The sequence below is a fragment of the Rhineura floridana genome, chromosome 13 (assembly GCF_030035675.1).
Source record: "Rhineura floridana isolate rRhiFlo1 chromosome 13, rRhiFlo1.hap2, whole genome shotgun sequence".
Taxonomy (NCBI): domain Eukaryota; kingdom Metazoa; phylum Chordata; class Lepidosauria; order Squamata; family Rhineuridae; genus Rhineura; species Rhineura floridana.
The window spans coordinates 15677538-15821716 of NC_084492.1; positions in this window are offsets into that span (position 1 = coordinate 15677538).

The window sequence follows — 144179 nt, forward strand, 5'->3', positions numbered from 1 at the left end:
TTTTTTTAAAAAAAGTCCTCATGAAAATTCAGCATTTGAGTGCAAATTTCTCCTAACATGTACATTTTTGTATGTAATTTTGTCTAATCTACATATTTTTGCAAGACAATGTCCCCAATATAATGCATTTTGTATGCTAATTTTGCTAATATATGCATATTTATATATACATTGTACTGTGGTATATGCATTTTTGTATATATTACTTGGCTGGAAAACTGCATTGTGAAATTTGGAGAAATTGAATAAATGAGAGAATAGCTCTGTTTCAGTTTGCACACTGTTTTGATAAGTGTGAATTAGGTAAGTTCACGTTTAGGGATGGGATCCCCTTCTTGGTACATGTTTAATTGCATGCTGTCAAACTGGTAGGTGGTTCCATTTCCGGTAATTTTCCATGAACCTTTGCTTTTACCATTCCGATTTTTCCCCTGCCCCCAAATAATGATATTATCAACAACATTTTTCTTTTGGAATGGAAAATGTCTTTCCCTTTGCTCAGTGCCCACCCACCCAATCCATTCTCGTACTCTTCAACAATTGGGAGTCAGAAATCCTGTCTGCAGATCACCCAGAGGTCACCAGTAGATTCCCATCTAGCTTTTGGCCACACCTGATGTAGATAATACTAAGTTGGGTGGACCAATGATTCAGTATGCGACTTAGTACAAGGCAGCTTCCTATGTCCTCCATCTACTATATTCGAAGCAGACTTTCCAAAGTGGGCTGGAACAACAACAACAAAAGCATCAATGACAGAAAATTAACCCAAATGCGGTTGTGGCCATCATCCCTTAAACTAGGGGTGGGGAACCTTACTCCTAGGGGCAAATGCGGCCCTCCAAGTCTCTCTACCTGGCCCTCAGAACTCTTCCATCACCACACCCCTTCCCAGTCACACCCCCTCTTCCTAGGCCGTGCCCTTCACTGGCCCTTCTTTGCACCCTCCTTGAGTGTATTTGCCTGGCTGGAATGAGTCTCTGAGTTCTGAAGAGACCTTTGTCTTGCCTGGATGGAAGACAGAAAGGGGTTGAAGTGTGTGCAGAAACTCGCATACTGTCCAAAGGTAAAAATTACTTTGATATATCTACCCACATTTGCTTCTTCTGGCCCCACCGGCCATTGTCATGCGGCCCTCAGGATGAAAAAGTTTCCCCCTCCTGCTGTAAATACGAGAACCTTCTAACCCCAAGAAACCGACCAGCAAAAGGCTTGGGACAGACACCAGTTCTGCTTCACGCAGTATAGCGTTAACTTATCCAGCTGGCTCTCCCAAGACGTGGTCATGGTCACTAGCTTAAAAGGGGATTAGACACATTTGCAGAGGGTGAGTTTGTCACTGACTAAGGTCGTGTTGGCTTTATGCAAGCTGCAGGCTCAAGGAAAAGACGCCTCTGAGGGCCAGTTGCTTGGAAGTAACGACAGGAAAGGGATGTTGTCTTCATGCCCTGCTTGGAGGCCTTGCACAGGTAACAGGTCCAAATAAAAAGCCACATAGCTGCTGTTGCACCAGGCCCTATAAAGCCCTAGCCTTATATCTTACTTGGACATAGTTTGCTCGGATAACTCACAGGGGATGAGCTGGAGCTCAGTGGTCAGGCACAAGCTCTGTGTGCGGAAGGAGCCGATTCCACGTCCGGCCGTCTCCATGTTGGGCTGGCAAAGTCCCCTGCCCGAGAACCTGGAGAGCTGCTGCCAGTCGGAATAGATCGGCCTTCTCCAACCTGGTGCCCTCTAAGCTGTATTATTGCAATGCATGGGGCTGCCCTTGAAGATGAGTAGGAAGACGGTTCGAAATGCAGCAGCCAGATTACTGGCTGGGCTTCTCTTTAGAACTCATATAACCTCCGTTTTAAAACAGCTGCGTTGGTTTGCCAGTCCGTGTCCAGGCCCAATTCTATGTGCTCATGTTAGTGTTTAAAGCCCTAAATGACTTAGACCCCAAATATTGGAAAGACTGCCTCCTTCACTACAGACACTCTCGGGTGTTGAGATCAGCAGAGAGGGCCCTTTGGGTAGTTCCACCACCTTCAGAAGCTTGGGGTGGGGGTGGCCCAAGAGAGGGCATTGTGTGGCAGCCCCTAAATTGTGAAGCTGCTCCCCACAGAGCTGTCTGGTGACTTCACTGTACAGTTTTCGACAAATGCTGAAGAGACACTTCTTTACCCTGGTCATTGACACCTGGGATGTATATTTTTAGGACCCACCCTTTCGTGTGTGATGTGGTTTTAGGTTGTTTTTAACTGTTTTTAATTATATGTTTTAAAACTGTTGTGACCCACCCTGAGACCTTTGGCTGAAGGGGGGAGCAATAAATCTAAATAATAGCTACTACTTCAGCAACTCCCATCAGCCCCAGCCAGCATGACCAATGGTCAGGCTTCAAGAAGTTTGGAGCAGAAGATGAACCAATGGTCTGACTCAGTGTATAAGGCAGCTTCATACTATATGCCCATTAGGGACTGCTCTTTCTTCCCCTGTTGAATTGCCAGTTGCTGGCACTTTACTCTGGATCATGCTACTTGTCTCTGAGCTTTTGAACTGACAGCCATCTTCCTCTTTGGACTCCATAACCCACAGTGGGCCCTAACAGTCAATAATTCTATCATCAGGATTTAAGAGAATGATGCTGTCACTAGGCAGGAAAAAAGACCCAAGCCAAGATATGTGTCTGACAAGTGTGTCCAGGTTGTTGTTTTTAATTTTTCAAGAGTGTTTTTCAGCAGCATAGTTGTGCTAGAAATGATATATTTTGGGGTTACCAAAGTAGGACTTTTCCCAGCAGACCAGCAAAAAAAGTAATTTAACTCAGGTGTTTCATTTTGCACCTGTAATGCACTGAGAATATTTACTGTGTAGTGTTTAATGGGCCTGAAAATCACACTTCCCCCTAAGGTTTGTATTGAAGAAGTGTCGGGGCAGGGCAGCAGACTGTATAATCTCAATCCTGTAGGAGAAGAGGCTGTATCAGTAGCTACTAAAGGGTTTTCCTTGTTTTCTCTCTCTGTGTCTGTGATGCTTTTTATTCATCCAAACGTATTACTCTTCTTCTTGCCAACTGTTTAGCACATTGAAAAGGAACACTGCAGAGCTTCACTCCCGGAAGGGATTAGAATGACCACAAATCTCATCGCTTTCACAATGAAATGTAAAGCTCGCTTGCTTTGACCTTGCTTTCTCGGAACAACAATCATCTTTGCCAACCTGGGGATTCAGAGAAGAAACAAACATCTGGTAGGTATAACTGCCACAATTTCTAAGGCATGTGGGGATCCTGATGAGCTCCTTAGCATTGCATAGGAAAAAGAAAATAAATGAAACAAACCACCAAATAGACAGTTTTAGTCTATAGACGGGCAGCTACAGAGACTGGGAAGGCCTCATCCTTTTTGCAAAAAGGAGTGTGAGATGGTCCTGGAGCTATGCCCACTGTTATCACTCAGGAACACTAGATGCTTCTCTTCCAGGGGAGATCTGTAAATACATGACAAATGTAAGGAAGTTGATGGTGTGGCCTTAGCAGAAAGGACAGTGCATCCATTTATCCTTTGAATATGACTTGTATGTTTCTTGTAACAGTGTTTTAGATTTAGATAGTGATCTTGGTCCAAATCCTTCCTAATGGTGGAGCCAGGTTAAGCTGGCCTGCTCAGAATCTGCACTGTGTGGGTGGCTTCAAACATTATTTATTTATTTATTTATTTATTGAATTTCTTAGTCGCCCATCTGGCTGGCTATCCAGCCACTCTGGGCAACATACAAAATAAGCATACAGATACAATAAACATTAAAAAATCTGGACACAAAGATAATAAAATCTAGCCCAATGGGAATAGGAATCCCACAAACTCTGCTTCTGGTTTTCCATGCTTCTTTGTAATGGAGTGAGTACAAAGCTACACAATGGATATAAGGTGTTTGATAGCCCTAGAATAAAAAAAAAACAGCTGTGGATCCCAAATTAAGACTGGCTGCAAGACCTACACTGGTTACCAGTTGTTTACCGGGCCCAATTCAAGGTGTTGGTATTAACCTTTAAAGCCCTTTACGGTTTCGGCCCAGTTTATCTGAAGGAGCACCTCCAGCATCACCAAATATTCCGCCCGATGAGATCTCCTCCAGATCTCCAAGCAGTAGTTTCAGGAAGCTGCGATCACCCTTGTAACAGCTTAAGCAACCTTCATATTTCTTAGGCCTTAAGATATGTGAGGGAGCTTAAAAAATTTAAAATGGACCAAGTAGGGGAGGGAATTGTTCATTGCTCAGTATATCAATTTGCCAACAAGCCATTTCAGCTATCATGCCTCTGACAATTCCAGACTCCTTTATTCTTCACAATGCACTGTTAAATTTTATCCCAAATGATAATGGACGCAAATGTTTGTGCCATCATTTAACACTTGGCTGGTTCCATTGAGCTCTTCATCTAACACTGCACAAGCAGCATTTGCCTTCATTTCTCTTTCTGTTGACTCTTTCATCTATCTGAAAAATTTATTATGCTTCAGAGAACTGTTTTACTTATGCAAATAAAACAACTCTGGGGTTTGTGGCAAATTAAACAGTAATTGTAGCCAGCTAGATTTTTGTGATTAGGCTAAGAAGAGTGCAGTTGATCACAAACAAATGGAAAACATAATCTAGCATTCTGGTGCTAGAAGCCAAATGACGAAACAGTGGCTTATTAAATCAGCATATAATATTGCACCAAACATATTATACACACCATTTAAAACAGCTAATAGCATATTTTCTTTCTCTCTGGAACTCTTCAATAAAATTTCTCAAGGAATAATAGAGCTGTGATCTATAAAGTAAAGACTTTTAAACACTTGCCTGCTCAAATTGATAATTGTTGACTATTTGTTGGATGTCATTGCGTGGAAGCACAGAGAGAATACAAAGGCTGCAATCTGATGCATGTGTAAATGGGAAGAAACCCAATTTAATATTGTGGGCCTTGTAGTATGAGAACCAAATTAATATCATTTCCCCATAGCCATTTCATACTAAATTTGGCCTAACTGAAACCTAAAGGTGCCAGATAGGGATGGGGAAAAAATTGATTCACTTTGCTTGTAAATCCGAATCTATCAAATTTGCCATTTCTGACACCATATGAGAACCAAAACACAGCTATCCTTCCAAATTTGTGCTTCTCCAAATTTTGCAGTGCAGTTCTCCAACCAAACAAGGTTTACCAACATGCATTTATTAGGGGGAAATGTGCATAAAAGTAAATATATTAGTGAAAATAACATACAAAATGTATTATATTAGGAGAAATTGCTTGCAAAAATGTGTACATCAATCAAAATTGCATACAAAACTGTGTTTATTAGGAATAAAACTGTGTTGATTTTCAATAAAATGCTGAAGAATTTTCATGAGGATTTTTTTAATTGCAAAAATACTCAGAAATGTGGAGAATTGAATTTAAGATGGAAAAAATGAGAAACTGAGATGACCGAAGTTGACAGATTCGTCAATCCCTAGTGCCACCTTACTGTATCCCAGTGAAAGATTCAGTAAAAGGGACTGTCCAAGTTAGTTCCACATGAAATTGATTGACAGAAGAATCAGGAGAGACAAATCAAAGGACTGCTTCACAGGACATAATTAATATATGAAATTCCTGGCCACAGGATGCGGAGATGTCCAATTTAAAATGGGACCCTGGGTTCCCAGATGTTGTTGGACTACAACTCCCTTCAAAACACTTCTATAAAGCCCTAAACTGGGTGGGGATTATGGGAGTTGTAGGCCAAAATCATCTAGGGATTCAAGGTTGAAGAATATTTACCTAGTTAATTCATGAAAGAGAAGTCTTCATGTAGTAAGCTAGCCCTACTGCATCTGGGGTCCTTTGCTTTTTGTTGAATGTGGCCCTGGATTTATTTATTGAACAAAATTCATATATCATTTGATTGTAAAAAAACCTCTAAGTGGTTTACAAGTTACATTAAAATTATCAATAAAATAGTTAAAAACAAATAATAATTATTATTTTTTAAAAAAACTAAAACGGCAGTGGACTAAAAAGAGATTAAAACACATCAACATCTATGTATCTGGATAGGCTTGCCTAAAAAGGAATGTTTGAAGCAGGTGCTGAAAAGAATACAGTAAAGGTGCCTGCCTGATGTCAATAAGCAGGGAGTTCCTATTTTTAGGTGCTGCCATACTAAAGAACAATTTCTTACAAGTGCAGAACCAGTATAATGCGGCTCCAGTAACAGTAACAGTTCTGCAGATCAAAGCAGTCAAGTAGTCACATAAGTAGTAAGGCAGTCCTGCAAGTAAACTGGTCCCAAGCTGACAAGGGCTTTATACACCAATAGTCATACCTTGGCCTGGTAACAAATTGGCAACCAGTATAGCTGTCTGAGCAGAAGTGTATTTCTGACATAAAATCCTCATGTGATTGCATTGCTGCCCATAAATGCAAATCCAACTAGCAAATGTTTTTAAGTGTGTGTATTTTGTGTTGTGGATATTCTGTAAGTACAACCAGAGATACTGTATGGTGAGATAAGCTATTTCACAGTGTTTTACAAAGGAAAATGGTTGCTTGTCCATTTATTTAAAAGTTCTGCTTCACAAGCCTAGTGGTAGACTTGTGGAGATACACTTGAATGATGTTGACACTGACTGCTCTTTATGTGATCTCTATTGCAGAAGTGGAAGAACCAGTTAGGGCTTGTCTCATCAAAAGTAACCTCTGGAACAAACCAGGCATAATGTTAATTGGACAAATGCAACTAAAGCATATGTTTTGCTTTGATTTAAAATGTATATAGCAGCAGCAGAGAATGCATCTGTCAATTTCGGTTTCTCCCAGTTTCTAATTTTTCCAGTCTTAAGTTCACCTCTCCAGATCAGTCCTCATGAAAACGCATCAGTATTTTGGTGCAAATATATATATGCAATTTTGCCCTATGTACACATTTTTGCTAACCCATTTTCCATAATATAATGCATTTTTTGTATATTATTTTCACAAATATATGCTTTCTTATGCACACATTACCTCAGCACATGCATATCTGTACATATTACTTGCCTGGGAAACTGGACTGCAAAATTCAGAGAAGTGTGAATTCTGGATGGTTGTGTTTTGGAAAGTGTCAATTTGGCAGGATCACCTTTAAATGAGAACTGAACTGATCCCCCGCCCCATCCTTGCATAGCAGCCATGGGAGAATGAGAAGGATGCATGAGCAGCAACAGGATCTAAGGAGTGGGAAGGAACAGTTTAATCCTTTCCCCCTGCTATGGTCCCACTGCAACCCTTTCATAGTTGCTATTTGCCCTGGGAGCAATGCATCCGTCAGTTCCAATGAAGGTTTCTCTCCTTACACAAATAGCAGCTTTGGGGTGAAGGATTTTCATCAGGACCATGGCAGATGGGAAGGGTAATAAACTCTTTCTCTCCACCCGCAGGTCCGATGAAGCCACCCCTTCTATTGCTGCTATTTACATTTCTAAAATCAGGCATGTTAACTGAATTCCTGCAATTGTGATCATGTCTTGTTCTGCCCTTAATTTCAGATATATGGGAAACATATAAAAGAATAATCATTTCCTCTTTTTCTGCCTCTCCCTTGTCAAAAGAGCACTTCCATCTGTCTAGCTGTATTCTCATAATTTGATTTCCTTCTTTGTATTAAATTGTTATCTCCAGTCATTAACATGCACTGTCTTTGAGTTCACAGCTGCAGATAACAGCTATTTCACACAGCCTGGTTGGATTTATTGTTATCTTTTCACATGCCAGCCCTGCCATTTCATTATTTTATTTTATATTCTTCCTATTATCCTTGGTCTCCTCATAGATAGAACCATTTGAAGCCCTTACAGGAAGTGTCAGTTCCCATATCATGTGCCATCAGGTTGTCTCTTATAATAGGGTGGGGATCAATTATAAATACTTATCAAAAGTTCTGTGCACCAAAAGCAATATATGGGCCATATCTACAGCATAGAACAGTATCAAATCAGTTCAAAATTAGGGGTGCTCCCCAAATTTTCCTTATCTGGATTTCTCCTGGGATCATGAAGTTTTGAATAACCTGATCATATTTCCCAAACAGAACCAATACATTGGGAATCCTCCATTCTTCCATGTTATATTTCCTAATTTGGCACCAAGTGTTGGACACGTACGTTGTGATCAACCTTTCAGTTCATTTGTGTCTTGTTTCTTCTGCATTGCCACTGTGCATGTGTTCATTTGGGAAAAAGCAGTCTCAATATGATCATATGTGCAACTGTAATGAAGCCAGATGTGCCCTTCCACTTCTGCAAGGATTTTTGATCCAGCAGTTGCCTCAGCAGAGAGAGGCAAGCCATTCCCCCCCCCACAATTCTTCCTTTCCCCACACTCCCCCAAAGTCAGCTCCAGAGTGTTAGAGGACCTTCCAGTTTCACAAAAATGGTTCGTCTTCTCTTCCATTACTGAAGGCATTTATTGGATCAAAGATTCTTCTTGGATATAAGCCAAAGTGGGTTTTGTGTGTGGCATTTTACCAGTGTTCAGGAGCTCATCGGCACATCAGTAAAACACTGCCACATGAAAAGAACCTTATTTATTTATTTATACATATGTTTGCATACCACTATTTAATTTTAAAAAATCAAAGTGGTTTACAAGAAGTTAAAAACAAAAACAAACAACAACCATACAATAAAAAAACATTAAAATACAATAAACACAACGGTCAACTATTGTGAAAGAGCACCTTCCTAATTGCCTGCATAAGCCTGATAGAACAGAAAAGTTTTCAGTAGGTGACTAAAAGTTAAAACAGAAGGCACCTGCTGAATCTCTGCTGGCGGAGCATTCCAGAGAACTGGGCACTGAAAGCTTGATTTCGTGTTGGTGTTATATGAGCCTTGCCAACTCAGGGGACAACCAAAGCTACTCCTGCAGATGATCTCAGTGACTGAGCTGGGATATAAGGGTTCAGGCAGTCCCTAAGATACCTTGGACCTAAGTTGTTCAGGGCTTTGTAAATTAATTTGAGGACCTTGAACCTGGCTCAGTAATGAATGGGCAGCCAGTGCAGATGTTTTAAGAGTGGTTTCACATGTTGTCAGCCATGTGCTCCCATCAGCAGTCTGGCCACTACATTCTGCACCAGCTGGAACTTCTGAACCAGCACTAAGGGAAGCTCCACATAGAGCTCATTGCAGTAATGCAGCCTTGATACTTGGGGGGGGGGCAATGTTTTATCAATGTACATGTACACGTTGGTAATGTGTGGGGGTGAAGGGAAGGCAAATGAACAGAAGGAGCTGGTAGCTTGAGCAAAGTGTACATGTTCAATTCTGGAAATAAGTTTAGAAATTGATGTCATGGAATGTTTATGTCTGATTCACCTAAGCATTTTGAAGTTGATTTGAGGAAACCTTACCTATTTGTGCTGCTGACTACATACATCTCGTGATGCTGCCAACATTCTTATTTCCTGGTTTGGAAAAGACAAGTCTTGGTGGATTTGTAAGCTTGTCCCAACAGGAAGCAAGGATTACACCCCCCCCCCCAAAATCTTCTCCAGCTTGTATTAAAATATGAGCCAGATATGAAATTAAGTTGTCTCACTCGTCTCCAGGCCCCCTGCTACTACCTCTAACCCCCCCATCTTTGTTGGTGCACCAGCAATGGTGGAACAAGGAAGGCAACAGAGAGGAAAGAGAGAAGAGAATTCTCCATTCCTCTGCTCATTCTCCTGTTGTCACATCTGGAGCAATTACAAAAGGAAGTGGAAGGAATGAAAAGGATGTTGGAACATGGGAATGGTGGTGGGCAAGTAGGTTTGGGCTTGGAAGCTACAGTGGGGAGAAAGATGGGTCCCAATGGCATCGTTAATAATATAAGAAGAGCCAGCTGGATCAGGCCAGTGGCCACCTAGTTCAGCATCCTGTTCTCACCAGATGTCTACGGGAAGCTCTCAAATAGGACCTGAGTGCAACAGCACTCTTCCTCTCCTGCATTTTCCATTCACTGACATTCAAAAGCATACTTTCTCCAACAGTAACCGTTGGAGCCTCTTTTAAAGCCATCAGAGTTGATGGCCATTACTGCCTCTTGTGAGAGAGAATTCCATACTTTAGGTATCACTGGGGGCATGCAAGGCTGGCCCTGCCATTAGGCGAAATGAAGCTTCAAGTGGCAGATGCCAGGGGGGCAGGAAGGATGCCCTCTGCCTTTTTCTCTTGTCATTTCCCTCTGTTGTGGACTCTCCACACATCCCCTTTACAAGGCTTTTGCCTCAGGTATAGTGGAGAACACTGTCCTATTGCCAAAATTGAAGTAAGCTTCGACTGCCGCTCCAGTTCATTTCTGTATGTGAGAATGGGAAGGGATACCATCTTATCCTTCACCTGCCAGCAGCCAAACATCTTCTATTGGCCCTGAACGTCTGCCTCACATCATACATGTACTGAAGGTACAGGAACCTTTCTTGAAAACATGAACTTCTCTGGAAAATGGCAACATGTCTCGGCCTTGCAGCCTTGACAGGATCTGAATTGACTTAGAATTAAGATAAGAGTAAACTGACTCTGGGGAAAATAATTCAGTTTTTCTTAACCCAATTCAGAGACTGCCAGTGGGAGTTCTCCCCGTCATTGCTAAGAAATGGCAATGCATGAAATACATGCTCTTGTAGGGGAATAGTTGCAATTGTTGTGTGCTATTGCTGCTTGCAAAACAGAATGTGCACCCTTGTGTCTTGAATTGCTCAGCTAGTCCTGGAGTTAATCAACTCAATCAGTCATCCTGTTAATCGCTGGTGAAAAATTTCTACCAAATGTATCATCATTATCATCATCATTCCTCCAATGACATATTTCCTTTCCAATCTACCAAGCTCTGATGCTGTTATGCAAATAATAAAAATAAAGTGATGGTTTACGAAGAACTTATTGCGTATCTGAAAGATAATTCTAATAGTCATATAATTGGCTCAGAAATTACAAGAAGCAAGAAATGCCTTATTTTGTTCATATTAATACATGAACTTTGTAAGAAATTTGTAGATATTTAATTAACATTTATCAAAATAGCCACCAGCAAATTAAATATTAATTGTTCAAACAGTGACATTTAATGAGCATGTTCAGTGATAACAGGCTTGCATGCTGTACAGCTGTTAGAAAGCTTCCAAGCAGACACTAAAGCAAACCTGACCTAGATAAAGGTTTTCAACCCTGTTACAGTTAAGGAAGGGATTGCCAACCATGATATCATCATGACCTCAGGTGACTGACAGGTTGGCAGTCCTGCCCACCTTTCAAATTTGGCACGTGAAGAGTGGGGGTGATAACGATCTGTCCCACTAGCCAGTTCCAGTTGCCCACCTCTGAAGTGAAAGGTAAGATTGCCAGCTTTGTTTCTGGTAGGGTTCCTGCATTTTTATTGCTCAGACTTTCCTAAGTAACTGTGTTGGATGCTGTACTAGCTAAAAATCTGCATGAACATGGTTCTGTCAATATGTTTTATTTGCAGTAGAGTGTATAAGTGAAAGCTTCACAGTCCCTTGACAATTTTTCAGAGGTGTTTGTGTGTAAGCTACTAAGGACACAGCCCCAGATGCTGCATCCCTTTCTGTGTTGGGAAGATCATCAAATTTTATAGGAATTTAGGTTGACAATGAAAGATGTGGTAGGGATGGAGGAGAAATTAACTTGGTTCCCATTTTAATGGAGACCTATCAAAATTGGCACTTATCAAACCAATACATGAATCAACGCATAGCTCTCCTTTGAAATTCACACATCTCCAAATTTTGTGATGTAGTTCTCCAACCACAAAATGTGTATGAAAATGCATATATTATTGAAAAGTACAAATATGCATATATTACTGAAAAAATAACATATAAAACATATTCTAAGAAACTGCTTGCAAACATTTCATACGCTAGGCAAAATTGTCTACAAAAATTAGGATAAATGTACATAAAAATGCATATGAATTTTTATGAAGACATGTAGACTTTTTTTTAATTACAACATATGCAGAAATGCAACAAACTGAATTTGAGACTGGGATTTGCCAAACTGTAGTGATGGCCACCAACATGGATGCTTTTAAAAGAGTATTGGACACATTTATGGAGATTAAGGCTATCATTGGCTACTAGGCAGGATAGCTATGTCCTATGTTCTACATGAAACCTAAACTGCAGTAAAATCCACGGGCTGTTTGAAAACAAATGTCTTCAGTTGTCAGTGGAACACCAGTAGACAAAGAGAGAATCTGATCTACCAGATCAGGGAAGCAGCAGGGACTTATTTAGCCAAGAGGCAGGCCATTTAGGGTTCTAAATAGTGCAGGGAGCCTAAGCAAGGAGATCAAGCTCTCAGGTGCAAAAGTTCAGCCCTCATGCATCCAGGGCTGCAGAGACTGGCTCTCTTGAGTGAGATGGATGTGGTATAGCCAATGAGCGTGTCCCTGCAATTCACATGAGGAACATAAGGGGGGGAGAGGAGACACCTGAACAGGATTGCTAGTTTCAAGCATGCATATGGTGCTTATTATTTATTTATTTGATTTATATCCCGCCCTTCCTCCCAGCAGGAGCCCAGGGCAGCAAACAAAAGTGCTAAAAACACATCAAAAATTCATAAAAACAGACCTTAAAATACACCAAAACAAAACAAATTTAAAAACATTTTTTTTAAAAGCTTTAAAATACATCTTTAACAAAGGGTTAAAAACATATCATTTTTTTAAAAAAAACATTAAAAAGCTATTCCAACACAGACGCAGACTGGGATAGGTCTCAACTTAAAAGGCTTATCCCTTTAAACTTTGCTTATCTCTTTAAGCTTTGCTTGTTGTTGTTATGCATTAGCATTAAGTAATGGCTATGTTTAAAATCATTTGGTTTCTTTAAAAAATTGTTTATGCAAAACTCTTACAAGTTGCTGAGAAACACAAACGCATGCATGCACATGCGCGCACACATGCACACACACACACACACACACACACACACACTCATATAGGGCAAAGTGTATAACTACTGGCCATTGTGCACATTCACCAGGCCAAATGGAGAATGTGCACATCAACATTCCATGAAGAGGAAATTGTGCAATTTCCCAGTCAATATACATAATCTCTAACAGGCCTTGTGGAATGTGTGTGTATCTCCTGAATTCCGTATATTCTTTGGCAATTATGCATAATCCCCAACAGACCTTGGGGAATGTGCATATATCGACTGAATTTTGATTATTCTCCAGCCATTATGCGTAATATCCAACAGGCCTTGGGGAATGTACATATCTGAACTGCATTATGGACATTCTCCAGGCAATATGCATACTCTCCGGTGAGTATATATAGTTGCCAAGAAACACACATTTTTTTCTTTCTCTTTTCAGAAGTGTACAATCTGTGCTGCCCTCCTGGGCTGCTTCTGGCCCACTGCCTAATCTTACATGGCCCCTAATTACATGATCAATAGAACAGCAGGAAGGGGTGGGGGAGTGCTGGTTAAAGCTTAATTATACAGCCACAAGAGTGGCTGTATACTATGGCCAGCATGGATTTTTCACATTCCACAATGTTAAATTGAAAATACCCCACATGCCATTCTGATGCTTCCCATAAACTCATTTCAGAACAAAACCTTACAAAAGTTATAGTCCTGAACTCAGAAACACTTGCTTAACAACCTCTAAGTTTTCATGGTGATACACAAAACACTCGGAGAGAATCCAGAGTTCAAAGTCTAAAACAAGAGGAAAAAATCCAGACCCCATTGGACTTTTTTCTGTCAGTGGTCTCATAATTTGTTGAAACTCATTAAAAATCAGTTATATTCACAGAGCACCTGTAATCCTACTACTGACCTTGCCCATACTCTGACCTTCATCTTCTGCAGTTCAAAAGTTTAAAAAAATGCATGGTTGAGTTTAATTGATTTAAGAAATTTAACATTGAAGTCAATGATAAGTGTGGACATGCTCAATAAGAACCAATGTCAGTGTTCTAAAAGCCAGACACAGCTGTTTGGCTTGGCTAATCAGGTGGCCACATCCATGCCAGATCTTTATTTCACTTTAGATAGTCATGGCTTCCCCCAGAGAATCCTGGAAAGTGTTGTTTGTGAAGGGTGCTGAGAGTTGTTAGAGACTCCTATTACTCTGAAAGAGCTCCAGTGGCCAGAGTGGTTTAACTGTCAGCCCCTCTTCTGGGGATTGTAGCTCTGTGAGGGGCATAACGCATGTGGCCAGGAATAGGTTTGGTTTAAATTTGGGTGGGAGACTACATGTGCCTGCTACAGAATAAAAAAGTTGGGGAAACCCTGAAAAACAATGATACTGTTCACGTGTTTTCCTTTTGGAAAGGAAAGGGGTTTTCCTTCTGCCCAGTGCCCACCCAACTAATCTCCTCCCCTCCTCTCCCTCTCCCCTCCCCTCCACTTTCCTCCCTCCATGCTCCTCCCCAAGGTCAGTTTCACCTTTCCTAAGTATGATTGTACAGGAGTAAATCCTACTGAACTCAAAAAGCATGCAAATTATCAAACCTACCCTCTCCTCCCCCTCCCTCCCTATTCCATCCCATTTGTCCCCTCCCTCCCCCTTCTCCTTATCCCCCCATAGTGAATTTTACCTATCCTAAGCATGATTGCATGGGAGTAAATCCCATTGAACTCAATAAGCAAGCAAATGATCAGACCTGCCTTTCCCCTCCCCTCTCCTTCCTCTTCCCCTCTCTCTCCCTTCCCCTCCCCTTACCCCCTCCTCCCTCCTCCTCCCTCCCTGCCCCTCCCCCAAGTCAGTTTCATCTATCCTAAGCATGATTGTGCAGGAGTGAATCCCATTGAGCCCCTCCCCTCCCCTCTTGCTTCTCTCCTTCCCATTTCAGCGCTCCCCCTCCCTTCCTCCCCCATGGTCAGTTTCAGCTATCCTGATTGCATGGGAGTAAATCCCACTGAACTCAATAATCATGCAAATGTTCAAAGCTGCCTTCCTCCTCCCCTCCCCCTCCCCCCCACTCCCATTCCCCCTCCTCCCCTCTGCCCTACCTCCTCCCCTCCCTTCTCCTCCCCTACCCTTGCCCTTCTTCCTCCTCCCCTCCCCATGCCCCATGGTCAGTTTCACCTATCCTAAGCATGATTGCAGGAGAGTAAATCCCATTGAGCCCCTCCCCTCCCCTCTTGCTTCTCTCCTTCCCATTTCAGCGCTCCCCCTCCCTTCCTCCCCCATGGTCAGTTTCAGCTATCCTGATTGCATGGGAGTAAATCCCACTGAACTCAATAATCATGCAAATGTTCAAAGCTGCCCTCCTCCTCCACTCCCCCTCCCCCCTGCTCCCATTCCCCCTCCTCCCCTCTAACCTACCTCCTCCCCTCCCTTCTCCTCCCCTACCCTTGCCCTTCTTCCTCCTCCCCTCCCCATGCCCCATGGTCAGTTTCACCTATCCTAAGCATGATTGCAGGAGAGTAAATCCCATAGAACTCAATAAGCATGCAAATGATCAATCCATTCTCAGCAAGCTTGCACAGTATCACATTTCTTACCTCCCAGATAAAAAAGCAGAAAAATTCACTAATAGGCAAAAAAAGTTGCCATTTAAGAACCTACCTATAGCCCACAGATATTTCTATCAAACTTTAAAAAGGAGGGAAATTGAGCAGCTATAGTGAATGCACCAGGGGAGCAGGAGATATTCCTCTCTGAGATATTGTACTGCCCTACAAATTTAACAAAAAAATTTAACGACTGTGGCTAGCAAGACTCTAATGTTGCCCTCACAAGCAGAGGGAAATGATGGACAGGGAGATCAGTGTAGCATTGGGGCAGGAGTTACTGAAGTAAGTGTGTGTCTATGTGCGTGTGTGATGAACAATGATGTTGTCTGGGTTAACAACAACAGGTACACTATCATCTCTTATCCAAGTATGTTGAATAAGAAAGTCCCCTTTAAACCCATTTCCTCTACCAGCCTCCCTTTTATTAACATCCTTTTATTGTAACAGCCTTGCAAAGAGAAGTTAATGCACAGTGGGACTAAAGGGGAAAAATATATATACTCCACAGAATAAAGTTTGTAAAGAATTTTACAGCATGTTCTACAGTTGTCTGAGATGTGAAGCTCTGTGACTTTAAAAGATATGATTTACCCTGAATCAAAGCCACTAATGGAATCTGGAATCATTCTTGCACAGCTTAGTCTAGAATTGCACCAGACCAAAGAGAGGGGGGGTGTAGTAGGAGAGCATATCTTAGCTTTATGTTTCCGAATGGCTCAGATAAAGTGTTATGGAAGTAATTAAAGGGGTGCGTATTGCCTTGGGATGAAATGTATCTATGATGATTCATAATTTCAAGGCTGGATTTCTGAGTCATTGAAAAAGAATTGTGCCCTGCAGATTTCAGAACTCCCAAACCAATGCAATTTATTTTCATAGAGCATCTATCATACGAAGAAGCCCAATGTGCTGTATGGGGAGTGGAGTGGAAAGGGAGAGAATATATTAGGGAAGCTGAATGCAATGTGACTCCAAGAAATACAAAGAAACAAAATGAAGGGCAGAGCGAACATAAAGTAAAACTGGAAAGGAAAAAGAGGTACGATTCCATATAACTGGAGGTTTGTTAAAGCAGAGTTGCCCTGTGGGAAATGTCTTTTAAGTCCCATCTCATTCATGTGTAGCTGATTAGTCCCGGTGTATGTGTGGGGGACTCAATTAAAAGTAAAAGTATGTCACCACCTGAATCGAGAATTCTCAAACTTTTTGATTCTGAGTCTCTGTAGGGTCAACATTCCCTAAACCTTACATCAAAGATAGGGAACCTCAGGCCTGAGAGCCTCCAGCCCTCTCTGCTTGGCCCTCAGGATCCTCCCCTCCAAAACCATGCCCTTCACCACCACTGCTTTGCACCTTCCTTGAATGTTTTTGAGTGGCTGGAATGTGTCCTTGAACTCTGATGATGCTTTTTGCTTGCCTAGATGGAGGACAGAGTAGGGGGTATATAAATGTGTGTGTGCATAGAAACAGCCCTATTGCTCACATGTAAATCCATAATAGTTGCTCTGCTCACTTTTGTCTCTGTCTCCACCCACCACGGGCATGCAGATCCCAGAGAGTTGTTCCAGAAGAAAATGTGGCCCTCACACTGAAATAGGTTCCTCACCCCTGCCCTAGACCTTTGTAACAATAATTACCTGCTAATTAATTAACTAACCCTCTTGCTTAAACCACCATGAAAGCAAATTTAAAAAGCGTAATCTTTAGCATGTTTTAAATCCACACATTAAATGTGGAAATTGGACATAACAGGCTTAGATAGATCCGAACATTCCTAATCCCATGCTTTCTACAATCCTGGTTTAACCAGGATAATTTCTAAAATTTGGGGACTGAAGGACATGCAGTTTGTGAGGCGTTAATGATTCCTTCAGGTCATTTGTGTTTTCTTTCCTCCTAATTAAATATCAATGTGCCCATGGACTTTGGTTGGAACCACCCCCACAAAAAACAACAACTGTGCCCCAAAACTCTACATATCTGATTGTACATATGATAGTCTGTTTGAAATTCTTTTTGTGTACTGTTTTATCCATGAAGACTAGGATTGCCAGGTTCAGGGCCTGAGACTGATCCTGTATCTTTAGGAGAAGAGAAAGTCAGCAAAGTGCAGGTGTTCTTGCAATTCTCCCTTCCCCCTGCACAACTCTTAAAGATACAGAAGACCTCTTGGAGGCTGGGCCTGGCAACCCTAGTCTTTGGGTTGCCAGGAACAGCCCCCTTCAGGCATAAATTTTCTTTTACAATTTTCTTTGCACCCAGGATCTAAGTGCCACTGGGATCCTACACTCACCAACTCCCAGGAAGAACATGACAACAATGGCCCCATTCATCAGCCAGGGATGGAGCAACTGCAGATTAGGACCAATGTGTGTGAGAGCATGTATATGTGTCTCTGTGTGTATATATGATTTCAAAACTCATATAACCTTTGTTCTAAAACAGTTGCATTGGTTGTCCAATCGTTTCTGGGCCCAATTTAAGGAGCTCATGTTTAAAAACCTGAACAACTTAGGACCCAAATATTTGAGACTGCCTCCTTCCCTACAGACTAGGGTTGCCAGGTTCTTGGCCTGAGACTGATCCTGTATCTTTAGGAGAAGAGAAAGTCAGCCAAGTGCAGGTGTTCTTGCAACTCTGTAATGGGAAAAACCACAAGGTGGAATTCTCCCTTCCCCATGCACAACTTTTAAAGATACAGAAGACCTCTTGGTTGCTAGACCCGGTCTCCAAGAGGTCTTTTGTATCTTTAAAAGTTGTGGAAGGGGGAGGGAGAATTCTACTTTGTGGTTTTTCCCATTACAGAGTTGCAAGAACACCTGCACTTGGCTGACCTTCTCTTCTCCTAAAGATACAGGATCAGTCTCAGGCCAAGAACCTGGCAACCCTGCTACAGACACTCTTGGGTGTTAAGATCAGCAGAGAGGGCGTTCTTGGTAGTTCCTTCACTCTCAGAAGTTCACAGGATGGTGGCCCAGGAAGAGGGCATTCTCTGGGCAGCCCTTAAGTTGTAGAATTCTGCCCCCACAGAGGTACATCTGGCACCTTCACTGTATAATCTTTGGTGAATGCTAAATACATGCCTGTTTATTCTGGCTTTTGACACCTGAGATGTATGTTTTCAGTGCCACATGAAGGGCAGGTAATAAATTTAACAATAATATTAATATATTTGAAAAATGGTGGTGGCATAAGCCTATTTAAGCTATGGATGGAGGAGAAATTTGATTTTCTTTGCATTTTAATGAGAAATTACCTAACTCACATTCTTGAACCAATTTGTGAAACAAAACACAACTATTATGCACACTTTGTACTTCCCTAAATTTCGCAATGCATTTCATCAACCAATCTGTCCAAAAATATATGCATTAGGGGAAAATGTACTTGAAATGCATATATTACTGAAAATAACATACAAAAATGCATTACTTTAGGGGAAATTGCTTGCAAAATGTGTATGTTAGTCAAAACTGCATTCAAAAATGTGTTTATTAAGAGCAATTCACTCTAAAATGTTGATGAATTTCCATGAGGACTTTTTTTTTAAAAAAATGAAAATTGCTGTGAAAGTGTGGAGAATTGAATTTAAGATTAGAAATGCCGGAAACAGAGAGAAACTAAAATTGAGAGATTTGTCCATCCATAATCTAAACCGAATTTGGGAATCCTTGCTTTAGACAGTGGGATAATATATCCTTAACCAATGCATAGATCTTCCAGTTAAGGATTCAAGATCCTCGAAAGATTTAGGTATTTAAAACTAAACACCTTTTTGTTCTCAAGCAGAAAATGTCTGATGAATTCTCTACAAACTATGAAAGGAACATCATAAGCAGCAATGCCAACCCTTTCTGTCTTAATCCATCCCACATAGTTCACCGAAAGGCACAAAAATGGTTGTGTGTAGCTGTCAGTGACCTTTGCCTCTTACTACAGTCATAGTTGCAGTTTCATTAAGCCTGAGCTTAGCTTTCAGGAACGATACAATCATAATGAAAGCTTAATGTCAGAAACGTTTTAAAGGAATATTGATTTTATTTTATTTAAAAAGGAGATTTGAACAAGACTGCTGTAGTGTTGGGAAGGGCGGGGCAGCTGGGACCTAAGCTTCTACTTTTTTTGCCTACATTGTCTTGAAACTGTTCAGTAAAACAAAGAGCCTTCTGGGTAAAAAGACTGGCATGAAGAAACATGAATGCTATTACTGAGGCTCTGAAGCTAGCAAAGAAGGCAGGAGAAAATTTTCAGTGACGTGAGCCAATGCTCCTGATGAAAAGCATCACATGTGTATGCCGTTATTTCTTCCCCGTTACCAGAAATATAAAGCATGTGTCAGAGGGGTGCGTGTAGGTGGGTGCTGCTAAAAGCTTATTATTGGCGCTGCACCGCAATCAACCCAGCTGGCATAAGTGGCATCAGAGGCAGAGGAAGTGGGCACGGGGAACTAGTAGCTCACTCTCCAGTATAGTTTTGTTCAGAAAATGATTGTGTGCGACAAAGCTCATCCCTGTGAACTTTTCACTTTTGTGGTCCCTATTCCCCCCCCCCCACTGATGGTGTACCCAGAAGCTGAGAAGAAAAAATGTGGATTTGCTCATCTCTGTGCAGCTCTCACTTTCTGTGTCAAGTGTCATACATCAAAATTAAACCCACCTGATGATCAAACTCATGATAATGGTTGCCTCCATTAGAAACTGTACGGTTGTAATACCCTAGATCAGGATGGTTAGGCTTCAGGATTTTGGTATTGCTTTTTTATCATTATCATTATTATTACAAAAACCCAAGATCCACCAACCAGAGCAAGCCACGAAATATACGCACTTAGAATTAAATAATTCTTAGCCCAGGGATTTGTTTTGAGTTCCAGAATTGAACTGAGCTCACAGTATTTCCACACAAAAATCCACTCCTGATTACCAGACCCCAGCTTTCTTCTTTTCAGCAGTTTAATGGTGGTGTAGTCATTTTCTTGTTTTCATTGTGAAACAGGAGTCTGAAATCCTCACTGATCTCCTGTGAGTCACACTGAGATATGCCAATACATTTTGATCTGCTTTCTGCACACCCTGCATTTAAGGTGCTATCCAAAAGCTAAACATTATGACATAGATCATAAAAAGAGATACTGATTATCACTTTTTGATACTGAGCTACAAACTTTTCCACTGAAAAACCATAAAAACCACAGCCTAGAACTTTCCTGTTTCCCAAATACTAGTGTAAGAAACGTGGTTTTCCTCAAGGGAAAAACCCCCTATGAGACCCCAAAAATGGTCTCCTGTGGAAGACCCATGACAGAGACAAGTGTGAATCAATTTTAAAAGCTTTTATTTCATACTTGCAAGGACGGGTGTCCTACCAGAAGGCAGACACACCCAAATGACATTGGTACAAATCTTTTATCCCCTAGCCCGACGCTTCATGCCCTCCCCTGTTTTCCCCATTGGTCAGGTACTTCCAGGGTTCACAGCCTATCAGATCCGCCTGTCCCTGTCACATGAAACTCCTCCCCTGTTTACATCTCCCACTCCTCAGTTTTAGGCTACCTTATACCCTTATTTATTATTTCCCATATATGATATTTTACTCCCCTCCCCTCCTCATTGACTAAGCATAAAAACTCCCTTTACATCAAACAAAGCAATGAAGGGCTAAAAACATCAGCTGAATTAGTCAAGTGTAAATCCCCTGTCTATTTTAAAGTGGAACTTTGACCACAAACTGTTCTGGCTGCTTTGTTTGAACTTCAGACAGATGTCCTATTCTAAGAAAAAGCCCCTTTTCTCTATCTACGTTAACTCCAGCTTCTTTTTTTTTTTTTTTCAATAATTTTTATTCAGATTTTCATAAAACATACAAGACGAAATCATAAAACATTCAAAGACAAAAAACAAAATCAAAAATAGTTAAACAAAAAAAAAAAAGAAAAAAAAAACAAAAATAAAAAATAAAGAGTAAAATATTGACTTCCCATTTGTCAAAGATCAAATCAGTTATAAGTCTATAATATATAACAATCCTGTCTCTTAAGTCATATTATAAAATCACTTTCCTCCAGTAGTTATCTTACTTAATCATCAAATCTCATAAACATTACTTTATTCTTTCCACAAAAAGTCAAAGAGAGGTTTCAATTCTTTAAGAAATATATCTATCAATTTTTTTTTCCAGATAAGCATATCGATTAATCCATCTCATTACTAATTATGATAATCTTATTGTCATAACCATAGTCAAAATAAACATTTCAATTAATCCATCACATCAGAATCTGTTAGGTTCAGTAATTTCAGTAGCCATTGTTCTATTATCCCTATTAGTTCCATTTTCCATCTTCCATCTTCAGTAGTCTTGTTAAGTCCAGTAATTTCAATATCCAATCTTCCATTATCAGTATTCCATAATAATCTTGCTGTCAAAGCCATAGTCATATAGTAAGAGTCTGATGGGAATTACCTCTATCCCAAATATTTTCTTGCCATCCATTCTGAGTAGGTTGCTGAAATACTGCTGTAAAATCATATCTCTGTTCTTTTTTTCAAAATACACTGGGTCATCTCTTAAAAGTTTTTCCATTGTCACATGGCTGCAGTTAATTCCATAGATTTTCTCTATATTGGGCTCCATCACATCATTCCAGTCCAGAAGATTATCCATGCCATTGATAACTTTATCTCTAGAATCTTCATTAATTTCTTCAGAGATAACATTGAGTTCCAAACAATAGATTTTATTTCTAAAGTCCATAGACTCCAAATCTTGTTCCTGTTCCACGTTTGTTCCAATCTCCGGGATCTCCTCTCTCACAGGGACCCCTGTTCCAGTCTCCAGGGTCTCCTCTCTCACAGGGACCCCTGTTCCAGTCTCCAGGGTCTCCTCTCTCACAAGGACCCCTATGTCTTTAATCTCCTGTGTCTCCAAACAATAGATTTTGTTTCTAAAGTCCATAGACTCCAAATCTTTTTCCTGTTCCACGTTTGTTCCAATCTCCGGGGTCTCCTCTCTCACAGGGACCCCTTCCAGGGTCACCTCTCTCACAGGGACCCCTATATCTTTAATCTCCTGCTTCATTTTACTCAATTCAATTTTCAGCTCCTTACAACCCTGTCGCAGGTTTTGTTTCGTTATCTCAATCTCATCCATTATTTTCTGAAACATAGTTATTTCCAGATTCTCAGCCACTTTCTTAATTGCCATTTTAAAAGAAAAATATAGGAAAACCACTTCTTATTTCAGCAACAATTGGGTTAATACTCCAAACTTGGTGACATCACAGTATAAACAGAGCAGACAGCCTTATCTCTCCATGCTTAAGTAAACAAAATGCAGTTCCCAGGATCGAAACAATTAATGGCGGTTGTCAGGAAACAGATTCGTCAAAATAAAATAGACCAAAAAGAGAGTAGTCTCAGACAATATAATATTCTTCAAAATAAAAATCTGGAATAGAAATCCCTCTTCTGTGTATATCTTTAGAATGCAAATCCAGGACAGCTTTTTGCAACAAAAACAGAGATAAGCTATTAATTAGTGAGTAGCAGAGAGAAGTTATGGCTCCCCAGTGAGATGTCAAAAACCGATCAATCTGGCAAATCTCTTTTAAACAGCAACAATTTAAGTCAAGTAAAAGAAAAATATAGAAAGAAGGGTGCTTGCCTGTTAGTGCGTTCTCTCTTAGAAGATAAGATGAACGTTCGCTTTATCAGATAGAGCTTGTTGTTGAAAATCCGTCCCACCTTCGTCGGCTGGACCTCGTCCCATAAATTAATGAGATCTGGTCGTCCCAACAAAAATAGGCTTTGAGGTTAATCTCTTCGTTTCTCCCTACCCGGGAGAAGTTTAATCAGTCAAAAAAAAAAAAAAACCTGACTGATATATCTGAATAAGCTTCTTTTGAGGCAGGAGCCCGTCTCAAAAGCAGGCACAGGCTAAGTCACCCTTCCCGGAAGTCGTTAACTCCAGCTTCTATAGAATTATCTACTGCAAACAGTCTATTAACCTATTAACCATTTATTCTTAACAATCAAAATCACACATTTTATTTATCCTTAACATATTCTGAAAAAGCAACACAATATATACACTTCTCACACTAGGAAAGGATTTCCAGGGGACAGTGTGTTACAGTGGGAGCAGCAAACTGGAAAGCCCAATGGATAAATAATTTCCCCCACGTTTATATTTTGAGTGTTGTTCAATATTTTGATATCCTCAAGAAATAATCCTGTACCATGTTGGAAGAATCAATATTCAATATATTAAGGTCTGGAGTTGTACACATTTATCTATGAGTAAGTCCTATTGATCTCTACAGGACTTATATCTCAGTAGACATGTATAGGATTGTCCCATGAAAGCCTGAATCAAAAACCATACATACTTGAAGAATAATAGGCAATGAAAAATACAATATATTAATAGCTGTATTTAGGATAGTTACAGAAGTTGGTGTTTTCTTTTTCAAAGTTGGTATCTTGATTTTAAAAACTTAAGAATCTGCAGGGAAAATGAAAAGAGAAAAACTACATTTTTGTTTCTGTCAAAACTCTTTCTATTGAATGTACACCTTGATAGGAAACAGTTTCAGGAAGTATAACAGTCCCAGCATGCCTTGCCCTGTTGTTAGTAAAAGGGAATTGCTTCAGTGGTGCATTTAATAAGTGTCTTTGAAGGCATTTTCTTTTCCTGGCAGAAAATGGGTATATAATGGAGACTGTATACTCGTTGAATGTTATATGTGAATAACTGTATGAGTGTACATCCCAGCTACTTGTGTACCCAGGTACACAGACTGTACACTTGTTGACTGTAACGTGTGAACAGGGCCTAGGACAGGATGCATTTTGCAGGTCTCATCCATGCCCTCTGTTGCAGGGGTGGTCAATGGCATGTTCTCCAGATGTTTGTTGGACTACCACTTTCTGCATTCCCAGCCATTTATCATCATCATAATCATTAATTAGATTTATATCCCGCCCTTTCTCCCAGTAGGAGCCCAGGGCAGCAAACAAAAGCACTGAAAACACTTTAAAACATAATAAAAACAGACTTTAAAATATATTAAAACAAAGCATCCTTAAAATCATATTAAAACAAAACATCTTTAAAAACATCTTTAAAAAAAAAAAGCTTTGAAAATATTAAAAATGAATTCAAACACAGAAGTAGACTGGAATAAGGTCTCAACTTAAATGGCCTGTTGAAAGAGGAAGGTCTTCAGCAGGTGCCAAAAAGATAACAGAGATAGCACCTGTCTAATATTTAAGGGGAGGGAATTCCAAAGGGTAGGTACCACTACACTAATGGTCCATTTCCTATGTTATGTGGAACACATCTGATAAGATGGTATGTGCAGGAGGCCCTCACCTGCAGAGCACACTGATCAACTGGGTATATAAGGGGTATCCTGGTCCCAAGCTGTATAGGGCTTTGTACACCAAAACCAGCACCTTGAACGTAGCCCGGTAGCTAACAGGTAGCCAGTGCAATTATTTCAGCAGTGGGGCGACATGTTGGTAATACCCTGCCCCAGTAAGCAGTCTCATTGCCACATTTTGAACCAGCTGTGGCTTCCAGACCAACCTCAAGGGCAACCCCGCATAGAACGCATTACAGTAATCCAGGCTGGAGGTTACTAGTGCATGGACAGTGCATTTGGCTAGGATGGCTATGGCTGATGAAAATTGCAATCCAACATCTGGAAGGAACCGGTTACCCCTGCTCTACTGAAATGGAAAAGAGAGTGCCTCAACCCTCTGTATCAGCCTTTCCCAACCTTTGGGTCCCCAGATGTTGCTGGACTACAACTCCCATCATCCCCAGCCAGCACAGCCAATGGTCAGGAATCATGGGAACTGTAGTCCAGTAACATCTGGGGACCCAAAGGTTGGAAAAGGCTGCTCTGTATGCTGGCTTGGAAGCACAAAAGCTAAATCTCCACTCCTTCCTTATTAAATTGCAACCTCACAGTACTACATGTTACTTGGTTATTGATAACCCTGAGGTCTTGTGTGTCCTTCCAATTATTGAAACCCACCAAGTGGATGGAGTCTGCTGGCTGTTTCCACCTGTTGCTCCTCTCAGTGGTTGCTTGTCTTCCTGGCCCTTCTAGATTCCTACAGTCAAGTGTCAAGGATAGATACTAGGGATGAAAGGATCTGTTTAACAGATCTTACATATGCACTGGGTTAGCAAGCCTTAAGACTTTGATTTACAATGTTTAGATTGCCTCCTCCTTAGAGGCAGCTTTTTGACGTTTTGGTGTGGTGTGATCAGGGGTTGATTGCAGTTTGCAAATAAAAAACCAATTGTGGTCACAGGCATGATGTGCACCCTGGGGTCAAGGCAGAAAGATAATGATTTATGGTAAAACAAGGCCAGAACTTGTTCTATTGATTATAGAAACTTAAAGGGTTTGGCCTGGCCTGGGGCAGGATCCGATCATCACACTGACACAAATTAAAGTATATTTTCTTCTTTCTACATGTATCAGCACATAAGTATTGCTATTTACTCCTGAATTGGTCTCTTGATTCATCTGTCATTATTGTTATAACTCTATTTGCTATTGTACTAGTATATTCACAGTTATTATTGTATCTTTGAAACACATAAGAAGCCTGCCTGGACCTCAAGCAGGAATCAGGAAAGTTTGTAGAAGTGTAGCATTTCACACTCTAGTTGGCATACTTTGTAAAACTTTAACATAGTTTCCTGCAGTTTAGGAGCCTCTGAGATAAGGTCAGATGTTTACAACTTCAATCCATTTTATTTGCAAAACAAAGCATAGTGTCTGTTACATTGCTTGTATGTACTCCAAAACTAGCTAATTGCCCAAGGCCAGAGATAACAGCATGGCCTATATTATGATAACATGTAGTAGATGTGTGGGTGTGAAGTATTAATGATTCTCTCTTTCTAGGCTTTTGGCCAAGAGTGGCAGGGGGCTTGGAGGTGCTGAAGGTCACATAGGAGATGGTAATCTGAGGTGTCTAGAAAACATCAACATAAACAAAGGTTACAATTCTAATGCAAGTCTAAGCACCCAAGTGAGGTCTTGCGATCAGTGGCCCTGAAAGGCACAAAGCTGGCATAAGAAAAAGGAGATGTAATCCTGAGAGAGGAGATGTGCCAAGAGACTGACATCACAAAGTGCCAATTGACTGACTGATGGATGAGTTACCAGTGAACTTGATATCAACAAAGACATCAAGTATTATCAGAGTTATAAAGGCACCCCAGTTTCACCAAAAGGTTTTCCACCACCACCTGCAACAGAGACTTTGTGAGTGCACCACTTGCTTCTCCAGTCTTTTCTTCTTCACTACTGTAATTGGCTGGGCACTGGTTACTTGTGATTGTGTGAGCATGAAAAGACAGGACCATTGGGCATATATAATTTTGATTTTTACCATGTCTGCAATGGGGTGACCTTACAAGGGCATTCCTGGCTGTGTTAATTGGGCATCTTGCAATAAATCATTTAAAACTTCTACATTGGTGTGTGGTGTGGTCTCACAACTCCTTCTACTCCTTTCCGTTCACTTCTGGCTTGATCACCGAGTGGCTTTGGGTTTGCTACATGTCAGCATGGCCTGATGGCTGTGAAATTTGTGAGCCTTTTGAGTGGAGATTTTTATTCCAGTCAGTATTTATATTGGATTTGGTATTGTGTTCTACATATGTTTTGTGTTTTACATAGTTCTTGCTTCTGTGAAAAATAAGGTGTTGGGAGTCATATCTTGATAAAAGTAGCACAAAATAACTAGTATGGGTAATCTTCCCCCCAAAAGATGCTAGTACTCTCTACCAGTGAGTACCATAAAAAAGCACTAGTTTAAACTCTTTTTATAAGCATTTTTATATTGATGTTTATTGTGTTGTGAAATTGCTTCAAGATGTTTCATAGGAAGCAATTCATAAATAAAGAAATAATATTATGTAAATATTTGAAATATTTATAACCCGCTCTTCATTGGTGCTGATATAGCAGGGCAGCATACAGCAACAGGTGAAAAAACAACCACTTTAGTATGTAAACAGCAGTAAAACACTAAAACAAATTTATCACAATAAATAAATTTATCTACAGGTAGTTTAGAACAGCAGGCTACAAAGATGCTTGCTTAAACAAACAAACAAACCTTAAAAGCCTGAAGATTTTGACTTGGCACCACAATGATCACAATGTCAGCACCTGTTGTATTTATAAGGGTAAGGGAAGACATTCACAAATAGAGTACCACCACTGAGAAGGCCCCATCTTATTTATTTTTTATTTGATTTATTATATTTGATTGATATCCCACTCTTCCTCCCAGTAGGGGCCCTGGGCTACTACAGAACAAACTCCCCTTACCAGTTGGACAAAAAGAAAGACTGTTTATATACCAGGCAGAATTAGTGATCGGAGAACAGACCAAAGCATAGAATCAAAGAATTTCCCTTTTATTTTAAAAGCGAAGATTGATTAATATACATTATGCAGGCTGTTACAGAGCTTTCTGTTAAAAAGAAAAAAAAAGTTGTTCAGGCAAAGTTCAAATTGGACCTACAACTTCGGGGATAAATCTATGATGTGGTAGTGATAGAAGGGATCTAATGGCAAGTATGGCAAGGGGAAAGGCCACAGCTCAGTGGCAGAGGATCTGTTTTGCATGCAGAATGTGTGAGGTTCAATCCCCAGCATATCAAAGTAGTTCCCTGCCTGGAAAGTCACTGCCAGTCAGTGTAGACAATACTGAGTTAGATGGAACAATATTCTGACTATTTATATAGAAGCTTCCTATGTTTCCAATGCCAGACATGTGTGGCTTTGGATTAGGCTAGTGAGGGAAGTAAGAATGTAATACATGTTGCTGCAAAGCATCTTGGGTACCTGTATGAGTACTAAAGAGACAGGAGAAGAGGAAATGCAATAAACAGAAGCTCAAATATTGCCTATACCAAGGCAGAAGTGAGGCAAAGCTCTTTTTCAAGGGGTAAATCAGAACATTAGGAGGCTGTCCACAGCACTAGGATGCTGGCTATTGTTTGAGTGGTTCCTTATGAATTCTTGGGGGCTAGATAACCTGGCTCTTGGAGAACCAGCTGCCTCCTGTTATCAGCAATCAGAGATGATGGGGGATTGAAGGGAGGCTGAGCCCTGGTAGGTTTCCTTGAGCTGCAATTGCTGTGAAGATAGGTATGTGCATTTTACTCCTCTCCAGTACATCTGAGTATAAAAAGAATGTAGCTCAGTGATAGAGAATCTGTTTTCTATGAAGAAGGTCCCAGATCCAGTCCCCAGCACCTCCAGGTGGGGCTGCAAAAGACCCATATCTGAAATGCTGGGGAGGTGCTGCTAGTCAGTGTAGACAATACTGAGCTAGATGGACTGAAGATCTGGTTTAGTGTAAGGCAGCTTTCTATGTTCTTAACACGCACAGAGAGGAGGTAGGGAGCAATAGGGAAAATGAGGTAGGAAGGAAAGCAAAGCTGACTGATGCTGGAACAAGTAAAGTTTGGATCGGTCCCATGAAGACTGAACAGTGGAAATTTGTAGGAGATAACTTTTATAGGCTGTTACTAGGGATAGGGGAGAAATTCAGTTCAGTTCATGTTTAAAACTGAATATATACATGGGATAAATAAATAATATGAGAACCAAAATGCAGCCATCCTTCAAAATGGCAGGCATCCAAATTTTGCGGTGCAGTTCTCCAAGCAAAGAATGTTTACAAACATTCTACGGGAAAAGTGCACACACAAATGAATATATCAGTGAAAGTGGCATGCAAAAATGCACGATATTGGGAGAAAGTGCTTGCAAAAATGTGTTTGTTAGTAAAAGCTGCATACAAAATGTGTTTATTGTGAGAAGTTTGCTGAAGAATTTTCATGAGGATTTTTTAAGATAAAAATTGCAAATGGCTGTAGAAACGTGTAGAGCTGAATTTAAGACTGGAAAAATGAGAAACAGAGAGACCAAATCTGACAGATCCTTCCATCCCTAGCTGCAGAGCTTGGACAAGTTACTTTTTTGAACTACAACTCCCATCAGCCCCAGCCAGCATGGCCACTGGATTGGGCTGATGGGAGTTGTAGTTCAAAAAAAGGAACTTTTCCAAGCTCTGCCTAGCTGTTATCCTAGGGGAGGGGTTTTCCCTGAACAAAGGGGCAGAAGAATTTAGGGCACTGAAAGGAGGGTGTAGGCTTGTACATATCCTTAGGATCTAGGTTTCCCACCACCAGTGATGAGAGTAAATGTATGTGGTGCACAAAAACAGGTTCTGTGTTCAAATATGTGCTAGAGGATTTCAACCCTTATGTAATGATGGACACTAACGGGATGACTGCCCGATGCCTTGGGCCGAGAGTTTTCTTCAGCAGGGCTCTTAAGTAGGTCAAATCAGGAGGTGCCTTGAGATAGCTTGATTAGATTAGAGGTCAAGGAGAAGAAACAGCATTTGCATTTTCTGGAAGTTTCATGCATAACTAGTGAGAATCCCCCACTGGCTGATATCGATCAAGGTCAGCAAATAAATCTACAACCTTATCCCAGGTTTCTCAAGTCTCTGCTTGATAGTGCCACAAAGAAGCAATTTAGGGATGCTGCCTTTGGCTCCTTCTAGCAGGAAGGGCGGGATATAAATTTAATAAATAAATAAATAACATTTTCTAGAGTCAAGTTGCTAGAGACATATGACAGGAAGGCCAAGCTCCTTGATAACATTTACTGTTGTTAGTTATGAATTTTCTCTAGCAATATCAGTTCTAGCAAGATATTATTTGTCTTCCATGTATAATATTTTAAAGATTGTATTTTTAAAAAGACTGTCTATTTCTAACAGATTATGGCTGTCATTTTGACAGGTTTGGAAAGACATCCTGAAACCCCAGACTGCTTCTTCCAGTCAGACTAGGCCAGCCTTTGGCAATCTAGTGCCCTCCAGATGATTTAGACTACAGTTTACATCAGTCCCAGCAAGCATAACCAATAGTCATAGATTATGGTAGCTGTAGTTCAAAACATCTGGAGGGTGCTAAGTTGCCAAAGGTTGTCATAAACAATACTGGTCTAGATGGACCAATAGTCTGAATCTGTATAAACAGAGATTTTAAAGTATTAATTTCCACCTTGGGAATTTTCTCTCATCATCCAAAATGGATATTTTTGGAATTCTGATTTTTAACCTGTTAACATTTTAATACTATTCTACCCAAGCAGTCTCTTTAAAAAACTTTCAAAAGTATGAAAATATTTATAAACACACTATTTAAAATATTTTAACCACAACTTTCAAACTTGCTCCCCATCTAAATACTGAAGATGTGGCAATTCTGCTCTGAGTGTAGCTGAAATAAGACAAAAAAAAAAAAGTTGAGAGCCTGTGTTTTAAAAACCACCCTGTATTATAAAGTTATTTAAACTCTCCCATTTCCCCCCAGCCCCAAATGAAATGTTTAATTCTCTTTAAATGTGTGACACCATCCATCACCATTTTAGTCAGACACATAATAATGTATAATCTCAGCTTGCTGTCCACTTGTAAAAATGGGAATAGACTCGGTGAAATAAGCAATTTCCCCACAGAAAATTGGAAATTCTGCCAACCAATTCCAGGTGACTTGCCATCAATCAGTGTTATTCTCCCAAGCTGTTACTGAAGGGTATTGCTATAAGTGTAGGGCTTCACCTGGTGACTAATGGCACATAACAAATACATTCAAGAACTATAGAAATCCTAAGAATCTGTAATTGTCAGTTAACTTTCACCAAAGACCTTCTCAGGGATTTGAAATAAAATAAGATTCCACCCCCACCCTTTTGCTCTCACATAGCAGCAGTGCTCTTGCTACTTATTATAATATGCTTGGGGAGAGACAGAACTTGTTACAAGCCTCTGTGTTGTCATGCCATACCATCTGAGTTTATTGAGGCGCAAAGCAGACCCTTCATTATTCAGAGACTTAATGTGTGTCTACGTGCAACTTTGTCACTGCTGGGGTATTTGTATTCCAGCAATTATTTGGAATCCAAGCTCAGATAAGTTCCAGCGCCCTGTCAAACTTTTAAGTGTTATGATTAACACTGGGAGTTCAAATTTCCAGGGTAATCTCCCCTTTTTAAATTAACTACAAGTATATGTAAAATTCATTAACTCTCCTGACTGCTCACATATAGAAGCACAGTAACTGTGAGTTTACTTTAGAGATGGAAAAATGTTGGGCAGATAAGAAATCTTGACTGAGCTGAACTAGCATCAACCAGAGAAATTATGATGGATTTGTGATAGGAGACTTGCAGGGTAGTGAAATAGGTTTGTCAACGATGAAATCCATTAGGACAGGGCTTAGAAACTGCACAATTTGTATCCCCTAGATAAGCATCAAAGGGGGCGGGCAGAAAGAGTTGGAAGAAAAAATGAAAATTAGGAAGTCTCAAACCTGCAATCAGAACAGTTTTGACAGATATGTTCCTGTGCAACACACCTAGAGTTATCTGCTTCAGGTTCATCGCCCATTGCAGGAATGAGCAGATTTCAACCTTGAATGAAAACTTTATTTTGCTTTTACTGGAAGTTAGAAATTGACCAATATGAGCCAAGCAAAAAAGGGGCTCAACTATGCTAAGTAGTGGTGGCTGGTGCCCATTAAAGACAGGTGTGGTGGAAGGCAGAGAGGCCAACAGGAGGTGGAGCCAGAGCCAATGGCACACTGAGCTAACCAATTCTACTTTTGCCCTGTCCTTCTTAGGAACATAGGAAGCTGCCTTAGACCATTGGTCGATCTAGCTCAGTATTGTCTACACTGACTGGCAGTGGCTCTCCAGGATTTCAGGCAAGGGTTTCTCCCAGCCCTACTAGGAGATGTCAGGGATTGAACCTGGGACCTTCTGCTTGTAAGGCAGATGCTGTAACCATTGAGCCTCCCTGATGTAGAAGGGCAACACTGGGGTGGAGGAAGAAAAAGGCAATAGCCAGTGGCCTCCCCAGGACTGGAAGTAAGTAAGAAGGCAGGCAGGTGGAGACGAAGGCAGAACGAGGTTGATGGGACAGCACCCCATTTGTCCTAATGGATCAACCTCCACTGATGCCAAGATAGAAGAAACAGTCCAGCAATTTCTGATCATATTTCCATGCAAAAATCATACACTCCAGGTTTACCCCCCAGCATACTTTTTCAGCAGCCGAATTTGATGATGGGAAGAAAAAGTTTTAGAGTTGTTGCTGTTTCTAGACAATTGAGAATCAGAAGCTCCGGCCAATTTATTGCAAATCACCCAGTGCTACTGAAACTTTTGCTTTCCTTCACTACTCAGTTAGAACCATTGAGTTAGAAAAAGGCCTAAAGGCCATCTGCTCCAGGGGTGGGGAAACCTTTTCAGACCAAGGGCCGCATGCCCTCATGGGCAATCTCTCAGAGGCCACATAGTGGTGGGTGGGCCAGAGGCAAAAGTGGGTGGAGCAACAAAAGTGACTGTTACCTTTGTACAGTAGGGTGCATTCCAACCATGCAAAAGTCAGAGGTTCCTACATCCATCCTCCAACAAGACAAACAAGAGGCATCAACACAGTTTAGCAAAAGCACTTGTGGAGAGTGCAGAGCAGGGCTGGTGTGGGGTGTGGCCATTAGAGAGGAGGTGTGGCCTGGGGAGAATCTCAAGGGCCACAAGGACCTAAGAAGAGCCTGATGGATTAGAGTAACAGCCCATCTAGTCCAGCATCCTGTTCTCACAGCGGCCAACCAGATGACCACAAGAATCCCCAAAACAGGACCAGAGCACAACAGCAGTCTCTTGACTTGTGACTGGCTTGCAGAGACATACTGCCTCTGACAGTGGAGGGGAAACATAAAAAAGGTGGCCAAATAGAGAGGCTTGGAGGGCCAGATTCTGCCCCTCCTTGGGGCCTGAGGTTCCCCCCAATTTGGTCTGGCTCCCTGCTGATCTCTCATCACAGCATTCCCAGCAGAGGGCTTTCCAGGCTCTCCTTGGTTTGCCTGTGGAAGAATCTCCAGAATCCCTCAGAATTTAACCACTCACAGTGGATGGATGGCTTTGGTAGGGTGGACTTTAGGACTGGACCTAAAAGGGAACTTCTTCCCATGATCTACTTGGAGGCTAGACCAGGAACCTTTTCCCCAACCCTTCATCTTCCCTTCTAATCTCTTGTTTCTTATCGATGTACGTTCACTTTAGGCAAGGGATTAATGGCCTGTTGATAAGACTGGGAAGGGATTTTTCCATGTTCCAGACTGGCTGTTGTTTCTGGAATGGGTGTGTGGATGGGATTTCTGCCTGTTTTCACATTTCTTTTCTCCACCCTTGGCTGTGGTCCCTACTGTAAGCACAATCTCTCTCTCTACTGCCCACCACCTCTCTGTCTAATACCCAGGAAAGCTATCCAGTCAGAGCAGAGAAACACTGGGCTGGATGGACCAATTATCTTGACCTAGCATAAGGAACATAAGAACCTGGGAAGCTGCCTTATACCAAATCAGACCATAAGTCCATCATGCTTAGTATTGTTTACACTGACTGTCAGTGGTTCTCCAGGGTTTCAGGCAGAGGTCTCTCCCAGCCCTACCTGGGACCTTCTACTTTCAAGGTGGATGCTCTGCCACTGAGCTACGGCCCTTCCTCAACTGCCTATGTTCCTCTCTTCCTTTCTCCTTCCCTCCATATGGTCTCCTTTGGTTTCACTTTCGGGGTTTCAGCTGATTTCTGAAAATAGAATCGAAGGAAATGTGGTGAGATGATTCAGAAGAGGCAAATGTAGCTCATGGGTTGGGGAAAGGCCATTAAATTCTAGTAGAGTAGGGCTTCTTTTCTCCTTAGTTTTACTCCCTTCTGGCTCTTTGTTATCAATGTCTTGTGTTTTTTTTAAAAAAAACTTCCTAAGCCACCAAAATGAAAATGGGGGGAAGTGGGGGGAGGATGCAACACATCTGCACAGCAGAATTGTTAGCCCTGTACTCTGAAGTGCTTGCAACTGCTGATTAGGAGGAAATGCATGCAGATGAATAGATGTGTGGAAATAGCACACAAAAATGCATCACGTTAGGGAAAATTACTGGCAACATCATAGAATCATAAAATCGTAGAGTTGGAAAGGGCCTATAAGGCCATCGAGTCCAACCGCCTGCTCAGTGCAGGAATCCAAGCTAAAGCATACCCGACAGGTGCCTGTCCAGTTGCCTCTTGAAGGCCTCCAGTGCTGGAGAGCCCATCACCCCCCCTAGGTCATTGGTTCCATTGTTGTATCATTCTAACAGTCAGGAAGTTTTTCCTAATGTTCAGACAAAATCTGGCTTCCTGTAACTGGAGCCAATTATGCCGTGTCCTGTACTCTGGGACGATCGAGAAGAGATCCTGGCACTCCTCTAAGTGTCAACCTTTCAAGTACTTGAACAGTGCTATAATATCTCCCAACTGTCTTCTCTTCTCAAGGCTAAATATGCCCAGTTCTTTCAGACTCTCTTCATAGGGCTTTTTTTCCAGTCCCCTGATCATCCTTGTTGCCCTCCACTGAACCTGTTCCAGTTTGTCTGCATCCTTCATAAATTTTGGTGTCCAAAACTGGATGCAGGACTCACTGCCTAGCCAGTGCTGAATAGAGGGGAACTAGAACTTACATGTGATTTGGAAACTATACTGCTGTTAATGCAGCCTAAAATAGCATTTGTCTTTTTCACAGCCACATCTTACTGTTGGCTCATGTTCATCTTGTGATCAATGACAGTTCCAAGATCCTTCTTGCATGTAGTATTGCTGAGCCAAGTATCCCCTATTTTATTCCTGTGTTTCTTTTTCCTAATTTGTATATTAGTCAAAACTGCATGCAAAACTGTGTATATAAGTCAAAACTGAATACAAAAAAAAATTTGTTAGGGGAAACACACTAAAATGCAGCTCAGGAATTTTCATGAGGATTTAAAACAAAAATATTTGCAAATTGTAGCAGAAATATGAAGAACTGAATTTAAGATTGGAAAAATGAGAAACTGAGAAAAACCAAAATTGACAGATTCCTCCACCCCTGCTGCTGAAACAGAGCCAAAATGGCCACTTCTTCAATGCACCACTTCCTAATAGGGTGGTGAATTGAGGATGGCTATATAGGTCCACCACTAGTGTGTGTGTTGAGGGGTGTAGAGGGAGAGGGGGAGAGGGGGAGAGGGAGAGGGGGAGGGGGGGAGAGGGGGAGGGAGAGAGAGAGAGAGAGAGATGGAATCTGCACCATTTGCCAAGAAGTACAGATAAAGCAGATGCATCAAACCAAGCTGCTAATTTGCTTCCCTTCCCCTATCTACCACTGTATCAAAAGTGCAGAAAAAATTATCTCTGCTTTTTCAGATCCTAAAATCCACATAAATATTGACAGCAGTGAGATACAACCACTTTGTCAAAGGAACAAAAAGAGAACTACGTTAAAACTCCCTGAAGACACTGCAACACAGACAATGTATGTTAATGTGTGTGTGTACTGCCTTCAAGTCGATTCCGACTTATGGCAACCCTATGAATAGGGTTTTCATGAGGCTGAGAGGCAGTGACTGGCCCAAGGTCACCCAGTGCGCTTCATGACTGTGTGGGGATTCAAACCCGGTCTCCCAGGTCGTAGTCCAACACCTTAACCACTACACCGGCTCTCAATGTATGTTGATAAAATGGACACATGAACTCCCAGCTATCATGTCTGTATGTTAATAACAGACATGATATCTGGGAGTTCATGTGTCCATTTTAAGGTTTTGCAACAGGAATGGGGAACCTTTTAAAGGCTATTTTTAATTGTATTTAATGCTGTATTTTATTTTATTTTCTTCTCAAAATACTCATTTCTAAATGTATATTTTCTCAAAATATGCACTTTTAAAATATATTTTATATTGCTTTTTCTGAGTTGGGTACTGTGTCACAGCACTGGGACAAGCATAATTTTTAAATTTGTTTAACAAAATTTATATACCACTTAAAACCTCTGAGTGGTTTACAAAGAACAATCTACAATAGTCATTTTAACAATACCAATAAAAGCAAACATTAAAAACAAGGTGACTAACAATTCTACCTCCCTCCCTCTCTCTCTAATCAGCAATTTTAAATTGAACCATTTTAAACAACTATACAACTAAAATTACATGTTAAAAATTACATACCTGGGTAGCTTGCTGAAACAAAATGTAGGTGTTCTGAAACAAGAAAGCAAACGTGCCTCCCTAACATCAATGGGCAGGGAGTTCCAAAGTGTAAGTGCTGCCAAGCTGACAGATCAGTTCCTTGAAAGTGTGTAGCAAACATTATGTGGCACTTGTAAAATCCAATAAGTACCTATGTTCTGTTCCACACATTAGCTCCAAAAGGTGCAGACCTTATTAGAATTCACAAAGATCTAATCTCTCAGGCATCTTTCTTCCTAAAATACTGCTACTGTCATTTTAATGTGTTGGTGGAACTTATATGTAATATTGATCTTCTGCCTTATGCTGTTGCCTGCTGTATCTATGATAAATAAGGTGTGGCATTGGAAGGGTGGGATATGGGGAAGAAATTAATGGGAGTTGTCCATGAGCCAGAGCTGTAACAATTAAATCACCAGACACCATAAACATTGGGCCACCACATAAGCCTCATTTTTCCTTATGCCACTGCAGTTTCTTCCTGTTTAGAGCCAAGACGCCATCCACCTGTTCTGGGCCTTAATAAGCACCAGTCTCAGACCTGCGGACGATGTGTTGATTTGAAATTTGAAGGAGGCTTCTCATAATGAAGCAGTGCCAGTGACACAGATCTCCTAATCAGGCATTTAATAATTTTCGCTTTGCAGCTCAGAAAATGTCTTTCATTAAAATTCTCCTGCTAGGAACCACACGCCAGGCAATTATTCAACAGAGGATTTCAAAGTCTGAGTAAATTAAATGGGCTCTGCTCTTAAAGCAAAACTGCCCTAAGTGGATCATTACGTTTAAGAAATAGCAGACCTGAACCACATCGGTCTCTTTGCCTTTTCTATGTGTCTGTACCTGTAATTCCAATGCATGTTAATGAGAGGTGAGTGCACCTGTTACAGCAGGTGAGACGTGAAAAATTCTCCAAATGGAGGGAACAGCTTGAATGTCACTCTAGGGCCTTCAAAAAGGAAAGGGAAATCAATGGTGGCAAGGAAACCACAAAGCCAGCCCCTCAGCATAAATAATAGTTTGGTTTATTATATTATCGGACACTGTTACTCATGAATCACTGGCAGTGAAGGGGACATTATATGTAACTGGAAATTACATTTGCAAAACAAACCAACTCCTGATCAGGGCAACAACAGGCCTGGAGCAGAGAAAACTAAACTGGAGTAGAAATATCACACACTCACACTCACACACACTCACACACACTCACACACACACACACACGGAGAGGGAGAGGGAGAGGGAGAGGGAGAGATTTCCATCCTCATGTTTACACAATGGGGGCTGGTCCATTAGGACAAATGGAGCACTATCCCATCCACCACAGTTTTGATTCCTCCAAGCCCACCAGCCTGCCTTCATACTTACAGCCAGTTGATAGGGTGGCCCTGTGTCAGTTTTACCCTTATGGGACTCGGCGGGGAGGAAGATGGGGGCAACAGGAGAACTAGTTGGCTCCACCTATCATTGGTTATGGTTCCACCTATTGTCAGCTAGGGATGGGGGAGAAATTATATTCAGCTTGCATTTAAAGCCAGATTTATCAAATGTGCTCTTTCTGGAAAAAAAAAACTGAAACACAGGCATCCTTCAAAATTCACACTTATCCAAATTTTGCGGTGCAGTTCTCCAACCAATGTTTACAGAAATGCATAGGTTAGGGAGGAAGTGTGCACAACAATGAATATATTTGTGACAATAATGTACAACAATGCATTATTTGCTGAGAAATTGCTTGCGAAAATGTGCATGTTAGTCAAAACTGCACAGAGAATTGTGTTTATTAGGAGAAATTTGCACTAAAATTTCTGAAGAATTTTCATGAGGATTTTTTCGTAAAAAAAATCACAAATGGCTGCAGAAATGTGGAGAGCTGAATGTAAGATTGGAAAAATAAGCAATGGAGAGAAATGAAATGGACTGATCCTTCCATCCCTGTTATCAGCTTCACTGCCTTCCACCCTAGGTGCAAGGGCACCAGCCAGCACCGCATTTACAAGTGGTTAAAATTGGGGGAGAAACATTCATCCATTTTCTCAGAGGGACTGACCCCCCCCCCCAAAAAGTTAGGTCATCCCTTATCTTGGCATCAATAGTAATGACAGTCTCTTCTTTTTGTTCACTTTCAACATATTCTCACTCCTGCTTCCAGTGGTTCTTGCTGGTGGCCATTTTTACCACTCCAGAGTGCCATTGGAATGAGGCTGCTTCTCAATGCAGCATCATTTCAAGGGAGATTTATTTGTGTCTGGGAGGGAGGGTGTCAACACCTAGGAAGGAGCAGTCATAACCCACACACGCACACGCAGAAGCCTTCTCAGAATGATGCCAAGTTACAATGTAGTGTTCTTCGAAAGGCTCTCCAAGGGAAAGAAAATGGCAGTCAAAGACAGCTTCTGAAGATCAGGAATGGGCATGCTAATGCCATAGGCAGCAGTCAGATTTTTTAAAAATAGGGGAGATGCTGACTCTGCCACCAAAATATGGGAGGGTTGAAATTTACAGGGAGTTTTTGTTCTTACGTTTCTTTCTTTTTCATCCCTCCCCTTTGTGAAGGCAAAAGTTCCTTCAGAAGAAACAAAAGGAGGAGGCCAGTGATTCAGGATACTCACTCACTCATACTAACCCTTGAGATGCTCAGGCTAGGCTAGAAATGTCTACTAGGCCTAGGGATGGGGGAGAAATTTGATTCAGTTTGCACTGTAGGGCCACATTCCCCAGGCTCTGGGAAGCAGATCAACCAGTTTACCATTTGCACCTTTCCCCACCTACTATAAAGGCAAGTTGAGGAGTCCTTATCTGTTACATCCCATGCCTGTTGGCCAACATTCAATGGACTACAGCTTTAAGGAGCCAAGCGTCACCCCCTCCATCATAGGACTATAGGAAGCTGCATTGTGAAGAGTGGACCTCCTGATGAGATGATACCTGCAGGAGGCCCTCACCTGCAGAGAATAGTGACTGATTGGGTATATAAGGGATGACACAAACACTTATAAGATGGCCGCTGCAGTGAGAGGAGTGTTTGTATCGTCTCTCCTCTTTTAAATTTTGCTGGACTATTCTTGCTTACTTCCGAGTGACAGTGCCCGGGCTACTACAGTGTTGAGGACATCCCGGTTGTGGGAGAAAGTGGCATGAATTTCTTGGACCAGTCTGTGATTAAGGACTGACAGGTAAACGAGCTTTGCTGCCAGACTACCAGACTGTGCTGTTCCCCCTTGCTTCCTGTACCGCCGCTGCCTCTTCTTAAGACCACGACGACTAATCAATCTACCATCACGGCTGGCGGAAGCCATCTATCCAAATTGCCGCTTGCCATCTGTTTGCCATCTATTGTAATATTGTGGGCTGCAGGTGAGAGGGTGGCCTTACCGCTTCCCTATCCCTCTCACGGCTGCTTGTCCCGCTGCTTGCAGTTGTTTGTTTTTGCGTGCCCCCGCCCGCTTCATCTTTCTTGGCTCTGGTTTTTGGAGGTGCGGCGCAGGGGTGGACTTCGGGGGCAGGGAGTGTTGCCGCTGTTGTAGTCATCTGCTGGAAGGACAGTTGCTGTTGTCGTTTGTGATGGTGTTGCTGCTCTTTTCGATCGTTGCCCACGTTGGCTTTCCCTGTTGGACTGCTGCGGATCGGCTGGTGCTACGTTGATGTTGTGCCTTGCAGGACTGGATCCCGGACGTTTACTCAGCTGTGATTAATTTTCTCTGCCTGCTTGCCGGGAGAGGGGCGTCACCGCTGCTCAAGGAAGGAGAGCTACGATTGCTGTTAATTGCTGTTACTGCTGCTCCTCTGGCTGTTACCATCGTTGCCCAATTTTTTTTTTGAAGGAGAGTTGCTATTATTGCTGTTTTAGCATCTATTGCAGCTTTTGTTTTGTGTGAGAGTGTGGTGGTGTGTGATGTGAGTGAATGTGTGTGTGGACTGAGTGTTTATGTTTTGGGTTTGCACCATGTGCCTGGGAGAGAGGATTCAGAGCCGAGTGGGAAGATTTGAGGGGGCCCAAATTGGTGTAGTGATGGGTAGAGGGAGATATGGCATTGTGCGGAAGACTTGCCAGGTGAGGGGAACTCGGGCCAGGCAATTAACGGCTGTGCCTTTTTCCGGTCTCCCCCACAACCACAGGTCTGTTGGTTGTCCTTTCAGCCAGCTCTCAGATCTCCGGATGTTTCTTCTAAATGCCAGATCGGTACATAATAAGATCTCTCTCATTCATGACTTAATTGTGGATGAGGTAGCTGATCTGTCATGTATAACTGAGACCTGGGTGGGTGAGCAGGGAGGAGTTAGTGTCTCCCAGCTGTGCCCACCGGGGTACTTGATTCAGCATCAGGGTAGATCTGAGGGTCGGGGAGGGGGGTTGCTGTGGTCTATAGGAGTTCCATCTCCCTCTCCAAGCACCCTGTCCATGTGACTACTGGTCTGGAGTGCTTGCATCTTGTGTTGGGCCAACGGGACAGATTGGGGATTCTGTTGGTGTACCGCCCACCCAGCTGCCCAACGGACTCCCTAACTGAGCTGACGGAGGTGGTCTCGGATGTATTGTTGAGATCCCCCAGACTGTTGGTGCTGGGAGATATCAACATTCATGCTGAGGCCGCCTTATCTGGGGTGGCTCAGGACTTCATGGTTTCCATGACAACCATGGGGCTCTCACAATATGTTATCGGCCCAACGCATGTAGCAGGACATACTCTTGATTTGGTTTTCGCAACTGGACAGGGGGATGGTGATCTGAATGTTGGGAATTTTACATCAGTCCCTTTGTCATGGACAGATCACTGCTTGTTGAGGTTTAGACTTACAGCGGCTTTTCCCCTCTGCAAGGGTGGGGGATCTATTAAGATGGTCCGCCCCCAGAGACTGATGACTTCTGGTGATTTTCAAAGAGCTCTGTGGAGTTTTTCCAGCTGATAGGGCTGGCGCTCCTGTCGAAACCCTGGTTGAACTGTGGAATACAGAAATGACCCGGGCAGTTGACATAATCGCTCCTGTACGCCCTCTCCTGTGTAGAGCTCATAAAGCCCCATGGTACACTCTGGAGCTGAGAGGGATGAAACAGGCTAGGAGACGGCTCGAGTGCAGATGGAGGCGAACTCCTGATGGATGCAATTATGCACTGGTAAGTGCCTATACTAAGTTATACTTAGGGGCAGTGAGGGCAGCAAAAAAGCAATATTTTGCTGCCACTATTACATCTTTCATCTCCCGCCCGGCAGAGCGTTTCAGTATTGTCCGAGGTCTATTCCATTCTGGCCCTAGGGACACGGTGGAGCCATCTGAGGCCCGCTGCAATGAATTTGCTAGGCACTTCCAGGATAAAATTTCTTGCATCTGCCAGGATTTAGACTCCAATGTTATAGCAGTTGAATCGAATGAGGTGTCCAGAGCTCGGCCTTGTCTTGATTTTTTGGATGAGTTTCAGTTGGTACAGCTTGAGGACGTTGACAAGGTGCTTGGACTGGTGCGTGCAACCACTTCTAGGTTAGATCCTTGCCCTTCTTGGCTGATAAAAGCTAGCAGGATTGGGACAGCCGGCTGGGCCAGGGAAGTGATTAATGCCTCATTGCGAGAGGGAGTGGTCCCTAGCTGCCTGAAAGAGGCGGTAGTAAGACCACTTCTGAACAAATCATCTCTGGACCCAGAAAATCTTAATAACTATAGGCCGGTAGCAAATGTTCCATTCCTGGGCAAGGTCCTGGAACGAGTGGTTGCCAACCAGCTCCAGACACTCTTGGATGAGACCGATTATCTGGATCCATTTCAGTCGGGTTTCAGGCCTGGTTTTGGTATGGAGACAGCCTTGGTCGCCCTGTATGATGACCTTTGTTGGGAAAAAGACAGGGGGAGTGTGACTCTGCTGATTCTCCTTGATCTCTCAGCAGCTTTTGATACCATCGACCATGGTATCCTTCTGGGGAGACTCGCTGATTTGGGAGTTGGCAGCACTGCTTGGCAGTGGTTCCGCTCCTACTTGGTGGGCCATCTCCAGAGGGTAGTGCTGGGGGAGCATAGCTCGACATCCTGGGCCCTCCAGTATGGAGTTCCGCAGGGGTCAGTTCTGTCCCCCATGCTTTTTAATATCTACATGAAGCCGCTGGGTGCGGTCATCAGAAGTTTTGGAGTGTGTTGCCATCAGTATGCTGATGACACGCAGCTCTACTTCTCTTTTTCATCTTTTTCAGGTGAGGCTGTCAATGTGCTGAACCAATGCCTGGCTGCGACAATGGACTGGATGAGAGCTAACAAACTGAGGCTCAATCCAGACAAGACTGAGATGCTGTTAGTGGGCAGTTCTCCTGACCAGATGGTGGATGTTCACCCTGTTCTGGATGGGGTTGCACTCCCCCTGAAGGAGCAGGTTCGTAGCTTGGGAGTTCTTTTAGAACCATCCCTGTCACTCGAGGCACAAGTAGCCTCGGTGGCACGGAGTGCTTTTTACCAACTTCGGATGGTGGCCCAGCTACGTCCCTATCTGGACAGAGAGAACCTCACTTCAGTTGTTCATGCTCTGGTAAGCTCTAAATTAGATTACTGCAATGCGCTCTACGTGGGGCTGTCTTTGAAGACGGTTTGGAAACTGCAGCTCGTACAAAATGCAGCGGCCAGATTGATAACAGGGTCCCGGCGGTCCGAACATATAACACCGATTCTGGCCTGCTTGCATTGGCTGCCTATATGTTTCCGGGCCCGGTTCAAAGTGCTGGTGTTAACCTATAAAGCCTTATATGGTTCGGGACCACAATACCTGATGGAACGCCTCTCCCGATATGAACCCGTACACTACGCTCAACATCGAAGACCCTCCGCCGGGTGCCTGCTCAGAGGGTATCAACAAGAAAAAGGGCCTTTTCAGTGGTGGCCCCCGAATTATGGAACAATCTTCCTGATGAGGTATGCCTGGCACCAACATTATTATCTTTTCGGCACCAGGTCAAAACTCTCCTCTTCTCCAGGCATTTTAGTATGTGTTAAAATTGTTTTTTTAACTTTTTTAAGAATTTAAAAATTTTAAAGTTGTTTTTAAATTGTCTAAATATGTGGTTTATTGTATTTGATGTATGACTGTTGTGAACCGCCCAGAGAGCTTCGGCTATGGGGCGGTATATAAATTTAATAAAATAAATAAAATAAATAAATTGGCAGTGGGTCTCCAGTGTTTCAGAGAGGGGACATTCCCCGCCCTATCTGGAGATGCTAGAAACTGGACCTGGAACCTTTTTCATGTACCATGGATATGTCCCTTTCCATTGAGCCACCTGACAATGAAAAATAGGAAGGGCAGACTACGCTTTATCGTCCGGGTGCCCCAGGGTGCTCACCAGGATATCTCAGTTCCTCCATGGCTGCCTGTATTACCTGGCAGTTGTCATAAAGGATTTAGTCTAACTAATCAGCCAAATCTCAAATTTACCATGCCCAATATGCAGAATATGTGAAAAGGTGCATTCAAAGCCAATTTGAGAACAAAAATGTCTTGCTCAGTTTCATGTAAGGTGACTGGCGAATCCTGTACTCTTACACTGGATGGGTTAGATACGAGGCTGTGGTGATCCAAAACAGTCCATTGGGAGGGCAGGGCTGAATTTAAGCTCTGAATCTCCCTGACAAGGCAGCATTCTTTCTTGAAAAATTTTATGTGGTCCTCAATTACTGTGGATAGAAAATGTGCAATTTTCAGAGTTGTATAATAACTCCACGCACCCAGTAGATAATTACAGTCTCAAGGACCTCTCCACCTCAAAGATGTGGAGGAAGACTCTGTATATTCTGTTTTATGTGTATGGGAGCTTTTCAGATATTAGAATTAACACACATAAGTTGGGGGCAGAGTCTTCTGCCATAATGATTTACCCTATATATGCCTGCTTTGATGTGCAGAACTGGCATTTTTGTTAGTGCTACATTCTGGGTGGTATCCAATGCTAGCCCTCCTCAGAGTAGACCCATTGAAGTTAATAAACATAACTAACTTAGGTTCATTTGCCTCATTTGGTCTGCACTGAGTAGGACTTAGTTGTATACAACCAATGTTTGTTCCACACTTTCAAGGAATCATCCTTCAGTGTGGTAGCACATACACTCTGGAACTCCCTGTCCATCGATATTAGGCAGGCACCTTTTACTGTACTTTTTCAGTGCCTGCTAAAACCTTTTGTTTGTTTGTTTAGGTAAGCCTTCTCAGACAAGTAATTTTGATATGTATTTTAACATGTAATTGAACTTGTTTTCAACATCTGATTTAATCAATATGTTTATGTATATTTTGTATAAACTGCTTAGGGGTGTTGGTGATTAAGCGGTATATAAATCCTAATAAAATAAGATAAACCCTGCATGTGTGTTAAGTACATCTGAAACAGATGAAGAAGTCAGCCACTTTAAGAGTAGAGAAATTCTTCAAGAAATAAACTGAAATTCAACATTTTCTCTTCCTTAAAGCTATCATAAAAAAAGAAATGTGGACAAAAAGGGATAAAACCTTACTACCATCTCTTCACAACTCTCTTGTCTGAAAAGCCTTTGGAGGTCAGGGCTAACTTAAGCCTGTAAAATGAAAATGCTACCACACCACAATCAAATAACTGTCAAGCACATTATTTCATTTGGTTCCATCCCAGATCTTAAGGGACTGCTGCTAAGCTTCAATTTAGCCAAAGATTAAATAAAAACTGATCAAAGATTTATAGAATTCTGAAGTGATACTAAACAGGCTATCCCATGCCTGGAGAGGTTTCAGTGTCAACGTGACCAGCTTCATCAGTAGGTTCAGAAAATAATAATATTGCAGTTCACAGAATCTAGCAATGGAAAGCAGTTACAGTAAACTTTTTGTTTTGTTTTGGAGGGGCGAGCTGGCCATATATGAGCTTTTATTTTACCTTTCTCTCTCTCATGTTTTAATCTCTATTTAGCTTAACCTCTTTTTAACTTACTGTTCATTTTCATTACCTTTTGAATGTTTTAATACTTTTTTTAAAAAAATCTGACATTTATTAATAGTTTTAATGAATACTGTTTTGTAAACCCCTGAGAGGTTTTATTACAGTCAAGTGGTATGTACATTTTATTAAATAAATATATGGGTGTGCTAGGCATGGGGGACAAATTAGATTCGGTTTCCATTTAAAGCTGCATCTATCAAATGTGCACTTTTCTGAAACAATATGAAAACTGCATTCCAGTCATCTTTTGAAATTCACACTTACTGAAATTTTGCAATGCAGTTCTCTAATGAAACAATGGTTACAAAAATGCATATATTTGAGGAAAATGGGCACAAAAACAAATACATCCATGAAAATAACACAAACATGCATTATATGAGGAAATGTTTGCAAAAACGTATACATTAGTCAAAACTGCAAATAAATGTATTTTAGGAGAAATTTGCACTAAAATGCAGAAGAGTTTTCATGGGGATTCTTTCTGTTAAAAAATGCAAATTGCTGCAGAAATGTGAAGAACTAAATTTAAGATTGGAAAACTGAGAATCTGAGAAACTGAAATTGACAGATCCTTCCGTCCCTTGTGAGTATATGTGTATGTGTGTATGTGCATGCGCACCCACACAGAATATCAGCACCAGGTTTTTAAGTGCCCTTGGCCAAGAGATCCTCCATAGCCTGCCCCCATCCTCAGCACCTTTATCAGTCACCAGGGTACTTTGGGGGAAAACCATGGCTGTTTAAAATGGTGTAAGAGTGTTTTAAATGTATAGTGCAGATGGGGCCCTAGTTTTCACTGTTTGAATCTCACTAAAAGGGAAGAAATATCAGCTTCCTGTTGAGTTTTGCAGCTTCCTGGCAAGAAGCAGCCTTAGGGAGCTGCAAGTAGGTGCACTCTTGTTTTTGTGGGACTGATGCTATTTCAAGGCTATCACTACCCATCTGGGTGCTCCCATCTTCTCAACTTCCAAAATAAACAACTGTTACAAAAATATCACAGGTCTTCATTAACTTTCCTCACAAGGAAAGTGACACTGTAAAAAGCTGTTGTGCAACTTCCTCCCAATCAGGGATGTGGGGCATGCAAAGCAGTATTCTAGAGCTGATGAAGCAACTGCTATGATTGTATCTGTTCTGGATTGAACTTTCTATCTGCAATGCATCTTGGGAAGCTAATGAGGTCAATGTAATGCCAAGCAGTCTGTATAACTACTCCCAGGAGATCAAGCAACAGGAATTGGAAATTTACTGTTTTAGCCTAGAGAGGGGGATCATTTTTCAGACCAATGGCCATGTTCCTTCATGCATAACCTTCTGGGGGCCACATGCCAGTGGTGGGCAGCACCAAGACAAAAGTAGAGGAGCAACAGATGTGATTCTTATCTTTGTGCACTAAACTGCATTCTAGCTATGCAAAAGTCAGAGGTTTCTACTAGGGATGGACAGTAGTGTAGTGACAAATTCAAAAGTGCAGTGCCCCTTCATGATAGTCACAGCCACCATCACCCCCTTTTTTTGCTGCTGGGTTGAGAATGAGATCCTTGTTAATGTCTTGTCCCACAACAACAGATGTCCTAGGAGCCAATAAGTGTGAAAGGGGAGAGTGTTAGCTACGGAGAAGGCTGTTCTCAGTGGCTGACTCACCACCTTGGCTCCAATGTGATTGGCTCCAATCAGCAGAAAAGGACAAGGAAGCATGTTAGAAGACTCTTCTCAGTGACTAACACACCCTTTCATGCTGGGACCCTCCTCCCAAAACTCCTTTCTCCTGCTGGGAGAAAGGGCAGGATATAAATCAAATAATAAATAAATAAATAAATAAATAAATAAAATAGATGGGTATTCAAAGGATCATCAGTGGAACAAACCATTATTTATATCTTCAGATCAGTGGAATTTAATGTTAAATTCTGCACCATTATTTTTGTTGTACACACAATATTGTGGCTCCACCATCTGCACTATACCTTTAAAGCAGTATTATACCACTTTCATGACTGAAGTTTGTTAAGGGTGCTGAGAGTTGTCAGGAGACCCCTATTCTCTCTCGTAGAGCTACAGTTCTCAACGTTTCCTGGTAAGAGAGATCGACTGTTAAATCACTCTGAGAATGGATCTTTTGCTTAATATTAACAGGCGGTTTTGAATACAACAGAAGCAAGCAGCAAAGTGAAAGATAAATTAAGTAAACAGACATCTCAGGAAGGCCACTAAGCTTTCTTTTCCTAGGTATATTAACAATTTAGTGGCTGATTTATCTCAGCACAGTGGGTGTTCATTAAAGGCTGCTGCTTATGCCAATATATTGTTCTGACAAACAGACCTTAGTTGTTTTGTTCCTTCATTGTTCTGTGGGCTCATGCTGCCCTGAGTTCTCCTCCTCCTCCTCAATTCCAATTTCACTAGGAGCATTTTAGAACTGAGGCATGGACAGTTTTCTCATAAGTTTTCAGTTCCTTCTGTTGATTTGCATCTCCTTTGAATATCGATATTCATGGTATAGATGTGTGGATGAAAAAAACACTGCCAAAAAGCAAAAAACCAGCCAACCAGCCCCAAACAATCTTGATGTGATTGATGCATGATTGTATCAAGCATCTTTTCTCTTTCTTTTTCTTTTTTGCATAGTGTTGCATTAATGTGCAGAGGAGCACATAGGCATGTCTGTAAAACAGTACAGCAGTAGCACTTGGTGTGATTGTGAAGGCAGGGTGGCTTTGTGTACTTGGCTTCTGAACACCAAGGGTTGCTGCCACTTACAGAGAGGGAGATGTGGAGGGGAAGGCACAGAGAGTGAGGCATGGTGCAGGCACCAGGGAAGAGCCAACCCAACGTTCCTGCCCCTTCCTCTCAGTAAGCAGCAGTGATCTGTGGCATCTGGAAGCTAAGTACCCAGTGCTGTCCCACTTTCCCACCCCACCTCTCATCTCTGCCCACAGAAAACAATCTTGATGCAATCATATATACAATCACATTTGAGGCCTTTTTTGGTAGTGTTTTATCAGTGTATGTGTGCTCAATACTAAGATGATTGTATGGAAAGCTTTGGTAAACGTTGGACAACATTCAGAATTCAGAAATAATAATAGTAGTAGAGGCAGCAAAACATTAAGCAACTGGGGATTCCTAATGCATCAGTTCTCTTTTAGGAGAAAGGGTCAGGTAATCTGAAGTTCCAGCATCTAGGGGCAATCAGATGATGATTTTTTGAAGCATCCCCACAGTACTGTAGACTGACACTTTGGAATTCCCTCCCTTTAAATATTACACAGGCACCATCTCTGTTATCTTTTTGGTGCCTACTGAAGACCTTCCTCTTTCAACAAGCCTTTTAAGTAGAGACTTTATCCCAGTCTGCATCTGTGTTGGAACTGCTTTTTAAGATATTTTTAAAGCTTTTTAAAAAATGATGTTTTAAATGTATTTTGTTTTTAAAAGGTTCTAAAGAAGTTTTGTTTTGATATGTTTTAAAGTCTTTTGTTTTAAGATGTTTTAGAGTGTTTTTAGGTTTTTTGGTTGCTGCCCTGGACTCTTTCTGGGAGGAATGGCAGGATATAAATTTATTTTTTATTATAATTATGATTACAATAATAATAATTAATAATAATCTATGTCAATTGCTCAATTGCTTTGCATAAAAAGTCTTCCTAATTCATTTCTCCATTTTATTACCCAAAGTAATTCATTTCCTGAATGAAATAAAATAACTTAATGGATTTTGTTTTCTTTAAAAAAAAAGTCACACACAATCTGTACTTAAGGTTGGGTAGTCAGGCCATGTGATGCCTTGTCACACTTCCTCAATACTAAAGTGAGATGAAATAAACCAAAGACAGATTTTCAAGCAGATGGAATACAAATCTGAGGATTTGTTATAGGGTTCAAAAATATATTGCTAACAAACAAGAGGAAATCTTGCTGATCTCCAGTTCTGTCCATAACAGGTAGCATCTATGTGCTGGGAGATAGATTTGCTTTAAAAAAAAAAAAGAGTTCTCCCTCCAATTCAATGATGACTAGTTTTCATTGAGATGGTGAATTTGGGTTTCTGTTTCACCACTTTAGATTGCCTGTAAAGCTTCGCACAAAAATGTGCAGAAAAATGCTTATATTAGTGAATATGCACTACATGGTGGGACTGCTTGCAGAAATGCATATATTAGGCAGAGTTGCATACACACAAACATTGTATGAAATTTATGCGGCCAGGCCTTTGTAATTTTTTTTATTAGCTAGTCTCTTTAATGATTATTTATACTGTTTTCAATGGTGTTTTATGTTTTAATGTTGATTACTGCCTAATATTTTATAATATGGCAGTATGGAAATAACTTTATCAATCCATCCATTTTTGTAATTTTTGTCTTAAAAATACAACTTGTGAACAGGTGCAGAAATGTGGTGAACCAAACTTATGAGTGGAGCAATGAGTAATGGAGAGAAAGCAAAATCAACAGGTTTGTCCATCCTCGGCCATGATAAATGATTGCCATATATTGAAAAGTAGCATGTCAGAGAGAAGAGTAGCATGTATTTTGACATCTGGCACTGGTATAGAGCAACATACAATCAGGTAAAATCCAAACTGCATTCTAAATGGTCTGGTGAGAAGCATTCCTCACCTTCATGGCAAAATCTGAAGGTGCTTAAAAGAACAAACTTGCTGAAACTAAGAAGATCTCATCAGTACATGAATGAGAGTCCACCTGGACCAACTTCTACACCAGCCTTCCCTATCTTGTCTCCTCCAGATATTGTTGGACTACAACTCTCATCACCCTTATTTAGGGATGATGGGAACTGTAGTCTGTGACGTCCTTCCCTGGTTCTCCCTGTCAGGTTCCCACATGCTTGTGGTTACTGCCTTTCACTAGGCACCACCAGGGATACCACCAGTCCGGACCGTCCTTTATATGGTTTCTCACTCTGCTCTAGCACAGATCTCACTAGATCCCCCTGCTAGGCAGCACCACCAGTCACGTCCTATAACCAATACTCCCAGAGACTTTGCCTGAGTCTCTCTCTAGCTGGTTACTTTTGTGACTGTGTCCTTATGCTGTTCCCAAACCCCTTGTATCTTTATAGATAACGCATACAACTCTGGGTTGCTCTGGATACTTGAATTGTTATTATTCCTCCCTTCACCGCTGCCACCATTAGATACTGTTTCTGTTCAGCCTTGGTAATTACCTTGCCCTCCCTTCTGGTATGTATATCCCCCAGCCAAGGATCAGGCCTTTGGTAAACCAAATAAGTATTTATTAAATATCAGAAATAACAAGATTAGTTTTAGAATGTTTCACAAGCGTATGGTTTCATCTATTCCTGTTTTGTACTTGACTTATTATTAATCAGAACTCCAACTCCCTCTTTCTCCTCACTCCTGACCTCCACCCTCAAACACCTCTTTCTCCACACTCCCAACATCCACCACCCAGATTCAACTGTCATTCTTCCATTTATACTCCCAGCCATTCAAACGCTCAGCCAATCATCCAGCATTCTACTGCTCATGTACTCCCCCTCCTCTTTCACTCCACTTACCATTTGTCTTCTATATAAACAGCACTTACCATATTTACACTATAAGCAGGAACATCACATAGTCCAACAACATCTAGAAAATACCAGGTGTGGGATGACTGACTGTGTGCTAGGTATGTGCAGCAGCCACAAGATTCTTCTTGTGTCTATAGTGTTTGTGAGCAGCCCTATATGTTTCACATCCATTCTGTGTCATTCCAATTCAGTTTGTTATTCGGGTCCAAATCCGATCTATTAAATCTGAAGCTCTGTTTCCTTCTCTTGACTATAATGAGGAATCTAAAAATGACTGTACGTTTTTTGTACAAAAATCTTAGAGAAAATATAAATATTAGGGGGGATTGCTTTACAAAATTGTGTATGTTAGGGGAAATTGCATATAAAATATAGGAAAAATTTGCACAATAAATGCTGATGAATTTTCATGACTTTTCTTTTTTAAAAAAATCACAAACTGATGTGGAAATGTGGAAAATTGAACTTAAGACAGGAAAAATGAGAAACTGAAACTGACATCTTCACCCAACCCTATTCTCCAATCAGCTTGGTTTTGTTTCTCAGAAAAAAATGGACAGGGAGAGGTCAAGCATTTAACACTTTGTAATAACTGAGGCCGCAGAGCTACTCAGAAGATTGGGGACTTCCTGTTCTACCTTGACACACTTTCTTAACAGTGCGATTGACTCAGGAATGTGACAGTCTATCCTGGATGATTTGCATCATTAGTTGACCCAATGCACATCCCTACTGAATACCACCTTGAGTTCTATCATTGGTGAAAGGCAGGCTATAAAGCAAATAATAACTGTATTTGTTTGTATTCAGTTTCTTACATGTATATCCTGCCTTTCATCCATCTTGGAACCCAAGACAGTGTCCATGTAGTTCTCGGGTGGTTGCCCATCCAAGCACTGACCAGATTTACATGTGCTTAGCTTCAGCAGTGTGATGGTTTCATGTGCCTTCAGACCATGACTTGGGACCATCTTTCATCTGTATTAGCACCAGAGCTGGTGCAAGGGATTGAACACCCCAATCCTTACCTTCCTGCTTCCCTCACCCTCCTCTTTATGGTGCTGGTGCTGTCCTCCTCTTTCCCCGCCACCCCCCATTCCTTTCCTTTCAGGGGGCCTTGAAGTTGCCTAACAACCATGCCTTTACAGGAGACTGAATAAGGACAAGATTCCTTGGTCACACTCTTCCTCAGCATGGGGAAACATAAAATATGTCTACTGGAATTATTTTAAATTTGCATGTGAATCTGTGTTTTCTTATGTCCCCTTTTAAATTATGCATTTCCTATATTTTTTGCAAAAAACCCCCTCTCCCAACACACACACAATGACACATAGGCGCACACACAATGACTTCCCAGAAACACTGGAAGCTGACTACCCTGAATCATTGGTCTATCTAGCTCAGAGTTGTCTACACTGACTGGCAGTGGCTCTCCAGGGTTTCAGGCAGGAGTCTGTCCCAGCCCTTCCTAGAGATGCTGGGCATTGAACTTGGGACCTTCTGCATGCATGGCAGATGCTCTGCCACTGAGCTGTGTCCCCTAATAAAAGATATAAGTACAATACGTATAGGTGAGGCCAATGTGCCTTTGCGGGGCACAAAAGTGACAAATTAGTAGAATAAGATTACAGTCCTATGCACATTTACAGAGTAGTAAGCTTCACTTAAACCAGTGCAGCTTACTACTCTGTAAGGTTCACATACATAGAACTGATGATTCCATAAACTCGAGCTACACTAATAAGAATCTATTTTAGTTGCGCCAATAAGATATATGCAGTTTATAGATAATTATCTAGGCTTTGCAGAAATTATTTTTATAATGGGTTTTTAGCCTGGCACTATATCCCATTGCAATTCTTGAATCTGGTGCCTTTTGCGTGAGTGTTTGTGCTTAGTGCAAAGCTTTGAGATCTCCAGATTAGCAGAACCTGAGAAAGGAACAGAAGTGAAATCTCACAGTATGTGACCCGTTCATCTAAAAGGGATTTGGTTTCTATCATTCCCCTTTCAAGTATGTGCCTTCTCTTATGTTCAAGTTTATATGAAATGTAAATAATTACAAAACATTTTAATTTTCCAACTGTCAGTGCCTCCAACTTCGTTTTCTCAGCCTCTCCAGTGGGATTTGAGGCTTAGAAAACAGCTTCCCCTGAATTTGCAAAACATTATTTTTCATAATGTTTTCCTCCTCTGGAACACCTCCAAAGAAAGCAACTCAAGAGGAATAGAGATGAGAAAAGACAAGAAAACTTGAAACGGGGATTTTCCCCAACAATTGTCACAGAGGGTCACCTTGGTTAAAACCCAAAATGGAGATGATTACCAAGAAGGGTAGAAAGGGAAACAATGGCATATATTTGATGGATGTTTTTAATTCTAAGTGCACAGACGCTGTCGTAAAGGATTCAACTCCAGTGTCATACTGATGCATTATCATACATATCAGCCATCCATGCGATACATGATATATTAATACATATATTGGATTATGGAGGCCCGAGTTCATATTGCTTGATGCCCTTGGACTAGTCCCTGTCACTTAACCTAAACTATCTTGCAGAGTTTATTTATTATTACATGAATATCCTACCTTCCCTCCAAAGAACCTAGGAAGATCCTGCTGCCTATCTAGTCCAGCATACTGTTCTCACAGTGGCCAACAGATGCCTATGGGAAGCTCACAAGCGGGACCTGAGTACAAGATGGTCTCCTGTCCTGCAGTTTCTAGCAACTGGTATTCAGAAACATAATGCCTCCAATAGTGGAAGCAGTGGAGGAACTCAGGGTGGTGTACCTGGCTATTCCCCTCCCCACTGATTCTCACAAGAACTCTGTGAGATAGGTTAGGCTGAGATACTGTGAGTGTTCCAAGATTACCTAGTGAATATTATGGCTAAGTGAGGATTTGAACCCTGATCTCCCAGGTCCTAGTCTAACCACAACACCACACTGTCTGATATCACACACACACACACAGAGACACTCATATGTATTTTGCACTATGCCAGTATCTTTGCTCAGCCATAAAGTTTACTGGGTAACCTTTGAATGTTGAAAGATTCTGAATGTTGAAAGATTCAGGACAGACAAATGAAAGAATGTACTTCTTCACATAGTGCATAGTTAAATTATGAAATTTGCTCCCATGAGATGCAGTGATGGCCACCAACTTGGATGGCTTTAAAAGAGATTTAAACAAATCCATGGAGGATAAGGCTATAAACTGATTAGCTACTAACTATGATGGCTATGTTCTACATCTACTGTTGAAGGCAATATGCCTCTGAGGGCCATTTTCTGGGAATCACAGGTGGAGAGTGTTGTTGCACTCAGATGTTTCTTGCGGGCTTCCCATAGGCATCTAGCTGGCCACTATGAGAACAGAATGCTGGACTAGATAGGCAATTGGCTGGATCTAGCAGGGTCTTCATATGTTCTTATGTAGTCTAAGAATATCTGGAGGGAAACAGGTTCTTATTGTTCCTGTATTCTATATCAGTTCTTCATTTTAGATATGTATTGTCAAGATTTTCTTCTATTGAGCATTTCTGGAATAGTTTTTGGCATTTAAAGAAAAGATTTCAGACATTACTTTCTTTCAATGAAATATTCAATCTATCAATTTTGTTCCAATAAGGTGTAAGAAAGACTATTTGAAATTGTTTCCATCTGCTCTGTTTGGTCAGGGTGTTTTGTGTGTGTGTGTGAGAGAGAGAGAGAGAAGGAGAGGGAGAGAGAAGGAAAATAACATTTACTTCCTGGGGAATATGTTAAACATCTCAGGAAGACAAATTGTTGTTTGTTCGTTTGATAAGCTGTAGGAAAAAATAATTTGAAATCAGGAAAATAATAAAATTCAAGCTGTCTTATATATATTTAGTTGAACAATGCAAACTATTCTCAGACGTTTTCACTTGGGAAATCTTAAGAGGAACATTTTATTATAGGCACACTATACAGACAGAAGGATTGGCAGGCAGAATAACAAAAAAGATATGAAATTTTACAAGGCATAAAAAAGAATGTCCTTCAGGAAAATTCATCCTGTAAACCTGAACAGAATAACACATTTGATAAAAGATTTATACATGAAACAATACAATGTTTCTGTTGAAAACCATTTAAAACACAAAACCTTTAGTGGATAACATGCCTCAAAGTTATTTCTGAGAAATCAAACAAGACCAGTGCTGCAGGTCTGGATGTTCCCACACAAAACTAAATGTATTGCCAAACTGAAGATCTTGCTCCTTTTACCAATAAGTGAGGGAAAAAAGCCTTACGAAATAAACAAAAATGAATATTTAAAGACAAGAGCTGGAGGACGAAAATACCCCACTCAAAGTGGACTCATCTGAACTAATCTGTGCAGATCATGACCTGGATCAGATCAATAATCCACTTCAGAATCCATAGTCTGGCAGATTCTGTTATGAGATGGTCCAAGAGTTGCATGCTACCTCTGCCCCCCCAATCATTTAGAATTTCTAAAATATTGTATCAAGCCACTCACAGGCTGACTGGCTAACACACAGGGCTCCTTGATATTGTGCACTTTGAATGCACATAGAGTAAGCCCTCCATGGATCAATGGGACCTGATGATGTTTCATTGCTCTTGGAGGGAATTGTCAGGAAAAAATATGGGGGTAGTCATGGGTATTTCCCCCATATTTTAGTAAATGTACAGCAAAAATTGGGGATGGGAAGAATGGAGGTAGGGCACGACTGTTGGATTATTTCCTAAGTACCTTTTTAAAAAGTGTGTGTCTCTGAGCAGATGTTTAAGGATTTTCCATTAAAAACCCATCCAGAAATGGGATGGGATGAACTTAGTCCTATCTCCTCTGAAAACTGGAACAGTTCAGACTTTAATGGGTCCATCCAATCTTATTTAAGACACCCACAGATGACTCTCCTTTTGCTTTTTTACTTTAATTTTTATTTACAAAGCTGTATACAGAGAGAGAGAGAGAGAGAGAGAGAGAGAATAAAACTAGGGCTGTGCACCATATCTGGCTGAATCCTGAATCCTGAACAGATTTGGGTCACCTGGGATTCAGACAGATCAGGTTGAGGCAGCCCCTGATTGTCCACCAAATGTGATCCAAGGATATCTAATATTAAGGTGGGGGGAGAAGACATACAGGCACCTTGCATGCATCTCCTTCTCCCATCCTTCCTGAGCACTTGTTTAATTAGGATTGAAAACTCTGATTAAGCATATGGGTGGGATGGACAGGGAGAAAGAGAGCCATGCAGGATTCCAGCCAGCTTGCGATGTTCTTTTCCAGGAAACTCAAATTCATTGCCTCTTTGCCAGATTTCATTTTCTCTCCTTTAACAGTCAGTAACTATTTCCTCAGGGCATGCCCAGTCATTGGGCCATTTTGATGGTCCCTCCACATTGGTGCCTGTGATGTTCCTATATTAATGTATATATGGTAAGTGTTGGTTGTTTAGAAGATATATGGTAAGTAGTGAAAGAGGAGGGGGAGTGAATGGGCAGTAGAATGCTAGATGATTGGCTGAGTGTTTAAAATGGCTGAACGTATAAAAGGAAGAGTGAGAGTGGAATCAGGGGGGGAGAAGAGAACTGAGTGGGTTGCTTGGTGAGGTTTAGAGAGTTGTTTGACAGGAGAGAGTGGAGAAGGAGGGAGGTGGAGTTCGGATTAGTATTGAGTAAAACCATATGCTTATGTGCCTTAAGAAGAAATCTTGTTAATCTTGTTAGCTTTGTTATCTGTAATAAATACTTAATTTGGTTTACCAAAGGCCTGATCCTTGGCTGGGGTTTCACAGACCAGAAGGGAGGGTAAGGTAATGACCAAGGCTGAAGGGGAACTGTAACAAATGGTGGCAGCGGTGAAGAGAATAATAATACCAGTATTCAGAGTCTCTGGGAATACTAGTATTGGGACGTTACTGGTGGTTGCCTAGCAGGGGGATCTGTTGAGATCTGTGCTAGAGCGGGGAGAGAAATCATAAGAGAGAGCGGTCCGGACTGGTGGAGTCCCTGGTGGTGCCTAGAGACAGGCAGTAACCACGAGCAGGTAGGAACCTGACAGGGAGAGCCAGGGAAGGATGCCTCACAGTGCCCCCCTCCATTTTTGGGTGGATGGGGTGGAGACACTGATGCCCAGTCTCACCTACATTAACATTTAAGATTTCTCCATCAATTTCAGCCTTCATGTCAGTTGCAAATCAAAAACAGTTTCTTCTTGAATCAGAAAATAACCTATCTGGACAATGAGATGGCTCTGTCTACAGTTTTTATATCAGTATGCTTCTTCCGTCACCCTCTTTTCCCAGCAACCCCAGAAGATATTGGGTCCTGAACCATAAAGGCTTTATGGGTCAAAACCAGCACTTTGAATTGGGCTCAGAAGTGTATAGGCAGCCAATGGAATCGGAACAGGATAGGTGTTACATGACCCTGTTCACCTTGAACCCATCAACAGCTGGGCAGCTGCACTCTGCACTAATTGAAGCTTCCATATCATATTCAAAGGCAGCCCCATGTAAAGCACATTGCAACAATCCAACCCCGAGATTACTAAAGCATAGATTATTATATCCAGGTTATCCCTGTCCAGATGGGGTCACAGTTGGGCCACCAGCCTAAACTGATGGAAGGCACTCTGCATCCAGTGCCACCTATGCCTCAAGCAACAGCAGTGTACCCAGGAGAACCCTCAAACTACAAACCCGGTCCTTCAGAGGGAGTGTGACCCCATCTAGAGCAGGCCACACACCATTCAGCCAGTCAGAGGAACCACCCACCAACAGCATCTTGGTCTTGTCTAGATTAAGCTTCAGTTTATTGGCCCTCATCAAGTCCATTATCACAACCAAGCACTGATTCAGCACATCCACTGCCTCACCTGCAATGAAAATGAGAAATGGAGCTGTGTGTCACCAGCATACTGATGACAATGCACTCCAAAACTCCATATGACCCCATTCAGCAGTTTCATGCTAATAACTAACAACATGGGGGACAGAACTGATCCCTGAGGGACCACATACTGGGGAGCCCATGGAGGTAAGCACCTTTTGGAGCCATCCATCCAAGTAAGAATGGAACCACCACCCCAATACCCAACTTGGACAGTTGCCCCAGAAGGATACCATGACCAATGGTATCAAAAGCCGCTGAAAGATCAAGGAGGCTGAACAGAGTCATACTACCCCATCTCTGCTGACACAGGTCATCATACAGGGCAACCGAGGCAGTTTCCGTACCAAACCCAGGCCTGAATCTCAATTGAAATGGATCTAGAAAATCTGTCTTCTCCAAGAGTACCTGGATGTGGTTGGCAACCACCCTCTTGAGAACCTTGCCCAGAAAGCAGACATTTGCTACTGGTCTAAAATTATTAGGATCTTTTGGGTCCAGGGAAGGCTTCTTCAGGAGTAGTCTTGCCACCATCTCCTTCAGGCAATATATATACTGCTTTGGCTACATATATGAATACTTGCATTGGAAATAGAGGGGCTGATAAAACAGCACCAACAGCATGAATAATAATACTTTATACTTAGTGCATTTCAAGTGTTCGAAACAGCAACTGTTTATCATCACTAGTCCTCTGTAAGCTAAATCTGTGTTGTTATGCCCATACTGCAGATGGATGGCTGAGGCCAAGCCTCAAGTTGAGGCCGAGAGAGGATCTCTGACCCAGGTGCTCAACAAGAGACACATATTCCCCATTCCTGAGGGAGGGAGGGAGGAAACAGGAAGGGGACATTGTCTGAGGAGGAAGCAGGAAGTGGTTGTCGTATGAAATGACACACTGAAGAGCTAGAAACTGCCAAGTCAGGAGGATTGCAAGCAAGGGCTGAAATAAGGTATGGACACAGAAACAACTGGGTTGAACTAATGGGCCACTTTATTAAATTAGATTAAATTAAGTTTTAGTTGAAAGAACATACAGAGGGGAAACTTAAGTGCAGGATCTGTATGATGAGATCAGGCTATTGAGTGACCAACCTCTGCCGGGGCAAGTTCAAGCCATTCTGCCTACCCCTCCCTGGGGTGCACCCTGAAGGTGCATAAGGAGGTCCACCTATGTCACCACCCCACAGGGCCCCAAAGCTTTGAATGGATGAGACATGTTGGCCTCAGAGGCAGCCTGTAGCCTGCCCCCAGGTTCTATAGCTCTGAGTTACAGACCTCCACAGTGTTGAGCCTCCTCTTCCCCACGAGGGCCAGGGAAGGGGAGACATGAGTTCCAGGTTTCCCAGCTGTCAGAGGGCACGGAAGAGCAAGGAATTGTTGAGTCTGAACAAGACCTTGGGAGGGGGAGTGAGTTTGACTCTGGGCCAGTTCCCATGAATGGCGCGGTCTCAGAAGCGGAGAGCACGCCACCCCCCGACAGGTTGGAGGAGCCGTTGGAAGATGTTTCAGAGGGGACATTGACTCCCCCTTTATCAAGCGGTTCTCGGAATGCCTCAAGCACATCACCGCCCCCTGACCTGGAGCCGGTTGCTAAGGAGATGGTTCTTTCAGATGAGCTGTTGGAAGCACACACCCCGTCACCCCGCTCTCGACTCCGCGAGAAGCGGACAGGACAGCGGCAGGACTTGCAGAGGAGCCAGAGATTATGATCTAAAACTTTCCCTACTTAAGACTGCCGCTCTCTGGGTTAATTTGCTGAGTCAACTTTCTTCACGCGTTGTAGAGCATGTCTAGAGTGCAGTTAGGAACTTCTACTGAGCTAGCTTAGAGATTTCTATGAAGCGAACTGTTTTTGATTTATCCATTACTTTAATAAAACAAGATTTGATTGCACCTGCGTCTCAGCCTCGTGAATCCCACTCTGAACAGGACACAGAGCCTCTATCACCCCCCCAAAGATGCCTGAGGGTGTCACCAAGCTGCCTTTACCATTTTTCCCTTCCCATACTTACCTGCCAAAGTGACTAAATTAACATATTAAAGAAGCCAAACAAGACCAGATCAACCTATTAACTAGGATGTCTGTGCTAACTCAGACACCACCTCTGCAAACATAGTGTGGAAAAAGCAAAAAATAAAAATAAACCCAGCTGGCAAAGCACAGATGGCCCTGCAACGACCAATTTAATCACACTACAGCAGAGGGAGGGGAAGAGCGCCAAAGATCCAAACAAGGATGGGGGGGCATGGTGCAGGCTTAAATAAGTTTGGCTGCCCTGCTCTCAGCCATGACAGTACATGGAAGCACTGCATGCACATGCATTCCCTCACCAAGGATGGCAGCAGAGGCTTCAGCCCCAAGCCGCAAAGATGGCCCATGATCTGGTAAGGTATGGGGCATGGAGTGGGAATTCTGGCAGGAGAAATGATAAAGGAAAAGTAAGCATCATCTAACCCTCTATTGCCTCTCTAAGGCTGGAGTGGAAGTCCAGAACCAATTATCCTACATTCTCTGTTGCATCTCTATTCCCTCACAGCAACAGTGGTCTGCTTATGATGGGCTTGTACTTTCTGGAGCGCACCATTGTACCATACCAGTTCTGCACCTCATTACATCCACATATGCTTCCATGGACCTTGAATTTTGACTAGGGATGGACAGGTCTTTCAATTTTCTTTTCCCTGCAGTTTCTCATTTTTCAAATCTTAAGTTCAGTTTTTGACATTTTCAAATCAGTTTGCAATTATTATCATTTTTTAAAAAGCCCTCATGAAAATTCATCAACACTTTAGTGCAAATTTCTTATTATGCACATTTTTCTATGCTATTTCCCATAGTACACACATTTTTGCAAAACAACATTCCCTAATATAATGCATTTTGAATGTTCTTTTCACTAATATACACATTTTATACACACTCTACCAAGTCTTTGCATTGTTGTACACATTTGAACAGAGCTGCAAAATTTGGAAAAGTGCAAATTGTGAATGATGGTTTGCATAACGTTTGGTTTGCATAATGTTTTGGAAAGTGTGAATTAGGTAGGTTCACCTTTAAATGAAAACTGAATCAAATTCCTCCTCCATTCCCAATCTTGCCACAGAACACAGCTTCTGGAGCTAGTTCCTGGTTAAGCCTTGGCCCAATTGAAAGAGATCTGTTTTTAAGTCTCTAGAAAAGAATTGCAGCATTTCATTGGTCACCCTGGCAGGGTCTGGCATGACACTTTTACTAAATTAATATTAACCTGTGGAAATATCACATATCTTTGCAGTTATTTATAACCCCTAGTTTCCCATTCAGACCTTTCTTGAGTCCTTTCATACTCACTGCTCTGCAGAAGACATTTCCAGTTGTCAAAGATGTTTAACAGACAAAAAGTCTCCTTGCAGCATGAAGAATGAAATGGGCAAGTTCTTATGTGCAAAGCTAAAGCCTTAGCACAACACACAAGCGCCTGTGAATCAAAGAGGGTTTAATAGGAAATGGCAGCTCTAAGGATGCGAGAGCCAGCTCAGTCTCTTGGTAACAAAAGCCTGTGACAGATCCAGAGGCAGCTTCAAAGCTGCTATCGTGACTACATCTGCCAAACAGCCAGATGCTCCTGCTAGACAATTCTTTTGCAACTAGGCACTGAGGAATCATCATTGCTGCTTAAATGCCAGAGAAAGAGCAAAAGAGAATAGCAGTGTAGAGTCAGAAAGAACTGCTATCCAGTCTGGTTCCATATGTGTAGCCTCCAATTTTGCATTGACAGAGCTGAACTTTGAAAGCCTGGGGGTGGGGGTTGAGTAGTAGATTCCTCCAGTTTTGACATGGACACCTTGAGCACACTTTGAATATTAAGCTGAGACATCTCTGAAAGCCAGGCCTAGTTTGATAGCCCTCCCCAGTATTAGTAGTGGAGATTTGCATAAAAGGTTCCAGTTTCAATTTCTGTCATCTTTAGATGACTCTGGGGAAGTCCCCTGTTTGAAATCCTGAAATCCTACACTGCTAATCACCGTCAACAATTCTGAACTAGATGGCCAATGGCCTGACTTGGCATAGGACAACTTCCTATGTTCTACATCAGTAATCGTCCACTTTTTCAGACCCAGGACCCACCTTTAACCTAAAATGCATTGATGATCTGTTTCTTAATTTTTTAAATCCTGTATTTAGATAGCCATTGTGCTGCTCTCGTGAGTCACCTTCAATCAGATCAATCCATCAGTTGAAGACTAATGTTCTCCATACTTCCATAAAGGTGAGAATCTTGATTTCTGCGTTAACTGAAAAATCTGGAACCAACACTGATTGGGCCTTACATGTGTGGATGGGCCTACTTAAGTGGTATGCGTTGCATGCAGAAGAGCTGAGCTTTGATCCCTGGCAGCTCCAGGTAGGGTGGGAAAATACTTCTTGGAAAAATAAGTCTTGGAAAGCCACCAGATGGTTTAGATGATATTGAGGTAGATGGCCCAATGGTCTGACTTAGTAAACCCAGCTTCCTAAATCACTAATTTGCATGTGAAAGGTCCCAGGTTTAATCTCTGCTATCTCCAGTTAAAGAAGGATCTGGGAACAAGTAATGTCTGCCCAAGATATCCTAGAAAGCCTCTGCTAACCAGGGGTCCCCAACCTTTCTGGGCCAGTGAGCACACTGGAATATTTGAGAAAGTGCCATGAGCTTCAGTCACAATATGGCTGCTGTGGGGGTGTGGCATACCCTGAAAAGGTTGCTCTGGGGGTGTCATACCACAAAATGGCTGCTGTGGGGGCATGGCATAACACAAGTTATCTGCCACAGACAATGGGCCCTGTACTTACAACGTCCCTTGTTGCATGGATAAGCCTACGTGCATACAGTTTGCAAACATGTAGGAAGTATTCACATCATCTGCTGTGTACCAACTATGTGCTGCTCAGGATCCTATGCATGGTCACTCCCTCTAAATATTTTGGGTCAAGTCTAGAGGAATCACATGATGCAGTTATATGTGTGAAGGGATGAAGGCATATTACCACTCCAAAGATGTGATGGAAATTTGCAAACTTAAAATGTCAGTGACTTTTGTGTGGAACAATTTTTCTAATTTTCTGATAATGGTGAAATTCATTCATTCATTCATTCTTAAATTTATACACTGCCCTTCCTCCCAGAAGGAGCCCAGGGCAGCAAACAAAAACAATAAAAGCACTCTAAAACATCTTAAAAACAAAATACTTTAAAACATATTAAAACAAAATGTCTTAAAACAATCGTTTTTTTAAAAAACCTGCTTTAAAAACATCTTAAAAAGTCATTCTTGTTGAAAGAGGAAGGTCTCATTGTGAGTGTGTTGGTAACTTTAGCAGAGGCAATGTCTTTTAGATTGTTATAAAACTTATCAAACTATTGTTTGAACTTTTAACTATTAAACTTTCATCTTACTGCCATCACAGGCAATGGCTGTGAAAACAGCAGAGCTTCCATCTAAGTAGTGCTGCCAACATTTTATTTCTTCACAATGCACCAAGACAGAATTATGCTACTTTCCTAAACCAGCAAAATGACCATGAAATTTAGGGTAGTGGCTCTACTCCAAATCTACTCCTTAATATGACAACAGGCTCACCCTCAGGCTGTGGACTGGTTCACACATGTAGTTCAACTTCATGTGATTTTTTATATGTGTGCATGTAGAAGTGATGTGGTCCCCAACTGTGAAATATATTACCATGAAGAAATCCACAGAAGAGGATGAAGTACATTTTCAGTGTTATTCTCCCATGCTTACTCTGCTACAGGATGTGGTCCTGCCATTGTTCTCATGCTCAAAAAATAAATCCTTAATAACACCTCCACCTTGGCAGAAGCCAACAGTTACAGAATCAGGGAAGGGTGCTTTAAACATCACATCCAACTTCTTCAGGGCCAACTGCAATACAGGTTCTATGAGCCTGCATAAGATTTCAGTTGGTTTCAGCTCCCTGCTGTGACGTCTCTCCCTAATTCAACCACTGGGAGCTGTCCATGGTGCTGACTTCTGCCTTCATTTAACCAGCTGAGACTTGATGTCGGCTTGACCTATCTCTGATTCAACTTGCCCAGAAGAGACTGACTGACTGCTTCCACCGCCACTGAACCCCAAGCCCCAGAAGAGTAGGATAACCAGCACAAATACAACATTACAGATATATGTTCACATTATCTGAAACACAATATCTTGGATCCAGACTAAGCTAGTTGAACTTGGGTCCCTCTACTATAAATGGGACATGTTAGTCATGACTCAGCACCCATTGATTTCAATGGAAACTATGTTCAGCTAACAGTCTGCATCCAACGGGATACTTTTCAACACAGTTCATGCATTCAGTTACAAGTCATTAAGTCTGCATTAATCAAATGTTGAAAAAAAAATGAAGGGATGCATATATAAATCTAGCATATAACATCACTTCTAATGGATATACAAGATCTATATATGGAAAAGTCCCAAGGACATAACTCTTTCCACAGCTAGGTTCACGTTTACTAATGCCGAATCCCAACTATTAATTTTCTAACTTTTCTGTGTTGTTCTTTGTAGGGAATATCATGATGAATCCCAGAAGCATAAAACAATTCTTGTCTTAGACATGTGCATTTGTGTTAATTTAAGCATTGTTGGATGCTGGCAGAGAGGCTGTCTTGGTTTGGCCTAGCCTAAATAAATAATTGCTGGAAGGGGAGCACATGATGAAGTACCTCTTGATGATTACAAGATTTGACCTTGTCTTTGTTATTTCACAACATCCTTAATCAACACTCCATCAGGAACCTAAGAAAAATTCTTGATTTGAAATGAATAGGCTGTCAAGTAAGATTAAAAGTCTGAAATACTTTAAACCATCCATTTTATTTAGAATGTTAATTCCACACAAGAATAAGCCTAGCATGCACACCTATTTTAAGTGGAAAAAGTATAGATTTCAATATCAAATTTTGCTGTTAAGTTGTGCTGAATGAATAGGTTTCTCAATGGTGACAGCAAACATTGTTCCCTCTATTATCTCTTCCTTCCTTCCTTAGAATATAAGAAGAGCCTTCTTGATCAATGGCTTATCTAGTCCAGCACCTCATTCTCACAGTGGTTAACCAGATGCCCATGGGAAGCCCACAAGCAGGACCTGAGTACAATGGCACTCTTCCTTCTTGAGGTTTCCAGCATCTGTTATTCAGAGCATACTGTTTCCATAGAGGCAGAGTATAGCTATTCTGGCTTCCTTCCTTCCTTCCTTCCTTCTTTCCTTCCTTCCTTCCTTCCTTCCTTCCTTCCTTCCTTCCTTCCTTCCTTCCTTCCTTCCTACCTTCCTTCCTTCCTTCCTTCTAAAATCTGTTGTGATGAATAGAAAAGATCCATGCATATGTAACATCAATATTTTATTACTGTAATATGCAATTTATGAAACTCATAGGGAACAGTTATACTGAGTCAGATCTTTGGTCCATCTATTTTTTATTTTTTTATTAAATTTATATCCCACCCTTCCTCCCAGAAGCTCTGTATTGTCTACACTGACTTGCAGCTGCTCTCCAGGGTTTCAGGTAGGAGTCTCTCCCAGCTCTACCTGGAGATGTCTGGGATTGAATCTGGGACTTTCTGCAGGCAAGGCCACTGAGCTATGGTTCTTCCCCTCTTCTTGAAGATAACTTAAACACTTCAGCAGGTTTGGCTGAAGCATCTGAACATTCTTAAAATGTAGCCCCATGCAAACTGCATTGTACTAATCCCATCTGGAGATGACTAAGGCAAATATCATGGGAGTTTGATCTCAATCTTCCAGGAAGGGTCACTCTTGGAAAACCCACATAAGCTGGTAAAAGGCACTCTTGGCCATGGACACCATCTGAGAATCAAATATTGGACTGAGGCCTAGAAGTACCCCCCAAATTCAGACCTCTTCTATAAGTATTGGTGTGACCTCATCTATAACAGGCCAAACCATATTTTAGTTGATTGGGCCGCCCACCAACTGTTTTAGTTTAGTTTAAATGGAACTTCAGTTTATTCAGTGCTGCCTCCATCGTATCCTCAAGCAGCTGTCCAGTTGAACTTTTCCATATTGTCAGGGGTCTGTTGAGATCAGCTCCAGGAAATGGAGTTTTAGACCCTTCGGAGACCCACTATGAATTGTTGCAAGGCACTTTGAAGGTAAAGTTGCTTGCCTCTTTTGCAGTCTTGATGCCGCATCCACATCTACTGTAGTCACCAGTGAGGTGTCCAGTGCAATGTCTGCTGTAACTTCTTGGGATCAATTTCAGTTGATGTGGTCTGATGATGTGGACAAGGGGTTGCGACAATGTGGCCAGCAATGTATCCTCTCGGCCCTTGCCCTTCTTGGCTTATTAAAGCTTGTCAAGGGGGCATATCCAAGTGGATCCAGGTTGTGGGAGGGAGTGGCCCTAGCTGTCCTGAAAGAGGCAGTGATCCAACACTCCTGAAAAAGCCCGCCATGGACTCATTGGTTTGTGACAAGTAATGCCCAGTCTCAAATACCCCCCTTTTAGTGATCAAGAGGGTTGTGGTGCAGCAGTTGCAAGTACTCTTGGATGAAACAGATTATCTTGACCCATTCCAATCTAGATTCAGACCTGGTTATGGGACTGAATCGGCCATGGTTGCCCTGATGGATGACCTTTATGGGGAGGACGGGGTGTGTGTGCAACCCTGTTATTCTTACTTGATCTCTCAGCAGCTTTTGATATCATTGACCATGGGATCCTTCTGGGCCGACTTGGTGAGATGTGTATCAGAGGCACTGTTTTACAGTGGTACTGATCCTACTTCCAGGATTGTTTTCAGATAATAGCATTTAGTGATTGTTTTTTGGCCCCCTGGTAGTTGTGCTGTGGGATGCTGCAGGTATCATCTTGTTCCCAATGCTGTTTAACATCCATATGAAGTCCTTGAAAACAGTCATCAGAAGATGTGGAGTCAGCAGTATGCTGATGATACCCAGCTCTATTTCTCTGTGACATCTGAATCGGGAGAGGCCATGCATGCCCTAGACCGCTGCCTGGACTCAGTGATGGGCTGGATGAGGGCCAATAAACTGAGTCTGAATCCTAGCAAGATGAAGGTGCTGTGGGTTGGTGATTCCCAAGTTCAGATAATTGGTCAGTTGCCTGCTTTGGATGGGATCGTACTCCCTGTGAAATAGCAGGCTCATAGTCTGGGGGTGCTCCTGGATCCATCTTTGTCACTAGAGGCCCAGGTGACCTCCGTGGCTAGGAGTGCCTTTTACCAGCTTCGGCTGGTAAGACAGCTGTGGCTGTTTCTGGACCAGGAAAGCCTGACCACTGTTGTCCATTCACTGCTAACCTCAAGGCTGGATTACTTTAATGCACTCTATGTGGGGCTGCCCTTGAGGTTGGTTCGGAAGCTGCAGCTGGTGCAAACTGCTCACTGGGGTGGGGTGTCGCCAACATGTCACCCCACTGCTGAAAGAATTGCACTGACTGCCCATTAGCTACAAGGGACAAATTCAAGGTTCTGGTTCTGGTGTACAAACCCTATACAGCTTGTAACCAGGATATGTGAAATATCATCTTACCCCTTATATACCCAGACTTATCAGGAAGTCTGTTCTGCACAGCATAGGAAGTGGACCTTTAGAACTGTGGCATCTACCCTTTGGAATTCCCTCCTTTTAAATATTAGAGAAGCACCATCTCTTTTCAGCACCTCCTGAAGACCTCTTTCAACAAACCTTTTAAGTAGAGACCTTATGCCAGTCTGCATTTGTGTTGGAGCTGCTTTTTAAGATGTTTTTAAAGATGTTTTGTTTTAATATATTTTAAAGTTTGTTTTCAAGATTTTTTTGAGCATTTTTAGTGTTGTTGTTTTCCACTCTGGGCTCCTATTAGAGGAAGGGTGGGATATAAATTTAATAAATAATAATGTGTGAACATTAGCGTTCAGCAGAAAATTCTTGTTTTAACTACTGTTTCTTAAAATTAGAGGCAGGGGTTATTATTATTATTATTAACATCAAAACAAATAACAATAACAACAACAGTAACCGTAACAACAGCAACAACAACAATAATATCCCGCACCTTCCTCCAAAGGAGCCCAAGGTAGGTTAAAGAGTTCTCGAATCCAACACATAAATCTTTGCTGCCATTGTTTTTCCCCAGACCTGTCAGTGATGGCGACCCATGTGCTACTGGGTTCCAGGGTTTTCTGGAACACCCTTTTTAAAGCCATAAGCCTCCGTAGTTAGGGTAGGAAGCATTGCACTCCTTTTTATTTGTGTTTACATGCCATTGTGTGATGCTGTTTGACCTTAAATCAGAGTGAAGGCTATGGTTGCTGCCTAACTCTGTAGTGTTCTGGGTAACACCAGAGCTTGGAAAAGTTACTTTTTTGAACTACAACTCCCATCACCCCCAGCCAGAATGACCACTGGATTGGGCTGATGGGAGTTGTAGTTCAAAAAAGTAACTTTTCCAAGCTCTGGGTAACACCCAGTAGCAGCTTGGTCTACACTAAGTGCTACCATAATTTTGTCCCCATAGTTTTCCTCTACTTGCAGTTAGGAATCTGACTTTTACTGTGTCAGAGTTAAGGAAGAATAATCCAAAATGGGTTACAAAAACTAAAATAAAAATAAACACAACAGCAAACAGTAAAGTACTCCTGTGTCTTAATGAGGCACATGCCAGTTTAAAATGAGCACTCCTGAAGTAGTTTGGCCGGACTCATTTCCACCCTTCTTCAGTGGCCAAATAAATAAAATTGAGCAACAAAATACATATAAATAGCGGTGGTTAGTACCTCAGAGGGTGCACAATTCTCTTCGAGTCACAATATACAGGCATACCCCGCTTTAACATTTGCAATGGGACCGGAGAGTATACTTTAAGCGAAAAGAAACTTTAAGTGAAGCAATTGTCTTCACTTGTACTGCACGCAATCACCACTAGATGGCAGCGGTGTCGTGCCAATAAAGTGTACATTATTGTGAAGTGTGCGAACGTTAAGTGGGGTATGGGGACGTATGGAGCATGTACGTTATAACAAGGCGACGTTAAGTCAAGCGACGTTAAGCGGGGTATGCCTGTATGTGATAACAGCACTTACCCAAAGGCTTTACTATAGAAATTCTTAACTAGAACATAAATAAGGGTTGTTCAAATACAGACATCTGTCAATCCTGCACATAATAACAAAAGACAATCTTAAATTGTAACAATATGCTAGTGATAAAACACATTATGTCAAGCCAATTGTACACAGTTTCTAACACTTACAGCATTAGTAAATAGCCCCAGTGTTGGAGAATTAAGCAAAAAAATATTTTCAACTAACACAAAGCCCTGGGTTAATGTGACTGCACATGCCCACTTTTGTATACCCATGATATCAGTCACAAAGTATAACAGAGGTATAGTCTATCCAGAATAGTGTGAGAAATCCTTCCACAGTTCTAGAGCATCTAAGTAGTAATTAACCCCTTCTGAGGCATTTATCCACTGATCATACACACAAAGATTAGTTGTTATATAACAAAATTCCACAATGATCAATTATTAAAGTAGCTAACATTTCATAACTACATAGATGTCAGACAGGCCCATTATTTACTACCATTCAGGAGACCAGTTCCATTCTTCATTCAGTCTTATCTTGCATCAAGGTCTTCAGGGTAAAAATCCTAAACAGTAGTTTGTTTCCAAAATGTTTTCCTGATCATGTAATTCTTTCTAGGATCCAGAATTTCAGATCTTTATCAGTTTGTCCATATTCAGCAAAGTGCTTCATAGGAATATAGGAAGCTGTTTTAAAGCAAGTCAGACTTTTGGCCCATCTAGCTAAGCCTTGTCTACAGTTCTCCAGGGTTTCAGGAGACACCAGGGGTTACATCCTGATTAGAACCATTTAAATCAATGAACATAACTATCACTTTCGATGAGTCTACTCTGAGCATAAGTTAATAAGAGATTAAACCTGGGACCTTCAACATGCAAAGGAGCTGCTCTGCCACTGGATGACAGTGTGAGATAATACCAGGAACTGTGAGACTGGTCAAGCCCCTAATGTTTAAAATTCTGGATTTTGTATATCTCACACAAGGTAAGCAAATTGTTTAATTTCAGCTTTCTTTCTTCCAAGACAAACTTCACAAAACGTGTTTGTCAACCTGACACAGAGGCTGTCTGGCAGGTATGTTGGAAGAGCTTTCATTGTATCAAGGACTGTGTGTGTGTGATGTGCTGTGTGTCAAGATCATAGATGATTGAGGAATCTTGACACTTTTCTTCTAGCTTTTGCTTTAATCAAATATTGTTTTAAAAAATGCCTTCATAAGCCTTTTTACACAAGGGATAATAGTACTGATAGCACAAGTGTGTATATTAAAAGTCTTGTTTTAATATGACAGGCAGTGCTGTCTTGCTATCAGGGTGATATACTAGGCATGAACAAGCCTCTCTGACAATGTGAGTAAGTAATAATTCAACAAAGTCTGCCAAATCACAGTTTTAACATTTCAGCAGGCAGAGCATGAGTTATTAACAAAAAACATTAAAAATATATTTAGGCAAATGAATTTGTCACACTTTTAACTTCACTGAAATTTGGCCATCGGCAAGAGCTGACAACTTTATTATCTGAAGTGCTCATTTATTACATTTAGATCTCCATCATTCTTTGATCTTGGGGTCAGGAATATGGGGTTGTTCCACTTGATTGCCACAAGAGCCCTTCAAGGTAAGCTAGGATAGGAAGAGAGAGAGAGAGAGAGAGAGAGAGAGAGCATCATGGCTATGGCCAGCCAGTGCGCTTCATGGATGAGGTAGGATTTGAACCCATGTCTCCTTTGGCCTACCCTCTATCAATAGTACTAAACTGGCTCTCATAGAAGCCCGACATCATTCCATCTCCATCAGCATCCATTCCACCTGGCTGCCTCAGAAGGAGAAATGAGACAGGAAGTCCCCCTCCTTAGACCTAGGTTGGACTACTTTTTGGCCTATACTCTCTTGCATCCATATCTCCCAATAATTTGTGCTTCTTTCCCTTTCAAATGTAGTGGAACTTAACCCTGTTCCCCCATCCCCTATCCTTTCTCTTTACTAGGGAAAGGGAGAATGGCTGTTTTGATACAGTCAGTGAAAATATGTGCGTGTGGGAAGAGGGGGTCATCAAGATTTCTGACATCTCTCTAAATGCCAGCCCAAGAATTTTGACATCTGAAGTGGATCCCTCCATGCTAGGGCCAGGACTTGCCTATTGAAAAAGAGGAGAGATGGTCAGCTCAGGGTGGATCTGTTGCAGAGGATTTTTCTTCTGGAGGCAAGACATGTAGTTATGAGATAATGATGATGATAGGAAGAAGAAGAAGAACCACCATCTGCTGCTTCCAGAATTACAGGTGAACAGAATGCATCCAGGCCTGTCTCTCCTGGAAGATAATTCTACTGTCCCAGGAGATCAATTATGTTCAATCCCAGGTTAGAGGATTACTCACATTTACACATGATGGATTACCCTTCCCAAGAGTTGTGGAAACTGGGGAACATGGCCTATCTGTCAGGCATTGCCTGTTGTCTGTATATACGATGCTTTGATGAGCAGAAGTAATTTCTATGCAGCACCAGCATTTGATCCTGGAGATGGCCTTGCCTTGTCCTTGCAAAATTTCTCCTTGTGGCAAAGTCACTACAGTCTTTTCCCTGGCTCCTCTTCTCTTGTCACACGAATCCATGAAATTCATTGATTAACCCAAGGTTCTTATGTAGCCCTTCTAAAAACAGCAAATGCTCCAGTGGATAAAAAAAACAAAAAACAAAAACAAAAAAAGAATTACACATCTGGCAATTCTGTCTGTTATTTATAGCTGTTATGATAGCACCATAATTGATTCCAATGTTTAATTCAAAAATACAATTTGCTGCCCTTCTCCTACATTTTAAAGTTCTACTACACTGACATCTACCAGGAGAATAATCGTTTTTAGAGGCAAAGCAGAGATAATAATTGCATGGGATTTTATGATAACTTCATGCACTTGGATAGACTTTTTTTTATTTCTTGCACGTTCATTTACCAAATGGGTGATATTTATGACAGTCATATTCTTTTTATTTCACAAAGCATGATTAACTGAGTTATAAAGTAAAGCTGATCAACAAGCAAGGGGGTAATTATAAATTGAAAACACCCCTTTTCTTACCCCTCCCCTTATTGTCCTTTATTTTTATTGCAAGCTCCTTTTTTAGAATGCAAGCCCATGAAATTTACTAACTCCATCATTTAGGATGTATTTGGCCATAGATCCCAATCGTAAAGACAATTAGTTGGAGGTAAGGGTCATAGAAATAATGGCTTTTACTTTGAAGTAAGTGCCACTACTTTGCTCCATACCTGAACTGAAGATTTGATGAGGCAGGAGTTAGTATAAAAATTATGTTTATTAAAATATAATGTCAAGAACTTGTGCCAGTCTAGGAGAACAAATGTGGGCAGGTATAACCTCCACAGGCAAGAAGGAAATATCTCTTGCCTGCTGCAAGGGGCAAGACCACCCCAGTTCACTGCCATCATCCAATATGGGGTAATGGGTGGCTATGCTTCCATCTCCCCTTAAAGGGAAGCCCTGGGTGTGCATGGCCTCATTAGTGCCACATTCACACCATACATCTATTCCACTGTTATTGTTAAGAATATCCAACTAGCAAGAGTTTTTGCAACATTATTACATTTTAAACAGCCATAACTTCCTCCAAAGAATCCTGGGATGTGTAATTTGTGAAGAGTACTGAGAGTTGTTAGGAGACGCTCTATTCCCCTCACAAAGCTACAATCACCATAATTCTCTGGGAAGAGGGGCTGACTGTTAAAACTCTGATAACTGTAGCTTTCTGAGGAGAATAGAAGTCTCTGAATCATTCTCAGCACCCTTCACAAACTACACTTCCCTTCATTCTTTGGGGGATGGCATGCCTGTTTAAAGTGGAATAATAGTGGAGTAAATGTATGTTGTGGATGTGGCCTGTATGCCAACCAAAATGAAACAGGCCAATCAAAACCTCTCACCTGCCACAAGCCAATCAAATTAAGAACAGTGTGAAGTAGGTGGGGAAAAAGGTGCACCATAAGTCAATTGAGGTGCATCCCCAAAAGTTCAGCCCAAGTGGTGACTTGCAAAGTTTACACTGCTCTAAGGGTGGGAAGAAAGGATGCTGAAAAGGAAGAAGAGGAAGAACTTAGAGGGCTGGGCCCACTTTTATAGATACCCACAACACCCCCGAGCTCATTGGCCAATATAGGCCATGTGCCAGAAGCTCTTGTCCCCTCCCCTCAGGAAGAAATCTTCATAGGAGTGAGGCAAATTTGTTGAATGTTGGGAACAGCATTCTTTTCTGCTACAAATGGTAAATGATAAAGTGCTTCTGTAAGACTGTGGCCCCATATGTACTATACATTTAAAGCAGTATTATACCACTATTAGGAGACTTCTCTTCCCCTCACAGAGCTATAATTCCCAGAGTGGTTTAATATGTAATCGCTCGTCCCAGGGAACTCTGGGAATTGTACTTTTGTGTGTGTGTGGGAGATATGGGTCTTCTACCAACTCCTCAGTCCCCAGGATTCTTTGGGGGAAGCCATGAATATTGCAAATGGTATAATAGTGCTTTAAATGTACACTGCTGATGGGGCCCCAGTGTATGTGTGTGTGTGTGTGAGTGAGAGAGAGAGAGAGAGAGAGTGAAGTGAAATCAGTTTTGTGTTATGCAGTGTCACAGTCCAGCACTCCAATCTGCCCCCGTCAGAGGTAGATTCTGAAATCTTGAAGGACTGGCCCCCAAACCACAACAAATTAGATGAGATTTCATGTTTATATCCCACTTTTCTATTGCAATACTTAAAGAGGCTTACAACACAATACAAAACAAAAATACAACTATACAACAATATGAGTGGCATAATGGTTAGGATGTTAGATTATGACCTGGAAGACCAGGGTTCGAATCCGCACTCAGCCATGAAGCTCACTGGATGACCTTGGGCCAGTCAGTATCTCTCAACCGGATTCGGTGGTGGGCTGGATGAGGGCCAATAAACTGAGTCTGAATCATAGCAAGATGGGCACTGTGGGTTGGCAGTTCCCAAGTTTGGATAATTGGTCAGTTGCCTGCTTTGGATGGGTTCATACTCCCTCTGAAAGAGCAAGTTTATAGTCTGGGGTATTCCTGGATCCATCTTTGTCACTAGAAGCCCATGTGACCTCAATGGCTAGGAGTGCCTTTTACCAGCTTTGGCTGGTAAGATAGCTGCAGCTGTTTCTGGACTGGGATAGCGTGACAACTGCTGTTCATACAGTGGTAACCTCCAGGCTATATTACTGTAATGCACTTTCTTCTCTTTCTTCTCTTTTCCCCCTTCTCTCTCTCCTTCTCTTCTTCTTCTTTTTACTTCTTAAGCGGCATCAACTGAGCAGGGGGAGGGGGGACTGTTCGGAGGGTTTGTATTTGGTTAATTTGAATTTAACAATTGTATAACTTACTTGAGATCTCAAACAATCACAATATATGTGTTGAACATTTGGAAGGAATGACAGAAACTTTTGTTATTCCACAGTGTGACTTTTATCTAGATAATCAATAAAACATTAAATATTTTAAAAATACTGTAATGCACTCTGTGTGGGGCTGCCCTTGAGGTCGGTCCCAAAGCTGCAGCTGGTGCAAAATGATGCAGTGAAACTGCTCTCTTGGGCAGGGTATCGCTAACATGTCACCCCGCAGCTGAAATAATTCCACTGGCTGCCCAAAAACTACTGGGCTAGGTTCAAGGTTCTGGTTCTGGTTTACAAAGTCCTATATAGCTTGGGACCAGGATACCTGAAAGACCATCTTATCCCTTATATACCCAGTCGATCACTACGCTCTGCAGGTGAGGGCCTCCTGCAAATACCATCTTACCAGTAGATCTATTCTGCATAACATAGGAAGTGGACCTTTAGTGTTGTGGCACTTACCCCTTGGAATTCCCTCCTCTTATTTGATAGGCAGCATCTCTGTTATCTTATTGTTGCCTACTGAAAACCTTCCTCTTTCAACAAGACTTTTAAGTAGAGACTTTATCCCAGTCTGCATCTGTGTTAGATGTTTTTAAGGTTGTTTTTTTTTAAAAAAAGATGTTTTGTTTTAATATATTTTAAAGAGTGTTTTAATAATATTTTAGAGTGTTTTCAGTGTTTTTGTCTGCCGTCCTGGACTCCTACTGGGAGGAAGGGCAGGATCTAAAATAAATAAATAAATAAATAGCCTACCTGATAGGATTATGGATTTTTTGAACAATTTTTTTTATTGTAAAGGTTTTCAAATACATAAAATGAGGGGACATGATGTCCAACATTATAAAAAAAACAATTTCAATGCAATTAGAAAATACATAAATATAATGATAATATTAAAGGAGGGAGTGGGTGGGAAAAGGGAAAGGAGGGGAGAGGAGAGAGAGGAAAGGAAGAGGGGAAAGGGAAAAGAGGATGTAGAAGAGAAGTTGGAGAATCATGCATGCCACCTTGAGCTCCTTGGAGGAGAGGTGGATGTAAACATCATAAACAGATAAGGAGCAGGTGCTACTGGGTTCAATGGGACTTGTTCCCAAGCAAGTACACATAATATTGCAGCTAGGGGTGTGGGAGAAAATTGATTCAGTTCCCATTTAAAGGTGAATCTACGTAATTCACACTTTCCAAAACACCATGCTAACCAAAAATGCAGTCATCCTTTGAAGTGTGTACATCTCTGAATTTTGCAATGCAGCTCTCCAGCCAGTTCCCCTGGGTAGAATCTCATGATTCCTGGCAACTGCATCTGGGGGTTAATGGAAAGGGATGAAGAATGTATGCAACATATGACTTTCCCTCTTTAATACCACTGTCGCATTTGCACAGACCATTTGATAAATTGGGGGAAGGCTTGCATTCACTGCTTCTTTGGGAAAACTGAGAGGTAAGAAAGTCTTTATAATCAGATCATAGGTAATGACTATTTAAAATCTTTTTCCAGCTCAAATGTTTTCTTGGAAAAAAATTCCACAAGCGGCTCTTACAAAACCATACAGCCAAAGTTCTGAATGCCCAATAACAAATATTGTTTTAAATGCCAAAGCAATCATAACAACCCATGGAGAAAAGTACCACAAAAATAATTTTGAAAAAAGAAAAGAAGAGCTGAAGGCAAGGTAAAAACAAACAAACATAAACACAAAATCCTCTTTGTGATTCCTTTATCTGCTTTGAGAAAACTGGCTCTTGGCAGGTGAGGAACTCTGTCTGAAATAATTAATAATGCAAACAATCACTGATTTTTTTTTAAAGAAAAAACAGCCTTACAAACAGCCATCCACAACAGTGAAAAATCAGTTAAACAAATCACACATTATTTCCAGAATCTCTCTCTCTCACTCATTTTAAAGTCCATGGTGTGGAAAGATGAGGAGGGAAAAAGTCTTTTCAGCTAATGTCATCATATAGCAACCTCAAAATAACTAACCCATAATTCTAGATAAATCATATCGGAAATGTCAAGTCTCTAAGCAGGCTAGGAATAAAACATTTTTCTCTGTCCACTTTGCTGGTTTCATGCCCTTTGTTCCTAAGTATGGGGGAAATGAAAGGGGATTTCCCCCCCCTAGCCTTACCTTGTATCCAATCCAGTTCTCAAGAAGAAGAAGATGATTACTACTACTGAGGAAAGCACTGACCTCACTCTTAATTAGCTTTTTTGTGCTCGGCAACATGGTTATCACATTGGGAAATCTGATTCACTTAATGAAGACATCACTGCAGCAATCAGGAAGTGGGGCTATTTTTCAAATTAAAAAAATGTGACAAAGCTGCACCCAGTTAAGGATGTAAACACGCACACAAGAATGTAAGCTTTGGACGTCCTTTGGGAAATTTTCAAAAAAGCAAAGAAACACAAACCTCCCCACCTCTTGTACAAAAAGGTATTTTTTTCCATCCAAAATGCTTGTTGGAGGACATTAAACCCAGCCTTCATTGTTAGTTTTCTCATCTCACCTAGGTCTTAAGATTTTTTTCCCCCAACCCCAAGTCTAACTATTATGTGGATTGGGATTGTTCTCCAAGGTGGTGATGATGATGATGATTCCGTAACCACCCTTCACCCTGAGATCTCAGAACAGGTAACAACAATTTAAAATACATCCCTAAAACAATTTAAAAAAACTTACAATCACAAAGTTGAGATAAATAAATGCTTAATATTCCTGGCAAGGCAGAAATTCCTCTTTTCTGAAGAACAGTGCAAAGACTTGATTATATTGTATTACACCATAATATTAAAACATTTTTCAGAGATTTGGGATGGAATCCACTTTATTCAGCCTTATTCTTAATTGGATGGAAGCCTTCACTACATCTAATTTCATTTGGAACTAATTTTGAAGGAAAAGGTCACACATGTAAGACTTTTGCATAAATGTGTTGGAAGACTATTGGCACTATCCTATATAATCACAGTTATTCTAAAGGACATAGATAACTAGATTTTTTTTTAAAAAAAAACCATTAAGAGAGAGAACAAGTTGTACCATTATATGAGATATTTTGGGGGAGGGGGATCAGTATGTGGAAAATCTTACAACTGGAAGGGTTGTGACACAAAGCCACATCTGCTAGACTACACAAATAGCAGTACTCAAAGTAAAATTGCACATGGCTGCTTTACTTCAGATAGGAGGTATTACAGGGGAATAGGGATACATGTTAACAAATTCTTTGCATATAGAAAGAGAAAGTGAGGCTAGAACTCTCCTCCCTGAAATCGAATTTTCATTGCCAGCACATCTCGGAGTGCAGACACTGGACTGGAGTGAATTGGTGTAAAAGATGGCAGTTTTATTTAACTATGAATCAGGATCTAGAGCAACCAAACACAATCTCCTATTGTGAGCATCCTATTGTGAACATGAAACTAAGGGTGCAATCAAACTCATATTTATGCCGGGCTGAGGGGAGTTGGATATAGTGGACCCCTGGCTAAATCAGCAGGGTCCTGGCTTAGCTGGGCTCCATGGGCAGAAGACCCTCACCCAAGCTTAGCTGAGCACAGCTGGGATCCTGCTGGCTAAGCCAGGAGTCCGCCGGAGCCCAGCAGACTGGGTGCCAGCAGAAGCTGGCATAAGGCCCCAAAAAGGGGCATTCCATGGGTGTGTCAGAAGAGAGGCCGAGGGGGGCTTACACAACATCCAACTCCCATTTGGAGCACTCATGCGGGTCCCAATATGGGCCAAAGTTATGCCAGGAAAAGGGTTGGTCCAAGGAAATAATTACAGCTGAAGTCTATAGAGTGTGCTTACTCCCTTGTAGGGGTATTCATGAGACTGGGTTTTACTCTCTGGGCCCTGCATGCAGCTCCTCACTGAACCCACATTCAGCTGGCCCAGAGGCTCCCAAACGCGAAATGGATGCCTTTCCACCAGATCCTCCTCCACCAGTTCCTTTCAACAGCCTCCCATGAGTTAGATTGCTCTGCCCATGCCTTCTGGCTGCTAATATAGAAAACATCCTGCCTTGATGCTAGAGATGGATTACTTCAGTTCTCATTGTCATACAAACCTACCTAACTCACATCTCCTGAACCTATGAGTGAACTGAAACCCAGCTATCCTTTGAAATTTGCACTTCTCTGAAGTTTGTGGTGCCGTTCTCCAACCAAAAAGCATGCACAAAAATGTGTACATTCCTGAAAATAATGTACAGCACTACATTGTATACGAGCAAATTGCTTTCAGAAATGCCATATAGTAGGGCAAACTGTGTATAAAAATGCATATATTTATTTTATTTATTTAAGATTTGATTTATATCCCACCCTTCCTCCCAGCAGATATATGCATATGGATTTTTGTGTGGATTTTTTAAGAGAAAAAAACATGATGTAGAAATGGGGCAAACTGGTCTGAAAAATGAGAAACTGGGGGAAACTGAAATGGACACCGATTTGACTGTCTCTAATGGAAGCCCAGCACAATTGTTAGATTGGTGTGAGGCTTCACTGCTATCTAGGGATGGACAGATCTTTCATTTTGGTTCTCTCAGTCAGGGCCAGTGCCAAGCATGACTGGGCCCTTGGGCACCATCCTGCTGTGGGCCCATGCCTCCCATATTTATTTATTTATTTATTTGTTTCATTTTTAAGCCGCCCATAGCGAATAGCTCTCTGGGCGTTGTACAAAAGGATTAAAATACAAAATATCATAATAAAAACAGCCGAACAATAGTAAACACAAACAGAAACCACAGAAATATAAAAGTAAACACATTAAAATGCCTGGGAGCATAGCCAGGTCTTAACCTGGCGCCGAAAAGATAGCAGCGTAGGTGCCAGGTGTATTTCTTCGGGGAGGCTATTCCACAATTCAGGGGCCACTACAGAAAAGGCCCTAGATCGTGTAACTGTCCTCCGGGCTTCCTGATGTGTTGGTACCCGGAGGAGGGCCTTAGCTGCTGAGCAAAGTGACCGGGTAGGTTCATAGTGGGAGAGGCATTCCACAAGATATTGTAGTCCCACGCCATGTAAGGCTTTATAGGTCATGACCAGCACCTTGAATTTGGCTCGGAAACAGATGGGTAGCCAGTGCAAATGGGCCAGAACAGGTGTTATATGTGCTGACCGGCTGGTCCTTGTCAGCAGTCTGGCTGCTGCATTTTGCACTAGCTGAAGTTTCCGAACTGTCTTCAGGGGCAGCCCACCGTAGAGCGCATTACAGTAATCCAACCTAGAAGTTACCAGAGCATGAACAACTGAGGCGAGGTCATCCCTGTCAAGATAGGGGCGTAGCTGGGCTACCAACCGAAGGTGGTAGAACGCATTCCTTGCCACCGAGGCCACTTGCGCCTCAAGAGACAAGGAAGGATCGAAAAGCACCCCCAGACTATGAACCTGTTCCTTCAAGGGGAGTGTAACCCCATCTAGAACAGGGTAAACATCCACCATCTGAACAGGGAAGGCATTCACCAACAGTGTCTCGGTCTTGTCTGGATTGAGTCTCAGTTTATTAGCTCTCATCCAGTCCATTATCGCGGTCAGGCAGTGGTTCAGCACATCCACAGACTCACCTGTAGAGGATGAAAAGGAGAGATAGAGCTGCGTGTCATCAGCTTACTGGTGGCAACACACTCCAAAACTCCTGATGACGGCACCCAGAGGCTGCATGTAGATGTTAAAAAGCATGGGGGACAAAACCGACCCCTGAGGGACTCCACAATGGAGAGTCCAAGGTGTTGAGCAATGTTTCCCAAGTACTACCTTCTGGTGATGATCCGCCAAGTAGGAGCGGAACCACTGCCAAGCAGTGCCTCCAACTCCTAACTCCGCGAGTCTCCCCAGAAGGATACCATGGTCGATGGTATCAAACGCCGCTGAGAGATCAAGGAGAATCAATCAACAGAGTCACACTCCCTCTGTCCCTCTCCTGACAAAGGTACAGGGCAACCAAGGCTGTTTCAGTGCCAAAACCAGGCCTAAAACCGGATTGAAACGGATCCAGATAATCGGTCTCATCCAAGAGCGCCTGGAGCTGACCGGCAACCACCCGCTCCAGAACCTTGCCCAAAAAGGGGACATTTGCCACCGGTCTATAGTTGTTCAGGTCATCTGGGTCTAAGGAAGGTTTCTTTAAAAGAGGTCTTACTACTGCCTCCTTGAGGCTACTAGGGACTACTCCCTCACTCAAGGAGGCATTTATCACTTCCTTAGCCCAGCCGGTGGTACCAGTCCTACTAGCCTTCACTAGCCAAGATGGACAAGGATCTAGCACAGACGTGGTCGCCCGCACCATTCCAAGCACCTTGTCCACTTCCTCAAGCTGCATCAGCTGAAACTCATCCAATAATGAAGGACAAGACCGTGCTCTGGACACTTCAGTGGATTCAACTGTCATAACATCAGAGTCTAGGTCCCTACGGATGCATGCGATTTTATTTTGGAAGTGCCCTGCAATGTCGTTACAGCGAGCTTCAGATGTTTCAATGGTATCTTGAGGACCTGAATGTAAGAGTCCTCTTACAACCCTAAAAAGCTCTGCTGGGCGGCAAAGAGATGTCCTAATAGAAGCAGCGAAGTAAGACTTCTTCGCCGCCCTTACCGCTTTTATGTACGACTTAGTAGAGGCACTTACCAAAGCATAATTGCATCCGTCTGGAGTTCATCTCCATCTGCACTCCAGCCTCCTTCTCTCTTGCTTCATCGCTCTCAGCTCCGGGTTATACCACGGAGCTGTATGAGCTCTGCAATGAAGAGGGCGCGCGGGAGCGATCGTGTCAATAGCCCGGGTCATCTCCGTATTCCATAGTTCGACCAAGGCCTAGACAGGAGCGCCAGTACTGAAAACCAGTAGGATCCATGAGTCTCCGGGAGCGGACCAACTTAATAGGTCCTCCACCCTTGCAGAGGGAAAGAGTCGTTGTAAGTCTAAAACTCAGCAGGTGATGATCTGTCCATGACAATGGGGTAGATGAAAAACACCCCACCTCCAGATTACCATCTCCATGACCAGTGGCGAAGATCAAATCAAGAGTGTGACCCGACACATGCGTTGGGCCAGTAACAAATTGAGACAGCCCCATGGTTGTCATGGAGGCCATGAAGTCCTGAGCCGCCCCAGATAAGATAGCCTTGGCATGAATGTTGAAGTCCCCCAACACCACAAGTTTGGGGGACCTCAACAACACCTCCGAGACCATCTCTGTCAGCTCAGCTAGGGAAGCTGTTGGGCAGCAAGGTGGACGGTACACCAACAGGATTCCCAGTCTGTCTCCTTGGCCCAGCACAAGGTGGAGGCACTCTAGACCAGTCCCCGTCTGGACAGGATGCCTGGTGAGCGAGAAAGTACTCCTATAGACCACAGCGACCCCGCCTCCCCGGCCCTCAGATCTACCATAGTGCTGCACTGAATACCCAGATGGGCAAAGCTGAGAGAGGGCAACTCCTCCCTGCTCACCCACCCAGGTCTCGGCTATACATGCCAGGTCAGCACCCTCATCCACAATTAAATCGTGGACAAGGGAGGTTTTATTATATACCGACCTGGCGTTCAAAAGCAGCACCTGGAGATCTAAGGGCTGGCTGATAGAACAACCAGCAGTTCTGTGGCCTTGAGGAGAACCGGAACAAGGCACAGACACAACTTGTCTGGGGCGAGTTCCCCTTACCTGGCACGTTCTCCTCCTAACGCCATACCTCCCATTACCCGTCACTACGCTAATTGGGGCCCCCGAAAGCCCCCCCGTTAAGTGCAAAGTATGCTCTCCCAGGCACATTTTTAAAACACTTAAGCACAGACAATATAATCACACAACAGCAAATAAAAATAAAAATACACATAAATACATACAAACACATCCACACTATCTCATTCAAACACGCAACAACAAAACAAACATACAATTAAAAACACCCACACAACAGCAAAAGCAGCCAATCTCTCCGGTGCCTTCTCTCCACCATGGTCGTTTCCGAGCTGGCTCTCACGGCGCTCTCACCGCCACTCACTGCCAGCTCTCCAGGGCCTCTCCGCGGTTCTCACGTCGCCCCCAAACCGCTCCTTCTACTCCTTCTCGGCACCTCCTCACCACCACCAAGCCAGATCTCCTCGGCGTCCTCCCACCACTATCCGGACTGCTGTCGGGACTGTCTGTGGCGCTCTCACTGCCACTCACCGCCAACGACCCGCCGTCCTGCCGTCTGACACCCACAGCTCCGCTCTCATTCAGGCAGCAACGTCCCAAGACTGCCGGGACAATGCCGTCCCGGCAGCGGCCCACGCAGAGTCGCAGCTCCAAGCCAGAGAGTGCCGGCGGCCTACACCAAACTGCACCGCTATCGGGGCTGGCTCCTATGGCGCTCTCACCGCCACCAGGACTGCTGTTGGGGCTGGCTCCCGTGGCGCTCTCACCGCCACTCACCGCCCATGACCCGCCATCCTGCCATCCGACGCCCACAGCTCCGCTCTCATCCAGGTAGCAACGCCCAGTCAGCGGCTCGCACCAAACTTGAGTCCGGGCGGCCGCTCTCCACTCCACGGCCGCTTTCCGTAACGGACTCCCGTGCCCCTCCGCCGCCGCCGCAGCACCACCTGGAGCAAGGTAGGAGGGTAAACGACTCAATTTAGCAAAGGGGGTGACGACTGTTCTGCTCCTTCCATGCATATAGGTGATGCAGGGCTAATAAGCCCGCCTGTGCATCCCACATACCTCTCCTATCCCTGTGAATCTTTTTTTCCCAATCTTAAATTCTGTTTTCTACATTTCTGCAGCAATTTGCAATTTTTAAAAAATTCTTCATGAAAATTCTCCAGCATTTGAGTGTGAATTTCTCCTGATAAACACATTTTTGTAGGCAGTTTAGACTAATGTACACATTTTTGCAAGCCATTTTTGCCATATAATCCATTTTTGCATGTTATTATCACTCATATATCCATTTATATGCCCACCTCTCTAATTATGCATTTTTATCAACATTGGTTGGCAAACCACATCACAAAATTCAAATAAGGGCAAATTTAAAGGATGACTGTGTTTAGGTTCTCCTAATGTTTTAGAAAGTGTGAATTTGACAGAATTAGCTTGAAATGAGAAACAATTTTAAAGATTGTTTTATTATGTTCATAATATTGAAAAGTTGTTTATGCTTGCTGTTATATTTGTTGTTATGTTACTGTTTTATTATTTTTTGTTATTAGGAAATTGTTTTTGAAATTGTTTTTGAAATGTATTTCTGTTCACCTTGTTGTAAGCCGGCTTGAGCACATTTTTTTGTGGAAAGGCGGCATGCAAATAAAATGATGAATGAATGAATGAATGAATGGAATGCAAACTGATCTGAAATTATTGCCTATCCCTATTGCTCTATGATCATGAAGATGAACCAAGGGAACACACATTCAGTATTCAGCAGAGTAAGCCCAGAAGGTCCCAAGAGCATCAAACCAAGAAGTCCCCCCCAATTCAAGCAGTGGGATGTGGTGGGTAAAATGTCCCTCATCCCAAACTGTTTCAGGGTGCTTACCAGTAGACAAAGTATTTTATTTAGCTGCCCACTCTGCCTAAGTCCCCATCCACACCATGCATTTAAAGCAGTATTATACCACATGGCTTCCCCTGAAGAATCCTGAGAATTGTAGTTTGTTAAGGATGCTGAGAGCTGTTAGGAGACTCATTATCCGCTCACCCCTGAGCTATAGTTCCTAGAGTAATTTAACAGTCAATCATTCTTCTCAGAGAACTCAGTAGAGATGGAAAAATCTGTCAATTTTGGTTCTCTCCGTGTCTCATTTTTCCAATCTTAAATTCAGTTCTCAACATTTCTGAAGCAATTTGTGATTTTTTTAAAAAAAATATCTCATGCAAATTCTCCAGTATTTTAGTGTGAATTTCTCCTGATAAACACAATTTTGTAGGCAGTTTTGACTAATGTACGCATTTTTGCAAGCCATGTCTCATCATATAATGCATTTTTGTATGTTATATTCATTTGTATGCACACTTTCCCCTGTCATATGCATTTTGGTAAACGTTGTTTGCTGGGCGAACTGCATTGCAAAATTTGAATTAGTGTGAATTTCAAAGGACGGCTGTGTTTCAGTTCTCGTATTGTTTCGCACAGTGCAAATTTGATGAATTGGGCTTGAAATGTGAACTGAATCAAATTCCTTGTCCATCCTTATAGCGAACCCTCCCTTGCAGCTCCCTGTGCTTGATTTTAAGGTGTTGGTTCCAGCTGGGTTAGGAAGCCTTCTCACTGTTGAACGGTGGCAGCATCAGCAATTTAAAAATCCAACAGCAATTTAAAAAAGGCATTGCTATCATATTTTTTTTTCTGGCTGCTGTTCTGTTTTTGCAAGGCTTACATTACTTTTAGGATTGGTTGTTATTTATCATTTATCCTTGTGACCTGGAAGGTGGTTTTATAAATATGTGTAAAGAAAAGACATAAATTATAAACAAGCAAACATTGGGCATCCATCGCCTTTCATGTCCCATTTGCAAATTTCCCAGATAACTTTGGCTGGATGGCATTTGAAAGAGAATGGTAATCTAGCTGGACCTTGGCCATTGCATTTTCATTTTTGACACCACACTGAACTTAATAAAACTGGCAAAGCTTCATGTTGAATGCAAAGCAGTGCTCACGCTCATTCCCATTGAACTGACTGTACCAAAGGTAATGGGTTCTCTCATTTACAGCTGCTGCTTTCCCTATGTAAATTTGTAATTAGATATTTGGGAATAAAAGTTGATGACAAATTATTTGGATAACTACTGCTGGTTGTGTACACCACAGTCCTAGCAACTTAGGAGTTTAATTGATAAGTTTACCATAGATTCAGGTTCAGATGTGCACATCCTAAAAGCCACAGAGGTGATTTTTTCAAGCTTATTAATCACTCAAAACCAAAGTGCCTCAAATTGGTGTCAAAAAACCCTTTTACTATGGTTAATTTAGCAAACTTCTTTCTCATTATAGGGCCTATTAGAACAAAGGGATTGTAATTAACTTACTGGATTTTTAGTCATACTTCATAGGGATAATCTATCATTTTTCTAGCCTGTCCCAGAAGGGTTTTTCTGTGAAATAAATAAATATTTGAAAGTGAACCCAAAAATAATTTGTAATAATTGCTTGTTCATGGTTCAAATATTAGGCATCTCAGTATGCTGTTTAATTACATTCCTATTACAATACTAGAATAGGAAAACAATATTACTTAGGAGTCCAATTTTGTACATAAGTCTGTGAGAAGTCATCTGAGTTATGGTGATCACACTGTTATTTATTTATGTATTTATTTATTTTCTTGAATAATAAGTCTTCCATTAACTCTTGGTTATTAGGTATGCAAATAGGCCTGAAGACGAGAGTAGGGACTAGTTTAGTACAGGGGTGGGCAACCTGTGATCCTCAACCTAATTCCAAAAGCCTTCTATAAGCAATAAGTTCAGACCTCTGGCAGAGAGAGAGAGAGAGAGAGAGAGAGAGAGAGAAGGTGATCCCACCCACTTCTTGCTCTGGCCCCACCCTTTAGAGGATAGTTTAGTGGTTGAGCATCTGCTTTGCAAGAAGAAGGTCCCAGATTAAATCTTAGGCATCTTCATGTAGGGATGGAAAGGACTCCTGCCTGAAACCCTGCCAGTCAGAGTAGATCAGATGTAGGGAACATTTGGCTGACCAGATGTCTCTGAACTACAACTCCCATCAGCCCTAGCAAGCATGGCCAATGGCCAGGGATTATGGGAGTTGTTGTTCATCAACATATGAAAGACCAAAGGGTTCTCACACCTCAGTGTAGGTAACACTAAGCTAGATGGACCAATAGCCTGACTCAATATAAGGCAGCTTCCTATGTTCTTATATATTCCATTACTGGTATCAAATGTGCCCCAAAACAACAACAACACTTGTCTACCATGATCGCATGGCTGCTGATGTTGCAAAGATCTGGATAGCTTCCAAAAGCCAAGGAAGGCAGTGAAGTTCTACTGTACAATACCTGTGGGGAAAAGGCATTTTGGGACACTCTCCCAGGTAAAAAAATTGGGAAGTTCCCTAAGCAGAATCTACTGTCTCTCCCTCCTTTTCAGCTTTCCACATTCTTTCCTGACCATCCCTATAGTTAGGGATCTACCCACCTTGACATTATATCAAGTCAGACTGTTGGTCCACTTAAGTCAATTACCTACACGGAATGGCAGTGGCCATCTAGAGTTTCAGACAGGAGACTTCCTCAGCCTTACTTGAAGATGCTATAGACCAAACCTGGGACATTCTTCATGTAAAGCAGGTGTAAGAAACCATTGGTCCATCAGATGTTGCTGAACTACAACTCCCATCAGACCTAACAAGCATGGAGGGCAACATCTGGAGGGCCAAAGGTTCTCCACACTTGTATTATTGTTCTAATGTGAAGTGTTCCAAATTTGAACTCTGCATTCTCAGATATCAAAGGAAAATCAGTGGAGCAACTATGATATTCTTGGACGTTCTTGCATTTCCAAACAACTTCTACGCAGCAACAATAGCATGCTGCCGAAGCTTCCTGTGGCTGTATGGGGAATGTTGTGTTACTGTTTTGTTCTTATGATATGATGTATTTATTTTTGTTATTAACAATGTTGTAAGTAGCTTGGAGATCTTCAGGAGACAAGCAACTTAACAAATCTAAACAACAACAACAGAGGAGTGGGGTAAAGGTCTATGTTATCTGCCCCTTTCCTCACCTTCCTCCCCAAGTACAGAAATGTTTCCATCCCGGCTATGTGCGTTACTACATGTGAAATAGTCCAGTTTGTGGATAATTTAGAAACAAATCCTATGCCTAATATGAAAATCCATCCTTGATGACAAAGTATTGCTAATAACCCTTAAGAACAAATATTAAAAACTGCATCAAATTCTTTCTACTAATCTGTTACCGCCACTTCCCCGTTGCTGTGCATTTTCTACTTTCAGTTGAGCTGATCATTTTCTACTTTCAGTTGGAAAAATTAGACTCACTTAAAGAAGCTCTTTATGGGTTGTAGTAAAACTTTCCCTTACAGAGAGCTGTCTCAGGACTGTGAGATTTTCTCCTGGATTTTTAGAACAGAATACCAGGGATAATTTCAGGAAACCATCAGTGTTTATCTGTGCCAAAACCATGTGAGAAAGAGGTGTGTGTGTATATATATATATATATATTAAGCTGTTTTTCTCATAATGGGGATGATTTCCAGTGCCAGTTCACCCAGTCACTATACAGCTTTTCTATGAAAAGTACACATGGCCATCTCCCTGATGTACCTATGAACAGCGGGATTTCAGAATTGGTCAAGAACAGCCTTTCTCAACCTGATGCCCTTTAGATGATTTAGACTACAGCTCTCATCAACTTGAACCACTACGGTTAATGGTTAGAAGCACCAGGTTTGGAAAGGCAGGTCTAGAATGTCCTCGCTTGTAGAATCATGGAAGGGGTCTACAAGGCCATTGAGTCCAATCCCCTGCTCAGTGCAGGAATCCAACTTAAAACATACCCAACAGGTGGCTGTCCAGCTGCGTCTTGAATGTCTCCCATGTTGGAGTGCCCACCACCTCCCTAGGTAATTGGTTCCACTGTCATGCTACTAGTTAAGGCATTTTTCCTGATGTTCAGCCAAAATCTGGCTTCCTGTAACTTGAGCCCATTATTCTGTGTCCTGCATTCTGGGATGATCGAGAAGAGATCCTGACCCTCCTGTGTGACAACTTGAAAAGTGCTATCATGCCTCCCTATATCTTCTCTTCTCAAGGCTAAACATGCACAGTTCTTTCAGTCGCTCCTCACAGGATTTTGCTTCCAGTCCCTGGGTTGTCCTCATTGCCCTCCTCTGAACCTTTTCCAGTTTGTCTTGTGTTCATAATTAACTCTAACAAGACTTTTTGACACAGTGTCATCTCAAGTCTGCAAAAAAGAAAAGAAAGAACTTTGATACTAAGGCAAATTGGAGATAAATAAGCTTGAGAAAGCTGAACATTAAGAACATAAGAAAATGCATCTAGTCCAGAATCCTGTTCTCACAGTGGCCAACCAGATCCCTATGGGAAGCCCACAAGCAGCACTTGAGTGCAACAGTGCTCTCTCCACTTGTGATTCCCAGAAACTGGTATTTAGAGACCTACTGCCTCCGACAGTGAAAGTAGAAATAACTCTTGTAGTGAGTAGCCATAGATAGCCATCTCCATGAATTTGCAAATGCTTTTTTAAAGCCATCCATGTTCATGGCCAATTGGGCATCATACATTTTCAGGTGATATCTGTTACATGCGTGTTTTGCTTGTTAGCCTTCCAGATGCACTGATTAATGGGAACATAGCTCATCACCAGTGGTTCAACTGCAGATTCAGAGCAATCTACAAAAGCAGCCCCATGTACAACTGCCTGCTAGTAAACAGATGAAGGGGAGGAGATAGTCAGAAAAGGTTGCTAGTAGGCTTCTGAGTTTAAGGTACCATGACTTCCAAGCCAAGGACTCTGGAAACCATCCTCAGCCACCTTTCACTCTCTACTTTGTGTTACTTGTCTGAAGATTTCAGTGCAAGTTTGATCTCTGCTGTCCTGGATTGAAAACACTACACCTTCTAGTTTAGCAGTTGCTAGGCAACACAAGAGGGACAATGAGAAAGGACCATAGCTCAGCGGTAGAGCATCTGCTTTGCATGCAGAAGGTCCCAGGTTCATCTCCAGGTAGGGTTAGGAGACATCCCTTGTCTGAAACTCTGGAGAGCCACAGCCAATCACTGTAGACAATACTGAACTAATGGACTGGTGGTCTGAGTCAGTCTAAGGCAGTTTCCTGTGTTTCGATTTACCTGGCTCTATAAACCCTCAAATTCAAAGCAATTTATTATTGTTTGCATGAAGACCAAGCTGCTTTCACGGTCACATTAGATGAGAAAGTGGGAGATCCATACAAGTGCCTGTATGTTTTGCCCTGCATAGCAAATTAAATCTCTTTGGTGGAGGGGTCAGATCAGAAAAATGGCATGGAGGTAGGTTAAAACCCCTCCCTTAGTATTTCAGACCTAATCCCGGTGTTCCTCCAGTCAAATTTACCCCTGAAGACACCTATAGGAAATCTGATGAAATACTGTCACTGTCTCACGTAGCTTTACCCTCAGAATGTCATAGAACATTTTTCAGTGAACCTTTTTGAGCTCACAAGTCACAAGCTAGTGGTGGGTGGGGCAATGTCTATAAGTCTTATCTTTGTAGGGGAGGCTGCATTCTAACCATTCAAAATTCATAGAATCATAAAGTTAGAACAAGTCTTGGAGGTCCATCTAGTTCAACCCTCTGCTCAGTACAGGATACAGCTATTGACTTACTTATGCATTCTCTTCCATTTATACTCCATCTTTCTTCTGTCATAGAAACCAAGGCAGTGTACATGTCATTCTCATGTGGTCACCATCCAGGCACCAACCAGACTCAACTCTACTCAGCATGGTAAGGGCTTCATGTTGTGTCTTCAGATCATACCCTGGGGCCAACATGGCTATTTGGTCTCTGCTTAAATACTGTCAAAATGAGAATTCTGTTGAAATGTGTCAGTTTGTGTATCTGTCTGCAAACAGGAATGGAAACTGGGCAGGTAATACAATCAGCATTCACTGTTGTCATTTTTCCCAGTCTGCAATTCACTGTTATTATTTTTTTTCAGTACATTCTTGATGATATCCCCCCTTTCTTGACATGAATGGTGTGGAATTATGTAACAACAACATAAATATTATTAAGGACCACTATCATGTCCTCTCTTAACTGTCTCTCCTGCAGACTAAACATGCTCAACTCTTTCAACCATTCTTCATAGGATTTGATTTCCAGACAGCTCACCCTCCCCTGAACATGCCCCAGTTTGTCCAGACTTGCTTGCTCATTCACCTGCATTAGTGTTCATTTTGCTTCCACGCTATCTATTAGCTGGCAGAAGAACTATTTGGGACCCACGGTATGAGCTGAAGGCACATGAGGCCGCTACCTTGCTGAAGCTAAGCAGGTCTAGGGGTGGAAAGATCTGTCAATTTCAGTTTTCTCAGTTTCTCACTTTTCCAATATTAAATTTAGCTCTCCACATTTCTTCAGGAATTTGTGGATTTTTTAAAAAAAAAATCCTCATGAAAATTACCCAGCATTTTACTGAATTTATCCTAATAAACACATTCTGTAGGCAGTTTTAACTAATGTACATATTTTTGCAAGCAATGCCCCCAATTTAATTCACTTTTGTATGCTATTTTCACTTATATATTCATTTTTATGCACACTTGCCCCTCACATATGAATTTTTGTAAACATTGGTTGGTTGGAGAACTCCATTTCAAAATGCAAAAGTGCAAATTTTGGAGTATGGCTGTGTTTCAGTTCTCATAGTGTGAATTTGATAGATTCAGCTTGAATGCAAATTGAATTGAATTTCTCACCCATTCCTAAGCAGGTTTGGGTCTGGTCAGTGTCTGGAAGGGAGACCACCTAGGAACCATATGTATGCCCCCTTGGGTTCCTTGATGAAAAAAAAGGCAGGACAGAAATGAAAGAAAATAAATAAATACATAAATATTGGGGAGATGGACTGATATCGACTGTGCAAGTAGTGAAAATAGTATATAACCATACACCCACACCCAAAAAAACCACTATACATCTTTAATTCTTTCTCTTGCTTGCTTTCTACTGCTTAAGGAAGAATGAGCCAATACATTATCATTTATACAGAAATCCATTCTCCAGCTATTGAAGAATAATAAAACTTCATCTCTGTTCCCTTGGTCTGCCTTTTAAAACCCTAGCCATAATGAAACAAGCAAGCTGCAGAAAAGATCAAAATACAGCTGGAATACAGAATGAGAACAAGTGATTGATCTCGAAGTGGGTATCCAACAGGGCAGTGAAATCCTCCAGCAAGATCATGTTTATTTCGAAAGAGGCTTGATTCAAAGGGATTTTAGAGAAACTAAATGACACAGTTGGCAGAATGCACCTGCTTTCCAGAGAATTATGCCCTGAAAAATGTCACATTTTGGCCGAGGCAAATTAGACCTTGTGACATTTTTGTTTTCCACCAAATGTTACCAACAGCCATCGCTCTTCATGATGTCAGGAGGGCCCACATTAACAATATAGTTGTACTGAGTCTCCTGTGAACCAGATCAAGATTAATTCAACTATGCCCTGCTGAAAACAGGGACCACCTGCATGTTGAATGGAAATGTGATTTTGTCTTCCAAGAGGGAGAAAAAATCCTTTTGATTTGTGAGCATGCGTTCATATCTACATGGAATAGTTCCCATGACAGGGAGGGGCAAGGTGGGCAGAAGCTCCTCTTCCTTCTCCTTGTTTCTCTCACTATTCAGTAGCTCAGAGAAGGTTGGTGAACAGGCAGCAACAGCAAGGAGAATGAGTTGTAGGCTCAGCAGGTCCCAGGGATTGGCAGTGGGTCCCTCTCCTAGGCTGCATCCTTCAACAGTTTCTCAATGATGCTGATCCCTGGCCCAGGCCCTGAGAATAATGGATGCATTGATTACACTTTGGAAATAAGGTAATCTGGAATTCCACAGGGAGAAATTTGAATGGGGTGAATTTTGGATGCCTGTCTTGATCAGAATTTATATTCCTCTTTGGTGGGACCATGCTCAGATGAGATGTAAATAAATACCGGCATGAACATACCCACAACAGTTTATGTCCTATAATTTTCTGCGAAGACAGGAGCAATGTTTGCTGGAAAAAAGGTTAAATCTGCTGCAGATTGCAAAACTGAAATGAAAACCTGTCTAAATCCTCAGTACAAGTACACCTTGCTGTTCACCGTGAACCAAGGGAAAGGTACTTTAGAGTATTGATTAGTGGATTGTGTCTGATGATTGCATGCTATTTGTGTAGATGCTGATAGCCTGCAGTTCTTTGATGACTAAGAATGGGACTCTTTTTTTTGTAAACCCCCCAAGGTCAATGGGAATATGCCTGTTGACTCCCTCCAGAATTTAGAACTAGATCCCAAGGTTTCCTTGTGCCAAACAATATTACACTATAAGAAAGCAGCAGACACAGGGTCAATTACCTTTCCTGAGAAAATGTTTGAATGTTCCACAGGAAATGTTCAACCATCAGTACAAGTATTATATCCTTAAGGGGGAACATGAACAACCAAAGGAGTCTTTTAGGAATGAATAAATAATTCACAAAAGACCTCAAGGATGATTAATATAGAGGCAAACCAAGAACTGCTCTTGAGAGCTGGTCATCATGTGCATTATTCATTTAAGCATTGCTTGTGTTAAGAGGCAAAAAGTGCTGGATGGAAGTCCAAGGTCTGATTCACACAGGTATATTCATCCCTTGATAATAGCACCATCAAATGATTTACACATGCGAAGGGGCATTCCAGATTCAATACCAAAGAAGAGATCATTTGCACTTGAACAACACTGATAGTGTGCCCATTTCTCTTCACCTAAAATATTTCAGTGAGTCAGTCTACATTTTCATTTATCAAGTTGGGAGCCACAAACAGCACTCTAGAGCACCATAGGACTTGCCTGCCCAAGTCCACTTAAAGGTGGGGGAGGCCCTGGTGCTTGTCCAACTCCTGCTCACTAGCCCAGCCACATCATGATAGTGGTGGTGATGATGATGTAATCCTCTGTGAGGTGATGTATGGTAAAAAAAAGTCAAAAACAGTTAAAAACACAAAAAGACAGCAGATATGTTTCAAACAAAACATAATTGATAGCCATGGCAGAGACCCATTCATCCAGCTGGGAAAGACTGGTGGAACAAAAATGTCTTTGTTTCTGGAAAGTGCAGGTAGTGGGCGATTGTTGTATGAGATAGGAAGCAGTTGGTAGGAGCCCTGGGAGGAAGAAGGGATAGACAGGAATGATCATGTGTTCATAGCCTCACAATTCCTGGCTGGGCCACCATTTCTTCTGATGGCCAATAGATGGCACTAACAGAGAAAAGGAGAGCATACAGGAACATGGGGATCTGCCTAGTCAGACATTTGGGCCATCTAGCTCAGAACTGATTACAAGGGGAGTGGGGAACCTGTGGTCCTCCATATGTTGATGGACTCCGATTCCCATTAGTCCCAGCAGCATGCTTAGTGGTCAGGGATGGTGGTTGCTGTAGTCCAACAAAACCTGGAGGGCCAACGGTTCTCCATACCTGGCATACAGTTACTACCAGTGGCTTCCAAGGCTTTCAGGCAGAGATCTTTCCCTGTCCTATGTAGGGATACTAAGGATGAAACCTGGGACATTCTGCCTACATAACGTGCTCTCGTACTGTGCTGTAGCCCTTTCCATAGACATGGGAGGGTGGGGAAGGAAGGAGTGAAAATGAAACAAATGTTTCTCCACAGCAGCACCAACCTCGGGCTGAAGGAGCCCAGGATGCCTGATTAGCCTCAAACATGGGATCAGGGATGTGCAGGCAAAGGTGCGGGGACATGCTCTCCTCTGGGTTCACCTGCATCTGCTGCGGCCAAAGACTCTGGGGATCCTGGGTGAGTGGGAACAGAATTCTCCCTTGAACACCTGGGCAGTTTGAGATGAAATGATGTTCTGCCTTGTGATAGGTCATAGTGATGTGCTCTGCGTGCTTTTGAAGATAGTTCAGAAACTTCACTAAGTACAAAGGACAGCAGGAGGAGTTATGACTAGGATCAGGAAATATTACAGCAGCTCTTTTTCATCTTAACAAAGAGGAAAGAGCCATTTCTGAGTTCAGCTGCTAGCTTTGACCTACAAAAGCCCTGCACAGCTCGGGCATCTAAAGGGTTAACTCTTCCCATGGGTTGCTTGAGGAAGCAGGCTGATGCTGAAGCAAGTTCCCAGCCCATCCTTGTTGCTAGTGGTCCAGTGTCTAGGAATGCCTTTTACTAGCTTTGGCTGGTAAGACAGCTGTGGCCATTTCTGGACTGGGATAGCCTGACCACTGTTGTTCATGTGCTGGTAATCTCCAGGCTGGATTACTATAATGCATTCTGTGGGGCTGCCCTTGAGGTTGATCCCAAAGATGCAGCTGGTGCAAACTGTTGCTGTGCAACTGCTCACTGGAACAGGGTGTCACCTGCATGTTACTACACTACTGAAAGAATTGCATTGGTTGCCCACTAGCTCCTGGGCCAAATTCAAGGTTTTAGTTTGGTGTACAAAGCCCTACACAGCTTGGGACAAGGATACCTGAAATATCATCTTACCCTTATACCGTATACCCAGTCGATCTTTGTGCTCTGCAGTTACCATCTTATCAGGAGATCTGTTCCGCACAACATAGAAAGTAGACTTTTAGTGTGATGGCACCAACCCTTTGTAATTTCCTCCCCTTAAATATTAGAGAGGCTCCATCTCTGTTACCTTTTCAGCGCCTGCCAAAGACCTTACTCTTTCAACAAGCCTTTTAGGTAGAGACCTTATCCCAGTCTGTGTCTGTGCTAGACTTGCTTTTTAAGACGTTTTTAAAGTTGTTTTTTAAAATATGTTTTTAAGATGTTTTTAGAAATATTTTGTTTTAAAATGTTTTAAAGTCTTTTGTTTTTAAGATGTTTTAAAGTGCTTTTAGTGTTTCTGTTTGCCACCCTGGACTCCTTCTGGGAGGAAGGGTGGGATATAAATTTAATAAATAAACAAATAAAAATAAACCTAAAGCTCAATTCAGTCATTAGGCCCAAATAGGAAATATGTGCGCATGTGGAGGGAGGCATGCCAATCCTCCCCCAATTTCCCAGCATACACTGGACTCTCTCAAGCTGTTCCAAACGTTCCCATGTTTGTGTGCCTGTTTATTTATTAAGACATGTGTGTACTGGTCAGAGTACGGTTTACACACACACACAAAAAGTAACATAAAAACATAAAATATAATAATCAAAACCAGTCAAAGAATTATCATAAGTTACACAAATAGTATAATTGAAAACATGATGAAAATGGCTTACACCATCAACCACTAAAATGCCAGTGAAAAGGGTGGGTTTTTACCAGATGTGTGAAAGAACACAGAGCTGGGGCAAGACACACTTCAGTGGGGAAGTCATTCCAGAGACACAGAGACTCCACCAAAAACGTCTTTCCAAGCCAGCCCCCACACTGTTCACCTTATTTAGGCATGGAAGATCTGATGGGGACCTCTGTCTGCATTTGCTTGAATTTGAGTAAAAGTCTCTGCGTGATCAGGAAACCTGATAAAGCCCTGAAGGGTCTTGGATGGGGACCTAAAGGATGAGGCTGGCATGTGCCCCATCCTCAATAAGGATGCCTGAACAGGGCTTAAGATTTCAGGGAAAAGGACAGAGAAACAGGACTGTATCTTATGGGATTCAATATGGATGAACGAATCTGTCACATTTTGTTTGCTCTCATTTTTTTTTCATTTTCCCACTCTTTAGTTCAGTCCTCCACTTTTCTGCATCACTTTGCATTTTTTTTAAAAAATGTATCCTCCTGGAAGTTTGACAGCAATGTAGTATATATTTCTCCTAATATATACAAAATATATACTATTTTGTACATATGTTTGCACGATACACACATTGTTTGCAAGCTATTTTGCCAAGTAGAATTCATTTTTGTATGTTATTTTCACTAACACACATTCCCCTAATACAAGCATTTTTGTACACAATGTTTGACTGGAGAACTACATAAAAATCAGAGAAGTGTGATTTTCAGGAGATATCTGCATTTTTGTTATTTTGGCAAGTGCAAATTAGGTGGGATTTCCCCCCCATCCCTACGTCCCAAATCCTTCTGAGTTCCAAAGCCTGTTTTCCAGCTGATTGGGGCAGAGGTGCTCTTTATTCCTTTTGACAAAGATGACTACCACTCATGAGCACTATTTTCCTAACAACCCTCTCACAACCATGTGCTTTACTAAAGCAGCACATCCCCAGCATCAGGAGAACAGGTTACAATTGTTGAAAAAAGTCACACTCACACACACCACATTCTAGCCTGTTTAAAATAAGACATTAGAAGGGTAACAACTGTTAAAATGAATCTTGGAAATCTCCATGCTGCACTGTTTGCCAGTTGTAGTTTGGCAAACAAATCTCTTTCCAAAGTGCTTTTGGTCTGTAGAAGCTAATTTATAATCTTTTCAGGTGTGTCTCCCCAAAGACTTCACCACTCTTCTAAGCCTTTATCTGCACAATGCAGAAAATGGACAGTTGTCTTGGATGTTTGTTTCCAGTTTGAGATTGGCTGCTGCTCAGTATTTCTCTCTCTCTCTCTTTCTCTCTCTCTCTCTCTCTCACACACACACACACACACTTTTTTTTAAAAAAAGTCACTTCTATTTGCAGGGCAAGCCATAAAAAGGGGGGGGGATGGAAATAGAATGAAATGTTAAAAGCAGAAAAAGAGATGCAAAGTAGCACATTGTAGGATAAATTTACTGCAGCTCATTTGCTGTTATCATTTTCCTGAGTGCAATCCACATTGAAGCCTCTTTCATTTGCCAAGCATCACTGTACACTTGTGTTTCTTGCTAGTGAGGCACACTGTATGGAACACAATGCGATATCTCATTTGTTTATAAAGCTCAGTGGGGGCTGCTCCATTAGAGCAAATGGGGTGCTTCCCCACCAACCTCAGTCTGCCCCCAGCTGTTTGCCTTTTTCCTTACAACCACCTACCATTGGTCAACCTGTCTTCTGCCCTACCAGTCACAATGGGCACTACCCATGTCTGATAACACCATCCCATGCTCCGTGCCGGTATGCAAGGGCAGTAAAAAGTGGGAAGGTCTTTAGTCACATGTACTGCCTTCTCTTTCTTTATCACACAATGTGGGAAGTGGGTGATACTGGAAAGGTTGCTTTTTCTATACTCAGGTACTCAGCAGCTGCACAGACAGGTTATGCTAGAGAATGGAATGCACAATCTCTCTCCATTAAAGAAGAGGACCCTATTACCCAAAGGGCTCAGGGTGTGTGTGTGTGTTTGTTTATTTGTTTGTTTGTTTTATTAATATTTAATATTTATTTGTTTGTTTGTTTGATGTTGCCCCCAGCCTCCCCAGCTAAATACTGTTGAAAGTCATTTCTGGACAAAACAAATCATGTTTTTGGAGGGGGGGGAGCTATTTCCAACACATCTGGCCAAACATATATAGTTAAATGAGAACTATACTCATAACAATAATCAATAGTGTTTTTCCTAGCTCTGCGTCACTTTACCTTCTGCCAACTCCCTTAGCAGAAACAGCCTGGGGCCCTTCCCAAGATTTCCTCACTTATTTATCTTGCAACACCCACCGGCCATTTCCTAGCTTGAGACCATTAGCCTCCGGTTATTGCTGCTCACCTTGTCATCTGTTCAAACTGCAGATTTTCTAGCTTTTCAATTAGTCTGTACTTCTCCAAGTAATGGAGCATCCTGGGGCATCACCATGCATTAGAGAATTAGCTCTCCTTCTCCTTTCCCTTCTTAGATGTTAGTGTGATGCTCATTATAAGAGATCAACCCAAGTCCCTTGAGGCTGAAAGACACACATCTCTACAACTTGCCGCTGTGTCTTAAAGGCTCCACATTGGGCATCACACTCTGTGCTTATATTCTGTGTTCTGCACACAGAGCAGGACCTCTTATCTCCTCCATGAGGGTTTAATTAACATTACAATTGGGGGGCACATTCTGTACAATATGCCTCCTTTGACAGTTGAGCCTGTCTTGGTGATAAGCTGGTTGTTGTCATGCAAAGAATGAGGGACACAGAAAAAAAAATCAGAGTGACTCTCCTCTTTCCATTTGGAGGTTTTTGTCTTTTTTTTAAGTGAAAGATGATGGGGAAATGTATTTTTTTAAAAAAATCTAGTTCAACAGTATGTCCCTTGGCTGCTTCTCTGTTGTTTACCCTGGGTGCTATTGTTTCCTCCTTCCTGGATTGATCTCTTGGACAATTCCGCCCAAGGAAGCCAAGGAAGGAGGCCAGGAATTCTTCTCTGGCTTGGATTTTGTTCTAAACTGGAGAATAATTCGGGTGTAGAAGGTTTAAAAGGTTGTCTCACATTTGAAGCAGTTTTTTAAAGAACGCACAAAGTTCATTTTTGGGAATTTTCTCCTTACAAATGACACTGAGCAAAATATTTTACCATACTGTGATTCATTTTTCTGTAGAGTGCTGGGGGCAAGATAAAGACATTTCTGGGCCAGATCTTGCCTGCAGGCCTCTAGTTAGACATTACTTATCTTGGAATTGTGAATATGGCCTGGGAAGAAGCCATAAGGAAGCAATTCCCACATCACTGCAGTAATGTACAAACCATCACTAAGAGAAATAAGTGAATAGTAGGACGATTGCATATTCAAAACTTTCTACTATGAACAAGTTTGGTTGTTTGTGTATTATATTTATGCCTCATATTTTAGCCAAAATTGGTTTGCAAGTAGCCTACAATTACATTCAATGAAAAGGTGCAACGACATAGGCCTTAAATATCTGAAAGACCGCCTCCTTCCCTACAGGCTCTCTTGGGTGTTACAAACAGCAGAGAAGGCTCTCTTGGTAGTTTCACTGCTCTCAGAAGTTTGGGTGAGTGACTCAGGAAAGGACATTATCTGTGGTAGCCCCTAAGTTGTGGATTTCCCTCCCCACAGAGGTATGTTTGGCACCTTCACTGTACAGCTTTTGTCATGTCCTGAAGACCTCTTCACCTTCACTCTTGACACGAGAAATAAATTTTTGAGACCCCTTCTAGTTGTGAATGTAATTTGTGTAAACTGTTTTTAATAATGTATTTTAGATTGTTGTGACCCTCTTTGTGACCTACTGGTAAAGGATGGGTAATAAATTTATTTATTTATTTAATAATAGAAATACATTGAGGAATGTGTGGTAGCATTTTCTGGTCTCTAACAGTTACATAGGAACATAGGAAGTTGTGTTTTACTTTGGTCCATCTAGCTCAGTATTGTCTACACTGACTGGCAGCAGCTCTCCATGGTTTCAGGCAGATATCTCTCCCAGCCCTACCTAGAAATGTCATGGATTGAACTTGGGACCTTCTCCATGCAAAGATGATGCTCTGCCCCTGAGCTACAGCCAATTCCTGTACTATTTGAGGGGTTGGGAAGAGAGAAGAAAGAGAATGAGATGAAATGGCTCTATTGCTAAGTCATAGTTCTTCGCTTCAAAAGGAGATGGGAGAAGGCATTGTTGATGCTGATAGGTTCAGGGGCTGGCTGAGGGTATAGAATTATTCTTATTCTTATTATTAAAATGTCTATCCCACCCTTTCTCCCAAAGGAGCCCAGGGTAGCAAACACACAAATGACAAAACCATTTTTTGTTTTTTAAAAACAACAATATAAAAATCATTACAACACAGGGAAAAAAAATCTTGTTGGAAGAAGAAGGTCTTCAGTAGGCATCACAAAGACAACAATGGCACCTGTTTAATATTTAAGAGGGGAGAATTCCAAAAGGTAGGTGCCACAACACTAATAGCCCAATTTCTGCATTGTGCAAAATCAACCTCTTGAGAAGATGATATCTACACGAGGCCCTCACCTGCAGAGTACAGTGATTGACTGGGTATATAAGGGGTAACGTGATCTTTCAGGTAGCTTGAATAGCCCCTCTGATGTTTAATATTACAAAGTAAGCTGGACATGAAGTGTTTGTAATTCTGAGTTGTATCTAACTAAGTCATACTCAGAGTAGATCCATTGAAAGCAATGGATTTAAGATTAGTTGTAATTAACTCCATCAATTTCAATTAGTCTACTCTGAGTATAAATTAATCAGATTTAACTCTGAGTTTTTCCTGTAATCTGGTGAACAATACTACCTTGTATTTTGAAGCAAATCAAATTCATACATAAGCCTCTGGGAATTTTTTTGGCCATAACTCCCCCCCCCACATGATTTTTTGTTGTTGTTGACCATGATGTCTGCATATCTAGTGCGTGCATAATGATTGCTTCTCCCTGTTTTGTATTTGCAGATGGATAATGATTGTTGAGTTGCAGATAATTGTCTTGACCTTTTGCTTTATTTTTCAGAATTGCCTGCATAGAGCAAAGGCTATTACCCTTTGTAATAATGCCATGGATACTTCAAAGGTCATTTCATAAAGCACAGTTATACAAAAGATGTTCATCATATTTCTAATAAGGGCAACACATGGTCAGCTTTCAGCATAAACAGAACTATCTTCTGAATGTTGGTTGAAGCAGATTCATTAATGGAGAGTTTATGTGGATACGCAAATATATTTTGAGAAAGCCAAATATACTAGCGTACAGTTTTCCTCCTCTGAAGTTCTATGTGAAATACAATTTTGGTTTCCTGTTGACTTTCTTTGCAATAGGATAAAGGTCAATTCACACAACTATTGTAAGGAAAGCAGCACATAGCTTTTTCTCCCTTGGACTCCTGGGGACATTAAAAAAAAAAGCATTACAACCCTGGTGGTGGAAGCTGTCAACTGGGAAAGGGCTGCACACGAGGGCTCCAATCTGGAGACGATTAGGGCAGTGGCAGCTGGTAACCACTGGACCTGGTGGGAAGGTCAAGATAGTCACAGGAGAAGGGGCCAATTTATTCTGCTTTTCTCTCCATCCTCCTCCCCTGCTAAGATATGGTGGATACTTACACAATGCAGTAGTAAAAACAGTGGTAGGGCTCTGCTCAATTTTCCTCTGGTGACCAGCCTCCCATGAGAGATGAAGATAAAATAAATGGGGAGAATAATCTATGCTGCTCTGAGCTGCTTGGAGAAAAGGTGAGATAAATATCATCATCATCATCATCATCAATTAACTGCGCTTCACCCAAAGGTCCCAGGGCAGGTTACAAAAATTTTAAAACATATAACTAAAAGCATTTAAAAACAACGTAAGCAACATCACAGAAAATAGGGTGGGTCCTAAAAATAAAAAAAAAGATGCATCTTCAGCATTTGCCAAAAGTTGTACAATGAAGTTGCCAGACACACCTTGGTAGGGAGGGAGTTCCACAGCTTACGGGTTGCCATAGAATATGCCCTATCCCAATCTTGCTACAAAAAAAAAAAAGGAGAAATTTTCATTAAGCAAGAACGGATGTAAATTTCTAGCCAAAGTGCCATTTAAGTTGTGAGAACTATAAGTTACTCATACTTTAAGTTAAAGCAGACAATTCTTTCCACTTCCCAAAGTTTTTAAGTGCCAACAGAACATAGGCCCCCTCGGTTATATTACTAAAATCCATATTTTATTCACTGTCACATCAAAAAGGAGGATATGTTCATGTTTATTGTCTTTTTTGAAAGGTCATTATCTGGTATAGTTCTAGAAAATGTTCCTGTGTGTGTGTGTGTGGGGGGGGGAAAGCATGTACTTTTGAAACCTATTCAGAAGCCTGATATATACTATTAATACAAAGCAACAGTCATTTGTTCAGCTTATTGGATGACTAGCAGACCTTAGAAAGGTGAGGAGTGTGAGTGGGCCTGTGGTAGCCTATGTGCACCAACGTCTCCAGGCATGGGGGGTATTGCAAGGGGGTGGGGTGCCTGGGGGGTGGGGTGCCTGGGGGGTGGGGTGATTGAATGGGACTGGGGGTGCCTGGGGGAGTACCTTGGGAGAGGAAGAGTGCCTCAGGGGTGCCTGGAGGAGGTGGGGTGCCTGGAGGAGGTGGAGTGCCTGGAGGCATGGGGTTGGCATGCAAAGAGTGCAGGGGCAAAGCCCCTAGTATATATATCATAAAGGGGAGAGTGCACAGCTTGTTCAGTGTGCCTGAATACTGCACAAGAAAGCAAAATTGGTCAGGGGGGCTGGGCTATTATATGCAGCCCCTAAATTGACTGTTGGCTTCCTGGCCATAGAATGTACAATATTCCTCTAATATATCCAAAAACAATTCAGCCCTCTAGCTTGCTCTAATGTAGGACATGTCACAATGCATTTTAATTTGGAACACCATTTAATTAAATGATTGAGTGATTCCTTTTGTTTTTCTTAGATACCAGTAAGACGAGATGAGGAATGCAAGAGAGTTCCTGAATCTCTTAATATGTCACTTAACTTAGCTTCGTATCACTCCCAAACTAATACTTTCCCCCCTAACTTTTACAAAAAAACCCTCACCCACAAGCCTCCCCCCCAAAAAAACTAGCAGTGTTTTGTTTTGTTTTTTAAGTCAACACTGGCAGGTTTTCCCTTGGTTGCATCTGATATCAAAATCAAGATTTATTAACATTACAAAGAGCACCACTCTCATAGAGTGGCCCTTTTATCGTTCTAAGCAGCCGCCTTCAGGCAAAACGTTTAACCTTGGGAAATGCAATTGGAATTGTGGGAAGCCAGAAATCTTTGAAACCCTTTGACTTCAGCCAGAAATCTACTATCCAGCTTTCACTGAAAGAAGAGGAGACCCGTATTTTCATTTGATGTGTATCAGTTCTGTCCATTGCACTTAAAATTGAAAGATATGGCAGCAGCCTCTGCTTATAAACAATGACTTTTCATTTTTCCTTAAAGCAGTCGGATGATGAAAAATATATCTTTAGCCCACAGGGAACGCTATTAGGATGAAAGGAGCCAGGGAGAGATGGAGGGGGGAAAGCCTGAATGTGCTAAGTGTTTAAAATAGGACCAGGGATGATCTTATCTATTATTTTGGCTGTTTTATAGCAAAATGATAAATTTATTGGTCTATTTTCCTATTATGTCACCTGTCACCCCTACTAGAGTAAAAGGACTAATATGTCAATTATAAGTCCTTATTTGGCAGTCGGCTATACCTCTGGCTGCAAAGCAACACACACATTCCAGACGGATGCCTTCTTTTCAAAATCTCATCATAACTATCTGTCTAGTTCTGAGAAAACCCTACAGCATCCCTCAAGAAGGACAATTAGCGGTAGGAACAAATGCTTTCATAAATCCTTTGGAATGCATAATGATAACTGAGAATTCACTAAAAATGGACAAGAAAAGGCATTTGAAGAAATGTGTTGATATCAGTGAGGCAGTTGTAGCTGGAAAAATAAGCGACTATGGGTGGGTGGGAGAGCCCCTGTCTTTTGCATCCCTGAAAAGATGCAAAGGAGAAGAGTTGGATCTCCCACCTCTATAGCTGCCAACTCTCTCCCCATTTTTTCTTTTGCCAGCCTCTCACCCTGTTGAAAGCTCGGTCCAGTACTAGCAGCAGTTAATCTTTCTCTGAAAACATCCCATCAAGGCCTTCCAGTTTTCTTCGCCTGTCAGAGAGGAGCCTTCAAAGTTTTGAAATGGCAGAGCTGTGCTGTTGCTGTTGTTCTCTTTTCACACAGTCAGCATAACTTGCAGCCTTAGCTCTTTGATGCTTTTAATGCTTGAAAAATCATTTAAAGAATTCTTTCAATTGGATATGCAGCATGCAAATCCAAAAACCCATCAACCACAAATTGACATTGGCTTTTTTTCCTGATCTCCAAGATATACTAACTACCATGACTTTCTTTCAATTCACATTTTAATCACAGCATTAATTATAGTGGGAAATTGCATACACGTTAGGCTCCCTGGCAGCAGCTGGCCTTAAGGAGAGTATTCTCGGAGCAGGTAAATGACTATGGGAGGTTCAATTATAAGTGTCCTCTAACTTTCACAGATTTAATTCTCATAAGTCAGAGGTCCTTGTGCTTAGCGCTCACCACCTGTTCAGCGATGACTCCTTCTTGCCATCTCCGTTGGTGGCACACAATAGGTCGGTCAAACACCTAGATGTACTTTTTTTACATCCCAGTGAGAAGCAGGGTGTTGCAGCTACCCTTTCCCACCTTATCGAGCTACCTTATTACCATGTTCAGGATGTGAACTGATTAAAATGAAGGCCTCTGTGCACAAATGCCAAGCTCCCAGTCATGACAGCTATACTTGATCACTGTAGCTAACTTTTATCCTTTCCCCAGAAACAAGTGGAGAAAACTTCAAAGATGTCTCCATTTCCTATATAATTTTATAATAATGTGAACCTACACACTTTAATGTCCCTTCATTGACTGATTCGCTCATTTTACAGAACTATCCATAGCAGCAGGAAGAGAAGGGGAATACATGATACATGAAAGGGTTTGTTATGTCCCCCTTTTAAGGAATTTACAATAAAGTGGAAGTCAACACAGAGGTAATGGAGAAAAGGTGCTTGTTTGAATGCCACTTACCTTGCCTTAGTTATTATTAGGGGTGCTTGACTAATTTAATTCCTGTGCATTTCAGTGTGAACTGATCTGATCCACAACTCCCAGACAAGTGTGTGGATTGGCACACAATTATATTTTGGATTTTGCACTTGTCCACGTTTTGCAATACAGTTCTTAGCTCAGAAAACATAGCATTTCTTTAAAACAAAGTATGTAAATGTATTTCAAATGCATATCATAGGATAAAACGCATTTAGAAGTGCATGTCTGCTGAGTTGGCGAGGCTCATTTAACACTGACATGAAATTGAGCCTTCATTGTCATCGGCCCAGTTCTCTGGAATGCTCTGCCAACAAAGATACAACAGGCACCTTCTGTTTTAACTTTTAAATGCCTGCTGAAAACCTTTCTGTTCCACCAGGCTTACGCAGGCAATTAAAAAGATGTCTTTTTACAGTAGTTGACCTTTGTTTTTACTGTATTTTTAATGTTTTTTACTGTATGTTTTTTATTTGTTGTAAACTGCTTCAATGCTTTTTTTAATGGTGTAGCCATATAGAAAAATATGTATAAATAAAATGTATAGAGATAAAACACATTTATATATTTAAACATGAGTAATTCATATAAAGTATTTAAATACAAAATTTTAGACCTATTTTTAAACATACAACTGCAGATTAATGTAGAAATGGTATAGACTTGTGAACATGAAGTTGACACAGAGTGGAAGCAAGATTGACCCATCAAACCTCAGTGACCATTTTATTTATTTATTTATTACTTAGCATTCAAGGATGCCAAAGTGGTTTACAGAATCAACAGCACACAAAACAATAGCAGGGATATGCACAATATCTAAAGTGAATGACTGGTCCAAGGTCTTCATGTCTGAGTGGAGATTTGTACCCAAATCTCCAAGGCCTGAGTCCATCAGTACACCACACTGACTGTCAGAGGTTAGCTGCAGAGGACCCATGCCCTATGTCTTCTGATCGCTTTTCTATCTGTTTTTTTTTTAATGTTGCTTACAAGGCATCTGGGTGCATTGCAAAGCTCAGTGTTGGTGAGACCCTAACCAGCTGTCATCTTAATTTGCCCAGAGGCTTCTATAGATATAGATATAGATATGATTCTATGCAAACACCACGCAAATTGGCATCATGACACTGTGCCTCAGGTCCTTTGTGTACCTAGCAATGGAATGGTTCTGAATCTCAAGATGGCAAACATGTGAGTTCCTTGGCATTCTGCCATCCATGCACTGACCTGACCCAGACCTGATGAGCTTCAGAAAGATTGTTGCTAGCTGTTGCTCCTACTAGGGTCGAAACTTACACATCCCCAAAATAGAGGAAATCAAAACCACAATCCTCAAAAAGAGAAAAAGCACAGATTTGCAAAAAATATACGTAGTCATGGGCTGTCCATCTGGTTCAAGGCCCAGTCTGGTGCTTCAGAGTGACCCTTATCTGACCCAGGGAAATTCAGGGCTCATCTGATCTGACCCAGATATGGACTCCAACCAGATTCAGGGCCTTTGCACTGTGTTTAAGTAGGGTTTAAACCCCCAATTAAACATGCAGACTACCTTTCTTTTAACAGTCCCAGATCAGGTGAACGCATTCTGACCTGGGGCAATCTGGGGCTGCCTCATCCTGATCTGGGGCAATCTGGGTCGACCTGAATCAGCCCAGTTCAGGTCAGGATCTGGAATTTGGCTGGATCCAGTGCACAACCCTAAGATATATCTATAGATGCAAATTTAGAAATAATAACTAAAAAAACTAACAGAAATGCATTGCCTCTCACCATAGAAAGGATCAGATGACCTATGTGCCAGCTCACTCTGCTCTGCAGGTACTCACTGTTGACAGCAGGGGCAACACTAGGGTGGTGCGGCAGGTGCGGGCTGCACCGTGAGACCATGGGATGGGGGTGACACCCAGAGCCGCCCCCTCTAGGCACTGCCGGGAAGCGGGGCAGGCAGGCGGAGAGTTGCCCTGCCCACGCTAACACGTCCATGGAAGGCAGCGCAGGGGAAGAGCAGGAAGCCCACGCAGCCGTGGAAGGCGCAGGGCGGGGGAAGAGCAGGAAGCTAACAGGCGGAGAGCTGCCCTGCTCCCGCCCCGTGCTAACACATGGAAGGCGTGGCGTGGCAGCTCGCTCACCTTTCTGTTGGCTCTCACCTGCTCTTTCCCCATGCGTAAAAAGTCTTGTGGGTGAGTGTTGTTCTTGCCTTGCCCCACCCTTTCTTCTCGTCACCAGCAGCCCAGCCTCCTGTCCTGCCCGGGATATAAAACTCCGCTTTGGGCACTCCGCCCAGTTTCAGAGATAGCGGAGGCAAAGCGCGCCGTGGAGTGAAGGCGGAGCGTGGCCGAAGAGAGCGCTTGTACGCGCCGTCGAGCAGGTGCCGCTGAGCTGAGGCTGCGCTGAGCAAAAAAAATGCCAAACAGCTTTTTTCCTTTGAGGCATTGTGCAAATGGAGGTCCTGCTGCTGTGGGCCCCGCTGGTGGGTCTCTGGTGCAGGCTGTGCGTGGCCTCCGGAGCTTGGGCTTCACTAGGGCAGTGCGTCAGGTGCGGGCCGCACCGGGTGACACTAACCCTAGTGACGCCACTGGTTGACAGGCCATTTCAACTCTCCTATTCTCCCTTCTTATAGCTCCTTGTTTTTAAAGTTGACTTGGATTTGGCAGCTCTTCAGAGGACTGTAAAGTAAGACACATCCCATCCCCAGTTCCTACGGTTGGTACCATCTGTCCACTTGTCAAACAGGTTCATCAAATAAGGAGGCAGCAGTAATGATGCTTCTGTTTCTTACTGCTGACATGGTTTGCTTGATCACCCTCTCTGGGCTGGATGGGTCAGCAGAGAAGTGACAAGGAGGATGAGCAGCAGGTAGGGATGGGGCAGAAATTTAATTCAGTTCACATCTAAAGCTGAAACTATTAAATTTGCACTTTCTTTAAAAAACAAAACTCAACCACCATTCAAAATTGGCACTTATCTGAAAATTGTTATGCAGTTCTCAATCAAAATAATGTTTACAAAAATTGACTATATTAGGAGAAAACTGTGCATGAAAATGAATATATTAGTGACAGTAACACAGATAAATGCATTATACTAAGCTATATTGCTTGAAAAAATGTATACATTAGTCAAAACTACATACAAAAATGTGTTCATTAGGAGAAATTCATACTAAAATGCTGAAGAATTTTCATAAGGATTTTTTTAAAAATCACAGATTGCTGTAAAAATATGGAGAATTGAATGTAAAATTGGAAAAATGAGAATCTGAGGGAACTGACATTGACAGATCCTTCCATCCCTAAAGCAGGCCAAAGGAGCACTCAACAGCATCCTTGGAAATAGCTTGACCAAACCATGACCTCCACTAATGTGAGTGGAGTGTTCACATCTGTAACTGTTATTCTTAGCTATCCTACACCAAGTCAGACCATTGGTCCATCTAGCTTTGTTTTACCTACACTGAGTGACAGTAGCTCTCCAGGGTTTTAAACAGGGCTCTCTTCCAGTCATACCAGGAGAGGCCAGTGATTGAACCTGGGACCCGATATTTTAATGTTAATGTTATTTATAACCCACTCTTCATCGAATAATTTCCGTCCTAGAGCGGGGAACAAAATAATAAAGAAAATCAGGAAAAAAATTACAAAATTTATTTATTTATTTATTTAGCTATTTATTTATTTATTGCATTTGTATACTGCCCCATAGCTGAAGCTATCTGGGTGGTTTACAACAATTAAAAACATTAAAAACAAATACACACATTTAAAAACACATTTTTTAAAAAGCAATTTGAATATTTCGCAACCTTTTCTGAAAGTTGCCTCACTAATTAGCTCCTTATGGTGTTATGGGCATTCTGGTGATCAATTTTCAAGTCTCTGAGGAATCAGTCCTACTAAGGAATCTTGTTCTCTTACCTGTCCAGTGCAGTACTGGCAGGCATACTCCTACCAAACCCTACAAAATTATATAAACAGTCCAGAAAACAAATTAGCAATTCTGCCAGAAGGCACGTGAGCAAAACTACAATAAGGACAAAAAAATTAAACTTCCAATTTAACCTAGGTAAAGCCAAACACTGGACGTTCAAACAGATTAAACAGCCCATGGTCTTAGCAACAGCTCACACCCCATTTTTCAGCTATGGCAGCCCACTTACTCCCCCCCCCCCGCTTCTCACAAAAAGAACTCTCCAGGACTCTCCCTCGGTGGCTTTTGAGTGACATAACACCTGTCACCCCCTACTCTCCAACCCATCCAAGCTCTCACCTGAGTGGGATGAATTGTTGCCCACAAGCATCCATAGCGAGAACCTCCCACCCCTTGTCCACGGTAGCAGCAGAGCAAAAAAAACAAACACAAAAGAAGGAGAGCAGCAAATAAGACACAACTAGTGTCCCTCTTCCCTCCCCAGTCCCAACAAAACTCATTAGCCTCAAGGTCAGTAAGGCTGTTAAGGAGGGATGTGCAGGTGCATTTGCTGGCCCCTTTCATCTCTTTCCTCCTTACTAGTCAACACAAACAGCATTTGATGTCCTCACATGCCAATCTCTACCACTGAGCCTTTGCCCTTCCGTTCATTGGAATGTAAGCAGTTCTGCATTGTACGAACAGTGATTAGGTTTGCCAGTGGTGCAGCTGTATTACCACAGTGCTTCTTGCGACAATGGTTTATAATATGGGCAATATTTCCCAACCTTAAACATCTGGCTGAACCATTGAGTGCCCTGATTGGCTCACATCCATCCAACACACATGAGTGTTTAAGGAGATTCATCTGGAATCCCCGTTTCACCTGTGTAGTGCAGGGTGACTTGAAAACATAGGAAGCTGCCTTATACCAAGTCACAAAGGCTGGCTCAGTGTTGTTTACACTGCTAACATTTCTCCAGTTTTTCAGACAGGACTCCCACTCTCTCTTCCCTACTGTGTAGGAATGCCAAGGACTGAACCTCAGACCTTTTCCCGTGCAAAACATATGCTCTCCCACTGAGCTGTGCACCTGTGCCAAACAGAAATATTGCATAAATTGCTGAACCACTCTTTCAGTACAGCCTTATGATACCTTCCTTCAGCTCATCTCTATACAGATTAGGGGAAAGACTTGACATCTGTGAGCCTTACAGACCCAAGGACAGAGTACTAAAACACTATGGCTAGTTACAACCTGCAGTCCTCTGTTCGTTTTAATCCAGTCCCCCAAACTAACCTTAATAGAAAGGTATTGTGACATTTCCAAAAGATGTTCAAGCTTTGGTGAGCCTCCAAGGGGAGGGATAATTGCATCATCAGACACAAAATGCAGCCACAGCACTCCTCGCTAATGTGAATATGCCTTATGGCTAGGGAAGTCTCAGTGTAGATGCAATGTGAATCAATCCCAGCTTCTGGAGTATATTTATAATTTGTTTTGGCTCAGTTGTCCAGTTCAGCTGTTAATTGCCATCTGTTTGGCAATGTTAACTTCATTTAATTTCATCCAGTTGTCAGTGGGGTTCAAGATTCATCTCAGAATGTTCATCACACCTGTGTATATACACAGGGAAACAACCCCTCAGTACTTCCTTTGAAGAGGCAGATTAAAGCCCTTGGGATGGTACCTTATTTTCTGGGAGGAGGAATAATGGCACTCCGTTTCTATTACAAAAACGTTTGAAACTGGATTGAAAAGCATATGTGTCACTTGAACACAAGATCATGCTGCGTTTGGAAGGAGAGTTTGGAAGGAGAGAAGCAGAAATGAGTGGATTTCCTCTATTCTGTTTTTTCCCCAATCTGTCATATATTCAATTCCCCCCTGAATTCTTGTTTATTAAGAAAATTTCTAAAATCCCTTAATTGGATGTTTGCTGCATCTTCCAGTTCTTTCTGTTCATTTGTGTGTCTAGTTCTCTGTTACTGCGGTGTATGTGTCTATTGATAAAACAGAACCTGGACGTGACTGTATATTATTTTTGTGAAGGGCTTTACCAATGCACAAATACATTTCCTGTGCTCTGATAGCCCCACTCCAAACCAGTTATACTGGGGCTTAAGGATCATAGGTGAGACAGGCAATGTGCAGTGAAGTCAAGTCAGGTCTGGTCAAAGCAGAAAGCAGACCTTGGGCAACTCCAAGGGGCCCTTTCTGACAGTTCTCTCCTCCTAAGCAGATACAGGGTGATGTTGTCTCAGCAGTGAGCTAGAGCCAACTGAAGCCTCAAGTGAGCTGACAAGACCTGGAGCATGGCAGGCTCCATCTCCCTGGAGGAATTGGCTGACTGGTTAAAGGGTCCTCACCTTATTCTGCAGTAGCTGAGTCCCAAGAGTCTGGTGAAATAATGGTACTGCAGGGGACTCATCATTTGAATCAAAGGATAGTGGCAGGGCTGTGTCCCCCAGCTGGGAGGCCCTGAATAAGGTGTCACTGGTTTTCTTCCCAAGAAAGCAACCTGAACTTCATATACATCAGAATCCTCCACAATGCTCTGCAAGTTCTTCACATCCTGGGTCATGGCACTCACCTTCTCTCCACAAAGTCCTAATATAGCTATACATGCAATCATATAAAGCTTGCTTTGTTGTCTCTGTTTTATCAATGGATACATTAATGTAGAGGGCACAAATAGCCAACTATGGGGGTGTTTCCAACTAAGTTCTTCTCAGAGAAATTTGTAGACATTACTAACTTAGCTTTGTTCATTTCAATGGATCTACTCTGAGTAGGACATAGTTGAATATAACCCTGTTTCATATTCATTCATTTTAATGGTCCCACTCTGAGCAGAACTTAGTTAAAAAGTTAAGAAGAGTCTGCTGGATCAGTCCAGTGGCTCATCTAGTCCAGCATCCTGTTCTCACAGTGGCCAGCCAGATGCCTACGGGAAGTCCCATAGTTGACTACAACCCAAAAACTAATGTGACAAACTTCTTTGTACACTAACCAAACAGCTTGTCCCTTTGTTTCTGAGATGGAAGGTGTCTAGATCTCTGATGATGAACATTCTAGAACTCTTAGTTCCCTCCCCAGACAGCTCAGCTTCTGTTTTGGAGGAGGGAGGAGACGTCTGTCACAGTTAACCTCTTGGTGTAATATGGTACAGCTGCCATAAGTTGTACCAACCAACACAGAGTATCTGGCACTGGCTGATAAAATTTGAGGCCATTTCCTTGCACTCCCCAACATAGTGGGAACACTCTGGGGTTCCAAATAGCCACAAAGTGGCTCACAATTTGTTCTGTGGTTTCTGCCCATTCTGCAGTCTTTACATCCTGCTCAACACAAAATTCTGTAGCCTCATACCTTGACTTAGGACTTTGAGGCTGGACCTTCCAGGATCTAAAATTGTGTAGGGAGTCCACATGAGTAGAGCAGGACCAGGTTTGGATATCATCCACTATCAGCTTGCAATGGATTCTTCTTCTTTATCATCGTCTTATTCATCATCGTCCACCACCATTACAATTATTTTTTTTATCCTTTTTTCTGTTACAATTTCAAGCAAACAAGAATTTGGAGAAAAATGCTTGGCCTTCACATATAAAGATTTTTCTTATTTTAAAAAAGCAAGAACAAGACCACACCTTTTTATTTCCTATTTTCACAGCACATCACACATGGCCATCTTTGTTGCTTTGCCAGCTCTCCTTTGGATCCATAATACTCTCTTGTTCTGTCAGTGTCTCATTATACGTGTCATTGATAGCTTGCTTGGCCTCCAGCCACATGGCAAACTGACAAAATGTGAAGCCGTTTGGCGGTTTCCATACAGGACACAGCTGTCAGTCTCTCTTATATTCCATTTCCCCCAAATCAGCTGGTTTTGGCAAGAGATCATAAGCAAGGACTAAGGAGTAACAGTCCATCCTTTTTAGCGATCATAGCAAGGGAAACTTCAGCCTCTCTCTCTCTCTCCCACTCCTCTCCCCCCCCCCAATTTCCCCTCTAACAGTTTCTTTTCACCAATGGAGAAATAGGAGCATCAATTTCCTTTTTCTTTCTGATGTCTCAAATTGTATTTTCTTTTATTGAAATAATTAATTGATTTTATTCATAGAAACATGCAAAGAGCGTAACTTAAAACATAAATACAATTTTGAACATAATTTAAAACATATTTTCATATATTTGTTTATTGCATTTGTATACCGCCCCATAGCCGAAGCTCTCTGGGTGGTCTGCAACAATTAAAAACATTAAAAACAAATATACAAATTTAAAAACACATTTTAAAAAAGCAATTTAAAAACACCTGCTAAAATGCCTGGGAGAAGAGGAAACTCTTGACCTGGTGCAGAAAAGATAACAGTGTTGGCACCAGACACACCTCATCAGAGAGATCATTCCATAATTTGGGGACCACCACTGAGAAGGCCATCTCCCTTGTTGCCAGCCTCCCACCTTCCCTCCAAGTAGGCACCCGGAGGAGGGCCTTGGATATTGAGCATAGTGTACGGGTGGGTTCATGTCGAGAGAGGCGTTCCATCAGGTATTGTGGTCCTAAGCTGAGTAAGGCTTTATAGGTTAAAACCAACACCTTGAATCGAGCTCGGAAACATACAGGCAGCCAATGCAAGCGGGCCAGAATCGGTTTTATATGTTAGAACCATCTGGTCCCTGTTACCAATCTGGCCGCTGCATTTTGCACAAGCTGAAATTTCCAAACCATTTTCAAAGGCAGCCCCACATAGAGCACATTACAGTAATCTAACTTAGAGGTTACCAGAGCATGGACCAGTAAGCCAGGTTATCCCTGTCCAGATAGGGGCGTAGCTGGGCCACCAACCAAAGCTGGTAGAAGGCACTCTGTGCCACTGAGGCTACCTGAGCCTCAAGTGACAGAGATGGTTCTAGGAGAACCCCTAAGCTATGAACCTGCTCCTTCAGGGGGAGTGCAGCCCAATCCAGGACACGTTGGACATTCACCATCCGGTCAGAAGAACCATCCACTAGCAGCATCTCAGTCTTGTCTGGATTGAGCCTCAGTTTATTAGCCCTCATCCAGTCCATTGTCGCAGCCAGACACTGGTTCAGCACATTGATCACCTGAAGAAGATGAAAAGGAGAAATAGAGCTGTGTGTCATCAGCATACTGATGGCAACACACTACATAACTCCAGATGACCACACCCAACAGTTTCATGTAGATGTTGAACAGCATGGGGGACAGAACTGACCCCGGTGGAACCCCATACTGGAGAGTCCAGGGTGCCAAGTAATGTTCCCCAAGCACCACCTTCTGGAGCTGACCCACCAAGTAGGAGTGGAACCACCACCATGCAGTCCCTCCCACTCTCAACTCAGCCAGTCTTCCCAGAAGGATACCATGGTCGATGGCATCGAAAGCCGCTGAGAGATGAAGGAGAATCAACAGAGTCACACTCCCCCTGTCTCTCTCCCGACAGAGGACATCATACAGGGCAACCAAGGCTGTTGCTGTGCCAAAACCAGGCCTGAAACCCGACTGAAATGGATCCAGATAATCGGTCTCATCCAAGAGTGTCTGGAGCTGGACTGCCACCACTCATTCACGGACCTTGCCCAGGAATGGAACATTTGCCACCGGCTTATAATTATTAAGATTTTCTGGGACTAAGGGGGGTCTCTTCAGGAATGGTCTCACTACCGCCTCTTTCAGGCAGCCAGGGACCACCCCCTCTCGCAGAGAGGCATTAATCACTTCCCTGGCCCAGCTGGCTGATCCATCCCTGCTAGCTTTTATTAGCCAAGAAGGGCAAGGATCCAGCACAGAAGTGGTTGCATGAACCTGTCCAAGCACCTTGTCAATGTCCTCAAGCTGTACCAACTGAAACTCATCCAAGAATAAATAAAATTCAGTTGTGGAGACTAACAGGCACAGGGGGAAAACCCACACAGAAATAATCTCTACAAAGTACACTATAAAGATAAGAAGTGTCACTATTATTCTTACTGTTACCATAGCATAAATCAGGTTTGGGGAACACTGGGTCCTCCAAATGTTGTTGAACTACAACTCTCATCATCCGTGGCCATTTTGCCACACTTTCTGGGGCTTATGGGAGTTATAGTTCAGCAACATATATAGGGCCAAAGATTTCCCACCCCTGGCATAAACAAACTATGAGGCCACATCTGCAGCTTATATTTAAAGGAGTATCATATCACATCAGCAGTCATATCTTTCTCCAAAGAATCCTGGGAACTGTAGTTTGTTAAGGGTGCTGAAAGTTCTCAAGAGACCCTTATTCCACTCCCAAACCTACAATCCCCAGAGTGGTTTAACAATCAATCCCTCTTCCAAGGGAACTCCATATGCATCTGTCCTTCCTTAACCTGACAACTCTCAAACTTGATATTTTAATTGTTTTATTGCCTTTATATCACAAGTCATTTGGGAAACATTGTTTTGCTTTGAGGTGCTAAAGGAATACAGTAATAAATAAACTGTTTATTCTTTGTGGACCATCTTTTGTAAGCAGCATTATTTGGAAGAAAAAGAAAAGCAATCACATTTTGTTCAGATTGCATCTGATCATATGACCTGACCTATAAAGATAGGAAATGGAAATCTTGCTTTGCAAAGGCTGTCCCTCTTCCTCTTATGGGAATGGACTGTCAGAGGCATATGATTTGTTTGCAGAAGTTCCCAGGTTCATTCCCCAGCATCTTGATGAAGGCCTCAGAAAGTCCCTTGCTGAAATCCTGGAGAATTGCTGCCCGAGTTAGATGGACCAATAGGTTCAGTGTAAGACTGCTTCCTATAGTCCTATGGGAGTTGTTTTTTGGGGGAGGGATAGCTCCCAATATTCACACACAAGAAAAAGGTTCAATACTATCAAAAATTATATTGCTGTTTTTCTCTTTTAACACTTTTTTGTTAGGGTTGCAGGAAAAGTTGCTTCCTATGGAGGAAGTCTATGAAGTATTGATACAGAGCTTGTTCAATGTTGGACATACGAATTCCCCAATACTTTGAACATTGAATGTTTTATTACTGGAATGAAATCACCACAGTGTGGCCTTATTTTCAGGCTAATTTAGAGGTTATAATTTAGAGGTTTATGGCTGATAGGCAACATAATAAATCAGAGGACCTTGTTAGAAATGTTGCATCATACCAAGGCTATGTATCCTGTGCTTGAGGATGTGGAATATCCTGTGATTGAGGATGTGGAAAAGCTGGGGCAGATCAACTCCACCCAGGTCTCAGTAGTGCAAACCAAATTGGCACCTTCATCCATGATCAAATCATGGATGAGTGTGGTCTTATTTTGTACCGGTCTTTCGTTAAACAACAACACACACAGGTCAGTGGGCACAACAGATGAGTAATGAGGAACCCTTCCATGAGAGGAGTGGGAGCTAGGAACAAGCCATAGATAGCCTTGCCCTTGTCTTCAATGGTGGTTCACCACCTCCCCATAGCTATACCTCCCTCTACCCATGAACACTGAATTTGGGATGGCATTACCCATGTCCCTCCTTACTAAGACTCCTCATAAACAGCTGATATGGACCCAACAAGAGCCCACCAACAAAACCTACCTGAACCAGTTATCCTAGTAGGCCTCTGAGAGAACTGGGAACAGTCAGACCCACTCAATATCTTTCACACAGGGCACATTTATTCCCCCCCTTCTCACACCCAGGGAGGGCCAGCCTTCTGCCAGTTACAGACTCTCACTCTGAAGGCATCTGGCAACTTTATCCTATCGTTCAGTTCACTACACAGGTTCTCACCTTGTGCAGGAACTACACATGCACCATACTCCCTCCCCACTTCCAATCTCCACTAGATTGTTTAAAGAAAATAGAAGGGGATAGCAGCTCTCCCTCAGGACTCCCTAAGGGGCTCACCAAGGGGTGATCCCAAAGTGCAGCTGGGCTTTTATGCCCCCTGACCCAGGCAGGAGCTGATGCAAGAGGCTGCAAAATTGCATCTCTCTGGAGTCAGGGTCAGGCAGGGGTTCCCAGTCCTCAATATGCAAATTGCAAATATGTATGATGTTAACTAGTATTTTTTTTTAAGACAGATGATAAAAGAGTTTAGAGTTCATCAGTTGACACCCCTAGATAAAGTAAGTATGTCCCTCCTTTCTGGATTTCATGCTGGATATTGCCAGTTGTGCCCTGATATACATTGCCAAGTAAATTCCTTTCTACTTCTGTCTATCTGTCATGGCACCATTAAGAGATTGTCTGGAAAGATAAGGTCATGCGGGCAAGATGTCTCATGACATGCAGACATTTTTGTCATTGTCATTATTTCTTAATTTATATATTGTTATTATTTACTAATTTATATACTGCTTAATTGCCAAAGTGGTGTAGAAGTGTAAAAGCAATATACTTATGTAAAACCAATTACTATATATAATATAGTATACAATACACACACATACACATTCTTACATACATATGAGTACAAATAATTAAAACTCACACTGAAACAATTTCATCAAAATATTAAAACAGAGTAAAACCAAAAAGAGTTAAAGCAATTAAAAGAGGAGGTTCAGGTTAGGAGATCAGGGGGATGCTTATCTAAACAGGTGTAGCTTCAAGAGCCAGCAGAATGCCAATACCAATGGGGCCTCATGTTTTTCAGCAGAGAGAGCATTGCACAACATTGATGCCACCAATGAATAAGCCTATATCCATGTTACCACAAGCCAATAATCATCAGGCCATGTAAAAAATAAATGGGTTTGATTTGTGGATCTTCATTCCATTTCCAAGAAATGGAGGGTAAGATGGTCTTTCAGGTAATCTGGTCCAGATTTGATTAGGCTTTACATGTAAGTAAGTAAGTAAGCAACATGACCTTAAAACTGGTTTTGTGGTTAATAGGAAGCCAGGGCAGATCCCTTAGCATTGGCATAATGTGAACCTCTCCAGTGCTTGTTGTGTCTTGTCTCCCAGTTAACTCAGTGGATTAATGAAATTAGGGTTTCTGAAGGATGCAGCAAAATGCAAAACAAACAGTGTTGCATAAAGCTTACTATTAGGTCAACTAGAGAAGTCCTTTGAGAAACGTACCTCTCCTTTTGTGTCCCTGGCTGAGTCTGTCTCCCTTCAGGTTTCTAAGAGACTAATTCTCAAAATCAACCATAGCGTGAATACTTTTGTCAGTGAAATGTGTACTATTAGAAGACTTTGAAGCTGACACAGGGGGCCTTTGAATAGTGCTAGTCTGATGCAAGATTCATTTTGACCCCTGGAACATCAAAGCACTCCCATAGCAAATTTCCCAATCTCCAGCCAGCAAGGAGTCTCAATTTAATCTTCTCCTATGACAACCAAACTACTGTAATACAATCTGTCCTGAGTCTAGACAAAAGTTCATGTAGTTCATGTAGGTGTTACAGCTGGTACATAATGACTTGCTCTTATGACTTATGCATATGTTGTGCCTGTGGTCCTTAATTAGCAGCATTTTTATGCATTTTGGTGATTTCATTCCAGAGTTCTGTATGACCAGAGGCACTGACCGTTCTCAGATGTTTACTGTATATCGATGTGTCTAGATGGCATATGCAGTTGTGGCTGCATGCTGCATGCTCAGTCCATGTGCTTTTGTTTCCATGGCTGGAACAAGCCCCCCCCTCCAAGCCCACATGAGTAGATCACAGTGGTGGCTGGTGGTTCTGTGTCAGCGGGGCAGTGGAATCGACTTTGGATTTTAGTTCAGACTTTCAAGGAGCTGTCCAAGGAGCTTCACTACCTTGGTCAGCTCCTTGAAAGTTCACAATAATTTATTTATTTATTTATTTATTGTATTAAATTTCTATACCGCCCCATAGCCGAAGCTCTCTGGGCAGTTCACAACAAGCAAGACATCAAAATACAATTAAAACCACTTATAGAACAATTTAAACACACTAAAATACAAAAATTTACTAGCATACTAAAATGCTAAAAGTAAATTGAGATGTTAAAATATTGTTAAAAATTAGAATTAAAATTATTAAAATTATTAAAATGCCTGGGAGAAAAGGAATGTTTTTACCTGGCGTCAAAAAGATAATAATGTTGGTGCCAGGCATACCTCCACAGGGAGATTGTTCCATAATTCGGGGGCCACTACTGAAAAAGCCCTTTTTCTTGTTATCATCCTCCGGGCTTCCCTCTGAGTAGGCACCCGGAGGAGGGCCTTCGATGTTGAGCGAAGTGTACAGGTAGGTTCATATTGGGAGAGACGTTCCATCAGGTATCATGGTCCCAGGCCGTGTAAAGCTTTATAGGTTAAAACCAGCACCTTGAATCGGGCCCGGAAACATATAGGTAGCCAGTGCAAGCGGAAAACACGGAGAAGATTCCACTGCCCCACTGTCATAGAGCAACCAACCCCCACTGGCCAATCATCAACATGGTAACTTTCTTGGCTCATTTTCTTGAATCTAACTTAACTTTAATGTAATTTTATTTTAAAGTTATTTGGTATAAGTATCAAAACCCACAGAAGATGAAACATACACTCTATATATGAAAGTCATATTTCTGAAATTTGTTTTTTACAATACTCAAAATACTGCCATGCTGAAATAACTCTACATATACATGAATTGATTGTCGGCATGGCACAGGGCCCTGTTGAGAGAAGGATTCCTTCTTCCTATCCACTTTTCTCACAGCATGTGTAATTTTCTACATGTCTATTATGCATCCTCTTACTTGCCTTTTTCTCAAATAAAAAGTTCCAAACGTAATCTTTCCCCATAAGGGAGTTGCTCCAACCCTTTTATCATTTTGGGTGCCCCTTTCTGCACCCTTTTCAGCTCTACAACATCCTTTCTGAAGTAAGGCAACCAGGACTGTATACAATATTCCAGTTGTGGTTGCAGCCTAGATTTGTAAAATGGTGGTGTCATATTGGCAGTTTTCTTTTCACCCCCTTACTTGATCTCTTACTTGAAATTCTTTTTCAACGCTGTTGTACACTGGGACATTTTCACTGAGTTATCCATCATGACTCCAAGAGCTCTTTTCTCATCTGCCATCACCAGTTCAGATCCCATATGCTTATATGTGGCATTAGGATTTTGCCATTTTAATGCCCATTGAGCCAGTTTAAATATTTCCTTTGGGAGCTCCTCACAATCTCATTTTGTTTCGTTTTGTTTTGTTGGAACAATTTGGTGTTATCAGCAAATGTGGCCACTTCATTAAGGATCAGTATTCACTCCGAACCTCAGATCATTTATGAACAAATTAAAAAGCATAGGTCTTAATACAGATCTTCATCTTTATCCATGATGATACTCACCACCTCAGATAGTGGTGGCCCAAGCAAGTATGAGGTCAGTTGTTCCAGGCAGACAAAAAGGCAAGAAAAGATGATATGAGATAAGGCAGTATCAGCATCTTGGAGAGGGACTTAGGTGTGAGTTTGAGGATGACAGATAGTGTTCCTGTAGCTAAGGCAGAACATACAAGTTGTCTCAGTAGTGTCATGGAGCACTGACAGACCTTTATATCCATTGAGTGGATGTGAATGGTCTGGTGCCTTCCTCTGCAGCTATTGACTTTTTTAGGCCTTGAGATTTCATGCTATGGAAATATCTCTACAGAGCTTTCCTGAGCCCCTGAGGACCCTTTGAGGAGTCCACAGTCTAGTCAGCAGAGTCTAGGGCAGATGTGTTTTTTGGGCTTAAGGGAAGAGACACAGGTATTGGTGAATATGGTTCCACATAGGACAGACCAAGGAGTAGATCAGTCTCCTCCTGCCATCAGAGGAGGACTCTGCCTCTGAGGATTCCTGGTCTGGGCCATGATCCTTGGGGAACCCCATTTCATACATCCCTCCATAGTGAGAACTGCTCATTTATTCCTACTCTCTGCTTTCTGTTCTTTAACCATTACTGATCCATAAGAGATCCTGTCCTCTTATCCCATGGCTGCTAAGCTTACTTAGAGACTTTATAAAAAGCTTTTTGAGAATCCAAGAACACAATGTCTACTGGATGTCCCCTGTCAACTTGCTTTTTGATACTCTCGAATAACTCTGAAAGGCTAATTAGACAGGACATAGTTTTGTTGAACCCAGACTGGTTCTTCTTCAAAACTCTTGTTCTTGTATATGCTTGCTAATTTTGACTTTAACATTACTTTCCACTACTTCCCCCTGGACAGATGTTATGCTAAGCAGCTTGGTTACAGGACAAGGAGTACATAAACTTACGTTGGTTATGAGTTGATCAACAATGTTCTATTCATTTCTTTGAAGTTTCACCTGAAAACATGGCAGCCCCTGCTAATGAGGAAGGCTTGCTGTATCTCTGTTTTGTACAATCTTTCCCTTACACTGGAGGTGAAAACAAAAATTGCATAGATTATGTGATCATACATATGAGCATTTAGCTGGAGTACCAGGTTCACATGTAGATGTGTGAGTGATGAACGGTACAAATTAGAGGTGTGTATGTATTGTATTATTATTATTGTTATTTTATATATTTGTTTGTTTTCATCCACAGTCATTAGTAAATTATTTGATCACAAATAAGCCAACCTGAAAGCTGTTTTGAGTTTATTTGGCACATTCAGTGAAGAAAACTGTTGCATTCTGTTAAGAAGGCTTGCTAATGGAGGTAGGTATTTTTGCACTTGTCTTGTTTACTTTCCAAGGACTAACTTACTTGGGAGCTTGACAAGTGAAATGAATGAATGTCACATCCAAGGTACCTTTGCCAAGTCTTCATGCTTCAGAAACAGCTGTGAGTTCTGTGGATTAGACTTCCTGTCATAATTAATCAATCTGTCTTCAAAACATACTGTCTGCAACTACAAGAGTTTGAGTTTGGAGATGCTTGCCACAGATGAATTAGTTTAATTTCACATTTTGGCATGGGACAAGGTTTCTCTTATCAAAATGAACATAAGGACTCAAGAAGAACCTATGCATCAAATCAAAAGCTGGTCTAGTCCTGAATCATGACTCCACACACAATGGCCAACCACATGCTTTATTGGAAACCTATAAGTAGCACACAAAGGTAGTAGTCCTCTCTAGCTGTGATTTCCAGGCAACTGGTATTCAGAGACACCATATAACTAAAGGTAGCTTCTGATACTAAGATTGCATATAATCAGAGCTTGGAAAAGTTACTTTTTTGAACTACAACTCCCATCAGCCCCAGCTAGCATGGCCACTGGATTGGGCTGATGGGAGTTGTAATTTAAAACAAGTAACTTTTCCAAGCTCTGCATATAATCATATCTGGTACTAAAGGCAGTATATAATCATCATGACTTATCCACCATAAATTGATCTAATTCCCCTTTAAAGCATCTGACCTGATGGCCATCACCACATTTTGTGGTTCCATAGTTTAACAATGCACAGTATAAAGAAGTACTTCCTTTCATCTGTCATGAATTTTCCATCATTGAGCTCCTCCTCCTCATCGTCGTCATTGTCGTTGTCATCGTCGTCGTCATCATCATCATCATCATCATCATCTCTTTCACCCTAAGGTCTCAGGGTAGGTCACAACAATTTAATACAACTTTAAAAGTAGTTTAAAACAAATTACAATCACAAGATTAGGCTGGGTACGTCTCAAAGTCAGGGTAAACAAGTGCATATTTGGCATATGATGAGAACTATACTCTGAAGGTGCCAGATGCATCTCTGTGGAGAGGGAGTTCCACAACGTAGGGGCTTCCACAAAGAATGACCTCTCCTGAGCCACCCTCCTGAGTTTCTGAGGGTGAAAGAGTGATCAATAGGCCCCCTCTGCTGATCTTTTCTTCTTATATGACCCCAGGTTCTAGGACTGTGTGTGAGAAATTAAATCTTTCCTCTATCCACTTTCTATACACCATGCATGTTATATCCCCTCTTCAGTGGCAGCTGCTGGCTCCATATCTGTGGGGCAGTATAACCCACTGCCAGTTTTAGTTCAAACTTTCAAGAAGCTGTCCAAGATGCTGAAACATATTCCTAAACAGATTCAGCACTTTGGACAGTTCTTTGAAAGTGTAGATGAAAATCTGGAGCAGATTTTACTGCCCCACTGACATGGAGCCACCAGCTGCCACTGCTTCCTTGTCTTTTTTTATAAACTAACAAGACCCAAATGCTGTAAGCTCTCCTCACAGGAGAGTTTCTCCAGCCCCTTTATCATTTTTTGCCCTTTTCTGCACTTTTTCCAGCTCCACAAAATCCTTTTTGTGTTGTAGAAACCAGAATTGTACACAGTACTTCAAGAGTGGCCGCACCACAGATTTGTACAAATGCATCACAGTATTGCTGTTTCATTTTCAAGCTCTTTCCTAAAGATCCCTAAGATGAAATTTGCCTTTTACTTTCAGCTGCTGCACAGTAGGTCAATGTTTTCGTAAGAACATAAGAAGAGCTTGCTAGATCAGGCCAGTGATCTATGTAGACCAGCATTGGCTTCTCACAGTGGCCAACCAGATGCCTGTGGGAAGCTCAAAAGTAGGACTTGAATCCTCCCCACATATGGTTTCTAGCAACTGATATTCAGAAGCATACTGCCCCTGGCAGTTGAAGTAGAAAATAGCCATCAGGGTTTGTAGCAATTAATGGCCTTACCTTCTATGAATGTGTTTAATCCTCTTTTAAAGACACCTAAGTTGGTGGCCATCACTGCCTCCTGTGGGAGTGAATTCCATCATTTAACTGCACTGTGTGAAAAGTACTTTATTTTGTCTGTCCTGAATCCTGCAAAATTCAGCTTTATTGGATGTCCTAGTGTTATGAGAGTGGGAGAAAACTTTTCTCTATCCACTTCTTCCATACCATGCACAATTTTACTCAGTTTTATCATATTGCATCTTACCTTTTCAGTCATCTTAAAAGTCCCAAATGCTGTAACCTTTCCTCATAGGGGAGTTGCTCCATCCCCTTCAGCATTCTGGTTGGCTTTTTCTGAAACGTTTCCAACTTTAAAGTATCCTTTTTGAGGTGGGGCAACCAGAACTGTACAGAGTGTTCCAAGTGTGGTCATACCATAGATTTGTATAATGGCATTATGATATGATATTTTCAATCCCTTTCCTAACAATCCCTAGCATGGATTTCACCTTTTTTATAGCTGCTACATACTGGATGAACATCTTCACTGAGCTATCCACTATGATCCCAAGAGCTCATTTATCAAGTTACTCACTATGACCTCAAGGTCCATTTCCTGGTCAACCAGTTCAGACCCCAGTTTTTTGCACCAATGTACATCATGTTACACTTATCTAGAATGAACTAAAGTTAGTACTCACAAGCAAAAGTGATGTGAGCTGTTGTCCATCCATACCTATGTCCACTAAACAGGGAAGCTGATGGAAGTTGGAGACAACAATATTGGGAGAGCGAGCCACAGACTTCCCACCCCTACACTACAGCAAACTCCAGTGCCCATTAAATTTCAACCAACATCATGGAAATATAAGGAATCCTCCAGATTATCGTGGCACGTGTTTTTCACCAGATCATGAGTTTTGGGCTAGGTTATTTACTGTACAATAACGTTTTCCTCACACTAAACCTTAAAATGATTACGTTCCCCTTGTTGATACTTGACAATGTACAAATGCCTCTGAGGAATTGCTGCTTTAAAAGAAGACAATAAAAAGAAGCCATATGATGTAATTGAATTCAAAGGCAAAGAATTAAGTGGCTCATAAACTACCATGTATATTAACCTCATTCAACTGTTTCAAGATTCTAACCTCCAAAGATGATATCAAGGTAACCTAAATCCCCTAGAGAGAACTATTCATGGCTATTAATTGTTGCAATACAAGATACTGTGGGGTGTACACTGGATGCCAGTCCTTTAGTACTTGAAAATGCGCTTCTCAGCAGAGAGTGGAGGACACCGCTGGGACTCATTTGACTCTGACTTTCACATTAATTTTGCTGTGCTGTGAAGAGTAAAGACAAAAATCAATGTCCATCAGTGATTCTTCAGGATAAAATATCTGGTGACAGTGAATACCAAAGGCAGCAAAGAACATTAAGCTTACTTAAAGTTTGGTGGGTTGGTGAAAGATTGCAGGCCTTCTCCATTATCATCAATGGGACTGTTGCCATCAACGTCATTAGGTGCAGGATCACACCCAAAACCCATTTATGTCAATGATTGTCTTTGCTGTGTTGTTTATGAATTTAGTATGAGAAAGAACTATTAGAGTTAAAATAATGGATGGGATGCCTGCCAATGCAGGGGACAAAATGACTATGATTTTTATAGTTATTTCTGCTGTGTAGTGCTCAAGAATGCATCAGTATGAAATGCATGTTGTTAACACAGGAAGTTGTGATGGCTGCTAGCAGAACCATTTCATACAAATTGTCAAGATCAAGAGGTCAAGTTTTCCTGAAGGGCAGTTGTGCAGCTAGATAATTTTAGATTCAAAATGGTCAGATCACTAGACATAATGGCCATATGGGCCTGCCCTTCTAGGAACATAGAAACAGCCTTATACTGAATCAGACCATTTATCCATCCAGTTTAGGATTATCTACACTGACTGGCAGTGGCTTTCCAGGGTTTCAGACAGTGAGTATCTCCAAGCTATACATGGAGATGCTGGAGATTGAATCTGGGACTTTTTTGCATGCAAGGCAGATGCTCTGCCACTAAGCTATGGCCCTTCCATTCTAGATGATAACATGCATTACTCCACTTACTTCAAAATGGGGTAAACCACCTTGCTGCATTTGGGGGCCCTCCTGTTTATTCTGCTGATTGGGGCTCTGGACTTCTGCCCTAAATTCCCGGCCTTAGTGTCCCACCACTGACGGGTACAATTGCATGTTTGAATGCTCAGCAGACAAAAATGGCAAGAAATAGAGAAAGGTTGTCATCCTTCTCCCTCGCATGTTAATTTTCTATGGGAAGGGAGTTTTATTTTATAGGGGGAAATGCAAACCTGGAGTATCATCGAAGACACATTGAAATTAATGAGCCTAAGTAAATCATGTCCATTAATTTCAGTGGATTTGCTCCAAGTAGGACTTCAGTTAATGCCACCCATGGTCTCTATAGGAGACCCTCTCCTGCAGAGCAAGTAATCAATTCGGAATAAAAGGATAAGAAGTTTTTTGTAGGTTATACAAGTAATAAATGGTATTCTACTCATATAGCAAGGTCCTTGTCTGGGAAATAATGTGGTAGGGTTTTCCTTACTGTTGGGCCAAAGTATTCAGCTCAATGAAATGTGGTTAAGTGTGTGTGTGTGTGTGAGAGAGAGAGAGAGAGAGAGAGAGAATTTTACCAAAACAAAATCAGTCTTGCTTAAAATTATACAGCCACAAGAGTGGCTGTATATTATAGCCAGCATGGACTTTTTGCATTCCGCCATGTTAAACTGAAAATTCCACCCATGCCATTCTGCTGCTTCCCATAAACTCATTTCAAAACAAAATCTTACACAACGTATAGTCCTGAACTCAGAAATGCTCTCTTAACAACACTCTCAGTTTTCATGGTGATACACAAAACACTCAGAGAAACATTCAGTTTGCAGTCCAAAACCAGGCTAAACAAATCCAGACCTCTGTTGGACTTTTTTCTGTCAGTGGTCTCATATTGCTGAAATGAATTAAAAATCAGCCATGTTCACAGTGTACATCTTCCATAGTTTAAAAGTTAAAAAAATCCCTGGCTGATTTTTAATTAATTTAAGAAAATTAGCATTGAAGTCTATGATAAGTGTGGGCATGCTCAGTAAGAACCAACAGTGTTCTAAAAACCTAACAGCTGTTTGGCTTAGTTAATCAGAAGACTCCTATTCTCCTGACAGAGTACCAATGGCCAGAGTGGTTTAACAATCAATCCCTCTTCCCAGAGAATTCTGGAACTGGAGCTCTGTGAGGGGAATAACAGTCTCCCAAACAACTCTCAGCACCCTTCACAAACTACACTTCCCAAGATACTTTGAGAGAAACCATGACTGTTTAAAGTGGAATAAAGTCTGGTGTGGATGTGGCCAGAGACAGCTTTGGTTAAAATTTGGGTGGGAGACTACATGTGTCTGCTGTAGAATAAAAAGGCGGGGAAACCCTGAAAAATAAGGATTCTGTTTACAATGGTTTCCTTTTGGAAAGGAAAGGATCTTTTCCTCTCCCCAGTGCCCACCTACTCAATCTCCTCCCTGCTCTACCCCTACCCCCTCTCCCTATCTTTCTCCCTACCCATACCTTTCATCCCCTCCCCCACCCTCTCCTACATGAGTTTCACATATCGTAAGCATGATTGCACAGGTGTAAATCCCAGTGAACTCAATAAACTTGCAAATGATCAAACCTGCCCTACCCTCTTCTTCTTTCTCCCCTCTTCTCCTCCCTCTCCCCTCTCTTCTCCCTTCCCCTCTTCCTCTCCTCCCCTCCTCCCCTCACTCCTCTCCTTTCCTCCTCTCTTCTCCCTTCCCCCTCCCCCTCTCCACTCCTCCCCTCCCCTCTCCACTCCAACCCTCCCTCCCTGTCCCTTATCCTCTGGCCCTATGGTCAGTTTCGCTTTTCCCAAGTATGATTGCACATGCAGTCCTGCTACTTAACCAATTCTTGATCCACAAGAGGACCTCTCCTCTTATTCCATGACCGCTAAGCTTACTCAGGAGGTTTTGGCGAGGACCAGTATAGACTGTACATTTAAAACAGTATCATACCACTCTACAAAATCATGGTGTCCCACAAAGAATCCTGGGAACCTGTTAAGGAGAGCTGTTCAGAAAAAGAACTGAGTGTTTAGGAGACCCCTATTCCCTCAAAGAGCTACAATTCCCAGAGTTCCTTGGGAAAAGGAACTGATTGTAAAACCACTCCGAGATGGTAGCTCTATGAGAGGAATAGGGGTCTCCCAACTACTCTCAGCACCCTTAACAACTTCCACTTCCTGGGATTCTTTGAGGGAAGCCATGACTCTTTAAAATGGCATGACAGTGTTTTAAAGATATAGTGCAGAAGGGGCCTAAGAGTTTAGGACTGGCCGCTTTGTCTACTGGGGTGTTTGCGAGTGATAGGAGAACTAGCATTCATCTCACTGGTGGCATATCCTTCAACTATGGACGGCTAAGGCTAGGGCTGTTTTGAGAGTAAGATAATGCCTTCCTGTTTGTACTGTAGATTGATTTTTCTGTTCACTTCCAAAGAAAAACCCAACATACTCATTCATCCACTTCAGTTATAATGTCATGCAATGCAGCATCACATTAATTTAAAGGACACTGTGTAAGCAATCTCCTGGGACTGAGAAGTTTAAGAGGATGTAGCAAGGAAGTTGCTTTACAAAACCAAGCACAATGACAATGCTTTGGAAAATGATTCCTATCAAGGTCATTATTATTTAAGTGACTGGGTATAAAGCTGCATACTCTTAAGATACAATGGTTAATCGCCATCCCCCTTTTTTTCTTCACTCAGCAAAAATCACTTAAATATAATGTGAGTTTCTACCAACGTTTTGCCTAACAAATAATTCAAAGCAAACCTGGAGGCTGTTCTCTAGGAAAACATCCAAGAAATTTTGAAGGAAGCAAAACAATTCCAATCAGACTAGGGAAATCTCTGGAGTTTTAAGATCCCTGAGCCATCTACATTTTGTCTAGGTTTTGCCTACAGCAGAATTGCAAAGGGAATTTGGAGACTCCTCTCCACCTGAAACAGCTGCAAACTTATAAGGCAAGCTGCAAGAGCATGGCAAAGATTTATCCGTGTGTTTCTGCATAACCTTAATCATAACCCTATTCAAACAAGGTTATGGTATCATTGAGGAAGATCCGTCATGTTAAGAGTGAATTCACATCAGTTTCCTCTCTTCCTAGTCAGAAGAAAGCAGTCTAGTACAGCACATAATGCAACAGGGATGCAGCACGCAATACACTCTGTTCTCTTATTAAGAGCCAATATGATGTAGTGATTAGAGCAGAGGTATTTAATGTGGCATTTTCCTCCTTCTCGGGCAAAGGGCAGGATATAAATTTAATAAATAAAATAAATAATAATACACATTTTATTGGCCTCCAGCTCCCATAATCCCTGATCACTGGCCATTCTGGCTATTATCTGATGGGAGTTGGGGACTAGCAACATCTGGCAGGTACCATGTGATGAAGTTCCACCTGTACTGGACAGATATATTAATGTAAATTAGGTAATATATGTGTACTGTGTCTACATTAATGGTGCTATGGTAAGCATGAGAATGGGTGGGGGAGTGAGTGCGTAGAATGTTGGAGTGTGCTGGTTGCTGATTGGCTGAATGAATGGGGGATGTTATGTTTATAAGTGTGTGCAGGCAGTTTTGACAGCTGGATTACACTGAGGAGGGGGGAGTTAGATTACGAGTTGTTAGATTTGGGTAGAACAGGAAGGTATTTTAAATATATGTCTCTGAGGAGAAGTATTTGTGTAACATACTTGAAGCATTACTAGAACTGGACTGAAACCATAAGCTTGTGAACCAAACTACATTGACTGATCTCATTGATATATCTTTTTATTAGTATCTGTTCCTTTAACAAATGCTGCTTATTTCTACACACACTTAGTCATCTACTATACGGTGGTAATAAAGAGCCACAGGGGGGTTGAGGCTTATCTGTATGCCTGGACATTTATAGCAAGGGCAGGGGAAATAGGTCAAAGTCCCAGCATTGCTACAGCGTGGTGTGAATGATAAAACATGTCTCTCTCTGATCAAGGCAGAATGATATCGGGGAGAACAGCACAGACTACATTAGGGAGAACTTACTTTAAAGCCACATCTTATATATATATAAATTCCAGCTAACAACAGGAATCATATTGGGATATACGCTTATATAGGCTTTTTACTTTATGGTCTCTAAAGTCTTCTGACCATGACCATTTCTAATTAATACTTCTCCATTTGATACCTGATTTGTAGCCATCTGAATTCTCTGCACTATTGAGACTTACGAAGAAGACTTTATAGTTCTCTCGGAATCTTCTTTTCATATTTGAACTCTATGGCTCTGTATCTTACCAGGATAAAACATTACTATAGCCTATTACAACTGATATTATTGGAGTCCCATGAGCACTAACCAGCATGGCTAATGATCAGTTATGATAGGAATTGGAGTCCAGGAACAACTGGAGGGTCAAAAGTTCCCCACCCTGGGTTTTGCAGGGTAGCTTTTGGAAAGTCATTATTTATCATTTAACCTACCTCACAGGGTTGTGAGGAAGACGTCCATGTAAGTCACCTTGAGATCTTGGGAGGAAGAGTGGGATACTTGCCACTTTCAGGGCCATTTGTACCCTGCCTGTTTTTGCAGAGCCAACTACATCCTGAATGGCATCATCTACACTTGCAGAGATGGTCACATTGATGGACATCATTCTTCAATGACAAATAGATTGAGAAGTAGAGTTTCTGGATCCTTTCGCAAAGATACTGCCCAAACAGTAATGGACAGCTTTCCTATTACTGTGACTATTCCTTAAATTGAATTTTGTTTAGATTGCTTTCCATCTATTCAAAGCTATTTATTTGGATTTTTATTGTTAAGTAGAGATGGCAAAGAATTTCATTCTGACTGCATTTTAAAGTGAAGCGACCTGCTACACACTTCTTTGACTAGTACACAAATGGAAACATAATGATCTTTTGAATTTTGTATTTTCGGAATTTTACAATACTGTTTTTGGTTCAAATATACCAGAATGCAGATGCAAAAGGAGAATCCAGAGTTGTACGATGCACACAATAGGAACATGGAATGTGAGAAACATGAACCAGGGAAAGTTAGAAATTGTCTAGCAAGAAATGGAACAACATTACAATACTTGGTGTGAGTGAATTAAAATGGACGGGAATGGGACATTTTCAATCAGGCAACTACAAAATATTTTATACAGGAAATGAGAAATTTAGAAGAAATGAGGTTGCTTTAATAGTGAGAAGCAATGTCGCAAAAGCAATTAGGAACTACAACGCAAGGTCTGAGCGAGTGATATAGATGAGATTAAACAGGAAACCTATTAACCATCATCCAAGTCTATGCTCCAACGGCAAACACAGAGATTTTATGCAGAAGTACAGGAAGAAATTGATCACACACCAAAACAAGATGTGCTGATAATCATGGGGGACTGGAATACAAAAGTAGGGAACAGAGAAGAACTAGGAATTGTGGGGAAATGGGGCTTAGGAGACAGAAATGAAGCTGAAGAAATATTGAATTCTGTGAAGCCAATAATTTGTTTCTTACAAACACACTTTTGAGCAACCGAAAAGATAATTGTACACATGGACATCACCAAATGGTCAATATAGGAATCAAATTGATTATATAATTGGTAGCAGAAGATGGAGACGTTCCATACTTCCTGCGAAAGCAAGACCAGGAGCAGACTGCGGTACATATCATGAACTGGTCATGTCGAAAATCAGAGTAAAGCTAAAGAAGAACAACAAAGCAATCATAATGCCAAATATAATTTCAATAACATCCCAGAAGAATATAAAGTTCAAATAAGGAACAGGTTTGAGGCTTTAAACTTAATTGACATAGAACCAGAAAAACTATGGACTGAAGACAGAGACATTATCAGGGAAGAATGCAAAAAGACAATACCTCTAATTAAAAAGAGAGAAAGACCTCAATGGATGACTGAAGAAACTCTTAAAATGGTTAAAGAGAGAAGGAAAGTAAAAGCAAAAGGAAATAGAAACATGGTCAGAACCCTGAATGCAACAATGCAGCAACTAGTATGTAGGGACAAAGAGAACTATTACAATAGTTATTGTATAGAAATAGGAGGACAACAAAAAGGGAAGAACAAGAGCCCTATTCCAAAATATTAGAGAAATGAAAGGGAAATTTAATTCAAGAGTAGGGATGTTGAATAATCAACAGGGAAACGCACTGACTGACCAAGATGAAATAAAAGGAAGATGGAAGCAATACACTGAAGAACTCTATAAAAGAGATGCAAGGATGACAGATTCATTCATGGAGGAAGATGATGAAGAACCAGAAATTTTAGAATGTGAGGTGAAAGGTGCTCTTAAAATACTTGGAAGAAACAAATCACCAGGAGCAGATGGCATACCAACAGAGTTCCTACAAGCTACTGAGACTGAATCTGTCCAAATTTTGACAAAAATTTGTCAAGAAATATGGAAAATTAAACAATGGCCCACAGACTGGATTCCAAAGAAAGGGGATCCCAGGAAATGCAGTAATTATCAAACTATTCCCTTAATATCCCATGCAAGTAAAGTAATGCTCAAGATTCTACAACAAAGACTCTTACCATATATGGAGCAATAAATGCCAGATGTCCAAGCTGGATTTAGAAAGGGAAGAGGCACCAGGGATCACTTCGCAAACATACGTTGGATAACAGAACATACCAAGGAATTTCAGAAGAAAATCACCTTGTGCTTTATAGATTACAGCAAAGCCTTTGACTGTGTAGATCATGAAAAACTATGGAACGCTTTAAAAGAAATGGGGATGCCACAGCATCCGATTGTCCTGATGTGCACCCTATACTCTGGACAAGAGGCTACTGTAAGGACAGAATGTGGAGAAACCATTTGGTTCCCCATCGGAAAGGGTGTGAGACAGGGTTGTATTTTATCACGCTATTTGTTCAATCTATATGCAGAACATATCATACAGAAAGCAGGATTGGACCAAGATGAAGGAGGTGTGAAAACTGGAGGGAGAAAAATCAATAATTTAAGATATGCAGACGATACCATACTACTAGCAGAAACCAGTAATGATTTGAAATGAATGCTGATGAAAGTTAAAGAGGAAAGCACAAAAGCAGGACTACAGCTGGACATCAAGAAGTCTAAAGTAATGACAACAGAAGATTTATGTAACTTTAAAGTTGACAGTGTCCTCATTGAACTTGTCAAGGATTATCAATACCTTGGCACTGTCATTAACCAAAATGGAGACAATAGTCAAGAAATCAGAAGAAGGCTAGGACTGGGAAGGGCAGTTGTGAGAGAACTAGAAAAGGTCCTCAAATGCAAAGATGTATCACTGGACACTAAAGTCAGGATCATTCAGACCATGGTATTCCCGATCTCTATGTATGGATGTGAAAGTTGGACAGTGAAAAGTGGATAAGAGAAAAATCATTTGAAATGTGGTGCTGGAAGAGAGCTTTGCGCATACCATGGACTGTGAAAAAGACAAATAATTGGGTGTTAGAACAAATTAAACCAGAACTGTCACTAGAAGCTAAAATGATGAAACTATCCTACTTTGGACACATCATGAGAAGACATGATTCACTAGAAAAGACAATAATGCTGGAAAAAAACAGAAGGGACTAGAAAAAGAGGAAGGCCAAACAAGAGATGGATTGATCCCATAAAGGAAGCCACAGACCCTAACTTACAAGATCTGAATAGGGTGGTTCATGACAGAAGCTCTTGGAGGTCACTGATTCAAAGCAACAAACAGAACTTCACCCAAGCTTTCTCTAGATCCCTATAAAGATTCTGTTAATCACCTAAAAATATATGCACATAATTGTGATTAACAAAACAGAGGTTTTTATTGTAATACCAAAACTTTTTGGGTTCCTCCTTCATCAGCTAACATACAAATGCTGTTACCAAGTTGGCAGTTATTGAGCTTTGAGGATGGAATGCTCAGAGGGCTTCATTTGCAGAAGCTAAGTGATGCTGGTACTGTCCTCCAGGTTCAGGCCATGTGGTGCCAATGTGTCCAGAGAGTATATCCAAAAGTTTTCCCTTTTAGTCAATGCTGCTGGATCTGTTGCCATCTCTATCACTGTTATGGAAAAGTCCAACAGGCTGTGACCCTCAATGTTCAACATTGTTGCTTTCAAAACTATCTGTCTCTCTCTGGCTTTATATATATATAATTTAGAAATGCATACATTGAGATTGAATTCATATTTACATGAATATTTAGTGATAAAATATTTACACATGCTTTGTATGGATATATATGTTCATAGATGGATGTGAAAATGGGACAAAAGACTTATGAATTAATATATGCTAGGGATACTGAAAAAGTCTGTTGAAAACAGAAATGAGAGCAAAAATTGCCAATATTCACTTGGTCATCCTGTGTCCAGAATAGAAATCAATCCAGTGAAAATGATCGGTGATCACTGTTGTTGCTTTCAGTCTGCAAACAATGTGTAATTGATTATGCTCCTGCCCCCTATTTACATTGTGTTTCCTCTGCATTGAAATGACTGGGGTGAAATAATGTAATAACAATGGATGGTCAATGGGTCTACTCTGAATAGGAGTTATTTGACTACAAAGCAAAGTAATTTACATAAATAATTATGTAAATTGCATTTGTTTCATAATTTCACCACAGTAGACAACAAGATGAATAGTGTGGTTTTTGGTGGTACATGAGCTGCAGCTTAACAGAAACAGTGCTACATGCAACAAATATAGGTCAAAATGGATGACAGTGCCTTCTTACATACCTAATACGAGCAGAACTGATGAAACAGACTGATCTGTCCATCTCTATTTTTAAGTAACTTTGAAAAGTTTGTAATGGAAGGCAGGATACAAAAAAAAAATCCTGTGTGCATCTGTTTGGAAGTCCCACTATATTCACTGGGGCTTATTTCGTAGTAACTGCATTTAGGATTGCAGCATTAATTATCTAAGACTGTAATGGGAACATACTTAACTGGGAGTAAAACCTATTGAATCCATTAAACTTACATCTGAGTAGATAGGTATAGTTGTGTTATAAATGAAAGGTTATCCTTTGTGGAATCTGCCTGAACTGCTGGCTTGGTCTTACCAGTTAGACCAGCAGTGGGAAACCTATGGCCCTCTAGATGCTCCTGGACATTGCTGACCATTAGCCATGTTGGGAGTCAAAGTCCAACAACGTCTGCGTGGCTGCAGGTTCTGTGTCTTTGGTTTTAGATTATTTCCCAGAACGTTATGGATGTATGAGCACATATCTGTATATACTACAAATCTCCAAATGGTGTCTAGATATATGATTTAGCATTTTGCATCATTACAAGTAGAAGGCAGGATGATAACCTATAATAAGCTGGTATCAAGTAGTCCTTTCGCAAATGGACTCTGTCTGTATTAGCATATTTTTGACATTTAATTTCATTTTCTGCTTATTAAACTAATTCTTTTAACCTGGGCAGGCAGCGTTCCAGCACAGCTGAAATCAGTTTTCCATTTCAGATGAACAGTTTTCTTTCCATTACCTCAGTCCATCCAACTAGCTCTCCGTCTATCCTGTGCATATCCCCCCCATGTGCAAGAACAAAAATGTAGACACCCCCCCTTTAGTCTTGCTGGAATTAATCATCATAAGTCAAGCTACGTGTCATTTACTAGAAACATGGCTCACAGGATCTTTTCAAGATTTTATTATTATTTATGTACCACCTACAAATGGATGCTTTACAATTAGAATTGTATGATTCTTTTTTATTTTTTTAATCATCTCAGTTCCTGGAGGGCACTTTTATAGAATTCTCACACCAAACACGCCCACCCACAAAACTCATTATTTCCAAATGCATTCTTTCAAAATAAAGATCAGAAAACCTTGTTTCGGGCTTTGATAGATTACTCAATACCACTGAGGACAAAGCACTGTGTAAACAGAAAGCCAAGACCTTGATATTAAAATAGTAATGTGATTTTTGTAGGTATTGCCAATACTAGAAATAGTTTTAAATAAGCAGTCATATTGATGTCTTTGGGTTGAAGAAGTGCATTTAAAAATATTTTACCCATATTTAGCCTGCAGCTAGGGGAGAGAGCATTTTCCTTGTTTTATTCTAGTATCGTTCATTTGATTCATTCTGCCCAGCATTTTTCTTCTCCTGGATTCCTCTTGAATTCTGGATTAAGTAGGAGAATTTCAAAAGTCAACTCCAGAATGTGCTAGCAGTTTGCTTGCTGTTTTCAGTTTCACTTTAGTTTCTGTGCTGCTTTTCCATAGTGGATCAGGCCCAAAACAGTTCACAATAGACAAATATCAAAAGACAACACCATTTAAAAAAAATTCATTTTGAAATCTAACCATTCAAATACGACAAAGTCAACAAGTCAAATCCATATATATGGCATTGGGGGAGGAGTGTCTCCACAATTCGATTGTGGATGAGGGTGTGGACTTGACACATATCACCAAAACCTGGGTAGGTGAGATGTGACCCACCTGTGTTTTTCTGGTACTCTATGCAGCATCATTCTGCGCTGGAGGACTGGACATTGCTGTGCTTCTCAAAACTTCCATTTCTCTCAGCAGGAAACCTCTTGCCCTGGAGCGAGTGAGGACCTGCATCTGGTGTTGGGCCAAAGAGACAGACTGGGGATGCTGTTGGTGTACCACCTACCCTGCTGCCCAGCAGCTGTTCATATGGGGAACCAATCAATGTTAGACCCTCCCTGGCCACTTCCTAGACAATGAACCAATGTTAACTGAGTCCTCTAATCAGGCTTTGAATTTGCGCATTAGCAATCTGGTAGGAATCCTTATGCATATGTGCTATTTGCTGTACTGAAGCTGTTGAAGCTGTAGTTTGCACTAGACAAACAGAGCCAATATCAACATTTTGGCTTACAATGGATTACCTATCATGAAGTATTAATCTCAAGTCTGTGTTTTTTAATCACTGGTCATACTTTACTCTCTGTCCCACTGGGTTGCTGATGGATAAATTGAAAGCCTGATTAGAGGACCAAAATAATAGCAGCCTCCCTGTCCACACGGTCTCGAGCGTGATGTTGGAGAACTGGGGGACTTCAACATCCACACTGAGTTTGCCCATAGGGGGACAGATCGGGACTTCTTGGCTTCCAGAATAACCATGAGGCTGTCTCAGTTTGTCCTGAGCTCAATACACAGAGCTAGGCATGTCATCAATTTGATCCTTGCCCCAGGGTGTAGGAAGGATGACCTGAATATAAGACAGGGATTGGGATCACTCTGTTGTCATGGGAAGATATTTGGGTGTTAGAACAAATTAAATCAGAACTATCTTTAGAAATGATGAATCTGAGGTTATCACACTTTGGACACATAATGAGAAGACATGAGTCACTAGAAAAGACAATAATGCTGGGAAAAACTGAAGGGAGTAGAAAAAGAGGAAGACCAAAGAAGAGACGGATTGATTCCATAAAGGAAGCCACAGACCTGAACTTACAAGGTCTGAACAGGGTGGTTTACAACAGATGCTACTGGAGGTGGCTGATTCATAGGGTCGCCATAAGTCATAATCGACTTGAAGGCACATAACATCAACAACAATCAGTCAGCTCCTGCAGATGTGTGTGTGTGTGTGGGAAGGGATCCATTAAGATGATACATCCCCAGAGACTGACAGAATTCTATGGATTCCTGAAAGCCATGTTACCCTTCTGACCACTACTGGTTGGGGGGATTTATTTTGATGCAGGGACAATTTGATTAGGTAATTGGGGAGAGTGACTTTTCCCCCTCAGAAACAACAATTAGTAATTTCTTGCTATCGGTTTCAAGACATCTGTCTTTCCTCTGTGTGTGTGTGTGTGTGTGTGTGTGTGTTATGTGCCTTCAGTAGGGCTTCAGTAATGCATTTTGAATGAAGGCTACTTTTCAGTTCTGAAGTATTCTGATTTCTCTCTGATGCATACCAAATCTGAGTGCTGTTTGAGTCAGACTGAGAAATGCTTTTACACAAGTGAACAGCTGTGTTGCTTGACCTGTGATGAGGGCTGCAGATACTCCCACACTTCACAGAGAGATAAAAAGGAAGGCATTTTGGCATACTTAGAACAGCCCTAGGGTCACATTGCATGAATCCCAGCTCACCTACTCGTACTAAAGCCTTTTCTCTGCTTGATGTTCACTTTGCAAAAGCCTGTTTCACACCAGCTTCTGAAGCTGGTGTATTAGGGAAATGGCCCGACATTAAAAATGTTTAATAGGGACATGGGAAGCTGCTTTATATTGAGTCAGACCATTAGCCCATGTAGCTCAGCATTACCCACACAGATTGGCAGCAGCTCTCCAGGATTTCAGTCTGGAGTCTCTCCCAATCCTACCTGGATATGCCAAGGATCAAACCTGGGACCCTCTTCCCACAAAGCAGATCCTCTACCCTCCACATAGGGTGTTGAGTTTCTCAAAAGTTCTGGTTGTACAAATGGAATAGCTCTAATAGTAGGCAACTGCATTGGCCCAACAGCAAACACATGCCAGCAACCTTTAATATCTGGGCAGGTAGCTATGGCAGGATGGAGGAGAAGCTAATGCAGATGTGTATATAATGAACAAAGGGTTTTTTCTGGGGAGGGGAAGAAATTACCCTCAGTCTCCATAAGGGCAGAACAGGAACAATGATTTGCTAGGAATAGGTGTTAGAATATAGGGATTGTTGCTGGAATGCAGGGACAGAGCACATGGAATTAATTCCAGCACTGGTCGGTTCCTGTGCCCATTTTGTGTTCTAGGACAATAACTTTAAGGTGAATGTGGAGGGAACCTAAGTTCTAGAAATGGAAATTCTGGTCCATATGGAAGGGAATTTGATGGAGGAAATTTGCATTGCTCCAAGGGGACTATGCAGTGCATAGTGCCCAACTGATGGTGTAAGGGCTATAATTCAGTGGTAAAGCATCTGCTTTGCATGCCAAAGATCCCAGATTCAATCCCCAGCATCTTTGGGTCAGCCCTATAGCAACCAGTAAAGCAAAGCAAACAAACCAGCAACCAGTAAAAAACAACAACCCACCAATTGCTATCCACAGTTAGTTTCTAGTCTCTTAGTTAGTCCTTTATATTGCAACCAGTTGAAATCATGTCCCTTGATTGTCCAACAGGAAGGAAAATCTAAAGGCCAGGAACAAGGCTAGAAGGAGGGACCCTCAAGGAAAAGTTAACAAACATACCCTATAGTATCTATTTTCTCTCTGCCCTTCCCTGAACTTGTAGTATGGACAAGTTTGTTTTTCGGGTGGAATCTAAAACAGAGATACCTAATCCAGCATCAAAGCCATGTTCAAGAGTTCACTGTCTTTACCAAAGTAGTTCAGTTCATGAAGAATCAGAACACAGGGACAGACCACAGATGACAGAGGACTGTCACTATAAGCAAAGTCAAGCTTTGGGGTCTGGTATTCCTGGAGATTTCTGACAAAAGGGTGAGACAAGTCAACTTGCCTTTCCCCTGGCCTGGCCATCACATCCTCTCCATTAGTGTGTGTGTGAGGGGTGGGGGATTTGTGCTATGTGCCTCCCCTCCAAATGCCCCACCTAGAAATGTGACTGACACACCTAACCAGAAGGATAGCTACATGGTTGTTTCAGATCGCTCTGGAAGTGCTCCTGCTTGAAAGCCTGGAGAGTCGCTGCCAGTAAGTGTAGAAAATTATTTAATTAATTAATTAATTTATTTGATTTATATCCCACCCTTTCCCCCTGTAGGAGCTCAGGGATGCAAGCAAAAGCACGAAAAACACTTTAAAACATCATAAAAACAGACATCAAAATATATTAACACAGAACAACCATTAAAAACATATTAAAACAAAACATCTTTAAAAACATTTTTTTTAAAAAATTTAAAACGTTTTTTAAAAAAGATTTAAAAACATTTTTTAAAAAGAAGGTTTAAAATATATATTAAAAAGCAATTCCAACACAGATGCAGACTGGGATAAGGTCTCTACTTAAAAGGCTTGTTGAAAGAGGAAGGCCTTTGGCAGGCGCTGAAAAGGTGACCGAGATGGAGCCTCTCTAATATTTAAGGGGAGGAAATTCCAAAGGGTAGGGGCTACTACACTAAAGATCTGACTCCTATGTTGTGCAGAATGGACCTCCTGAAAAGATTATATCTGCAGGAGGCCCTCACCTGCAGAGCGCAGTGATCGACTGGGTACATAAGGGATAAGACGGTCTTTCAGGTATCCTGGTCCCAAGCTGTGTAGGGCTTTGTACACCAAAAGTAGAACCTTGAACTTAGCCTGGTAGCTAACAGGTAGCCAGAGCAATTCTTTCAGCAGCAGAGTGACATGTTGGCAATGACCTGTTCCAGTGAGCAGTCTCACTGCCGCATTTTGCACCAGCTGCAGCTTCCGGACCAACCTTAAGGGTAGCCACATATAGAGCTCATTACAATAGTGCAGCTGATGGGGCACTGCCCTGCTAACCTCAGTCAAGATGGCATCAGACGTAGGTTCATTCGCTCCTTGTTTTTTCATAATCCAGCCTGGAGGTTACCAGTGCATGGACATCAGTGGTCAGGCTATCCCTGTCCAGAAATGGCTGCAGCTGTCTTTACCATCCAAAGCTGGTGAAAGGCACTCCTAGCCATGGAGGTAACCTGGGTCTCTAGTGACAAAGATGGATCCAGGAGCAACCCCTGACTATGGACCTGCTCTTTCAGAGGGAGTATGACCCCATCCAAAGCAGGCAACTGATCAATTATTCAAACTTGGGAACCACCAACCCACAGCCTCTCTGTCTTGCTAGGATTGAGAGTCAGTTTATTGGCCCTCAACCAGCCCACCACTGAATCCAGATACCGGTCCAGGTCTTGCATAGCCTCTCCTGATTCAAATGTTACAAAGAAATAGAGTTGGGTATCATCAGCATACTACTGACACCTTGCCCCAAATCTCCTGATTACTGTTCTGAAGGGCTTCATATAGATGTTAAACAGTGTGGGGACAAGATGGTATCCTGCGGCATCTCACAGTGCAGCTTCCAGGGGGCCAAAAAACAATCAACCAATGCTATTCTCTGAAAATAACCCTGGAGATAGGATTGGAACCCCTGTAAAACAGTACCTCCATTGCCCATCTCAGCAAGTCGGCCCAAAAGGATACCATGGTCAATAGTATCAAAAGCAGCCAAGACATCAAGTAAGAATAATAGGGTTGCACTCCCCCATTCTTCTCCTGAGAAAGGTCATCCATCAGCTCTACCAAGGCAGATTCATTCCAATAACAAGGAATGGAACCAGACTGGAATGGGTCAAGATGATCTGTTTCATCCAAGAGTACTTGCAATTGCTACACCACAACCCTCTCAATCACCTTCCCTAAGAAGGGGGCATTTGCGACTGGGCAGTAGTTGTCACAAACCAGTGGGTCCAGGGTGGGCTTCTTCAGGAGTGGTTGAATCACCACCTCTTTCAGGGTGGCTGGAACCACTCCCTCCTGCAACAATGCATTGACCACACTCTAGATCCACTCACTGAAACCCCCTTGGTATGCTTTAATAAGCCAAGAAGGGCAAGGATCAAGAGGATGCATTTCTGGCTGCATTGTCACAAGCACCTTGTCCACATAATCAGGCAGCATCAACAGAAACCATTTATTTATTTATTTTTAAAACTTATATACCGCCCGACTAGCAATAGCTCTCTGGGCGGTGAACATAAATACAATAAAATACAATATAATACAAAACATCAGTCTAAAATCAAATTTCCAGTCTAAAAACAGCAAAGGCTAAAATCAAATTACAAACATTACAATCATTAACAAAAAATTAAAATGCCTCGGAGTAGAGAAAGGTTTTAACCTGGCGCCGAAAGGATGATACTGTCGGCGCCAGGTGAACCTCCTCAGGGAGACTATTCCATAGTTCGGGGGCCACCACTGAGAAGGCCCTTGATCTTGTCACTGCCCTCCGGGCCTCCCTATGAGTCGGGACCCGGAGGAGGGCCTTCGTAGCAGACCGTAGTGTACGAGCCGGTTCATAGCGGGAGAGGCGTTCCGACAGATATTGAGGTCCCGACTTTTGCAGCAGACATTGCACTGGACACTTCATTGGGGATGACAGCAGATGTGGATAAGACATCATGATTGCTACGGAGGTGAGCAACTTTACCCTCAAAGTGCCTTGCAAACAATTCACAGTGGGCCTCCCAAGGGTCTAAAACTCCATTTCCTGGGGTTGATTTCAACAGATCCCTGACAATATGGAAAAGCTCCTCTGGATGGCTACTTGAGGATGCCATGGAGGCAGAGAAGTGGGCCTTCTTACTGCCCTCACTGCCGCACAGTAGGCACAGTTATGATTATTTACTCTTGCCTGATCAGCTTCACAGCACATCTTTTGCCACTTGTGCTCTAGCTGTCATCCACCCTGTTTCATTGCCCTTAGCTCACTGGTGTACCAAGGTGAAAACTAGGCTCCACAATGCCATAGAGGGTGCTCGGGACAACCGTGTCAAGATCCTGACACACCTCACTGTTCCACAGTGTGACAAGGGCTTCAACAGGGTCAGCTGCTCTATTTACTGGGAACTCCCCCAGGGCATTCAGAAATCCTGTGAATTCCATTAGTCTCTTAGGGCAGACCAACTTAATCTGCCCATCACCCCTGCAAGGGAGGATTGGAGCCACAATTCTAAACTTCACCAGGAAGTGGTCTGACCATGATAATGGGTGACATCAAGCCTCCCTATCTCCAGATCACCCCTTCATCGGAAGCAAAAACTAAGTCAAGAGTGTGCCCTGCCCTATGTGTATGGCCGGTGACAACTTGAGACAGCCCCATGGTCATCATGGAGGCCATGAAGTCATGAGCCAGAACACTAGAGGCAACTTCAGCATGGACATTGAAATCACCCAGGACAGTTCCGGGCTCCTCCAATACCACAGCTGAGATGGCCTCTGCCAGCTTAGTCATAGAAGCTGCCGGGCAGCAGGGTGGTACACCAGCAGCAACCCTAGTTTACTGTCTCCTTGGCTCAACACCAGGTGCAAGCCCTCACAGTCAGCTCCAAGACAGAGTGGTTTCCTGGTGACAGAGATGGAAGTTCTGTAGACCACAGCAACTCCTGCCCCCCCTCCCTGCAGCCTATGCTGGTGTTGCACTGAGTATCCAGGTAGGCAAAGCTGGGTCAGATCAACTCCACACAGGTCTCAGTAATGTACACCAAATTGGCACCTGCATCCACAATCAAATCATGGATGAGTGTGGTCTTATTGTGTACTGATCTTGCAACAACACACACAGGCCAGTGGCCACAGCAGATAGGTCAGTCTCTAGGTGTAATTATTGCAACAATTGTTTTCTAATAGAGTGAAGGAAAACGGCAATGAAAATGTAATAAGGCATTGCAAAATATAAAAAAGACAGGGTCCAGGTTTATTTATTTATTTATTTTAACGATAAGGCAAAGCATAAGGGAAAAGTAACTTCAGAAGTCATCTGAAGCAGGTAAGCAGTTCATTTCTGCCACATGCTGAAGCCACACCTTGTTACTCTGGCCTTTGACACCATATTTATGGATCCACCTTATTATCTTGTCTGTGATTTGTTTTACATTGATTTTAGTATTAATTTTTTGTTGCTGTAACCTACCCTGGCATCTTATGGTGAAGGGCGGGTAAGAAAACATAATGATGATGGCAATGGTGACGATGCTTCCTGTATGGTGGGGAGAAGATGGAAATAAAGATTGAATTTCTCAAGCATCCCTATTAAAGTTATAATGTTAAGCAATCCTACTTGGAAGTTTCATGGACATCAGCAAGACATCTGAGCAAACACGCCTAGGAGGAGCTTATACTTAACACCTGACTGAGGCTTGAAAAGTTTGTGGATCAAACTGCATTCAATTTCTCCTTCCTTATTGCGTATTTTATGTCTATAACATAAGAACATAAGAAGATCTTGTTGGATTAGGCCAGTGGCCCATCTAATCCGGTATCCTGTTCTCACAGTTGCCAACAAGATGCCTAGGCAAAGCCTGCACGCAGGACCTGAGCCCAACAACAACGTCCTCCCTTGTGATTCCCAGAAACTGGTATTCAGAGACATTCTGCCTCCAAATGTAGAACCTAGAAATGTAGTCAGCTTTAGGGCATCTAATAATTTGTTTTTGCATGCACATAGTTAAGATCTGCCAAGATCTGGAAATCACAACTAGTATTCAGAAGCATACTGAATACTGAATACTGCCTCTGAACATGGAGCCACCGTGGCTAATATCCATTGATAGCCCTGTCCTCCATGAATTTGTCTAATCCTCTTTTAAAGTTGTCCAACCTTGTGGCCATCACCTATTTTGTGTTAGTAATTCTAAGTAAAATAAAACAATAAACAGGAATGGGTGGGCACTTTGTTCTAGCATCACTGGAAGTTCCATAGAAAAATGTTAGCCACTAAAAAAGGAGAAGCTAATACGACTCTGTTAAGCAATTCTGGCCTTTTGGAGGGTTTAAGCTACCAGCAGGGGGATAAAAAAACCCACCGAACACAGAGTTTGTCTGATAAATTATTCACTCTGAATTATCCACTCTAGTTCCAGTTAGACATATGGAGGGCTTACATATGATGATAGACTGCACAAACTGGGATTAAGACTTTTGCTCTGAAAGGCGAATTGCTGGGAAGGA